We start from the raw sequence: 143556 nt of genomic DNA on the forward strand, positions 1-143556 counted from the left end.
AGGTTGGGAAGAGGACTGAGTGGAGGTGAGCTCTCCTGCAGGCATCTCCATCCAGCCCCACCTATCAGCTGCTGCCCTGGAACTGGAAGCTTTCAAAGTATCTTAAGCAACCACATTAAATCTCCAGTCTGTCTTCTGTATCCATACGATCCCTTTTGTCTGAGAACTATCTTCTAAAGATTACGAACAGAGCCTCAGAACTATCTTGGACTCTGGGGTGACTGAAGCCATGAAGTTAAAAGACGTCTGCTCCTTGGAAGAAAAGCTATGACAAACCTAGACAGTGTATTAAAAAGCAGAGACATCACTTTGCCAACAAAAGTCCGTCTAGTCAAAGCTATGGTTTTTCCAGTAGTCATATATGGATGTGAGAGTTGGACTATAAAGAAAGCTGAGCACCAAAGGATTGATGCTTTTAAACTGTGGTGCTGGAGGAGACTCTTGAGGTCCCTTGGACAGCAAGGAGATACAACCAGTGAATCCTAGAGGAAATCAGTCCTGAATATTCACTGAAAGGACTGGTGCTGAAGCTGAAACTCCAAAACTTTGGCCACCTCATGCAAAGAGCCAACTCATTGGAAAAGACCCTGATGCTGGGAAAGATTGAAGGCAGGAGGAGAAGGGGACAACAGAGGATGAGATGGTTGGGTGGCATCACTGACTCAGTGGACATGAGTTTGAGCAAACTCCAGGAGATAGTGAAGGACAGGGAAGCCTGGCATGCTCCAGTCCACGGGGGTCACAAAGAATCAGATAAGACTTAGCAACTGAGCAAGAACAACAACAATGTTCAAACTCCATCCTTGTCCAGTTAACAGTGGGCTTTTGGATGGTTCAAAGAATGAAGATGGTTCATTCTTCCTCTGTGTAGCAGTGATAGGACCCACCTCATAAATTTTTCAGAACTGGAAGATATAGGGACTGACAAACTGCCATGGACAGCTCTTGATAGTATTAAAGATTTGCTCTAGAATGGCTGCCACCATTATTGCTGCTATGGATCTTTCTTAACCTTCCTGTGAGTCCAGTTGCTAAGTAAAAACTATGGCCCAAAGGCCTACAGTGTGAAAGGCAGACATCTACCACTGGGGCCCCATGGCAGGGGCTCAGAGTGACTCAAATGCCAGAAGCTCCACTGGCTTCTTTCAAGAAAAGTACTGGACCATTGAGAGACTTCTAGATCCATGTAGCCCTCTCCCAACCCTGTGACCCTAGATGAGTGTGCAGGAAAAAAACGAATTAGATGGGTCCATCCAGTCCCTCTGGCTCAGTACTCTTGTGGTCCTAAACCTAAGACTCTGGCCTTGATTGACTAATCCTCCCAGTGTTCTGGTTGACTAAGAGAAGCGTAATGGAAGGTTCATGCACCATTATCTTCCTAAAGAATGCTAAGCATACCACCGCAGAAGAAATCCAGTTTTCTCAAACCCTGAGCAGCCCACTCTAAGACTTCTACCTCCAACATTGCCCTTTTGGCTCGCCTGCTTAGGAGGCTCTGAAGAGGTCAGGGGAAACAGGATGCTGCCTCCCCATCTCAAGAACATCTTTTGGGGAATTTCCCTGGTGGTCCAGTGGTTAACAATCTGCCTAGCAATACAGGGGATGCAGGTTCAATCCCTGGTTGGGGGAACGAAGAATCCCTCATGCTGGGGAGCAGCTAAGTCCAAGAGCTACAACTACTGAAACCTGGACACTCTGGAGCCCATGAGCCACAACTCTGGAGCCCATGCACCACAAAGAAGACGCCACACGATGTAACGAAGATCCTGCATGCCACACCTAAGACCCAACACAGCCAAGTAAATAAATATTTTCTTAGAAAAGAGAGGACATCTTTCAACTGAACTAGGGTCAGCTTCATTTTCAACTTGGGGTACATTCCAGACTGATATAAAGAAAATGGATTAGGCTGGCAATTCCTTGATTCCATTCACAGACCCTGAGAGCCTGTGGTGGTGAGTGCTGTGCTGGCCCCTGGCTGAAGCTGAACGCTGTCTAGAAAGACAAAGCAGGTTTTAAAAAATAATAAACGTCATTTAGGATGTGACTAACCAATGCCCACTCCCTATGTGTGTCTCTATGTCTATAATCTTTCTGCTTGTAACTTTCAGGCAGCTTTCCTCTGACCCACCTTCCACCTGGGCCCAAGAAGGCATATGCCAGGAGAAGGACAGTGATTCCGGCCAACACGGTGAGTCAGGGACATATGGTGTCCCGAGCTCTCTGTTTACTCTTGTACCTGGGAGATTAGTCAGCCAGAAGCGCAGAATCAGCCTGAATGCCATCTGCTGTTCTTCAGTGCAGGCTGAAGGGGACAGGTCAGCCCTACATATCTTGATAGCTAGGGGAGGGCCTGGACCATCCAGAATGCAAAAGCCGCAGTCTGATGAAGGCAAGGCTTCTGTTCTTCCTACTGTTAGGCTGTCCTTTCTCACCAAACAAGGGAAGAGCTGCATCTGGGAAAGGAAGATGGACCTTGAGCTACTGTGGTCCTGGTTTGTCCCAGGCTCCTTGGCGGACTCTTCACAGCCCCAAGACACCAGGCAACTGTCCTCACTCCACTCTGGCTCGTCTGCAGCCTTGGGAGTTGGTCTAAGAACTCAAGGTTTCCTGCACAGAAAGCTGCTGATTTGTCAGTGGAAAGATTCTAGTCTTTGGCCCCTGCTTCCGCCTACTTTTAAGGTCAGGTCTTGAGGTCTTGGGTAACTTTTTCAACCTCCCTAAGTCTCCCTTTCTTTGTCTGTTGAATGGCGATCTTCACAAGGCTGTTGCCTAGGATGAACTGATCTGAGATAATCTATGTAAAGCACCTGGATTTAGGAGGAGTGCAATAAAAGTGAGTGCCCTTCCCCCTCCCCTGGATTATGTGCCTTTTCCCCTCGCTTCATGGAGATTCCTTGGTGAACAGAAAGCTGTTACGTCATTTGCTTGTAATCCTCATGATAAAATAAAATTCCCATCAAAATAATGTTAATGGCCCATTGGCATGTCTGGATCACAGAAATAATGATGTGGTGAAAATAAAATTGAAGCTATTGGCTCAAGGAAAGAGGTTAGCAAGTCACAGTGTGCAGAGAAAGAGAGAAAGAGTAACTGGCCCTGGGGGAGCCTGAATCATTCTCCATCAACAGCAAAATTGCACATACAGTGCAGGACACCTGTGAGCTCTCAAGACACATGCTTTGGACAAAATGCTCCGTAGTCTCCAGCATTCTAAGTTCACTTCTTGGGGGTCTTCTATTCCATCAACACTGACTCCAGTTCCCAGCCCACCAGCCCTAAGAGGAGGCTGATGTGGCTGTGGGTTTCATAAACTCCTTGTGGGAGATTTTCTCTCATTTGGCTGACAACAAGGTATGAAGTTGCAAGTCACAAAATTCCAAATTATGAAGGCATCTCCATCAGATTTCTGGGCTTCCCAAGTGGCTCAGTGGTAAAGAATCTGCCTGCAATGCAAGAGACGCAGGAGATGAAGTTTGAGTTCCGGGGTCAGGAAGATCCTCTCTAGGAGGAAACAACAACCCACTCCAGTATTCTTGCCTGGAAAATCTCATGGACAGAGGAGCCTGGTGGACTACAGGGTTGCAAAGAGTCGGATACAACTGAGTACACACCACCGGATTTTTACTAGTGCCATGGGTTTTGTTATAAAAATTGTCCCATTTGCAGCCACCAGCTCCCAGGTGCAATTTTCAGCACAGAAATTCCCTGCGGCCAGTTATAAGGAAACTGTGACAACATCCTGCCAACTTCAGAGAAATTGATTTGGGCTGGGAGGGTGGACTTTGTTCACCCACGGTGTTCCAATGAATATTTTCAGGCTTAAGGAACAGACCGTCCAAAAATAAAATTCATTGATTTTTCCAAAGGGCAAGGACAAGCAGATGGCTCTAGTAAAGGAGGTCTCCGCCATGGCTTTCCTGCACTCACGCTGTATTCTTCATGTTGAACAGATGCTCTTCTGGAGGATGAAGAGAAATCAAAACAATCTGAGACAAAGTTACGGTTGGCTACCATGGAATACGCAGTGGGCATTTTTCCGTAGAAAAGCTGGAGAATCCCCACACCCCATGCCCTGAGCACATTCATCTCCAGCTCCAGGGACTGTTGGACCTCCGGTTCTGACTTCCGTTCTCCACACCAGCAAAAGATGGCTGGGACCAGGACAGCTCTGTTCATGCAAAATAAGATGGTCAGCAGAGTCCAGACAGCACAGGCAGGAGGGGAGCCCAACTGCACAAGCTTCTCCTTGTTGATGCAAAATGGTCCCCATGGTCTGGGTGAAAAATAACGGCCTTCAGGGTCCATGGGAATGGGCTCCAGCACCAGAGAGGTCACTTCTGAGATGAGCTGGTCTCTTCTGAGATGGTCGTGCTCTCTATTCTTCCTGGGCTCTATTGCTTCATCCATAAACGGAATAACAATGCCTGTGTTGAAATGGGTTCTCAGTGCACATTAAATATGTTTTTAGAGCAAATGTGGAGACAGTTGACTTGCACTGATGGAGGAATTTAAAAAAGGAAGCTAGAGAAGGGTAGGCTGAAGAGCCAGTGAGGATCCCTCCTGCCCCAGACCCCATGGGCACTTTGGCTGGTGGTGAGGCCCAGATCCCACTTCAGTGTCTTCTTTGAGCATTGAAGGCCACTTTCCAGGTGGAACGTGGACACCAGAGTATGGGCCATTCTGGAGAAGCCACTGTTTCTGGAAATAATCCGCATTTGAGCCGTAAACAGGGCCTGCCTTTGCTAGTGTCAGACGGAGATATGGAGAGGGTGGTGTTAGTGGTTACTTTCCAGAATCATCCAGAATCTTTCTGAATTCTCCAATGGAGACAAACTAGCTCATGTACACAATTGCTTTTGGGGTCTAATTGTTGTCTAAATTAGCCTTGCTTCCACAGACAATGATAAATGGTATCTTGAGAAAAGCATAGGGATTCGATGGAGTTTCTGAAATCACTTACCAGCTGGTCTTTAATCCTCACATTGACATTTATGGTGGCTGGACTCCAGTGACGCATGCCCTTGCCTTCGATTGCTGAAAAGATCCAAAGTCACAGACAAGCAAAATCAGGGAGCTGAAAGCATTACAGAAAACCTGTCGTTAATTACTACGTTGATAATTAAGGGGAGACATTTCTGTAGGAGCGTGGCTCAGCTGAGAGCTCAGCATTGGTATTGCAATGGCACCTGTCTTGCTGTGTGGCCCTAGGCAGTCTCCTTAACCTCCCTGATCATGCATTTTCTCATCTGTAAATGGACAGAGGACACCTGATAACACCTGCCTCAACTATACCTTATGGATGTCCAGGATCCAGTAAGAAAATAGGCCTGAAGGCCTTTTGAAAAATCAGAAAGGTTATAAAAGTTAATAACAGTACGCTATCATGGTTATTATGTCCAAGGAACACCAGCTGGAAGACGACAGATCGTCCTTTATCTACTGGTTATTGCTGCTCAGCATCTTCTAAGATGTATGTTTGTGCTCAAAGGTCACCCTGACTCAGTCTGTGGGTATCAATTATAAAATTCATCCAACTTTTCTGTACATTTGAAAATTGTTCTAATAAAAATGTTGGCATATGAAAAGAATCACCTTACCTGAACACAGTAGTCTTGCACAGGTCTAGAGGCAATGAGTTTGGAGTCTCCATTTTGAACAAAAAGAAAAAAAATGGCAACATTATCAAAATGGGAAATAAAATAAGTCATAAATTCTGGCACAATGAAATGTGTCATACCCTATGATATTCACCAGTCTTATGTATAGGAGCACATCATTCTCTAAAAGGAAAAATGCTGAGTTTGTCATGGCGCATGACTTCGAGCAAATGCCCTTTACCTGTTAAAACAATATGTAAAAAGATGGTACAGCAACTCTGTACCTGTAATAATGTTCAGTGAAAGAAGCAGCAGAGAGGCAGATTTTTATATACTTATGGCAATTGTGTTCAATAAAAAAGGAAACAGAATGACTAGAGGTAGAGGTACCCAAAAGATCACAGCGGTTTAGAGTGAGAGGGTTAGGATCACAGGAGGACTTCTTTTGTGTAAAATTTTCCTTTGATGTAGTTATACTCCATTTATTATAGCAAAGAAGAAATATGATTTTCATTGAGTGTAATTGTTTGATATTGAAAAAATAAGTAAATGGCAATTTGTGTACACAGGTCCTCTGCCTGGCACGGCTGGCAAGAGCAACTTTGCTTTGAAAGAGGACCTCGTGGGTGCCAGGAGCATTGTTCATCTGTGGCTGCCCCGTGACTTTGGACACAATAGTTGCCAGGTTAAGGAGCACCCTCTGGGAGCCCAACCTGGTTTAAGTCCATTGTTGCTTTGAACGCTCCTTGGAGGAGCCCCCATCGCCAAGCTTTGAAGTTATGTTCCCAGAGCCTGCTTATATTGGAAAGGCACAGACTTGGTGTCGGAGGTGGGGAGATGTTCGAGATGATCCCAAAGATCATGATGGTCCCCACATGTGGCCAGGGAGCGCTGAAGACCCCCTGCAAGAGGCCAGGATGTTACCAGTTAGAAAGCTGGACACAGCTGGGGCATTTCTTTAAAAAATCTAGCCAGGGATCTGCCCAGCCTTTAGGGAAACAGCCCTCAGGTAACACTAAGCTGCCTCTCACAAAGGAGCCCAAATCGTTCCTTGTTCTCAGGAGGCAAGAGGCAAGGTCACTTCTCAGAAGATCACATGGAAAAATCTTGGTTTCCCCACCGGGGCCGGCCAAGGCCAACAGGCTGCGGGGCACCAGGTCAAGACTGTGGAGTCCTACCTCTGCCCTGCTCCCAGTCTCCAGTGACCTCTATCTCCAGAGTCTCTGCTCCAGCCCCTACTTCCCTGGGGAGAGGTCCTCGGGCCTTCTTTTGCTTTGGAAAACCTAAGATCCTTCCCAAGGCACTAAGCTCAACAAGTTAGCCACAGTATTTTCTGAAGACCATCTATGTGTAAAGAGCTAAAGTGATAAATATAAACGCACCATGACCTTCACAGAGGCATCCACTGTGCAGTATTAACCACTAATAGTTCTTCCCTGATGGTCCAGTAGTTAAGATGCAGGGGACACAGGTTTGACCCCTGGTCCTGGAAGATCCCACGTGTCTTCAGACGACTAAGCCCGAGCACCACAACTACTGAAGCCCGAGCACCCTGGAGCCTGTGCTACACAGCTAGAGAAGCCACTGAAGCGAGAAGCCCAGGAACCATAACTAGAGAGCAGCCCCTGATCGCTGCAACTACAGAAAGCCTGTACGCAGCAATGAAGATCCTGCCCCGCCCAAAATAAATAAATAAATAAAATTTTAAAACAGATGTCAAGGAAGATGAGGTTCTATAAGCAATAGAAAAATGCTACAAGTCGGATGAATTCAATTGCTTTAGTTGTGTCCAGCTCTTTGCAACCCCATGGACTATAGCCCACCAGGCTCCTCTGTCCATAGGATTCTCCAGGCAAGAATACTGGAGTGGGTTACCATGCCCTTCTCCAGGGGATTTTCCTGACCCAGCTATTGAATCCGTGTCTCCTGTGGAAAAAATCACTGATATCTTCCAACCTCACCACTTGCAAAGCTTTTTCCTATGGACTTTCCCTGAATAAGCTCATTTAAGCCCCACCACAGCTCTTTGACATGGATATTATTTTTATGTGCATTTTACAGAGAAGGAAACTAAGGCACAGAGAAACAAAAGCACTCTGGCTGCAGCGCCTAGGGTCCTGATCACCCGCTGTAGCATGCCCCCGCCGCCTCCCATGCAGTGACAGCTGTCATGAGGTCTTAGCCAGGCACTGGGGCAGGGAGGCAAGAGCACTTGTCCAGGTGTTATGGAAGCTTTCTACTCCAATTTGGGCTTTATGACACTGTCGTAGAATAAAATTCTTCATCCATTTATTTCAAACTCTCAGAGTGACACTAAATAAAAATATTTGGTGTCCATGATAAAAACAATATAAACAAACTACAAAGAACTTTCCTTAATTGAAGACAGGACCAGAACAAATTCCTATAACCTCAGTGCCTGCCCTACCCCAATCGCAGTAACGGTGGGGTGCTTTTTCTTTACCGTTTCCCCACGTGTTTTCCCCGCCGTAAGGCTGGATGCTTTGTCAATGCTTGATCCCTGGCACACAAAACTTAGAGAATGGGTTAAGGATGTGAAGACAAGCATATAGGAGAATCCAGGCAGAAGGAAGGGAGTTTTATTTTTATTATTAAAGATTTTTGATGTGGACCATTTTTAAGTCTTTATTGAATTTGTTCCAATATCACTTCTCTTTTATGTTTCAATTTTATGGCCCCAGGGGATGTGACCCAAGTTCGAACCCATGCCCCCTACATTGGAAGGCAACATCTTAACCAATGGATCACCAGAGAAGTCCCTGAAGGAAGGGAGATTTTAAGCAAAGTCCCTGGAGCCCCCGGGAGATGGGCCGCTGAGAGGAGGTAGGGGAGGAAAACACCAATAGGAAGCGCATCTGGCACTCCGTGCTGCAGGACTAGAACTCAGCTGTGCAGGCAGGGGGGCCCAGTGGGGTTGCTGCAGAGCCTGCGGGGTCTGACTTTCTCGTATGAAGGGTCCCCATGGAGGAAGCATAGGAGAGGAAGGACCAGAGGTGGTGACGAGGAGGCAGTGCTCCCAGGAACAGAAAGAAGAGTGGGGGGTGATCTCCTGAGGATGAGGCCTAGGTAATGGGATGGAAATGGTCTGGTTGCGAGGGAGGAGTTCACTTGACTCCGGGGTTGCTTGTATGATGTCACCCAACGTACAAAAGGCACATGAAAGAAGGGCATAGAAGGGATCCTGGCTGTGACTCTTCTGGACTTTACAGGACTCACATGCAAGTGAACTCCCGAGAGAGGGCCAAGGTGCTGCCCAAATATTCTGGCCAGAGGACACTTTCCACAGAGCACTTGGAAGGGTCAGTGCTTGCAAAGCCCACTTTGGGGAAGCCCACATTAGGTACCACAGTGTCTGCACTGCATACAACAGCATCCATGTAACCAAGCTGGGGGTCAGTGAGCATTGGTTCTTTCCTCACATCAGATGATGAAAATGGAAGTCATTCTAAAAACCGAAGAAGCTCAAATGCATACAGAAGATCTCAGAAGGCAACTGGGACCCTACATCTGCAACCTCTTTTGAGGAATAGCTGGGATGTGGGCTCAAGTGCCATATTTACAGCATCCTGGCTGTGTGATCTGGCAAGGGTTACTTAACCTTTCTGAGAAGCGATACAGGGCACAAAGTCAGGTAATCTAGTGTGTACCACTAGTTACCTGCTGCTCAGTAATGAGCTACCCCAAACTCAGTGGCTTAATCAACTCATTTTTTGTCTCTCACGTATTATCTCCTACCTGTTGTTAGGAAACCAGGCAGGTTTAGCTGAAACCTTGGCTTCAGTCACAGCGTTGGCCAGGATGGGGTCTCATGTGAAAGCTTGACTGGAAGAAGATGGCTTCTCAGCTCAGCGTGGTTGTTTGTAGAATCAGGTTTCTTGAGGCTCAGTTCTTTACTGGCTGTTGACTCACCCTCGTTCCTTCCCCTGGGGACCTCCCCAGCACAACTGGTGGCTTGTTCCATCAGAGCAGCGAGACACAGAGATTGCCAGGGAGATGAAGGCCACAGTCTTTTGTAATTTAATCATGGAAGAGATGCCCCCTCACTGTGTTCATATATTTATCTATTGTCAGAAGCAAGTTACTCAAGGGGAGGAGATGACATGAGGCCATGGATCCAAGAGGTGGGAGCGCTGAGGATGGTCTTGGAGACTGCATGCCACATAGATGCATTGTCGTATGGGACCTACTTGTTTATACTTATGTTGTTCCTGTACAGCGATTGGTTATTCTCAGTCTAAACGTTTAAAAACTTCCTGTGAAAATTGATCAGTCAGTAATATCAGCTGATCATCACCTTAGAGACGGCCAAAACATCTCAAAGAATGCCGGTGGGAGAAGGAAAAAAAGAAGCTCAAAATCAGAACCGTGGCTATGGTACTTAACACCTTGAAATGATCTTAGACCAGGAAAGATCCAAAAAGCCACTGTCTGTATTTTTCACTCTCAGGGACCAACAGTCTTGGAATTATGCCATTAGCTATCTCTTTTTCAGAAAGCAAAAATAATGATAATTCATTGTTTTTAGGACTTTATACATAGGAACTTATTTAATCCTCAGAACAACCTTGTGAATTAGGTTCTATTATCCCCATTTTCAGGTGAGAAAATGAGTAACAGAAGAATCACAGGACAGAGCTGATTCCCTTGTCCCTAGTGAGTGGCAAGCAGGATCCTGACCCTTTTTGTGACTCCACTCTTCCACCTCAACCACTTCACAGTGTAACCTGTTAAGGGTGGGGGTACATGATCTCTGGTCACTATTAATAAGGAGAAACCAGAGACCAGACTCCAGAAAAACTCTAGAGATGTGAGGCAGGGAGAATGAGGTTGGGGGTGGGGACACCAGGAAGATTCACTCCCTTGTCAATTTGCCAAGATCCTCACCTCCATTCTGCATCTCTCTGGGTGCCTGTTGGTCAAGGCTAGCTGAGTTCCTGCTGAAAGCTCTAAAGGATCAGGGTCCTAGCTACCCTCCTGGGAGCTTAGGTGAATTTCTTGGACTTTCTAAACTCTGAGGTAAAGAAGATACTTTAAAAAAAACAACCAAAAAAAAAATTGCCTTTCCTGTGATCAAGAGCCCACAAACAAGCAGGCCTGGGTGACCTTCAGAGGCAAATTTGGGCCCCAACCTATAAAGACCACAATGGCCCTCTTCACAGGTGGATGGTCTATGTAAGTGCAAAACAAAGCTTGGAAGTCTGACAGCACGTGTGCATGTTCTAAGCCTGGGCAAGCCAGGGTCATGGCATGCCACCTTCAGGGGGTGTTCTGGGAGAAAAAAATGTTACCATGGGGTGTCAGAGTGGTCCCCTTGCCTTCTTGTCCCTTACAGAGCAGAGCAGCAGTTTACCTCCAAGGAGAAAAGAAAAAAACTCCAACTTTCTCTCAATTGGGTCCTGGTGGTGACAGGGATAACCATGGACATTCTAAAGATGCCACAGAGTTATAGTTGAGTTTAGAAAGAGACAGAATTCACAGTATCATGTGACCATGGGAACAGATTGGAAGTGGGGCTGAGAAAGCAGGATGGTCTACCTCCCTTCCTCACCTCTTAAATAACTGAGAAGCCAGCTGAGAAGTCCAGGATTTTTGCCATTGTTCTGCTCACCTCTGGGACTAATTAGCACCCCTCCTCCCCCAGGGCTAAATTAGCTCCACCAGAAATAAAGAAGATTGGGGTAGAGGGTAGAGAACAAAGCCCTTCCCAAGGACTGGAGGTTATGCTCCTGGCCTGAGGCTGGGAAAGTGAGCCAGGGGGCCATGTGACCTGCAGAACAGGGGTCCAGCTCTGGGAATCCTGCCCTGGGGAGCCTCGATGGGCTCCCCCACAGCATCCTCTGAGAAGAGCACTACGAACCCACACATGCACCCTGCCTTCACACCGCGCTGTCGGAGTGGACCACGTTCCCCTTGAGGACTCCACACACCCAGAGCCCAGTGGGGGGAGCCCTCCTCCAGAGACGAGGAACATGATCTGACAGATAAATCTGTCATTGCCTGCAAAAGTCCCCCAGCTCTAAAGAGCCTGCCTTGACTCTAAATCAACATCTTATTATCTCTGGCCTTGATACCTTTGAGGAGAAAAGAACGCTTTTGAGAAGTCTGGGGACCTGAGAAGCTCTCTCCTCTTTCCCTAATCATGGGAGTATGGGCTTCCCTCCAAGTTCCCCATTTCCTAGCTGTGTGGCCTAATCCAGGTGCTCGCCCTCTCTGGGCTTTAGTAGCATCCCATGAAGGTCAGAAGCATCGCAAACAAGATAGCTTAGCTTTGAGTGCTGAATCGTATAAAGTCCTTGATGACATGCCTTGTGGTTGGCCCCTCACTTCTGAAGCATCTCTACAAAGATTTTCAAAGGCACTTATGTCTCAACTCACACAATCAGACATGGACAGGCTCAGGCCTCCCAAGGCTGCCCTTTTCACGTCCTTCCTAGCATCTCCTGATGACCGGCACTCAGGCTCACTCCAGACTCATGGGGGAACTACCCACACGGTCCAGCCTCTTGGAGCGCAAGCTACCGGCCAACTCAGCCCATGAAGCAGGGCCTTAGGATTTGACTGGCAACACGAGAGAAGACAGGGTGGATGGGTTTAGAGGGAGAGGAAGTGAGTTCACATTGCACCCTAGGTGGCTGTGGGCTGGAGAGGACAGGGGTCCTGTGCACAGGTCACATTTATACCTGGAGTTTCAAGGAAGGGTCATCCTTGGAGATGCTGAGTGGGCAGATGTCTGCAAGTAGCTTGAGGAAGCTTCAGTGGGGACGTTAGGAGTCACCAGACAGCTCACATACATAGGCCTTTCCTGCTGCCTGGCGCTGGGCACGTTGCTCAACCACTTGATCCCCACTCAGTTTGCTCATCTGTTGAGGGAGAGTCGGGGCCCTTGTGACCTTATTCAGGAATGAAATGAATATAGACAGACCTAAAGGCTCATAGAAGGCAGGACAAGCACTCCAGAACCTTCCCTGCCACTAGGAAAGGGGTGGGGGGTGGAGGGTGCTAAGGGGAGGGGCCAGGAACAGCCCCTGGTGAGGGAAGAAGGGCTGAGGAAGGGTCTTCAGAAAGGAGGGAATCTCTGGAACACAGTGGGGAGCCAAGGGAGGGGTCTCTGAAGCATGACCCTGGATCATTTCACAAGATCCAGGGGGGAGCCGAGGAGGGATCCACAGGTGAGACATCCCAGAGGCCACTGGCATCACTGGTAGGTGGGTGACTGCAGTGGGGAAAGAGAGCCCAGAGGAGCCAAGGGAGATGACGGCTCAGCTGGAAAAGAGAGGAAGCAGACCGTCCTGAGAACAGTTAAAGCAGCTGTGCCAGTGAAACCCGTCAGCTCGTGTGATACAGTGCACCCAGGGGAGTCGTGTGCTTGTGGTACAGCTGGGCAAACCGAGGCTCGGAGAGGCTGGGAGACTCACTCGAGGTCTGCTCCCTCCTCTCTGTCCCCTGCACCATCGCTCAGTTCTGCGGCCCTCACTTCCTGCCTGGACTTGCCACGTCGCCTAACCACTCTCCCTGCCCCATTGGACCTCCTGTGATTTGTCTTCCGGCCAGATGTCCAGGTGCTTTTTCTAAAATTCTGCACTCCTCGCTTAAGCCCCTGCCCTGGTTAACCATTACCTTTGAGATAACAACCACATTCCTCACCACCCAATCCTGGCCCCTTTCTCATCCATCCCCCCTGCCTCTCAAGTCTCCTCCTCCACCCTCTGCCCGACTAACTGGATTGCTCGAGTTGTCAGGGTAATTACAAAAACAGCGTAGACTCTTGGGCTCTCACCAGGGACTACACAAGCGTCTCTCTCCTTCCTTGCATCCACCTGAGATGGACAAATTATTTATCCCTCATAAGTAAGGCAGCTGATGTTAAAGAGGCTGAGTCACTTGCCCAGAAACTGGTTTGTTCAAACCCAGGTCTCAGTAGCTCTAAGACCCATGCTCTTCACCATCAGGCTTCAGGAAACTGGCTGACTGCCCCATGTGGACCACCTTCTGTGTCCTTCCCCAGCCCCACCCAGGCAGATGCCTTCTGGTCTGAATGCAAGGCTCAGCCCTCTGGAAAGCCAGGTGGAGTTCTGGCTCCCAGACTGGCTCCAGTGGCTCAGAAGACTTCCCTTTATCATAGTCCTTTCAAGTGATGATCCCATCTTCTGTAGGATGCATCCTGGGCTTAATATTATCTCTTCAGGAAGAGAGAACTCCCACCATGGGAAATGGATACATCCTCAATCCTGTCTCACACTACACACACACACACACACACACACACACACACACAGGTACCAACTCGCATGCAAACAGCTAAGTCATTTTCTGGGAGCCTGTCTGCTTTGGTCCAATTCCTGATGCTACTAATCTGAGCCTATGGAGGGATTTTAATCCCATTTTGATACCCTTGATACATGGTAGAAGCTCCATGGATGAAACTTGAGGGAGTAAATAATGAAGAGCAAGAAAAACAGCTAGTCTTTTTTTGTTTTTTGAGAACTTACAAAACACCAGGCATCAAGCTAGACATTTGGCATGGATTATCTTATTTTGATTGCTGACAATAAAAGCTATGAGATAGGGAGTTTTCTTATCTACAGTTTATTGACGTGGAAACAAAAAATCAGAGAGGTTAAGCATGTCACTTAAAGTCCCACGGCTACAGTGATAAAGGATTGAGATTTTTAAACCAGTTTGGCTGATGTCAGAGTTTGAGGTCTTAACCTTGGGCTGCCTTTTCAGAGAATGAATATTTTTACTGCTCCTAGAAAATGCCATTCAGTCCCCCACCTCCCTCCTTCCTGTCCCCACCCCTAGGTCAAACCCATCAAGATCATGTCATACTGCTTTCTTTTCTCAGTGTCTCTCTTAAAAAAAAAAAAAATCACATACAACTAGGACAGTAATTTAAGCATGGGACTTCCCTGGTGGCTCAGCAGTAAAGAATCTGCCTGCAACACGGGTGATGTGGGTTCGATCCCTGGGTTGGGAAGATCCCTTGGAGAAGGGCATAGCAATCCAACTCCAATATTCTTGCCTGGAGAGTCCCATGGACAGAGGAGCCTGGAGGGCCACAGTCCATGGGGTAGCAAAAGAGTCGGACACAACTGAGCAACCGAACAATAGCAATACATACATAACTTGTCCAGTTTGCAAAATTAGTGTGTCCTTTGACCTGGATGTCTTGATTTCAACCTATTCAACAACTGAGACACACTGTTGTGTCTTATGCATATGTCTTATGCTTCTTTCAACTGAAGATTCTATTATACGTGAAATGTAACCTTGACTTAATAGTGTCTTTGTAGGAAGACAAAAACCTCACTTGGTAAATGAACACATTAACCCCTCCCTCATGACATATATAAAAATAAACTCAAAGTGGATGACAGAACTAAACATAAGATTATAACACTTTCAGAAAAAAAGCAAGTCAGAAAGCATTTGGGATCCTGAATTAGACAAGTATTTCTTAAACATGACATCAAAAACACACAGGAAAAACATAAAAAAATTATAAATTGGACTGCACCAAAATTAAAAAGCAAAGCTATTCTTAAAAAAACACTGTTCAGAATTCCTGGGCAGTCCAGTGGTTAGGACTCAGCTCTTTCACTGTTATGGCCTGGTTCAATCCCTACTCAGGGAACTAAGATTTCACAAGCTGTGAGGCTCAGCTAAAAAAAGGCACTGATAGGAAAATGGAAAGACAAGACCCAGACTTGGAGACAATGTTTGCAAAACATGTATCAGGTTAAGGACTTGTCCTGAATATGTTAAAAAATAAAACACACTTTAAATTCAAGAAAAAGAAAATAATCGAATAAAAAAATTTTGACCAGACATTTCACCAAAGAATGGACAAATCATCATATGAAGAAATGTTCATAATCATTTGTCACTGCTGCTAAGTCACTTCAGTCGTGTCCAACTCTGTGCGACTCCATAGACAGCAGCCCACCAAGCTCCCCCATCCCTGGGATTCTCCAGGCAAGAATACTGGAGTGAGTTGCCATTTCCTTCTCCAATTCGAGAAGGTGAAAAGTGAAAGTGAAGTCATGTCTGACTCTTAGCAACCCCATGGACTGCAGCCCACCAGGCTCCTCCACCCATGGGATTTTCCAGGCAAGAATACTGGAGTGGGGTGCCATTGCCTTCTCTGTCATTTGTCACTAGGTAAGTGCAAATTTAAACCACCATGAGATACTAGTATACCCATATTAGAATTTCTATAGAATACTGACCTTCACGTATTGCTGGTGGGAGTGAAAACTGGTATAACAACTTTGGAAAACAGTTGGGGAGCTCCCTAAAAATTTAAACATATACTTACCATATGACCCAGAAATCTTTCTCCTAACTATTTACCAAGGAGAAATGAACACCTATGTCCACACAGAAACCTGGACATGAATGTTTTATAATGGCTTTATTCATAATAGTCCTAAACTGAAAACAACACAAATGCCCTTTAAATGAAGGCTAGGTAAACATCCTGTGGAGCATCCCGGCCATGGGTACCACTCAGCAGAAAAAGGAACTGATGCCTAATCCACGTGACAAAGGGTATTCATTTCAAAGGCATGCACGGAGCAGAAGCCAGGCACAGCAAGGCTACACAGATCTAATTCCATCTCTGCGACATTCTGGAAAAGGCAAAGCTCTAAGGATAGAAAACAGATCATTTATTGCCAGTGACCAGGAGAGAAGGTTTGACTACAGAGAAGCACAAGGGTACTTTTTGTGGATCTGTTCTGTATCTTGATTTTGGAGTTGGTTATATGACAATATGTGTGTGGGTGGTCAGTCGCTTAGTCATGTCTGACTCTTTGCAACTCTATGGACGGTAGCCCACCGGGCTCCTCTGTCCATGAGATTTTCCAGGCAGCAATACTGGAGTGGGTCACCATTTCCTCCTCCAGGGGAATCTTCCTGATCCAGGGATCAAACCTGCGTCTCCTGCATTGGCAGGCAGATTCTTTACCACTGAGCCATCTGGGAAGCCCACATGACATGCATTTGTCAAAACTCTGGGAACTGTACGATAAGAAGGATGCACTTTAGTGTATGGGAATGACACCCCAATAAAAAATGAATTCCTGTTCAGAGAAAACACTGGTGGAGGAAAAACCAGGTGACAATGAGTTGAATATCTGCACTCAGGTAGATTTTCTATCAGGAGCTACTCTACCTGTGAAACAATTAGTTGCCTTTGACACAGACTTTAGGAGGCATCCAAAGTTCAGAAGCAATAGAAGGTAGAGAGTAGCCTCTTAAAATGAAGGAAATACAGTTTGTCATCTTGTGATTATTTAATGGAGAAGTAAATGGCAATCCACTCCAGTATACTTGCCTGGGAAATCCCATGGACAGAGGAGTCAAGTGGGCTATAGTCCATGGGGTCACAAAAGAGTTGGACACAACTTAGCAGCTAAACAATAACAACAACAATGTACAATCGATGTTTAACCTCATGAAGGCCAGTGTATCCAGACCTTTCCTGACCCTGAGAGTATGTGTTAGCCACCCACCTCCAGTGTCCCTGAAAGTGGGGCGAGCATCCTCCTATTTCTCTCCCCAGGGTGAATGTGGAAATAGACAGGACAGTAGCCATGTTGAAAGCAGGGATGTCCATCTATTGGGACAGCTTCCAGCCAGCCTCCTCTTTCAGGCATTTCACAGTTGATGGAGAATACATGCAGGGTCTGTGTTTCCATTTCCCAAAGCTTAGCCCCGGATGGAGGGTCCACCTTGAGATCTGAGCCCTCAGCTTCAGCAGACATTGCCTGTGCAGGTGTCCTGGGCCCGTCTTCTGTCCCTGCCAAAGGCGTGGAGACCCAGCCACGCCCGCTAATCCAGATGCACAAAAGCACAGTAGCTGCTAGGATATATCTGCCTGGCTTTCTTCCACCATGAAAACATTCACACCCCAGGCTTCATTCTTAGAAAGTCCACAGACTTTTTTACTGGGAAAATAGATTCCAGGAAATTATACCTTCAAAAGCCTTTTCCTTTAGAAGAATAAGTCATTTGCCCTTTGTGATCAAAATCAATACCAGCAATGGGGGGAGATGGACCAGTGTGTTCCTGAAGAGATGCTGCGGGCAGGATTTGATATCACCTGTGGGTACCCGGCAGCTGAGCACAACCTGAATCTCATTATGAGCGAACAGGGGAAAATGAAAATAAGGATCTGTATTCTTTGAAACTGTCAATATCATGAAGCATAGAAAAGGTTCTAGAACTATTTCAGAGAAAGGAAATCACAGATACATAGTATTATGTGCTGGGGGTGGAGAACGCCAAAAAGTACATTCTTGAGTGAAAATTATTGATTAAATCAGAACACTAATGGTAAATTAGGAAAAAACACTGTCAACGTTAAATTTACGGAGATGGTCAACTGTGCTATGGTTATGCAAAAAATACTCCATTTCATAGAAAATAACACATGGAAATACTTAGCAGTAAATAGGAGACATTTGGTAGGGGAAAGTCATGCTGTGTGCAACTTACTCTCAAATGGTTTGGAAAAAAGTAATTCTTGAAATTGTTTGCATTATTATTGCTGCTACCATTGGGATGAATATTATTGTCAAAATTATTAATAAAAAACTTTTAGGGACAGGGTCAGCCAGGCCAAGAAAAAGAAAAGCTTTTGAAAACTTTAACACAATGACTTGTCCTTAATGCAAGTCATTTTGAATATACATTTAACGCCGTGAGCTTGGTTAATTGCAGAAGGTGGGAGGAGGAAGGATGAGAAATGTAGTTTTTCTGGGCCCTACAAAAAGCCCCCATAGACCAGATCCTTATGAAAATGTCAATTCTAAATATCACTTGACAGATGCTTTTCCCAGGCTTTTTATTGGGACAGGCGTCAGGCGTCAGGCGCGCTATCTCCTTCAGACAATGTCTTGGACCTTGTGGGGAGGCCCCTGCAGACACCCGCCTGCCAATCATTTCCAGCACCACCATTTCCATTTTCCCCCTAAATCCTCCAAAGAAGGACTGAATATTTACAGCCGTCATGTTAACATTTTCCCTTTTCCACTGTTTGGCTTGGCTGAGACATTTTTGGCTGCATCGATGACTGTGCTGGTCAGTGACCCAGGCAGTCCCACGAGGTCCTTCTTCTTCTGGTGGTCATTGTATTGCTCCTTCTTAGGGTGGGGAGGGGCATAGATTATAAGGAGGAAGAAGAAATGAACACCAGTCCCTCACTTTCATCATACATTTGTGGTCTTGATAACATGTGTTATTAACAGAAGAGGGAGGAGACCTTGGCTTCAAGTTTGGGGGTATAGATAAAAAGCCTTATAGCAATCGCCAACTCTCAGATTAACATGCTAAAAGTGCAATTATTACACCCACCCGATCGTTAGGGACTGGATGGATCTTCTCCATGTGGGGACTCAAGGATCCAGGCTCCCCGATGCTGACATCATCAGCATCTCCACATATCGTGCACCAGTGCCTGCTGGGGAAGGAGGGGGCTGCCAGGGGAGATTTATGAAGTCCAGTGGCCCACATCACTCTAGTCCACTTCACACGACCAGTAATCTATCATTGATGTCCGCACTCCTCTCATGAGACACAGGATCTCCTTCCCTCCCCTAGAACCTGGGTGGGCCTTTATAATTAACACGGCAGATGTGATGGTAACAAGTGACTGTGCATGACTTCAAAGACTAGATGATAAAGTCAGCACGCCTTTGGCTTGCTTCACTCTCTGTCTCTTGGCCTCACCTCAGACACTAGCTGCCATGTTGGGAGGAAGTGCCGGCCACCAGGAGATGCCCTGTGAGTGCATTCCAGCTGAACAGTTCCCCAGCCAGCAGCTGGGATCAGCTGCTAGACCAGTCAGCAAATGAGCCATCCATTGTCCTTTGCAGAATTTTGACCTGTGGAAAAAAAAAATGAGACATAGAATCTTTTTGTTATTTCTTAAAGCCACTAATTTTGGGCATTACTTGTCATACAACTGTAGATAACTAACACAATGAGCATGTTGCCAGTCTCTGCCATGATTCTCAAGCCTCTCTGCATGGTTACTCATCAGGACTCCCTGACTACCACCCAAGGGAAAAATTACTGCAACCACGGTAACCTCCACCACCATCACTATTGTGTCCATAGGGCCTTGATAAGAAGTGTAGATGTCAGACCAAAAAGAGGAAATAGTGGAGAATTTTGCCAAGGCCGTTCAGGCAAGATTGAGGGAACTTACTGGTGACACACCCTGGGACTGGCAACCGCAGAATGGAGGTGGTATTGCCATCCTAGTCCTGAAGGGACGATGTGGGGACCGGTTAGTGGAATCTGGTATAGCCTCTAAGTATAGAGGACAGATCAGCTGAGAGGGATTGAGACTTTCAGAATGCAGCCACCGTCAAATGGAGGCCCAGCAAAGAGAGAGAGACCTGGGGGAACAAACACCCAAATTCTCTCTCCTCTCATGCTCTGATTTTTCATTGATATTTCCTATTGGGTACACTCAACAGAAAAACAAAGAACAGGCAACCTGGCTGAACAGTCTATAGGGTCAGCCTTCCAGGGGATAGAGCAGGATGAGAAGGTTAGGGAGTAGATTTGGAGGGGGAAATACAAATGTCATGTCTATGCGCCATCACCCCCACCCCCACCATCTTCCTCCCATCAGCCCCACCATCATCACCCCCAGCATCACTACCATTACCACCATTACCCCCATCATCACCACCACCATCCTCATCATCATCTTTAGAGTACCTCATTTGCATACTACTTTCGGATTTACAAAACAATTCCTCATACTTTCTCTTATATCATTCCCAGAAGGTCACCCTTGCAGGATCCCTTGCATCTAGCAGAGGGTTTGGTCCATAACTGGTGCTTAGTTCGACCCCGCAAATACCAGCACATCCGCTCTACTGAAGGATCTCAGAATCACAGGCACAGAGAGTAACCTCCCAAGACGAATATGTCAAGTATCACGAGAAAGACACAAAGTGTTAGAAGGTTTGATTAGGAAAGACTCATAGGGGTGGTAGAGCCCGAGACTGGTCCTCAGTGTAAGCAGATCTCATCAGAAAGGGAGAGAGCTTCCATATCCTGACAGCCACATGAAGGAAAGATTTAAAGGTGAGGAAATAGAAATCGTGTTCTGGGAACAGGAAATACTTCCATTTTGCTGGATCATGGAATCTACAGAGGTAAGACCTAAGTTACGAAATTGAAAACAAGTGAAGTGACCATGTTTGGATAAGTCACAAAAGCCAAGAAACACTTATTCTGAGTACATCAGGTGCTGGGGAGTCAGGGAAGGTTTTTGAGCAGAGAAAGAACTCGGTTTACAGTGGTGGGAGGCTAAGTGGAGCAAGTGCCTAAACGAGGTGGGGAGATGACCCACGGGGCTGCCCTCACTTCAGATGCAAGCCTCTTGCCAAGAGAACAAGAGCCGAAACAGAAGAAAAGGTGTGACCACATACTGACAGGCTGAGCAGGAGCAGGTGAACAGTGCTCTTCTACCTCAGGCACAAGGGACATCACAGTCCAACATCATGCTTTTCTATTGAGTGACTGCTCGTGCCAGGCACTGCCCTTGACTGTGGATACAGCAGGAAGCCAGATACATAAGGCATCTCACTTCACCCCTGGATTCAGTAAGAGAAAAATAATGCCCTCAGATCAAGCAGGAAATTCAGGACTAAGAGATGGCATATGTGCTCTCTTTTGCCTGGAATAGCCTTCATCTCTTCTCCTTTGCCTAGAAAACTCCTATACACCCTTCAAAACCACCTAGAACTCCCCAACAATTGAAACACTTGTCTCTGATTCTTTCCACTATACTTTTCTCAGTCTTTTGACACCTTCCTTCACAGATAACTAGGATTTCAAGGGTTTCAGAAAAGCTTTTATAATTACAATAGATTGCGAAAGGTCTCTTGGAAGTTGTGTTAAAACTCTAGTAAGTTTTAACGCGTAAGACATATAAAAAGCGAGTTTGGAATTATTGTTTAGAGCATATTTGCAAAGGGAAAAGGCAGCTTCAGTGAATTGTGTTGGAGAAAGAGGGGTAATGTGATAACTCACTCATCTTCCTATACCACCTACCCAGTCCTCTCTACAACCCCTTACACTCCATCCCAAGGTGCTTAAGCCAGCAAGAGGCACCATCGGCAGAGCTCTAGTCTAGGTAAACCACAAATGTGCTCTAGTAAGTGGTATTTTTAAAATCAAGAAATACAAGTGCATTTACTGGGGGGCGGGGGAAGGCAGAGCATTTGAAAGTGGGCATCTCCCAGGAATCTGCCAATGGGCACATAGCTACTCGGGCATCTCTACCCGTACGTGACAGGACAGGATGAGCTGGACTTAGGGTTGGGTGGGGGAGGTGGACACAGGCGTTTATTTCGCAATTGCTATTGGACAGTTTCTGTTCTCAACTCTAGGCTGAGGGCTGCAAGCCATAAGGTGAGGGAGACAGCCCCAATTCTAAAATGCTCATGTTCTCATGCAAGAGAGAAAGCACCTGTAAATGAAGTTAACTTGTTGTTACATGCCAACTGCCCAGTACAGCGCCCTCAGCTTTATCCAGCCAGGATGGGCATCTGGCTTGGGTTTATCTCCATTCTACAATTGGCAGGATAAGCGACAAAGTCCTACTGTGTAGCACAGAGGACTATATTCCATACCCCATAATTAACTGTAGTGGAAAAGAATATATAGAAAAAGAATGTATGTCTATGTACAATTGAATCACTTTGCTGAATAGCAGAAATTAACACAATATTGCAGGTCAACTATACATCAATAAAAAATAAATAATAAAAAAAAATTCGGCAGGAGAGGTGAGCCCTCACACCTGGCGGACTCGGAGTCGTGTTTCCACCAGATGCCCAGTGAAGTGTGGGTAAACCATGTTGATGATGCCAGGTGAAGCAGTCTGCGTCTGTGGCTACAAGTAAGCTAGGTCCTGGCTTGCAACAGGAAGGACCAGCCTCATCCTCCAGGAGAAAGGACCAGGAAGACATAGAACTCAAAGGAAGGATACTGTCAATAAGCAGGTTAGTGTGGAGTTTTCATGGTGGGAAATGAGGCTGAAAGAGTCATTTGAGATCAGATGGAGACTCGTGGAGAAATAGTTTAGAATTTCATCCTGCAAGAAGAAGGATGGCTGAGCTCAGGAGCAGGGAGGCTCAGTGGTACTTTCTGGATGCCAGTCCACAAAGCGAAAGATGCTGGGGATGCCAGCCCAGAGGTGAGACAAGAGGGCCTGGATGCATGTGTGGTGAGAATGGAGAAGCATATCAATGAGAGATGAGGCTTCATGAAAGGAGAGCAGGCAGGAAATGCTGGGCCTCAGGAAACCTGAAACAGTGCATGTGAAGTGATGATGGAGCCTCCAGGTAAGGCTGTTTGGTAGCTGAAGAGGTGAGACTACAGAGGTCAGGAGAGAGGCAAGCTGGATCCTGAGAGGAGGGTCCTCTATGGGGAGGTGATGGTTGGAATGAAGAGGAGAATGAGTGGATAGTTACGGATGTGGCTTCAAAACTAGAAGAAAGTCAGTAGCTGCATCATCATGGGAGCCAGAGGGAGAGAGAGTGTCAAAAAGTGAATGGTGTCTACTGCTGTCACAGACAGCATCTCAAGGGGGACAACCATCAGACTGGTGTTCAGGGGTCGTCCCCTAGGGGCACTCTGTTAGTAAACAGAGCAGCGGGGAATGAGGAAAAGCATGAGAAGCAAGCAGGTTGCTGCATCCCCTACTGAGGACTTGAGCCAGATCAGCAGTCACCCCAAGGAGGGAAGTGGACGAGAATCCAGGAGAGTGTGGGGCCCAAATGGACAGGAAGATGACCAACCTAGAACCAGTCTACCTCTGACATTAAACTCCCAGGAGATTTGGGGCAAATGTCGTAATGAATGTGAGCTCCAATTTTTCCATTTTTTATTAATATTTTGGAAATGTTCAAACACCTTAGGAAGAAAAATGTATTCCATCACTCTGTTCCTACAGTCACTGGCCCACAACCAATCCTGATTTACCGTTACTTCATCCACTGCTGCTGCTGCTGCTGCTGCTAAGTTATAGACAGCAGCCCACCAAGGCTCCCCTGTCCCTGGGATTCTCCAGGCAAGAACACTGGAGTGGGTTGCCATTTCCTTCTCCAATGCACGAAAGTGAAAAGTCAAAGTGAAGTCTCTCAGTTGTGGAGTCGCTCTGACTCCTAGCGACCCCATGGACTGCAGCCTGCACAGCTCCTCCGTCCATGGGATTTTCCAGGCAAGAATACTGGAGTGGGGTGCCATTGCCTTTTCCTACTTCATCCACCTTCTTTCCCAATTGGTTCATCTGGAGGTTAGGTCTAGATCGAACTCCTTCTAAATCACTCCCTTCATTAATTCTTTGAGTGCCACTTGAAAAGATAAAGGCTGTTGTTCAGTTGTATTCGACCCTGACCCTATGGAAACCATTGCTACATCTAAACAGTTAGCAGTAATTCCTGAACAGCCCAGAAGTGTTTGAATTTCCCCACTTATCTCATAGGATTGGAGGAGGAAGAGGTGCTTTATCCCAGTGAAAATCCAAACAAGATCCACCCATGGCATTTTGCTAACATATGTTTTCATTCTCTTTTAAATGATAAGTTCACCCTTTTACTTTTTTTTTTTCGTTTTGATGGTTATTTTTTGCAGAAACGGGTAATGTGTCCTGTTTCCTGACACAGGGCTTCACTGACAGCACCTACATGGGGCCATGTAAGGGGCTTCTCTGTCCCCTGCTGCGTCTCCCGCCGGCTAGAAGTTAGACCCAGAGGCTCGATGCGGCTCACATTAGACTTGTTTCACTCGCATCACATCGATGTGGATCCAGCGTCCTGTGACCTCTCTCTCCGTCAAGCTCTGATTGCTGTGTGGATTAAGGCAGTCCACCCCATCCGTCCATTGTAAACCCCTGGTACTTTTCACCACATTAGCAGAAAAATACAAGTTCTTTCTTTCCTACAGAAGATCTAATTCTATTTTGATCAGCAGAAAAAATTAAAGACTTTAGATACAGTAGATCAGCACATATAAAACGTCAAGATTTCCTAAATATAAAAACTGTATTCATGACAAATTCGATTTTTCTAAAATGAAAGCAATATTTAGAATGTGGCCTATCACTGACATTGAAGCACTAGGTGTGAAATGCCTCATGAAAAGTATGATGGTGGTACTTCCCTGGGGGTCCAGTGTTAAGACTATGTGCTTCCAAGCCAGGGGATACAGGTTCCATCCCTGGCCAGAAAACTGAGATCCTGTATTCTGCAGGATGCAACCAAAAAAAAGAAAAAGTACAATGGTAACGAGGGGGAAAGCATCTGGTGCAAAACACCCCCCACCGCTATGCAGTGACATGAATTCTAGGAACCGACTGCTGGTAACAACATCGGTAATGCTGGAAGCTGGTTTTCTTCTCCACCAAGATTTTCCTTGTCATACAGGACCTAGACTAGGGTGCTGGCAGAGAGAATGGAAAAGTCATGAGAAATGTGACCTTAGGAAAGAAGAGCTAACAGGATTTGGTAAATAATTAAAAAGGGGGAGAGACGGGATACTGCTCATACCTTGACCAGTGAAATCTTAAGTAACAAAAGAATGTAAATTGGAAATTTCACAAGGATATGGAAACTGCTCCCTGGTTTAAACCAATGGATGTCCCCAGCTGGTGAGACTCTGACTTTGCAGATAACAGATCCTCAGATTGCCCCCAGAAATGTTCCTGGGCTATCAGAATCCACCTTTTCATCCCTGGATTCATCTTAGAAAACTGCTTACACATAACAAAGAGTTCCATCAGCTAGGGGATATTCTAAAACACTGGGCCTTGTGCCAGACAGCATTTTAGGGGAGTTAAGTATTTACTTATTTATCTGAAAAGTACCCAAATGCTTCAGATCCTGAATAATGAATGGTTAAGGAAATATATGGGGGTTAGAAGAGCTGCTGACTCCCTTGCACATATAAAGAGTTCTGTAGAATAAGTAAAAATTGTGGGTCCTTCTATGTAATCAATGCTATCAGTGGTTTAGCAATGGGAGAGCCTACAGGGCAGAAGCTTGAGGAGAGACAGTGTTTAGGGCACACTCAGAAGCCCACATTTGGGCCCCCAAAATGAGGAAGAAATAGCAGAGAGGAGATGTTGAAACGTAGAAAATAAAGGTGTGAAGGACTGCCCTGGCAGCCCAGTGGCTAAGACTCCGTGCTTCTCCTGCAGGGGGTGTGGGTTCAATCCCTGGATGGGGAGCTATTAATAAGATCCCACAATCCCACGCACCTCACAGTGCAGCCACAAAAAATGAAATGAAATAAAACGTCTGAGAGAAACCACTCAGCCCTGCATCTGGCCCCAAGACTTATTAGAAGCAACACGTCAAAATAAAGCATGTAGAAGTCAGCAGATTAGTGACAGTCCCCCGCCCCCCCCCCCCAAGCCTGTCACTAAACCTATTTATCAGTGGACATTCCCAGACCACAAAGCCCCCATCAGCCAACCATTTCTCACCCATCAACGTGCAAAATGACCCTTGATCCAGGGCAAAGGTCTCACCCCTCCCAGCCATCTCCCTAAGATGAGACCTAACCACAGATGCTGGCATCAACAAGGGACAGCCCTTGTGGGCACACGGAAGCAAGTGTCCACCACAACAGCAGTCCAGGCAGGAGGCTGACGCCTGCGAAGAGCCAGCCCCAGATGACCCGGCCCTCTCAGGGGCCAGCCTGCTGTTGAGAGGCCGGAGCTCAGTCTAGAGGGTTCCTGGGCTCTGGCCCAGAAGGAGTCAGTAGTTCCTGTGAACATGCTGCAAAAGTGATGAGGAAAGCCTAGACACCTCTTCTCCATTTAAAAGGAAGTCGTGGAGGCCTCTGGGCCCAGAGCTGGTGGCTGAAGATCATGGTCACTGTGGGAAAAGCAGCCATGTAGGGTGTGGGGGGATGGTGATCCTGGGAGACTTGTTGGCCAATGGGATTTGAGCACTTGCCCCTCCTGGTCCTTGAACCTCACTTGAGACAAATTCTTAAGACAATCATAAAAACCATAGCAACCTGATGCTGGGAAAGGTTGAGGACAAGAGGAGAATGGGAAGACAGAGGATGAGATGGTTGGATGGCATCACCGACTCGATGGACATGAGTTTGAGCAAGCTCCGGGAGACAGCGAAGGCCAGGGAAGCCTGGCGCGCTGCAGTCCATGGGGTCCCAGAGAGTCGGACACAACTGAGAGACTGAACAGCAACAAAAACCAACTTGCTGACGTTGGGATTTGCACTGAAGGTGTGAACCGAGGGGCTGGGCAGGAAAAACAGCTTCAGTGTCTTTCCCAGAGCAGGTGAGAGGACAGGAGGGCTGCCCGGTGAATCTCCAGTGCTAACTGCTCCATCCTCTCCTGCCCTGTGTTTCTAGAACAAGAAACAGACCTGAAACATCAAGAGAGGAGTTGGCATTTCCAATCTTTTCAGGGCAGTGAGGCTGGATCTGGGAGCAGCTGGAATCAGTCCTGTGTCATGCAGCAGTGCAGAGATCAATGTTGGGAGAGCACGTGACAGGCCACCTCCAAGGCAGGAAGACTCTGGGCTTGCGATGGAAGGGTGAAATGAAGGGAATAGTGAATGGTCTCCTGTGTTGTCCCTTGAACCCAGACCAACTGGAGGGCACAAGCGAACCCGGGGAGGGGCGTGAGGATCACGCTCTATGCTGGCAGCAGGAGGCATGTGTATGTGTGTGTCTCTGTGTATGTGTGTATGTGTGTATGTGTGTGTCTGTGTGCGTAGATCCCAGGAAGCGGGCAGAGTGAGGACCAGGAAGATGAGGCAGGGAGAAGGAACAGCCCCGGGCTGGTCATGGCCTCAGGCAGCAGGTGCTCTCTGCTGGAACCCTGCTCAGAGCAGAGTGGGGGCCTAAAGGGTTGTGCCTGGAGTAGCAGCAGGAGTCCCTGTCCTTCGGGAGCTGGGAAATAGCCGTAGACAGAGATGGGGCCACCCTCCGACTTGCAGCTGGCCGGGCTAAGTCAGGTGGGCTTCCCAAGGGCGGAAATGCTATCTCAATGGCAGCTGTAGAGTGACCCTTGGGGACTGACCTCCCCGGTCACAGTGGGGGTCGGTGGGGTGGTAAAGAGACTGAAACAGGCCCCAGAGAAGCCCCATGCCTCCCAGACCTGACAAAAAGTTTTCATTTCTCACTAGACATGGAAGATGCGGACGGCCCACGGTGGCCTGCGCCCTGCCTCCTGCTACCCTGCCCTTGTCCACCAGGAAGGATAGCCTGGGAGCTGTGTCCAGGGCATAGCCTCTGCCCAGGAAGCCTGTGGCACCTCCCTGCCTGCCTGCCCCGATGTGAGGGGCCCGAGAGTCTGTCCTTCTTAGACACAGAGCACAGTGTGGACCCAGGGTTTTCAGAATTGATTCACACAGGCGCATTTTCAAGTTGTTCCCTCTGACTCTGAGGGGTAAGGGTCATCGCTTCTCCCTTCCCCTCTCAGACAGGTTCCTTGGAAGGGAGTTTGAGCCTGAAGTTTCCCTCCAGAAATACTCCCGAAGGAGAGTCCCCACCTGCCCCCACCCCCAGATCAGTGCCCAAGGGCCCCAGAGCCCCCAAAAGGAAGGGTGTGGATCGGGAGAGGGCGTTCCTCTAGGCAGAGGGAAAGGGAATCGGGTCCTCCCCTCACTGTCCACCGCGCCTGGGGGACGTGATGGGGCCGCTGACTTTCCGTTTCTTTGTTTGTGGGCCTGTGACCACGAAGATGGGGGCTGGGACCCAAAAAGTATAGAAGTCTCCAACTTCCTTCTCAGCTCCCCAGGCGTGGCGAGTAAGAACGTCACCGCCTGGCTCATCTTCACTGCCTTGGACATTTCTTTTTCAAATAACTCTTGGCCCTTTCTTCGGGATCTGTATGATAACACGTCATTGTAGAAAGTTCTTTCCCCAGAAGACACGCCATTGATGTGATCTAGAACGGTCAGATCACAATTCAGAGATTTTAGGGTTCCCCCACCTGTGGCTCCCTTGCGGAGAGTTGAGTCAGAAGATCCTAAAGGACATGGCCAGATCTTCCCCTGTTTTTCCTTCCCAAAGCGATTACAGAATGAGTTGTTTATATTGTTCCATTTCTCATATACAGGCTTTCCAAGCCTTGGACCTTGGGCTGCTGGCATTTTAATTAACCTGACCCCACCCCCACCCCCACCTCTTCCCCAGTGATTTCAGGAAGGGAAATAAAACAGCAACACTGCCTCCCCCCAACACAAGGCTGGGATGATTGTCTTACCTCTTACAAAGGGAACACCAACCCTCAGGATGGCACCCCCAGCTCCCTAACTGGCCTACCCCTCTCCCAGCACCTCCAGTCAATTCTGAAGTTTCCACTTCAGATAGAAATCTGTTGAGTGGGAGGAGGAATATTTCTCCTTTTGATAAGTAAAATAAAATTTTCCTCTGGATCAGCTTAGAGCCTCTCTTTTCTCATTCCAAGGTCACTTTTATTCTGAGGTCAGTACTACCCATAAACCATCATTTCCCAATAAGAATGCAAGGCAAATACCTCCAGATTCCCAGAATCTGGCCTTGAAACCAACCTGATGTTTAAATCAGCATGGATATCCCTCTGTTGTGTCAAATCATAGTTTCCCCAGAGATACTGTGTTTCTTGTTTCTTTTCTAGTAAATTTTTATTTTTTGCCCCAATATTCACAGCTTAAGCATTTTTATCCAGTTTAAACGATGGGGATTTAAATTGCTATTTTAGTGGAAGAGGCTTGATTAAAACCTGTGTCCTCATCAAATTATTGGACAGTGGTTCTTGGGCTCTGTTTACATTAGTGTCAACCTTAATTTAAATTCTGCATAACTATATTTGCTTCGCTAAATGCATTCACCAGGAACATACCACAAATTACTTTGCATTATGAGCAGACTGTCTTTGTCTATTGCAAAGTGTTTTGAAATTAGCACCATAAGTAACTAGCTGTAAGTGTCACTCGATCTCCTTAATGCCTCATTAATCAAACCCTGTGGCAGCTGGTGTGATGTCCAAGCCCATCTCATAGAAGATCGGTATCACTTGCTTCTTGCCCCTGACCACAGTCTTTTAAACCTGATTCATGACTTGTGCATCTGCCCGCCCTCCTTGTGGCGTTCCCCACGCTCAGAGGTCCTCCAGCGAGGGCGGCTTTGCAAGGCAGACCAGTTCCTGAGTATTCTTTGCAGAAATTGGCAATAAAAAACCACTTCTCCTCTCGTGGAAACCCATGATCTCAAAAGGAGGAAGGTTATTTCCCTGTGTTATCCACAAAGATTCAACATAATTTTCATATCACTCTTAAAATGCCTTTCTGGAAAAAAATTCCCTGGACTAATTTTTCTTTAGAGCAGGAGTTAGAGAAACAAAACATATTCTCCCAGGAGACTGCAGTTTCCACCCTGGCCTCAGTTTTCAGAAAGATGATATACATTTAGTCGAAGCACTTTACCAGGAGAGAACAATATATTTGTTCCTTTAAACATGGGGTGATTTCTGTCCTAAATACAAAATTTTTAAATTTGTACTTGCAAAGGAAATAAAAAACAACTCAGATTTGATATTTTTATTATAGTCCTTAAAGAAAAAAGACTGTCATTCACATGTACATGTTTATACAAAGTCATACCAAAAACTACATTTGTTACAAGATTCTTTTTTTTTTTTTTTGGTCTTTTGCTGGAGCCATCAAACATGCAAATACCTAAAAGAACACATCCCTGTTGTCCATCCCCTTTCCCTGCATTGCATACCGGCTGGAACACACACACATATACACACACAAACCCTCTTCACTAAATTTGATCTCCTTGGTGTTAAAACTACTTCGCAGCTCTACTGGACAAAGGCGTCCCACAGCATATCCTGAGCAAAGTGGGCAGTCGCTGAACATGTGGGTGGGCAGGGTCACACTGTCCCGCGTGGCCCTGGCCATGGCCGTGGGGGCTGGCACGAGGGACCCCGGTGTAGACACAGGTGCTCTGTTTCCTGGGGGCCACTTGTGAGGTCGGTCTTCAGGAGCTGCGTCTCTATGGACAGCCTTTGGTTTCGTGGCCTTCCCTTCTGACAATCCAGCAGGAAAAATCCACAGCAGGGTTTTTTCCTATGGGTTTTGTCAGTGTGAAAATACACACACACACAAACAGGATTGAAACTTCGTATTTCCTGCAAGTGGCTTTCTGGTCTGGCATTTTGTGAAATTTAAGTAAACTATTAATTTTCTTTGGGGTTACACTTTTTGCCTTTTCACCTTACAAAGCCTTTCAAACTAAATAAACCTTATTAGAATAGAATGCAGCCTTGTCGCCCAGCTCCCAAACCAATGTCCTTGGCAAAACCCACTGAGTTTGAACAGACGGACGGTTCAGATCTTAACTTTAAAACCAACCTAATGTAAGCCATACTTTATGCTTATTTTTAATCACATCTACTTTCTCTTATGGCATTTAAAATAGGCTCTGACTTTAAAAGAGCAGATGGGAAAGAACATTTCAATCATATCTTAGGAGACATTTACTTTGATTAAAGGAGTAATTTACCGAAATTACAAATATGTTTTATGTCCCATCACCAGCTCATCCTGTTCTCTCTCTGCTTATGGCAACCTCTATTCACTAGGACTCTGAAAAGATTAAATGTGGAAAGGAGGAGTCCAAAATGATTTTCAGAAGTGACGAAATCATCACTGAACAATTTCAAAATGGCTAATTCAAAACTTCCCCTTCTTTTTAGCAGCTGTAGGAGTATGAGTGTTTAAACCAAAAATTTTACCTCCTCTCTCTTTCCCTGTTTTACACACTCACCTCCTCCCCTTTTGTTCCCCCAAAGGCAACATTTTGGCTTGGCAACCAATACAAGTCACTGAACCCTTCCATTGAAATACTCCACAAAGATCCTGCCTAATCACAGCTTGGATTTCAGAAAGAAAGAAAAAACTCAGGAATTCGGACGCTAGGCATGTCACAGTCCCCCGCTCCATTCTGCCCTTCCCTCCCTCACTGTCCCCGGTGAAAGAAAAGACAGCCACGCCTCACCCGTTACAGTAAAGACACCCCGAGATTTAGGGGGATGAGTGCAGCCTTACTTAGCTGCAAGGCTGCAGCTGTGCTCTTATCTGGCCAAAGGAGCCAAGGGACAACAAAAGACCGCAAAGAAGGGATGGTGGCTGCATGGGAAAGCCACCAGCCCCGCATTGTGGTGCCCTTCTGCTGAGCAAATAGTTCAAACTGTTCATTCCCATCTCCTATTCTCTCCCTGGTACATTGTTTGTGCCCTTGCATTTCATTCGGCAAGGAAGGTTGCTCTCTGGGCCTATAAGCAAACAGTCCAGAAAAGAGCTAGCCATCCCCTTCTCTTCCCCGGAGAACTAGCATTTTTATTTCGGCTCCAAGCTGTCAAAGACCTGGAGAGTTTATGTCAGTGTCCTGAATTAATTGCTTTAAGCTGTACCAGGCTCCACGGGCTACCAAATATCCAGGAGATGTTTATTAATAACTCTTCCTTCAGGATTCTGGCTCCAAGCCGTCCCTTGGTGGTGGCCTTTATCCAGCTGCCACCTTCTCCCCACTGGCCTCTTGGTGCTGGGGGTGGTGGCGTGGCCAGTGGTAGAAAGGCTTACCTCTTTTCCTGTCATCGTGACAAAATTTAGAAATGCCTGGAGGGAAAAAATATCCACCTGTGTATCAGGACATGTGTGATGGTTATCTTTGTCTTGGCCCCAGGAAGCTCCCAGAGTTACAGAAACTGCATGAGCGACTTCGAAGTGGCCCAGTACAAGCTCATTTAGCCCATACAATTAACAGAGGCAGCCAGAGAAATTATCTCCCCCTGCCCCCTCCTCTCTTCCTCCCCCAAAAAAGAAAATTCAGTGAGGCTGACAACTTGATGTATTTTGAAGTTTTCCTGGTAATAATAATAAAAAAAAGCCTCTTTAATAGAATGAAATAATAAACCAATTTATATACCGATATAAGACCAGGATCTCGAGTGCCATTGTGCAATTTTCCACTTGACTTTTCATTATCTACCTGAACAAAATCAATCTATATGTATGGGATCAGCATACAATCCCGGAGATAAAAGCTGAAAATAAATGTGCTTTGCATATCCCAGAGATAAAAGACACAGTCCTTCGGACAGCCTTTTCTTCTCCAGCAGATGTATTTATAAAATAAATCGTCTGTCAAGGGGAAAAAAAATGAGACATAGTGGTGTATCTGCAGTGTGGACTCTTTTGCTGGAAATATTGATCCTGCAAATGAGCGCTGGTTAATAAGTGCCCTGCCGATGATAGCGGGTCTACCCGAGTGCCGGCTGGGTCAGCGCTGCTCCCAGCCAAACTGCCCCACTGCCAAAAAAAAAAAAAAGACAGAGAGAGAGAAGAGAGACTTCCCCTATTAAGACGGATTTAAGGCTGAGGACTTCAAGGGCCTTCTGAAGCCTCTCCACAGAGACAAAGCACACTGAAAAAATAACACTATGTTAGAACCCCCCCTGAAGCTTGTGAGGGACCCTCAGTCTTCAAAAAAGAAGTTGAGTTCCATCCTTTTTTGGGGGGGTGGGGGAGACTTTACCCTAATACCTAGAAATGGAGCTAAGGGCAGTACAGCCCTGTCCACATTGGCCTCACCTGGGTCCTGGCCAGTCCCTCCCTCTTGGGATGCATCCTCGTCAGCACTGCAAGTGTGTGCCATCCTGGGCAGATGGCAGAGGCATCCAGGCCTGTGCCCATCAGGTCTGGGCTCCTTGGGGCACAAACACCCCCCTGGGGGGAGTTCATGGGGCTTGTTCCCAGGCTGGCCACTCTTGTCCCTTCTATGAGGCAGTGGCCAATTAATTGCCCATGCTTTATTGGCCAGCAAAGAAACCCACAAGGCATGGGTCCTGGACCACTTTTGCCCCTAGACAATCACTCTGAGCTCATGGACTTTATCTGGTCATTGAGAAGTAATGATGCCTTTGGCCAAGGACTTAGACAACTTGCTGCTCATCGTTCTTCATTCATCAGAAGCTTTAGTAACTTTGGGGAGGTTAAGCGTCTACTTGGGCAACTTTAATGTTTTATGTTTTCGTATCTTGGTGCTTAGTTCTGGTGGTTGTTGGTCTGGTAGTTTGGCCCAAGTCTGCAAATCATGATTTTCATGCATCACTTCCCTCATGCCGAGAGCTCATATTCACGTCCAGAACTCACCTCACTCCCCAGACCCTCATGGGGAACTATGGGGTAAGGTCCCCAGGAGCAGGCTGACGGCAGGGTTTGCGGACTTTTAGGGACTCTCCTACAAAGGTCAGAGTTCAGCACCGGGAGAAGCTTGTGTGCTTTCAGGCATGTGGGCCTCTTAGGAGCACAAGCATCCTCCCTCCATCCCATCTTTTTGTCCCAGTATCTGTGAATAAGCAAATCTACAGAAAACAGAAGAATACAGTCAAAGAGGGTTAGGCTGTCGTTCTCGTTTGAAAAGTAAACCGCATCCTGACGGCCTATTTTGAAAAGTCCCTGTATTTTCATTACAAAGTTGATGGCTTTTATGTCCAGAGTATTCAGCCTCCATGAACTCAAGGTGTGTTTTGCCCACTGTTTAATTACTCCATGATCCACGCATTTAATCTGCATCCTGGAGAAGCTATACTGGTAGCACGTGAGCTTCATCCACCAGGTGAAAAATCCTGTAGGAGTTTTGTAGCCCCCACCCCCCACAACCTCCCAGAAGAAAGAGGACATAAACAGCAGGGTGTTTCTACACCAAAAGGCACATTTACCCATCCTGCATAGCTGTCTCCCAGCATAAGCAGGGTCTTGACCCAGATCCAAGCTGCAGTCCCTGTTTATGAAACAAGTATTGGCTAAAGAGAAGAAACTGAGTTTTTCCAAAGGTATTTTTAGTCATCATGTCAGTGGTATCCTGGTTTGATGTCATTCCCCAAGAAAGAAAAATGGACAGTCAGAAGTCCAGTAAATGTATTTGGGTGGACACATTCAGATAAATGGAACCAGATGGAAAGTTAGCGTCAAATGTCTCTAGTGCTGACATTAAAAACAAACAAACAAACATGTATCAAGCAGTTAAAATATGTAAAGGAAATGAAGGATGTAAACCAAATTCAGGCAGAGGGTGAACACATGCCCTTCTTGGTCTTCTTGGGGGTCAGTTAACAGAGGAGGATGAGCCCCCAGCCCCCAGCTGCTGCTCAACTCCTCTGGAACCTAGGCAACTGAAGACATTATATGTGAAAAAGCGCAAGCTGGCCTGATTGTATTTATCTGCCTAGGAATCCTAAGTTAACTCATTTTGCCCCTCAATAGTTGTCTCATTCTTCCCTTTCAGTGAGCGTACAGCATCTTGACAAAGAATCAAAGAGATCTCTTGGTTATCTCTTGAACTCCACCCAAACTAACAGACACAAATGCAAAGGCCCAGTGCAGCCCTTCCCTCCAGGCTTGATGGAGAAATAAAGAGCCCATTTCCAAATGAAATCCCACAATGGCATCCTGCCCTGTGGATGAGGTACTTACCTTTTCAAGAACGGCCAAATGGGGAATATGTTTCAGCGTTGTTTTTTGTTTTCTTTCTTCTTTCTTCCTGCCTTCTGTTTTGGAGGGCAGGGGGAAACTGATGATGGGAACTGGATGAAACATGGCCCTAAATCAGAATTTCTTGCATACCCCTGTAGCACCTTCCATTTGAGTGCAATCAAGATAGAGTCCCTCCTCCAGGCTCTATGAATTATCAACACAGAAATCCATTCAGAAGGTGGTGAGACCCAAAAATGAGGCCAGGAGAGGGCTCTGCCATGCCCTAATGATGCCGCAAACTTTTCCACAGCACTTAAAATGCACTTCAAGTGGTCCCAGAGAAAGAGGGTTGCTTTTTGAAATGAGAAGAAAAATAACTATAACTTATCCATGGTGACAGTTTGAAAAATGAATGAAATTTTCATTTCTAGTACCTACTGTCATTGTGAAAAAAATTACTGGATTATGACACTACACAATGCTAAAGAGACATGTATAATTTCTTGTGTGTCTCATAGTCTACAGCAAGTTGTTGGAAACATTTTTAAATGTGGAGAACCAGGTGAAAAATCTCTATAATTAAATTAACATCTGACCCAGAAAGTGTTGCCTTAATCACAGGAAGTATTCGAGAAGATGGATTGACACTCTATATGTGTGCCAACTTTTCTTGACTTGAAATGTTTTCTTTCCTTAAATTTAATTTTATTTTAATTGGAAGATAATTATAATACTGTGATGGTTTCAAACATATTTCTTAAGTATGTCCTTATTATCTGAGAATAAGAACTATGTATCCTTATTCAATTTTTTTTCTGCCATGTTGCACACAAAGAAAGCATGATACCAAGGAAAGGAGGGAAACAGGTTTCTTTTTAAGAAATACAAAAACAGTTGCTCTATTATATGATTTGGGCAACAACAGCCTTATAACAAACTCCTTTTCAAAACAACACTTACTACTCCTGTACAGAGGAGGGCATGACAACCCACTCCAGTGTTTCTGTCTGGAGAATCTCATGGACAGAGGAGCCTGTCAGGCTATAGTCCACGCTGTCTCAAGGAGGCGGACACTACTCAGAGCCTAAGCACACACCCCCCTGTGCAGATGAAGGGCTGTGCTTCAGCCTGACTTCTGGCTGGCCCCAGCAGCGATTCCGTCCAGCTTGTTGACGTTACATGGGCTTCATTAGAACCAAGTTAAATGTTCAAACGCACCTCATATTCTTTTCCAGTGATGTTACTAGAGAAAGATGTGGATTTGCAGCCTCACACAGAGGATATTTTGTCTCCGTGAAACCAGAGTTCTGGCCATTCAGTGTAATTTTAAAAAGAACTGCCCACTCGATGCAGAAATGACAGTTCCTTGTCTCAGGCATTACTTTAAAAAGTTCAAAAGAAATATCTGCAGCCCAACACGGGAAAGTATTTTACTTCCCAACCCACTCAGACTTTATCACAGTTAATGCTGGCAGTGGAGTTAGATGAATCAGGAAAACCATCAAATCATCTTCATACACTCATCTGTGAATTTCTGAAGCCAGACAACATTGGTAGAAGTTTTCTCTCATTTTTTCTCACTTTTCTTTCCTCTGGGAGCTGGGGAAAGAGTGAAAGACCAGTAGTGAATACACTGGAACTCTCTTTACTTTGAGGAAAGATAAGCCTCCATTTTCAAGTAACTTGGAAAGTGAGAATTCTGATACTGAAGAATTTCAGCGCTGGCTTTCTTAAAACCTCAAGACTGATTTTCAAATAGCAAATATCAAGGTTCAATTTCTTTACAGTTGTGAGTTTCATTGCAAAAGGAAAGAAAGGGAGGAGGGGAGTAGATGATTATATATTTTGCTTGATATCACACAAAGTAATTTAACATTAATGAAGGACTAGTGGATTTTACAATTTTTACTGTTCCTGTCATAGCTAAAAAGTCATGTCGTGCCCCCAAACCAGGCCTGAGTTGATAAGCTTTTTTAATACAAATTTTAGGTTAGATTAGAGGATTTTGCAGAAGTCTAAGTCATGGTTTGGGGTGAAACTGAACAATATGTTTGAATCCAGCGTCCATCTGAAGCTCATTTCTGTTCACATCTTTCTCCTATTTTGCCAGCATCTTGCAGTTTCCCAGCTCTGGGGTCCGAATACAGATGGCTACATTCTCATACTGGGCACCCAGAGAAGGTCACATGCTTTACATCAATGGCAATTAGTTCCCCTTTTTAAAATGGAAAATGTCATTAAGTTCTTGAATAATTCAAGAGTAGAGGTCACAATACAGTGTCCCTTTTGGGGGTCTTTATGGTGCAAATGGCAAAACAAGGCGATCCTATCAGTAAGAGTAGATCTAAGGTTTACAATGTAGCTCTATTTAGTGTGACAGGAAAATTAAATTACACGAGGCACTCATTCATCGTCACCCGTTAACAGGCTTGGGAAAATTGTGGATCCCTGGGGACAAATCACTGACAACGTGCGAGGCAAATAAAAATATGTCATTTTAATTGGCCTCCGTTTCCTCCGCTTGGTTTTGAAAATGACAAACATAAACTGGTCCCCCACAACTCTCCTTGGATATATGGTCCCGAGTGGCCAGGGCACGACCACAACTTAAGGACGGGTTAAAAATTCTAGGGGACACGGATCTGTTTTCATAGCCGTAGTTGAGCTGGTCTGGATCCAGGGGTCCCTGGAAAGGAAATACAGGGGAAGGTTTCACATATAAACCGGCGTCCGCGGCTCCCCAGCCCGCGCCTGGGGGGTGATCTGTACGGCAGCTACTGCGTTTCTGGAACCGGGGCTGTCCCTCAACCTGCAGGGTGTCAGGAAGAGGGGGTACCGAACGACGCCGGGGCCACCAACCTCCCTCCCTCCCCAAGGGAGAGAAAACCCGCACGGGCCTCTGGAGCCCTGGCACCGGGCTCCCGGGCTGGGGTCCGATGGATGGGGTCGAACCAGAGGCAGCGCGTCCTCTGAGGTCACCGACCGAGAGGAAAGCTGTTCCCGGGCCGCGCCAGCACATCCTCTCCATACACGTTCCCTGCGACCCCCACGATCCCAGATTGGGCTGGTGGGCGTGGCCGCCGGGGACCAGCTCGCACCCTTGACCACCCCCGAGGCTCGCAGAGCTCTGGGCCGCTCCACCCGCGCGTCCCGCCGCGAGCCCTGCGGTCTCCCGCCCATCGCGGCGGCCTGCGCACCTGCGGGGCCCGGGCCCTGCTTCCCGCTTCTCCCGTAGCAGAGCGTGGTGGGGGCGGGCCCCTCCCCGGGGGCGCCGGGGCGCGTGCGGGTGAGGTTGACCCTTCCAGTGCGTGGGGCGCCCGGGTGTCAGTCCCCTGCGACGTAGGACCTGGAAAAGGCAAGAAGGACCCCCCGTCTGCCTGTTGCTTTTTTTTCTTTTTTTCAAGAAATATGTCTGGCGCTTCCCTTTTTCGGGCTCCCAGACCAAGACGCTGCGAAGTCCTGTGCTGGCCAAGTGAGCGCCGAGCGGGGCTAGGCGGACCCCCCTGCCCCGCACCTCGCGGTGCTGCGCTCATCTCCGCCGCGGGCCCTTGGCCGCGCGGGGAGGCCCGGCTCGGATGCGCGCCCCAGGATGCGAGGACCCGGGAAGGGGGCTGCTGCCTGGCCTTGGCGGAGGGTCCAGGCTGCTGACGGGGAGCGGGAGGCCGTTTCAGAGACTGCAGTTCCCGGAGGAATGAGAACCGCGGGGCCGCTGGGTTTCTGAAGCAGTCCGACGTTAGTAACGCTTAGGTAAAGCAAGACACTTCATTTTAAAGAAAAAGTTCTATTTCAGCGTGACTGCTGCCTCGGGCGAATAATGGGTATCGGAGCCTCCGTATCTTTGTAGTTGAATTAAAAGTTGAATTAAGGAATACATTTCCTTCCTGGGGTGGGGGGTGGGCAGAGGGGTCAATTTAGAGGTTTTTCATTTTCTAAACGCTTCAATTTAAACAAACACTTGGGGGCTCCCGGCCGCTGTAATTCCAAAGACAATTTTCCCTGGTTTTAATTTGATTTGCATTTTTTCAACTTCGATAATATTCAATTTCATGGCTGAATACACAGGTAAACACTGTTAGGTCGTGTTTTTTCGCCCCCCTGCACCAAACACAATGTTGCTTGTCTCAGAATGCCAGGGGAGGTGACACCCGGTTCCAATAATATCTGCGGGTTTTTCCTGAATTATTTTCCGAAATATCTCGGCTTCCTCTGGGCACCAGAAGCGTGACCTATAGCTGAAGGGCTCTGCAGGTGTAGGGAGAGCAACACAAACATGGCCCAAAGGAAGGAGGCAAAGCAAACAGGTTCTTATTCTGCATAGAATCTACTCTAATTTTACCCAGAAACATTTAAAAATATTTTATTAGTAGTTTTAACTAATCAAAAAATGATCAATATGTTTACCTCCCCCAGAAATACTTTCAGTGTAAATTTTGTCGCTAGAAAGATGAGCACTGAGAAATACAATGAGATAGTCTTTGCGAGAAGTTTAATTCGCAGCTTTGAGCTATTTTATCAAACATAAAATTTAGAGAAAATATGTCATGAAATTGGTTAATTAGCTTTAGTTATATTAAAGCTGATATGTAACAAAATGCCACTGTTAGTAACCTTGGGGCCAAACGCTCGGAGCTGTGTGCAAACAGCTACACCAAAGGCTAACACAGGTGGACAGTAATCCTCGGACACGACATCCACCGTGCATCTTGTAAAAGATAGTTGAGCATCATCAAATATACAGCTAGATTGGCACATAGTAAATCTATCACAACTCTAATGCATTTTATATTCCTTCACGAAACTGTGGCACAAGAGGTAAGTAGCAAAGAAACGACATACTTAATTGGTCAGTCCAGGGGTATTTATATAACAAAATAGCACTCTCAGCAACAATTCCTTATTTAAGGAATATATATTATATGTGTGTGTGTGTGTGTAATTTGCTTAATGGTCATTACTCTGAATCACTATTTCTACTTTAAATCCTAAAATTTTACAGATTTGAATGTCTGTCTTATTTTGTGAGTTTTTTTTTTTTTAATGAAGAGCTGGTGGACTATATTAGTGACTTTAAACAATTATAAGATATTAGAGTTTTGGCATCTTGGAAAGAATAGATTCACTGGTTACAGTGGTGAGATGTTCAGAAATTTATTTGCTTGAGGCTGGCTGATTTTGGCAAACAGTATCATGCCGATCTCCTTGGCAAAATACTCCTTTTATCGTACGAAAGGGGTTTAAGCAAACGAGAAAGGAATTTCTTTTGAGATAGTATTGACTTTGAAGAAGAAAGTTCCTTAATTTTTTAAAAACACCATCATCATAGAAGGCTTACTGCACCGAAAGCCTTCAGGAAAATTGACCTTTATCATTTGACTTTTAATTTTTTTCAACAATTATTGAATTTTAAATAATCATTGTTTAGGATTCATCCTAATCCTCTGTATTGTGGGTGACTGGCAATTATGTCTTTCTGTTTATCTTACACAAATAGATGGTGGAGTTCGATGTCCACAGATGACAGCCGTGCAAACCTCCTCCTCGAAAAGAGCTCATGACAGGGACTCAGCTAAAACACACGGTCCGCTCAGAGGATGGCAAACTACGGGCAATAGGAACCGATTTTTCTTTCTCTAGTCCTAATGGAGGAGGAAACGGGGATCTTGCTAAGAACCTAAAAACATTGATCATCAGAGTAAGTTTGCCAATTTCATTTGCTTTTACCCCCAAAGAGCTCTGTGTGCAGGCAGGCGATCTAGAAGCAGCTGTCAGGCATACTGGACAGCAACTGTACCCTCACCCCCAAATATTCAGCTGTGTCTGAGCAGCCAAAGATGGAAGAGGTTCGGCTGTCCTGGGGTGGGAAGGGGAAAGGAGGAAGGCTTAGGGGGATCCTGAGAAGTAGGTCTTTGTGGGGGGGGGGGTGCGGGTAGAGGGAGGCTGGCAGGAGAGGGAGCCCAAGTCTCAGTAGGGAGCTTTCGATACAAACGTACGAACATGGGAGGCTGTGTCCTTTGGGGGAGACGTTAGTTCTCAGAGGAAGGAGTAGCACCCCCTGAAAGACCTAAATGCTTTAGGAAGGATAGCTGAGGGTGCTCCAGGTGGTTCAGTGGTAAAGAAAATGCCTGCTAATGCAGGAGACACAGGAGACTCGGTAGATGCAGGTTCAATCCCTGGGTCAGGAAGATTCCCTAGAGAAGGGAGTGGCAACCCACTCCAGTATTCTTGCCTGGAGAATCCCACGGACAGAGGGGCCTGGCGAGCTATAGTCTATGGGGTTGCAAAGAGTCGGACACGACTGAGCAACTGAGCATGCACAGATAAAGACTGTGGTCCCTCTGTCCCTTCATGATTAATAAGAGCAGGAGTCTAACGCTAGGGGTGGGGGGTGGAGTGTGTGTGTGTGTGTGTGTGTGAGAGAGAGAGAGAGAGAGAGAGAGAGAGAGAGAGAGAGAGAGAGATTCTGTGAAATGCAAGGGAGAAATCCTGCAGTTACTTTTAGTTGTTTACTGAGCAAGGGCAAAATCTAAACAGCGATTTCCAGGATCAATGAAGGGATCGTCTCAGGTTCCAGAGCTGAGCCCCCTAAATGAGTCTGGCATCCTGATAACTGCAGGTTAGCACCTGAGATCAACTCCTTCCTGCGGCTCGATGCTGGCAAGAGATACGGAGGCATCTTGTTCTGAGCTCTGGGAAGGGCGAGGCGAGAAGGGGATTTAATTGTCTGCCTGGGTGAATCGAAATGTCCTTCTAAAGCAAAGAAATCAAGAGAGATTGGCCTTTAATTGGCAAACTCGGCTGGTTGGAGGGGAGTGGTGATTAAATGGAGGAGGATAAAATGCAGATCAGACCCCCGCCCCTACCTCGCCCCTACAGATTCCAAGTTTCCATTCTTCTCCTCCTGTCTAGAAGGCTAGGTGCTTGGGCTGGCCTGCGCCTGGTCTGACCGTGGTGACTCTACCCTTCTCCCCATCTCAGTCTAATGCCTCCATTATCAGTTTGGAGTGGGGAGACTAGTTTAATCCAGAACTCTAATTATTTCCAAGGGCTGGTCATCCCCACACCCAAGACATCATTGGGTGCAGAGCGGGTCTTAGGACTCAGTTGTCCAGAACCTCCCCTGGAATCCCCAAAGGGGATTGGCCCCATCTGCAAGAAGTCCTACCCCACTTAAAACAGTCTGGGAACTTATCTTCCAGTAAGTAGAAAAGAAAAGGAGACCTCCAGGCCAGGAGGGCCTGGCACAAGCAGGCAGCAGCCATCCTTGTCTTGCACACCCTTTTGCTTGTGTGCAGCTCCGCTGGGGTGGCACTCTGCCCCCAGACTGCAGGCTTACTGAGGCGGGGTCCCAGTCTCCTTCTGGGATGGAAGCAGCCCAGTACCCCTTTCACCCCCGCCACCCCAGCCCCCAGCATCCCATTCTGGGCAAAACCTAGCGGCAGGTGTTTACCAGATCTGCATTTGTATGTGTGTAGGGGGAGGTGGCTGTGGGGGCAGGGCCTTGCTGCCTGCACAGCTGCACTGGCAAAAGGGTGTGCAGGGGCTCAGCTGTGGTCAGAGTGTACATTCCAGCTGTGCTGTCACCTGGGCTGTTGGGCCACCAGGTGCGGGTCAGAGGGAGGTCAGAGGCCCCTGATCAAGATCCCTAGTAAGGAGTAGAACTGACAGGTGGCGCCTTGTCTGTGGATGATTTTAAGCCTATATGCAATCCCTTGTTTCTGCCCTTGACATTTTCCTCTTCTCTGGCATTTTTCTCTCCTGCTCCCACTGGAAGAGTCATCTGGCTGCCGATTCTCTTCTCCCTTCCAGCCTTAGCCTGTGGGCCCCCAAAGCTTGAATGGGGGAGGAGTCATGGTCCAGACCTGACTGATCCTCTGGTCAGCTTTGGGTCCATGGCGCATGGGAATTCTAACTCCAAGAAAGAAAAGGAGACCCTTTCTAGGACAGCGCTGGGAGGGTCTCTGCCATCCTTCCAAGAAGTGCTCAAGCCTGTTCTCCTTGAGATCTTCTTGTATCTTTCCAGCCTTCTTCCAACACTGGAGGCTCCTCCCCCAACCCCCTCCTTGCTTACCACCAGCAACTCACTTTGAAAACCTGGGAGTCCTAGTGAAAGCTGACCTCCTATTGCATTAGAATCAGAAAGTTTTGTGCCCAGATCACATGAAACCAGGAAAAGTTGAAAGAACACAGAAGCAAAAGACTTGGATTCAATGCTGAACTCTGATATTGGAGTCCTTTCTCTAATTTCTCTCTGCCTGGGCCCATCACCCATAAATTCTGACAGCTGCTGGGGACAGGGGGGTCTTAAATGAGGTCATGTTCATTGAAGACACTTAGCTTGGTGCATGGTACAGAAGGGGACTCCACTCAGAGATGGTGGATGGAGTACAGTTGTGATCAAGAAAAGAGGGGGAAGGGCTGGGGCAGGAATGAGAGAAACACTAAGATGGTAGAACATTTTGCCCCAAAATGTACTCATCTTTTCCGGGTGGACGGTAAATTTTCTCTGCTAGCAAGTTGTTGAAGTTGCAACTTCTTTCTGTGTGTAAACAGCTCAGTTTCACGTAGCTCAGAATTGCAGACTGAACAGAAGATGTATAGTGAAATTGGTGTCCTTTATTTTAAATTTATTAGACTGGGCTTTAAAAGGTAAGGTGAGCAGAAAGCTCAAGTGGAGGGTCATCTCTTTTCGAGAAGCGTGCACAGGTCAGCATTTTGATCTCTCTGCTAAAGAAGCCTCTGGCTTCGACACACAACCGCCTGTGACCCGGGTCCTGTCCTGGCCAACAATCTACCCTGGTCCTCCGCAGAAAATGTCATTCCCTTGTCATCTGCCCTCCCCAGCCCCTAGCTCCCACTTCACACCTTAGCTCCTCCCAAGTCCTCTCCGTCAAACACTTCCCAAGGTTGTTTTCTATTTTCCAGGAAGGCACTCTGAACACTCAAGTCTTCAGATTAAGAGTTGCATGCTTTTCTTTATGTGAGCCAACATTTCAAGAAAATCCATTATATAACTACATCTGCTTTGTGAAAAGAAATGGGATGATGAATTGAGGCCGTATTTCTAATGAAATAAGTTGAAATTCACCCACATGCCCCTTATTTTGATTTGCTGGGGTCATGAGCAACTTCGGTCCAAAAACGTTCCTGCTTGTTCTTGAAACCTGTGTTTCACCTTTTTTCCCCAAGAAGTGAAACCATGGAAAAGCTGTTTTGCCTAGGAAGAAAATCTAGTCCTCAACCATATAAGTGAGCAGAAGTGGAACCACTTAGCAAGTAGAACTAAAAACCAGCAGACAGTTCTGATTCCAAAGTTTTCATCTACATCATACCCCAGGGTTTCCCCCTCACGCACCTATCTTTATGATGCACAAGTTTTCCCTCTCAGTTCATTTGACATATTTAAGTTCAGTGAATATGGCCTTGCTGGCACGGCATCCTGGCATCGCGGGGAATATCAGTGCCTCCGAGTAGCTTAAAGAGTGTTTCAACACCAGGCACTTGCCCTAATGAGACATGAGAACCTCTAGTTTTACATAAATGAAAGCAGCTTAATTTGTGTCGCTTTTTTTTTCCAGCATGAGGACTATCGGTTGTGTTATCTGCCAGTGACATTGCCCACTTTTTTTTTTGGAGAAAGAGGTGTGTGTAAAGAGTGAGTCGATGCCTTCTCATGGGAACCTGGTGAGGATGGGGGGACATGTGTAACAGGGACATCTGACCAGTGTTTTGTTGGCAGTGAGCACGGAGCTCTGAGGATCAACCACTAAGGTAAAAAACTGAGGACACTGCTGTGCAGATGTGCGTAACACCATCCTGTGTCCTCAGCACCTTGCACAGAGGATGAACAAAGACTCTGGAACGCACCCCAAGGGTGCAGGGGCTGGGGGAGGGGAGAATAGGAATCACCTCCAGTCTGGCAATAGGGACCAGGGCGGAATGACAGCTTGTAAAATAAGCCTCCATCAGTCTCCCAGGAGACAGCCGGCCTCAACTTGGGTGTTCCCCGCTTGTTAGCCTCACTCATAATTGGTCTCCCCTCCCATCCCACGTTGTTGGTTTTCTGTGTGTGGCTTTTGGTGTGAGCGTGTTAGGTCATCAACAAATACAATGGCGGGAGGTGGCGAGGGGGGGACACACACGATTGTTTTAAAGAAGAAAGGAGAGAAAGGATGAGAGAGGGAGCAGGAAGGCTGTGAACAGAATGCGGAAGATGCCCCAGGATTTAGGCTTCCAAGGCAGCCCCTGGAGTGCCAGGGGCAGCACGTTCCCTGGGAGTTTTGTGTAAGGGAGGAGCAGCCCGCCAGGAGCTGGGGACCCCACTGAGCTGGGGACCCCACTGAGCACCACTGGGGGCACCATCTACTCCCAGCAGTTTTTGCTTGCTTGTCTCCGGAGGTGCCTGTAACACACTGCTCATATCCAGTGCATTGCATCAAAAAGGAATTTCAAAAAAAAAAAAAAAATCCCAATTCTTGTGTCTGCTCAGAGAAAAGATGTGGTCTCAGGAGCAGCCAAGGACCTGCAGAGATGGGTGGGTTGAGTGGCTGGACACACAGGCCTGTGCCAACTGGCCTTTTCCCCCATCCATGGTGAAATAGTTTCTCCCACCCTCCTCAGGATCTTTCCCTCCAGCCCACATTCTCTTTTCTCCTCTTCTCAGAGGAAACCAAGTCCTGGGAGTAGTGGCCATGAGAAACCTGTGGGCTGACCTCTGTAAAGTGGAGGGCCAGCTGGCTGTCCAGTCAAGGGGTGGTGGGCCTGGGGGATGGGGGTTGCTGTGGACACACTGTATTGTTTTCAGTCCAAAAGGGCCTGGGACCCTCAGATATCTGTTTACTGCAAAAAGAACATTTGATGGGGAAAGGAAGCAACTGATAAGTAATTAAACAGAGTAGTAAACTTTTGGAGAGTTTTTCCTTGTGTTTTTATTTGTGTAATTTCGCTCCACCAACCATTGGGCGGCCTGGGTTGCCATGGTGCTATAGCGGAGGCTGGTGTCCACTGGGTCTCTGGCCGGACAGAGGCTTCTAGAGTCTGAAATCTTGCTCTTCTGTGGGGTTGGTGGCTCTCAGAGTGGTTGATATGAGGGGGAGTCTCTTCTATTGGGTGGGATTCAGTGCCTGTAAGTCTGCGGACACTGGCCACAGTTAGGTTAGGTCCATGGCGGGGGTGGTTTGCAGGCTCAGATTTTTCCTCCTCCCTCCTAGCACAAAGGGGACATTCCCACCCCCCGAGGCCCTGCCACGTTCTCTGGAGTGTTCTGGACAACATAGTTCAGAAGATCCCGGCCCCAAGTGGAGAGGCTCTGCAGAGCCCAGACCTCAGAAGTGTGTGCTGTCCCAGAAAAAAACAGTTACCCCGAGGTACCGCCAGGTGCCTTGTTGAGCAAACACACCCTCTCCCTACTCACCGCCCCCACCCCATTGAGCTTTCTCTCTAGCGTCTCCCTGCCCCACGCCTCCCCACATTAAAAGGCCCCCGAAGCACCGACGACCAGCTTCTCTGTATAAAGCCGGGAGAAGGCGCGCGATAAACATCAGGCGTTTAAATTGGCCATTTGGAAGATTACATCTCTTCAGCGAGGGTCTTTCTTTCAAAACACTGAATTAAGGGCCGCGGCTACTCCGCACCGGCTCTCAGAGGCCAGGCACCTTTTTTCTTCGGCCGTGGAATGGGCCGGGCGCGGTGACCCGGCGCCATCAGAGGCCCGGGCAAAGACGTGGGGCGACACCGTCTAATGACAAGTAATTGACGGATTCGAGGCCGCGCATTACCAGCGGAACGGGGAGGCATTAATTATTTAAAAACGATTAGCCTCGCGTGTGTCCCGCAGCCGAGCCGTCTCGTTCAGGGAAGATAACTAGCCACGCGAACCGAAGCTGGGCTGGGAGCGCGGCAGGGCAGGCGCGCACCCCAGCCGGCCTTGGGCGCGGTGGACAAAGGCGCACGCCGCCCCGCGGGGACGGGGGAAGGAGGTGACGGGCGCCCAGGCTCCCTACACAGGGAGGTGTCCACAGAACTGACCCTGCCAATTATCAAGACCGATTTCTGGCCTTTTGGGTTTGAGATGTGGGTGACTGCGGCGGGAAGGGAAGAAACTTTCCAGTTACGGTGGCGGGTAATTTCAGTGGTCCGAGACCTAGCGAGACCTACGTCCTGGCGAAATACCAAACTGCTCAAACCGGCGCGAGCCTCCAACGAGCCAGACACCCAGCCCTAGAAAGCAAACCCCCAGGCGGAATGCAAATTTGGAGTGGGGAGGAGCACCTGGTAGACCCCAGGGGAAAGACACCTTTTCTACCCTGCTCTCCAAAGTCGAGGGTCCTGCGGTGTCCACTGGCAGCCTCGGAGCCACTAGTTTCCCCAGCGGGCGCTTTCCCGTAGGCGGGGGACAGATGCCGGGCGCGGTGACCCGGCGCCATCAGAGGCCCGGGGAAGGGACGTGGGGCGACACCGTCTGTCCGATCCCTCCAAACCCGATGTCCTGGGCCAGCGTGGGGGGGAGGGCAGTGGTCGAGGAACCGCCCCGCGTCCGGGTTCAGCATTTCCCTCCTGGAACCGGCTAGTGGCCCCGAGGCTCCCGGACCTTCCTGCGGCTCTGCGCGCTCATGGCGAGAATCCGGGTTTCCCTGGCCGCTGGGAAAGGCGCTGCCCCTCCTCGGCTCCCGGACGGCGGGGCCCCCACCGCCGCTGGGCCTCCGCGTCCCTGGAACCCACGCTCGGGCCTCGCTCAGCAGCCTCCCAGGACTAGCGCGCCATCCCCCGCCGCCCCGATCCCAGCTTCTGAGGCCCAGACCGGCTCCCACCCCCGCCTTCCCACTGTCCCAGGGCACCAGGAGGCCCTCGGATCGAATCCCCGGCTCAGAGAAGCTGCGGGAGCCTGCGGTGGCTTCCCGGCGCTTCGGGACCCCGCCAAACTTTCCAACTGTGCGCAGGACCCAGGTTCACTCTGGGTCCCCCAACACCTAGCATCCTCAGAATTCCCCGCAAAAAGGCCACCTTCCCAACTTCGGATTCTCTCCGACTTGGCTTCTCCCTCCTTCCCCGCCCCTCAGGCCTCGGAGCCCGGGGTAGGGCTAGGGTCTGGCTGGGGGCGGGGAGGCGCGCGGAGGGGAGTGGGGGGCGCACTCCCTACCTGCGGTGCGGCGGGCGGGCGGGTGGGCGGGTGGACTGACGCGCGGCGGCAGCAGAGCGTCCAGCGCGCGGAGGGAGGCGGCCGACTGCTCCTAGCCGAGGCATCCCCGCATTTATTTGAGCTCAAACCGAGCGACTGTTGACTTTAGCACACAAAGCAAAGATTTCACTGCCCGCTAGTTTAAAAATGAATATTTTACCAAGATATCGATCAGCGTTATAAAATTCAGTTAAGTACAATGGGATCCTGCAAAAAAAAAAAAAAGAATAATAAAGGAGGGGGGCAATATAATATCTGTGCAAATTTGCTGAAGTGTGACGTGGCCTGGAAAGTTTACCCTCCTGGAATTCGGATCTAGAATGTTTTTTTCGGTTGTTTACTGACTGTTTATTCACAGATCACGGTTGCTTAAACCCGCGCGCGGAAAAGGAAGAAAAAGAGAGAGAGAGGGAGGGAAAAAGAGACACTGCACCCTACTACGCAGAGTTGGGGGACGCGGGCGGAGGGCAGTGTGAGCGCCAGTTAAGCTGGGGGCCTTGGCGGGAGGAGGGGCTGGGGCGAGAGGGTAGGGGGCCGAAAGCCTCAGGATGCGCCGAAAAGCCTCCGGAGCGGCCAACTCCCCGACATCCTTTTTAAGTATTCCTACAGAACTATATCTTATCGGCCGGGATCAGTGGAGGGGGGCGCGCTAAGTAGTTTAAAACGACCCTCGCACAATGGGCGTGCGATAGGAAACATAGCAGGTTAGGGCAGCGCTTTCAGCCCTCATTGTCCCGCACTCGGCCCCCGGCCCTGCCTCTCGGCTCCTTCGCCGCAGGAGCCTTTTATGTGATAATGAAACACATTTCAGGCTGGGCTCACGACGTGTGTGTCCCTGCCAGGGGCAGAGACGGCCCTGATTGCTGGCTGCGGCCTCCAGATCGCCTACCCCCCCCCCATCCCCTCCCCTTCCCCTTCCCCCTCCCCAATTTCTCTTCCTTGTGTTCTTCGGGACAATGTGGCATGTTAAAAAGGGATTTGGAGGCGGGAGGCGGAGGCGAGTACAAACCCCCCTAAAGCGCCTGGGAAGGCCAGGGTTTGAGGGGCAGAGAGATCCTGCGGCGAGTTGGCAGAGGGTGATCTGACAGGCGGTGTCCAGGCTTCTGGCGACCGCCAGGGACACTCCAAGTTTGGGTGGTCAAGAAGCCCAAAGCCCAAAGTCCGGACACGGGAGCCTGGGCTTAGAAACCCAAGGCCTAAAGTTTTGGCTTCTCACTCCAGAAGTTTTCACCCTATGCAAGCTAGCTGTGCCCTGGATGACCCCAAGTCTGGGGGGGGGGGGGGGGCGGGGGCCCTAGAGCCCACTGGCTCCTGCCCTAGCCTGGCCAGCTGGCAGGCCAGCAGATGCCTCCAGCAAAACCAAAGCAGAGCCCACTCTGCCCACACAACACCCATTTGGCCTCTGAGGTTTCTGCTCTTATTGGCCCTGATTTTACTCCTGCTAGGCTATTTTTGAAAGGAGGCAGTGTGATTTGTAAGAATTTATTCTGGGTCTTCCTTTATGCTTTGGGTTTTTCCTTTAAGGATCACAGCATACCCACTCATCCCCTTGGCCCCATAATCCTGGCTTGCTAACCTGGCCTAACAGGTCACTTGGCAAGGTCCCAGAAGTTTGGAGGGTAGGGCGCAAACCTGCAGACCCCTGGAATCCAACCCCTGGCAGGGGGCACCTGGCCAGACATGCTGGCTTTTACCTCTGCCTCATTCCCCAATATACCTATATTTAAAGATTTCCATCAGAACTCCAAGATCCCTTTAAAATCACTTCCAGGAGAAAGTCCTTTGTTTCTCCAGACCAAATGTTCAAATGCATGATTCCAGAAGCCTCACTACCTCTGGCCTGCAGCAAGTTCTACTGAGGTTGTGCAGAACATCTAAGTGAAGGTAGAGGGTGGGATGGGGGTGGTGGTGGATCGTAAACAGAGGCCTGTTGTCGAATGCAGGTAGAGGCCCAATTCCAGGAAAAGGTGAAGAGAGAGGCAATGATGAAAAGGAAAAGGGCTGCACCAGCAATTTGCAAATCCAATCTGGACTCACTGTGAAGGTAGGCCAAGGATTGGGAATACAGCAAAGAAAAAACACAAAAAACCCAAAACAAAAACCCCACAAAATCCAGGATTTTTTTTTTTTTTTCCCTCCAAGAGAAACCAGCCCCAGGGTACAAGAGATGTCAACAACATTTCACCTTCACATGGCCCAGCTGGAAAATATGGAGTGTGGTTTTTGCCAGGCTTTGGAGATGAACCTGCCTCAACCCCATAACCCCCAGAATGGTTCACCTGGGATCTTTGAGTTTCATTTTGTATAAAGTTAAACTCAAAATTCAAAAAGTAACCTTGAACAATGTTGAGTTCCATTAATGATGTCCTTGCTGGAGTGTTAGGGTGAAGTGTACTGAAGTCTGAAATTTACTCTGAAATGCATCTAGGAACATAAGTAGACTGATGGAGGTGTGGATAGATGGGTCAGACATCCAGTATAACAAGTATACTGAGCTGAGAACTATAGGATCTGAGCAATGGGTATGTGTCTGTTTACTGTAAAATTCATTCAACTTTAAGTTTGTCTGAAAATGTTAACAATAAAATGTTGATAAAGCAGCAATCATCTCCCCTCCCCCAAATAAAATAAAACCTGCAACCAGTCAGGGTCTCCCTCCCTCAATTTTAAAATATATCTCAGATACGTTTATTTTTTTAAATCAGGCAAAGGAAAAAAAAATCTTGAAGATTCAAAGCAAAAAACTGGCAATAACACTTTAATATAGATTTGTGGAACTCTGGTCCTTGCAGTCAGAACACACATTTATAAGCCATAAATAAAGCACGCAGAAACCATAAATTAATCAGACTTGAGACCTGGATTTCACCGTATCAAGAATGTGAATGCTTTTTTCTTTTCTTGGGCATTTACAACAGACCCTTACATTATTTTTTTTCTCTCTTTTTAAAACAATAGTACAACTCTGTTTTCTGTTAAAACTACATAGTTTTACACTGAGTCACTCACAAAAGTTTGTGTTTTTTTTCCTTTTCCTTTTTTAATAAAGTAAGACTTCCCTGCAACGACAGCAATGAAGAGGAACCACAACAACAAAAAGTCAAGAATTGGCAGGTTCTTAAAGAAGCAGGCGTCTACACAGTAGTGGAAACTGAGGCTGTTCTTCTTTTTCAACAGTTTAGCTTTTTCTTTTCCGCTCTTTATATAGGATGGTAGACATCAGTGTGGCCCACGCGAGGGGGGGAAGGGCTGCAGAGGGTGAGGGGAGACCTCTGTAGGGGGGCGGGGCAGGGTGTGAAGGGTCCTTCTCCCTTGCACCTTTCCAGCAGCCCTCCCTCAGAGTCTCCACCCCACTTCCCGTCTCTCCCATCTGGGTCCCGGGCTATCCGGGGCGCCGCTGTCTTCTTACGAGGAGTTCATGATGGGCCGGGAGTACACGCCCTGGTAGTAGGAGGTGTCTGAGGCCAGGGGCGAGGCATCCAGGCCCGCTTTGTTCGTGACCGGGCCCATGGCCAGGCTTCCCGGCATGGGGGACCCGTAGCCGGGGTAGTGCATCACCTGTTCGTAGGCCTTGAGGTCCATTTTGTGGGGCTGGTGGTGGTGATGGCTGTGATGGTGCTGCTGCTCTGACGACATGAGGTTGTTGATGGAGAAGGGGTGGTTGAAGGCGTAGTGGTGCTCCGGCTTCAGGTGGGCCTCGGGCGGCAGGCCCGGGTGATGCGGAGGGCCCAGCAGGTGGGCCGCGGCCTGCTGCTGCTGCTGCCCGGGCGAGGGCGCCGGCTCCGGGGGGCTCAGCGCCGAGGCCGGCGTCCCCTTCAGCTCCCCGAGGCCCCCTCGCTTGTGCTCTTGGCACGGGGAGGCGCTTGAGTGGGGCGACTCGGTGCCCGCCGGAGTCTCGGGAGCCGGCCCGGCGGCCGCCTCTCCGAGCGGACCCTGCGAGGCCTGGGCCCCGGCGGCGGCGGCCGCCTTCTTGCCGCCGCCCGCGGCGCCCGCGGCCTCCTTCAGGGCCAGCTGCTTCTCGCACTTGAAGCGCTTCTGGCGGCGCAGGTAGCAGCCGTTCTCGAACATGTTGCCCGAGTCGGGGTGCAGGGTCCAGAAGGAGCCCTTGCCGGGCTTGTCGGGCGAGCGGGGCACCTTGAGGAAGCAGTCGTTGAAGGACAGCGAGTGGCGGATGGAGTTCTGCCAGCGCTGCTGGTTCTGCCGGTAGAAGGGGAAGAGGTCCATGATCCACTGGTAGATCTCGCTCAGCGTCAGCATCTTGTTGGGGCTCTGCTGGATGGCCATGGTGATGAGCGAGATGTATGAGTAGGGCGGCTTGGCGTGCGTGTAGCTGCGCCGGTACGTCTTGGGGTCGCGCGCGCGGCTCAGGCCCGCCTGCCCGTACATGGGGCTCATGGAGTTCATGTTCGCGTAGGGCGCCAGGCCGCCCATGGCCCCAGCCGCCTGCCCCCCTAGCGGGCTCAGGCTCGGGCTCAGGTGCGGCCCCATGCCCGCCACGCCGGCCGCCCCGGCCGAGCCGCTCATCCCGGCCATGGCGCCCGCCCCGGGGGACATGCCCGCCAGGGACGGGCTCATGCCCGCGCCCACGTACGACGACATGTTCATGGAGCCGGCGCTCATGTTGCCCGAGCCGCTGCCCATGGCGGCCGCCGACATGCTCATGTACGTGTTCATGCCGTTCATCCCCAGGCCGGCGTTCATGTTGCTCACCGAGGAGTAGCCCTGAGAACAGAGCCCGAAGGGAGGCACACAGCGTTAGCACCGCGGCTGGAGAGCGCCCGGCCGCCTGGCCGGACCCCTGCCCCACACCCCACGCCCCACGCCCGGCCGTCGGGCCAGCCCAGGCCCCCGCCTCCAGGGAGGCCTCCAGGGAGTCCTGCCTTCGCGCGGCCTCGGCCCGGGCCCCGACCCAGCGTTCGTGTCATCCGGAGCGCGCCGCGATCTCCCTCGGAGAGGGGGCGCGGGGGCTGCGGCTCTGCGCTCGTGGCCACCCCTCAGCCCTCCTACGCCCGGTTCAGATTCTACAGCAGGGGTCTCCAGGAGCGCGCTGAGCCAGGCACCCCAAATGCAGCTCCCCTCTGTAGAATCTCCCCGACTCTCAAGCCAGTACACCGAGCAGGCGCCGCTGCCTCGGAAGCCTCCTCCGACCCTGGCCAGCGACCTGTGGGACACGGCGCCGGGTGGTCTCCAGCGGAGACGATCCCAGGGTCCTCTCCGTTCAGCCTTCCTCCCGGACCCCATCCTGGTCCCCGGGGGAACCTAGACGCGGTTCCCGCGTGGAGCCTTTGGCCACCCTGAGACATTGAGTGGCGGGACCGGGAGGGGACCGCGAAGTGAACTGGTCGCGGCTGGGCTCTGCAGCCACAAACTTTCTTCCTCTTTGTCGTCTCGTCCTCGACCCTTTTTTTCTCTACCCCAGCCCCCGACTCCTGCCCACTTTCTCCTCTCCAGCTCCCCACCCCCTCGCCGGCCGACCTCCCACCCCTCCCCAGCCGCGCGCTGCCAAACACAACTCTGTTAGGATAGTGCGTGGCTCGGCCACGGAGAGGATTTGGAGGCGCCGCAAGTCAATATTTGATCACAAAGTTAATATTATCTCAAGGCTAACAGTGTGTCGTATAAAAAAAAAAAAGAGAGACCCATTTGATTCGAAGGAGGGTGGGAAAGGCGGCTGCCCCGAGCGGCTGGGGTGGTATTGGGGTGGGGGTGGGGGGTCGGGATCCGGCCAGTGAAGCGGTCCCGAGGTTGGGACCGAGGGCAGACGCCGCCACCCAGCTTTCCCCGGCAAAGCCGACTGCCTACCTCGGGCTCGGTGTAGTAGCTGCTCCAGTCGGACGGCTCGTGCCCTTCCATCTTCACCGCTCCCAGCATACTGGAAGCCGAGTGCATGGCAGTTTAAAATTTAACAGCCACAACAAACGACCGGCAATCACCCCCCCACCCCCACCCTCCTTTAAAAAAAAAAAAAGTCGGCCGAGGCACGGTCCCCTCCCTCCCTCTCGCTCTCCCTGTCTCTCGGCCCCGCTCCTTCGGCCGGCCAGAGGCGGTGGTGGGAAGTGGGCGGGAGGTATGGGTCGCGGGAGGAGGGGGCCGGGGGTAGGAGGAGGCCCGGAGCCGAGCCCCGCCGCCGGAGCGCCCGCCGCCGCCGCGCTCGCGGGCTGCCCGGTGGAGGCCGAGGCTGGCAGTGCCGAGCTGCCCGGAGGCGGCGGGAAGCGCGCGGCGCGGGGGAGGGTGGGGGGGCGGAGAGGAGGAGGAGGAGGAGGAGGAGGAAGGGGTGGAGGAGGGAGGGGGAGGAAGTGTGGACCGCGCAGCGGACAAGTGCCGCAGTGACGTGGGCGGCTGGTGATATAGCGCGGCGCGCCGGCGCGGGCCTCCAATCCCCAGACCCCGGGCAGCCCATTTGAATAATCAGCTCACACCTGGGTGAGAGGGAGCCCCGGCCTGCGCCCCGCACCTGCTCGGCCCCCCCTCCCACTCAGCCGCCCTGAACCCCTGCACGCGGAGCCGCGACGGGCGAGCCAAGAGGGTGGACGCGGGCCTCTGGGGGGGGGGGTCCAGCCCCCCTTTCGTCTGCGGGGCGTCCCCGCGGGAGGAGGGACCCGGGAGGAGGCCACCCCGTGGAGTAGCCCAGGGCTCTGACCCCCACCACCAACCCTCCCCCCGCCCGCCGAGTCTCATTGCGCCGGGCGCCGGGTACGTTGGTCCGAGGGCGCGCCCGGCCTCCGCTCAGGCTCCGCAGAGCCTTATCACAGCCCCATTTATTTATCCTGGTTTCCGCGCTCGCAGGGCTCATTCCCTGTCAAAACAGCCAGCCAGTGACAGAGCCAGTTTGCAAAGCGCTGTCCTATGTAACAAAACTGTGTACACACCTTGAATTCCCCGGCCGCTGCTGCTGGGAGGCCTCTCCCGTTACAGTTAAGACCCAGAGCGGCTACGAAAGGCCTGCGAGCCCTCCGCCCCGGCTTTTTGCCTCCTCCGCGCCCGGCTCCCAGGGCCCGACCGGGCGGCTGGCGGGGACGAGTCCAGTCCCACTGTCCCGGCGCCCGGCGCAAGCGGCCCCGCCAGCGGCTGCGACGGTTAGGAGACTATTTGTCTCTGACAGGAGGGAGTGTTTCAAGGTTACTTTTCAGCCACAACCAGGTACCCACAGAGTTTCGTAACTAAAACAAACAAGGCCTGAGGTGAGGGGTGAAGCGAGAGGAAAGAGGGGAATTAAGGAATCAATACTGGGGCAAAAAGAGTCCGCCCGAGGAGGGCCTCTGTGGTCTTCGGTTTCCCGAGGAACTGTTTTATGAGAATTTGCAACCCTAGCACCATATTCGTCCTTTTATTTTCGATCCAACTTCCAGTTCAAATGATCATCTGTTCTGGGTTAGCTACGGAGACCTCAGTGAGCCAGATTTGGGGTGAGGGTGGTAGGGAATACTACTACAGGTGTTTGGAGGTGGACACCTTTTCTTGATTCTAAAAACCCAGCTGGGCCGTGAGGATGCAGCCTTGAGCTCTCAACCCCAGAGAGAGAGAGAGAGAGAGGAAACAGTGGGTATCTGCCCCACCTGTCCAGAGTTGTGGGGAGTGGTGGCCGAAGACAGAAGCGAGGTGGCAGGCGCGGAACAGAGCGTCTAGAGCGGAAGGCCGGGTAAGGGTCAGGCCAGAGGGCAGGGGCGGAGCAGTGGGCTGGGGCAACTCCCACCCCTTCCCTCTACTCCAGGGCGCTAGGGCCTGCAACGCTTTGAGCTAAAGGTGCAGGCAATGCTGGTCTGACTAATTCATAAGGAGGGCGTTAATGCACCCGTTGAGCAAGGGCCGGGGAAGGGTTCCCCACAGCCAGGGTTTGCGTCTGCCCGAAAGCGAGGACCCTCAAGAGGGACAGGGCAGTCCTGGGTACAGCCTGGGTGTCGGTGTGTGCGGGGGAGCCGAAGGGACCAGACCCTGGGCATCTCTCACCGGTCCCCAAGCATGGGTGGAAAGGACTTGACCACTCTCCAGAGGCCTGGGGAGAGACTGACGGTGCGCACTGCCCTGTTTTTAGCGTTCTGCGCAGGCCCAGGGCAGAAACACGGACACAAACGCGCACGCACGCACGCACGCACCCTTCCTCCTCCCCGCGGGGCCCTTCTCACATTCATCAGTGTGTGTGCTTAATCACTCAGTCGTGTTCGACTCTTTGCGACCCCATGGATTGTAGCCCGCCAGGCTCCTCTGTCCATGGGATTTCCCAGGCAAGAATACTGAAGTGGGTTGCCATTTCCTTCTCCGGGGGATCTTCCCGAACTAGGGATCGAACCCACGTCTCCCGCATTGCAGGCTAATTCTTTACCGTTTGAGCCAGTAAATCAGACAATAAAACCGGAGAAATGACAGACAGCTTTCGGGGGTGCAGAAGATGGAAAGCTCGAGCGTCCTGGTTAACATAGTATGGGCGTCTATGTATGTGCACTCCTCTCTTTTCGCTCTTGGTTCTGGAAACCTCTCCGCCAGCAGAAGAAAGCACGGCCCCGGGGAGGAGGGAGCGCCCCTGGGTGGCCCGGCCCCGGGTCCCCGGCTTCCGCAGTGACAGGGCTCCCCCTGTCGGTCACGCGGCCCCGGGATAGACCACAGCCCTACGGACGCCCGCGGCCCTAACCCAGCGACCCGGGCGCTCGAGCCGTCCGACGGCGTCTCCCAGTCTCCCGGAAAAGGCTTCCGGCGGGGAGGAGGGTGCTGGCGTTTCTTACGGGTCCCCGAAGTTCTGCACAAACCCAGATCGACCTCCGCCGCCTGTGGCGACGCCGCGGAGCTCGGGCGACGCGACGGCGAGGACCCTCCCCGGGAAACGCGAGCGCGGCCGGCTGATGCTGCGGGGAGCGAGCGCTCACGCCGCGGGCCCGCCGCTGGTCTTCTCGCCGAGGCCCGAGGGGGCGCTCCCACCCCTGCGACTCTGGCTCCTTCCCTTCCCGGCAGCTCGAGTTTCTAAAGGTTGATTCAGAGCGTCTGGCACGAGAGCCTCAGGCTGGAATGCTGTAAATTGCTCCGGGAGCTTCTCTCCAGGAAAAAAGTTCGCGGGTAACTCGGGCTGAAAACAGATGTTTCTCCAGATCTACCCCCACCCCCTTATCTGAAGGAGGACTGAAATCTGCAAAACTTTCCTTTGCTCGTGTCCCCTGTTACCCCCCCCCCCCCCCCCCCCGGTCTTATCCGGCGCTGCCGGCTTTGCGTAAAAGTCGCCTTATAATCAACGACTATGCTAGGGGTTAGCGCGCACTGATTTTATTCCGGGTGCTGCCCGGGGGCATAGGCTCAGACTCAAATCTGGGCCTCCTCCGGGCTCCCTGCAATTTCCAGTAACACTCCTTCATCCCCGTGGCCCTCCATCATGTGAAACTAGCCAGTGGGGAAGGGACATCAACAAATAGAATTCAACTTCCCAAAGCGATGACCCATAAAATGCCAAAGGGTGGTGGTGGGGCGGGCGCTTCTGGCTGATCAAGATTCCGGTTCTGGAAGCCTTTTGGAGAATACATACTGGGACAAGATTTGCTTTAGGGAAGCTGTCCCCAAACTTTTTGGCACCAAGGACCTGGTTTCATGAAGGACAATTTTTCCAGGGACCAGGGTGGGGGGAGATGGTTTCCAAATTGCATTTACTGTGCACTTTATTTCTATTATTATTATTATTACATCAACTCCCACCTCAGATCACCAGGTATTAGATCTCAGAGGTTGAGGACCCTTGCTTTATTTAGCGCATTACCAGACAGGTCTGCAGTTGAGGTTAAAACAGAAGAGACAGAGAAAGGTGACTTTAGCATAATCTTGTGAAAATATACGTTTTACCTCCAAAAAAACCTTTGGTTTTGGGGAAATCAGACACCCACCTCTCCGTTATTCATTCACGGTGGCATTTTCAGGATGAGTCCCAAATCTTAATAAAGAAGGGGCATATAGTTGTGTCAAAGGTTGTAGTTAACATTTCACTTTCTGTGGGTTGTTATTTCTGAAATTTCATTGAGAAAAATCAGACTGTCAAAATTAGTCTACTTGGCATTGAACACTCAGATACTTTTTTTGCTGGCTTTCATAGTTCTTTGATGACCAAAATCCCAGTTGTTTACAGAGAGGGCAATTGAAAAGATAATTATCGAAGAATATCTTTCAAAGGAGATTTATGGGAAAACACACACACACAAGAAAGTGGTTTTCAAAGTGAGAGAAAAGCAAGATATGACACTGTAGGTTTATACACAGGAAGTTTATTCACATGCACACAATCTACCTCTCTTGGGCAAGATTCACAGGAAAAGATGGGAAATAAGTCCTAATAAATAATGATTAAGTAAGATAAATATGTTGCCAGAAACCCTGGTTGTGTTTGGTGGTAGGATTATCTCTTCAATCTATGTTTTTCCTGCAGTATAGTTGTATCATTTTATATAATAAACTATTATTTTATGATGACATTATTTTTTATTATTTTAAGTGAAATATTATAATAAGAATATTAGATTTGATGTCATGGAAACTTTACCAAAATAACTTACACTATATTCACTCAGTTCTCACCTGTGCAAGAAGTCACCGCTCCAAGGGAACAAGGATTTGAGTTCAGAAAACAAACCAGTATTATGTTCTCTGACCTGTGTTGGTACCCTTCTTGAGTTAAGGGAGGAAGAGAAGCTATTTGCATGCCAACCCCAGGCGATGACTTCCTAGCCTGGTACCAGGGAGGCGTGAGGCTCGTCCACAGGTCCCATTGGCTGAATTTGGTACTCACATCTCTTTCTCTGATGCATGTAGAATTTGATGGCTGTTTGGATGGTTGGGTGCAGTTATGCGTTGTGCATTTTTGTGAGCTTCCTTGGTGGTCAGGTTGAGCAGCTGTCAACCCCATTGGCATCTTTGTAGGCCTGTGGAGAAGATCAATGATCTGCCCATTCGGTTCCAGGGTCTGATGAATATTCCTAGTATCTTCTTGGCATCCTGTCTACCATTGTTGAGGCTTTAGCACATTTCTGTATGTGGGACTCTTAAGCAGGTAATTCATCTAATCGGAAGAGATAAAAATAAAGCAATCACAATTTTGAGTAGCAGTAACAACACGTCAGTGTGAGTGAGAATAAGTTTTTCTTAAGGGATGCCTAAATTAGGTGTATCTGTATTGGTGGCCCTGTGGGCTCTTTCGTACATTTAGATGTTATTCTTGGAGGTAATCTGTTATTCCTGACCAAAAGGCCAGCAATAGACCTAACTGAGGATGGGGGTCATGGAGAATCTATCACGCACCTAAAGAATCAGACCCGGACATTCCTTCTTAGGAAAGTGGAAATCAGAAGGAGGTTGGCAAGGCCTGGATTTGGTGGCCTTAGGCCGCCTCTGTCTTCCATATCAGAGTGATATAGGGGCTTTGGATAAACAGAAAAAAATTAGAACCAACTTGCTCTCATTTTAAGCAGTGATGATGAAGAGGAGTTTATAGATTTCTTTCTGGTCCATCCAGCAACTACTTTAATGAGTAATTCCTATACTACATATGGCGAGACTGCAGCCCTGAGCATTGTAGATAAAGCCATGTGCTTCTAGAGGTCGTTTTCTTCTACTTGCTCCTCTTCTTCTTCTCTTCTGACATGGGTTCCAGCAGAACTTACTCTGCTTATGTTTTCAAGTTTCCTTTCAGCAATGACCCAGGGATTTTTCCCGAGGTCCAGAACCCCATTCCAAAGGGGAGTCTACCTGTCGCCATTCAGAATTAACAGACCTGTTGGCAGGGATGCATGCAAACCTCAGGTGAAGTACGCTGCCTGTGGTTGACCCAGAATTGATGGGGGAACCAAGGGTTGGGTCCTCTGAAGCCAGCCTGATGGCATGATGCCAGCAGAAAGTAGCCAGTCAGGGGCATGTGGCAGGCCCCTCCACTGCCGCTACCATTTGTAAAGCTTTCCATCCTACAGGTACTGGGGGGATTCTGGCTCTGGGAAGAAGGCAGAAGGAGCACCTACTGTCTTAAGCAGTGCCCTGTGTTTGTGTGTGTGTTCGTGTGTGTGTGTGTGTGTGTGAGAGGGAGAACATGCAAGTGTGTAATACACGAGTCTGTATTCACTTCTCATCTACTTTATTTCCAAGAGTCCTTCCCGAGGAAGGATTGCAGAGCTTCCTGAAAAGTGAGAGCTTCGTTTGACAGGGAGCGTTGGCATATTACAGCCACTGTGACCCACTGGGGCCCGGGTAATTAAGCAGGGCTGGGACCACCCCTCAAATTTTTATGTGCATAACCTTCCCCTGGGGATCTTGTTAAAATGCAGATTCTGATTCAGCTGGTCAGGGGAAGGACTTGAGAGTTTGCATTCTAACAGACTTCCAGGTGGTGCGGTGGAGGCTGGTCCTAAGATCATGGCTGGAAGAGCCCCGCTTCCCTAGGTCATCTTGCCGTCTGTCCTGAGCAGGGTGGTAGTTTGGACATTGATGAAACGTGAAGTGTTAAGTCCATCGTCACCTTCAGTGGGTTCTCCCTTCCCACTCGCTCGGGCCACACGGACAATCTCCGCAGCCAGGATGCACCGTCCCAGGGTTCGGAACGTGTTCTCAGCTTGGGGCGTGGAGGACGTGCTCTCCCCGGCGCCCCTCCCTGTCCCCACCTGGCATTGTCTGAGGCCCGCACCTCCCGCAGCGCTTCTCCGGGGACCTCCCTGGTTGACAAGGCATAAGTGGGAACCTACAGCAATGATCAGTTTGTGATTTGGAAGCTGTCATTTTCCGAGCACAGAAAAGTGGTCTAAACAAAGTGTCACCTGCGATCACGCTGCATCACAAAGATTCCCCCTTTGCTGTTCTCGGAAAGCGAGAGAGCCCAGAGGACTCTCTGGTCCTGCCTCCCGGTGAATCTGGCGCTGGACTCGTTGACCTTTTCCTAAACATCCCCCGACCTCATCACTGATCCCAGTGTGTATTTTAAAGTAGCAAAATAGATTCAAGGAAAGTGACAAGGAGATGCCTGTTTATCGAGTTTGGAATGAGTTTTCACGTCCTCCTCTTAGGGAAGACCTGGGTTTCCTGTGGAAGCGACCGGGACTGGGAATTTTCTTCCACAGACGCTGACCCGATGCTGAACTAGCACCGCCTGGCCGATGCTCCAGAAAAAGAACAAGAGCAGGAGTAATGCAGTCTGAACCCGCAGACACGCCAGAATTAACCGCCTCCCTCCGCCCCCGCCCCCGCCCCGCCAGGAAATACACTGTTTCTCTTGCTCCCACCCAAATATTTTCCAACATGTATAATAGGAAACGTTTAGAAACTAAAGTGTGAGTCTCTAAGGTGAGAAGAATGTAAAAACTCAAGCTGTTCCTTTAAAGCTTATTCTATTTGCAATGTGCACCCATAATTAGCACTCAGATCATCTTCCCCTTGTGGGAATTTAAATAAGTCATTCCTTCTGAAAAGGACTCCTTCTTTCCAGGTAAGAACTGCTAAAAAGGAGTAAATGTATTTCTTTACTCCTACGGGCAGATTCTTCTTATTTCTACTATACTTATAAAAGCACATGGAAAGATCAATGTAAACACAGTAAGAATTTTAGACCAAGTCCTTAATATGTTTGATTTTAAAAGCAGTGAGGGCTGGGGGTGAAAAAGCTGCGGAGGACATTACTGCTTTGAGATCCCTGGATGGAGCTGGATATAGCAAACTTACTATGTAGTTTCTTTCACCGCTGCTGGCTACATCACTCCGTAAGTTGCCTCTGTCATACTAAAGTGAGAGATTCGAGATGCTGTTTTGGCGTGTATTGTTTTGCATCATATAACAAATGATCACTGCTGTTTAATATTCTCCAGAAAACTCTACATGAATAGATCTGTACCTTCCCCAATCCTGAGAATTTAGCTCTCCCCTTTAAGAGGAAACCTGGCAAGGTCATCCCTCTAAGTCTTCAAAATAAAGTGCTAAGTGGATGCTAAGGATGAGGACCATCTGGTCCTGGTGGGAGTTCTGTGTTGCTCCCACCTCCTCAGGCTTTGTGGTCACACAGAAATTGGAAGAAGCCTTTTTTTCTTCTTCCCGGTTTCTTTTTGATTATTTCCTCCTTTTTATGCTTAATTTAGAACTACAGGTAAAAAAAATTTCTTTATGTTTATTCCTCAGGTTTACTGGCCCACAAGTGACCAGGATGTTCATGGTGGGAGGGGTAATATTTGCATCAGTTCCCCAAACTCCAGGGTTCCTTAAACTCCAAGGTTCCCTCTGGAAGTTGGGAGTTCCCTTTGTCCCTGGGGAACTAGAGTGAGATGTTGAGGGCTTGTCTCAGACCACCCAGCCCTTCTGTCCCAACCTGGGACATTTGATCCAAACCTTGAACTGTTTCCATATCACCATATATTCTGAGGGAGAAGTCATCAGAAGCACGGAAAACAGAAAACGCTCACGGGTAGAGTTTTCAGTTATTGGTACTCAGTGTCTGTGTGTGTGTGTGTGTGTGTGATTGTTCTACAATATGTCCAAAATTGTAACTCGCAAAGAATAGGGCTAAATAACCCATTTATTGTTGTTGTTTAGTCCCTAAGTCGTGTCCAACTCTTTTGCAACCCCACAGACTGTAACCTGCCAGGCTCCTCTGTCCACGGGATTCTCCAGGCAAGAATACTGGAGTGGGTTGCCATTTCCTTCTCCAAAAATCTTTCTGACCCAGGGATCAAACCTGCTTATCCTGCATTGCAGGCAGATTCTTACCCAACTTAATTGTGGAATTAAGAAACTGTTAAAAGAATGATATAAATCTCTCTGAAATTATATAAAAAGTATGTCTACTTTATGATGAAAGGTTAAATACTCATTGGACTGGGGTAATTTTATTTAATTTTTGTAAAGATAATTCTGACTCTATGCACAGAAAAGGTTTGAAAGTTGCGCACAAGGCTGTTAGGACTTGGAAGGCTTGTGAGAAGACTTGCCATTTTCACTTTATATTTTCCTCTAGTTTTTAACAATTATTTCTTCTCTTTTTGTCATTAAATAATGTTAAGTAAACAAACATTGAAAAGTGCAGTCTTTGCCACTGGGTAGATGACAGGCTGCACATGGTATTTCTGCTTCTCTGATCAAACATATATTTTTCTGCCTCTTGGTTTGGAGAAAATGAGTGAGTTTGCTGAAGACACAAAGATCATATTTGCAAGAAAAGGATCAAACTGGGAACACCCATGGCCCAGGAGTGTTAGGTAAGAAAAATAAGCTGCGAAGACTCAAGAAATCTGTCCTAACTTAAAAAATAAAAAGTGAATGTCCCAGGGCAGATCTTAAAGAACTGGGCAGTACTTAAACTGCTGTGGGTCTTAATCGCTGATGGTTCTCAGGAAGGGAAAGGATTGAAATGGAGTTCTCTGTGGTTCAGCTTAATTAATATTTATGGCTGCAGAAGAAAATTAAATAAGGCAAATGGTGTAATTTTAAACAGTCTGTGGTGCTGGTAGCAGGACTCACAATAAATTCAGAAGCAGGAAGAGAGTGCTGAGGAGCCATTCCTGATTTCAGGCTTCTTCCCCTCCCCTGCCTCCCAGGCAACCTTTTTTTTTTTTTTTGGTACTGCAGCATACTTCAGTACTGACAGCTCTGAACGCTACTGCCTGGTTCACTTCTGTTTTTTGTATGTTTTTGTCTTTGTGACTGATTATCTGCAGGAAGATTTTCTTTCATGGGGCATGCTGATGGGAGGGATTGTGTCCTAGGATGTTAGCTCTGGCACCATCTCTAATGGCCCCACTGAGTGTTTCTGGGGTGTGTATCTGCCACTTACTGATTCTTTCCATGGTTTGATGAGTTGAGCTTTTCTATCTTGGGGGCAGAGAGCTGATGAGATAGCACAGTTTCCCTATCGTGCAGAATCCTGACCTTAGATCTGCTTCTGCACACTAACAAACATTTATTGGATGAATGGATGGAAGGAGGGATGGATAGAAGAACAGAAGACGGTTGCTATGCAACTCTAATGGAAAAACTCATAGTTTACCCATGAGGACTGGTATTGGAGGGATAAAATCAGATTAGGACAAGTTGTGGGTGAATGCTTTTCAAACTTCAATTGATGGCTCATCAGTGTGTTGGAGCGGTAATCTACTTCACTGAAATGATCATTAATTAAAGGAAGGGAGTAGAATAGAATCTCTCTGTGCATCGCACATAGAAAAGGCGTGTGTAGTTCTGAAAAAATTATTTTTGTTATAAACATTTGTGTATCTGCAGCAGGATGGAAAATGCGTTCTCTACTGGGTTAAGTGTTAGTCATGTCCAACGCTTGCTACCCTATGGGGTGTAGCCTGCCAGGCTCCCCTGTCCTTGGAACTCCCCTGGCAAGAACACTGGAGTGGGTTGCCATTCCCTTCTCCAGAGGATCTTGACCCAAAAATCAAACCTGGGTCCCTCTCACTGCACGCCGACTCTTTACCTTCTGAGCCACCACTTCAAAAAACCTGAAAGACCAGGTCCACTGGGAGCTCAGGGATTCTTAGCAAAAAAGCTTCAGATTTCCCATCTGGAGTGGAGATAACAGCAAAAGTCACAGAGTGGGTGAGGATGAAATGAATTGAGGATTTGATGGGTACCTGGTATTTTGAGAACATCTGATCACTCTTACTGCCCCCCCCCCCGACCCCGACCCCCCCACCCCCGATCTCTAGCGTTGCACCAGGGGGAGTTCCAACCCTGCCCAGAGAGACGCGTCATGCCACATCTTACAGTTTGTCCTCTCAAATCTAACCAAATCCGCCTTCTTAAAAGACAATTAAACTTGCTCAAAATGATGCCACATATTTGATAAGATCATTTTCATTTCTCTGGATGAGGTCAGAGCTGTGCTGAGCCCTGGGTCAAGGACCACTCCAGAATGAGCAGAAGTGTTCTACCCACTTGCAACTCTTAGCAAGAGTTCAATTTGGTTTCAATTCCATGGCTTTCTCTTCCTTGGAAGGTTAAATTCAGTGCTGACAGTCCCCCCCCTCTCCCTATTTCCAATTCTTTCTAAACCCTCTACCATGTGCTAAACCATTCCTCTTCCTCCCTCCAACCCCATCCTCTTCCTGAAGTCATTTCGTCCAGCAAACCCCTGCATCCCAATGTTTTTGTAACTCCCCTCTTCACCCTTCCCAGCTCACCACTTCTTTTTCTGATTCCCATTCTATTTTCCTAACATTCTTCACATTCCCCTTCTTCCCCATCCACCAAGCCATCTTCCACCCAGTCATATTCTCCTGGTGACCCAAAGCTGGCAGAAGCCCCATTCATCTTTCTAGAAGGTCCCTCAGCTGCCAGAGCCAACCTGCTGCCCTTTTCCTGCTGGCTGCTTCAGATCAACCTTGGCACCTGCACTAGGGAGGAATGTTTGCTAACTTTCAACCATTAGATTGAAAAAAAAAAAACAAACAAACTTCCACTTTGACTTATTTAAGGTAACTTCAATGTTTCATTCTCTCAACTGAGAGGACCAACATAGCCACCTGTTTTGTAAGAAAATGAAAACTTTGCTCTTAGTGATGGAAAACTCTCCCCTTTTCCATGGGACCTGGTGAGTTTGCATACTTTGCTTTTACAATGAGTACTGCAGTGAATCTTCTTGTCCGTGAATTCATATGCACGTGCCCATGTTCCTCTAGTGCCTGGAGGTTCTGCAGAGATCCACACATTACCCTGTAGAGGTCATTTCTGCAGATGAAAGGGGGTGTGCTGGAGTGAGGGCATAATAAAGGAGACTTTGTCTTTATCTGTCATGTTTTAATTTCTTTGCAAAGAGGATGCATCCACATGTTATTTTTGTATTTAAGTTATGTTGAAATATTTCCAAGAACACCGACAAATTCCAACACTAGCAGTTCTCATCAAGAAGTTAGTCAAGCACCTCCTTGCTCTGTGCCTCTTTCCTCTGGGTTGCAGCCAGTGGTCACGGTGATGGGACTGATCCTCCCTTGCATGGGTCCTCAAGGATTAGAAATTCTGTTCTGAAGCTTCCTTCTTTTCAGTTCCTGCCACACTTGTGACAGGATGTGTAAACCAACCTTGGCCTTAACTCTCATTTAAAGACACTTTTGTTCATATTCTTGGAGCAGGTCGGTCAATGTGAATCTGATAAATGTATGCAAATCCCCAGCCATGCCCTATGGGTTCAGGGCTCATGGATATCTTCAAGGAGTTTCGAGGGTCGGGAGTGGACCAGAAATCAGCACAATGCGGTGTGTTAGTGCATCCCAGGGGGCAGCAACCCGATCTTCCCTGGATGGGAGGAAGTCCTACCTGGGGGAAGGAGATGAGTTCCCCAGGCTGAATGGGACCCAGAGCTCCCCTAGTGGAGGGATGCGGCAGCACAAGGGAGTGCCCCAGACCCAGCCCGGGAAGCCACAGCCTGGAAGAGACCATGAGCTGCAGGGGGACAGAGGATGGGTGTTACCTAGGGTTTGGGATGGCTGTTCCCCTGACAGTGTGGAGGGAAGTGAGGCTGGACCCAGGACCACCTCTCATCTGGCTCTGGACCAGCAGGCTGATTGCTGGGAGTGACAATAGGCCATTTCAGCCTCTCGGGGTTCCTGGGCTGCAGAGGTCATGGCCCTTCCTGGGATGGTCCATATTCCATCCTGATGGAGGAGATCTCAGGCCCACTCCAGACATCTCTATGGGCTGCACTAGCTCTGAGGTACCCCATCGGGTTCTGCAAGGCTACTTTGGGGCTACATGGAAGCTTAGCTTGCCCCTCTGCCCACAGCTACCTCCACCCCCACCCTCCTGCTCTGCTATAGGTTGATCCCATCGGTCCCCCATGAACATGGCACAGGCTAAACCCCACCGAGAAGCTGTCTTGTGGAGTCCAGATGAACAACCAGTTTGGAGCTGCAGCACCAATCCAGGTGGGGAGACTCCCCAGTGATGGAGACATCCTAGTTCTATCTCTGGCCTCTGAGAGTGTCTCCAGAAAACTCCAAGCTGACACAGATGGGAAAGTATTGGGTGACATAAAAATACAGAACTGGAGGTCAAAATTCTCTTAGTTCCTGTTTCCCCATGAAGTAGAGCCAAGGAATTAAGTGTAAACTGGCACTTGACTCAGCAAACACTGGGAAAGCACTGGGGATCTGAGAGCAGGAAGGGAAGGCAGCTGATAAGGGTCTGGTGATGAAGCCAGTTCCTACTGTGGGCATCTGGAGCTTCACCTACAGTGGCTTCTTAAGGCAGAGGAGAAACTGTACTGTGGACATATCCCTGGGAGTAGGAGGGAGCGGGGGGCCGGGAGGGGGGTGTCTGTTCCTCAATCCTGCACTGCTGATTGACAGCTGCTGTTGGGGGTCTTAAACCTCCAGACACTTCCAGTCCTAAGCAGGGAGGGTAAAACCCTTTTGCTAGAAAACTGCCTAGGGAATCTGGCAAATGCAGGGAGGGTTTAGGGGGAAAAATATTCAGGGCCCTGCCAACATCTCTGTATGTTCCAGGGTCTCCATTTCTTAATAGCTCAGCCCACCTGAGCCTCAGCTCCTGAATCATTAAACAAGGATAATGCTTATGAGGGCTTCTCAGGGGTGAGAACTTTAAATGTGATTTTGCTTTCGTTCTCAAATAATATGGTTAAGGATGGGTGACATGGTGGGGAGATGGCCATGTCATAATATTATTCTCTGTCATCACACACTGGCCCAGCACTGCCTTTCCTAAGTGTAGCGAGGCCATGAGTCCCCTCCAAGATCTCCAGGATGGAATCCACCTTCCAAATGTGAATTTCCAGAGTCACATGCAGTTGGTCCCCTGCATTCACCAAAAGTAATGCTCTGCCAGCTCTCTCTGGCACTGTCAAAGGCACCACTCAGAAGAGTGTTGCAGAATCCATGCACCATGTTCTTTCCACACTTTTTAGGGCTAACATCTGAGGACAGGAGGTCAGTGTCCACCCAGGGGCTGAACAGGGTTGAAGGTCCTCCTATCTCCATGGCAGTGCTTACTGCACCACAAGGAAGGCAGATAGAAATGCCCATTTTGAAGAGAAACCTTCTAAAAGTGTGTATTTTCAACTCAGTGGCAAAAGAGTCAGCTGAAGTATTGAGTAAAGGTGAACTTTGTTCCTTATTAAATAGAAGGTAAACTGTTGCCTTGCTCCCAGTTTCCTGGTGAGATGATTCACTTGCAGTGAATGGGGACTCACGATAACATTATATCATCATGGAAAATCCTCTCTGTAAAGGCCGGATCTCTAACTGCTCCTTAAGCCCCAGAGGCCAGAGAGTACAATACACTGGGCTCAAACAGAGCAGAGATCACAGAGGAAAGCTCTTATAAATCGACCCAACACTTTAGTACAAAAAAATCCAAGACTGTTGTAATTCCCACCATGTGTGAGAAGGGATATCCCATTTTCAGGGCTCTTTCTACAAAGTAGTGATGGAATTTCTCCCATCCTTGTAAGAACTCTCACTCCCTGAGTCCCAGATTACTTTTAACAGAAAGCCTTTGATTAGATCCCCATGAGGTTAATGAGACCTTTAATCAGTCACAAACCCTTCAAAATTTATCTGGAAATTGCACCCGCTCTTTATTTTTATCACTGTTCCAATGGTCCTTTCTATAATTGAGTTTTACGTTCTAGACATTAATCATTGTAATTTTTAAATCTAGATAACATCTGAAGGACAAATTCCCATTTCCTAATCTTGTTTTAGGCAGTCCGGAATAATAAGCTTTCAATTCAAGATTAAAAAAAAAAATTCACACATGCACATAAACTTGAGATGTTTCAGACTTTATGATCTGAGCATAAAAAAGAAAGGGTTGAGCCTTTGATTCATATTCTATTCAATCACAGGTACACCAGTACTGGAAGGATTTGCATGTTTAAAGGAGTGTGCAGAACAGCAGCCCACATAATGAATTCTGCGGGGTCTTGGCGGAGGAATTGGTATTCACCCTTGGCGCTCCTGTCTGCGGCAGGGTCTGTGTTCTTTGTGTGCGCTGATTGGGCACCAGTGCCGCAGCGACCAATCATATGGCGTCGGAGGGAGGACTCCATCTCAGCTGGACTTGGACTTGGGAGAAGGGATGAGTTGAGTGACTACGGGGTCCACAGATTGGTTTGCAGGGTGTGTGTGCCGCAAGAGTCGAGGCGTGGGTGGTGGGGTTGATTCCTTTCCCCAGACAATCTCTTGATTAGGAAGCACCTCCTTCTTGGGGGTTTGAAGAGCCAGAGGCATCCCTTTCTCCAGTTTCTGTTCCCAGTTGCATCAGTTAAGTTCAGTTCAGTCGCTCAGTCGCGTCCGACTCTCTGCGACCCCATGAATTGCAGCACGCCAGACCTCCCTGTCCATCACCAACTCCCGGAGTTCACCCAAACTCATGTCCATCGAGTCGGTGATGCTATCCAGCCATCTCATCCTCTGTCGTCCCCTTCTCCTCCTGCCCCCAATCCCTCCCAGCATCACAGTCTTTTCCAATGAGTCAACTCTTCGCATGAGGTGGCCAAAGTACTGGAGTTTCAGCTTTAGCATCAGTCCTTCCAAAGAACACCCAGGACTGATCTCCTTTAGAATGGACTGGTTGGATCTCCTTGCAGTCCAAGGGACTCTCAGGAGTCTTCATGGGTCACCCCTTTTTTTCTGGTGGGAGAATGTGCTGGGAAATGGTCTGAGAATGAGCTAAATAGTCTTTAGCTCTCAGACTGGTCAGAACTTCGACATTCAAGTGTTCCACAGGCTGTCCTAAAACTGCTGCGGATCCTCAGGACCTGGAAATAGCTAGCTATGGTTGAGGGTATTTAAAATTTTATAAGAAAAGGTGAAGGCACACCACTAGGGCACATTGAAACCACTGTTTCTGAAAGGGTTGTGTGAGAAGGAGCCGGAATGGGGGCCGGGGAAAAACCTCAGGTTTCCTTTAGCTCAGGCTTACTCATCACCTTTTCTCTCCAACTGTGTCAACATAGGGGCAGGATCTCCTGTCAGTCAGCCACTCTGATGTCTGGGAATCCCTCCTCTCTGCCCTCATCTGCCAGGGGCTGCTGCTTCCCTGGAGCTTATCATCCAGTCGAACAAGTGGTCTAGCCCAAAAGTTTTCACTGCATGAGATAAATGGATGCTCATACTTAGAGCATGACTTTTAGAATCAAGACTTTTGACTTGAGTCTGATTCTGTCACTTCTGAGCTGGGTAACCTTGATGAGAATCCAGAGCCTCTTAAGTCACAATTTCTTCATCTTTCAAGGAAGGTAATGATTATTTCTTCCTCTCAGGATGGTGGGTACCATGCCCATCAGGCACCCATTGGTGGCTCCCAGAGAGGGATTATTCATGGCCTCTGAAAATACAGTGCAGTTTATCCCTCCTGGTGGCTGCAGCTTGCTGTGGGAAGAGCCAAATGGATTTTCACTGAATTTGGAAGTGGCCTGACTTCCAACACTATGAATCTTCTCTGGGGGGCTCTGGGAGGTGTTGTTATCCAGAGCAGCTAGGACCCTGCCTTTCATCCTCCACCCTGCCAGGTGGGGGAAAGGGGGGCATATTTCTTTTGAGGATGCTTAATGCTTCCTCCCGGAGAAGGCAATGGCACCCCACTCCAGTACTGTTGCCTGGAAAATCTAGGGACGGAGGAGCCTGGTAGGCTGCAATCCATGGGGTCGCTAAGAGTCAGACATGACTGAGCGACTTCACTTTCACTTTTTACTTTCATGCCTTGGAGAAGGAAATGGCAGCCCACTCCAGTGTTCTTGCCTGGAGAATCCCAGGGACGGGAGAGCCTGGTGGGCTGCCGTCTATAACTTAGCAGCAGCAGTGGAAGCTGTGGAAGTCTCTTGGAAGCTGGGTGACCCAGAGTAAGCTGGTTAAGCCTGGGAGCTTAACCTTTAAACCAGGCAAGGACATGCACATGAGCAGAGACTATGAAGGTGACCAAAGATCATGGTGGCGCGGGGTGGGGGTGGGGGGCGGGGGCGCTCAGTCCTATGACCTGGTGTCCAGGGACACAGAGCTGAAAGGGTCTGAGAACTCCTCTTATGAACCAGTTTCTTGTTTGGGGGGACATGAAGTGGGTTTGGCTCCTCCTAAGAGATTACTTGTTTTTTGTTGTTGTTGTTGTTGTTTTTTTTAATAAGTGTTCACAACTACTCATGATAACTAGGATAAACCCTTGATGTTGCAAATATTGAACCAAAGCCTTCTTTGGTCCCTTGCCAATCACGCTCTCTTTTGTTCCATTCACTATGAAAGTGAACCCATGAGAGAAGGGTTTGGAGTGTTTTCTAGACTCTTGCTACTTAACTTGACTGTGCACCTGATTCATGGGGTTTTGGGCAGGGCTGTTTCCTATTCAAAGGGAGATTCTGCCTTTGAAGGTCCCTGGGGGCTTGAAGATCTTCATTTCTGACAGGCTCCCAGGCAAAGACAATCTGCCACCCCAGATTTGAGAATGAAATAGTCATTGACCTGCTCAGAGGCGCAAAGTTCTCTTTCTTGAGTCCGTAGCAAGGAAATCATTTTGAAAGCTAATTTTGGGAGAAGAGAAAAAAATGTTTGAAGCTCCAGAATCTTCCTTCATATGTCAAGAAGGAGGATGGTCAGATTCAGACCCTAGAGCTCTACAAGAGTCTGAGGAATTAGGGAGGGGTGCATATGCAGAGTACATCATGAGAAACGCTGGACTGGAAGAAACACAAGCTGGAATCAAGGTTGCCGGGAGAAATATCAGTAACCTCAGTATGCAGATGACACCACCATTATGGCAGAAAGTGAAGAGGAGCTAAAAAGCCTCTTGATGAAAGTGAAAGAGGAGAGCGAAAATGTTGGCTTAAAGCTCAACATTCAGAAAATGAAGATCATGGCATCCGGTCCCATGACTTCATGGGAAATAGATGGGGAAACAGTGGAAACAGTGTCAGACTTTATTTTTTTTTGAGCTCCAAAATCACTGCAGATGGTGATTGCAGCCATGAAATTAAAAGACGCTTACTCTTTGGAAGAAAAGTTATGAGCAACCTAGATAGCATATTCAAAAGCAGAGACATTACTTTGCCGACTAAGGTCCGTCTAGTCAAGCCTATGGTTTTTCCAGTAGTCATGTATGGATGTGAGAGTTGGACTGTGAAGAAGGCTGAGCGCCGAAGAATTGATGCTTTTGAACTGCGGTGTTGGAGAAGACTCTTGAGAGTCCCTTGGACTGCAAGGAGATCCAACCAGTCCATTCTGAAGGAGATCAGCCCTGGGATTTCTTTGGAAGGAATGATGCTAAAGCTGAAACTCCAGTACTTTGGTCACTTCATGTGAAGAGTTGACTCATTGGAAAAGACTCTGATGCTGGGAGGGATTGGGGGCAGGAGGAGAAGGGGACAACCGAGGATGAGATGGCTGGATGGCATCATGGACTCGATGGATGTGAGTCTGAGTGAACTCTGGGAGTTGGTGATGGACAGGGAGGCCTGGCGTGCTGCGATTCATGGGGTCGCAAAGAGTTGGACACGACTGAGAGACTGAACTGATGGAAATAGCTGGGAGGGGTTTGTCTGAGACTCAGGACATCAGGGCTCATGTTCTCTTTTTCCACCTAGGAGGGAAGCAAGGGAGGAAGTGAGTCTGGGGTGGAGGGTCTGGAGCTGGTGTTTTGAGTCTTCCTCACCTGCCTTTGTTGGAGGGGGGGAGCCAGGCACTCCTGTAGGCTGGAGGGTGGGTAGTGAGACTGCCCAGAGTCACTGATGGACCAATCCATCAGGCCCTGTGGGCTGCCAGGTGAGTGATGGGGAACTGAAGCTAGCGTTGAAGGTGAGCGTGGTCGGGACTCAGACTCTGCAGCCCCAGAGGTGAGAGTCAGCCGTGTGTGGACCCAGCCCTGATCCAGGTGCCTGCTGTGCAACCACTGCCCTGGCACAGCTCCCCCTAAGAGCCATGTGAAGCCAGCTCTGGGCAGTGGCACCAAAGAAGTGGAGTAGACTTCACCTGGGGTCAGTCAGACCGAGAAGAGGTCCTGCCTGGGACCAGGGGCCTCCCCACCACCTGAGGATGTGGGAGCACTTCATGAAACTGGGCACATCTCGAGGAGGACTCCCCATCACCCGAGGGTGTGGGAGCACTTCCTGAAACTGGGCACATCTCGAGGAGGACTCCCCACTACCTGAAGCTGTGGGAGCACTTCCTGAAACTGGGCACATCTTGAGGAGGACAGCAGTCTACAGCTCTGGTGGGAAGGTGCTTTTCCAACAGATAGGATAATGAGCTGACAGAGGCTGCTTAATGGGAGGAGGAGACTGTGTGATGTTTAACTAGCAACCTTGCTCAGCACCCTGCGACAACCCCCCTCACCCAAGTTTTTAGAAGGAATGCAGGTGGGAAGGACTTCAAAATTGAGTCCAAGCACGGGAAATAAAGAAACCCTTTTCTCTTGGCATGTGGGAATAGCTGTGTGTCATTTCCTGCTACAGTGTCGGGAACAATAAACTAAATCTCACTCTCCCAACACAAAACCATTTCATTCCTCAAACTTGTATCCGTTGAGTTGGTGATGCCATCCAACCATCTCATCTTCTGTCACCCCCCTTTACCTCCTGCCCTCCATCTTGCCCACCATGGGCTCCCATGGGCTTGCCCAGGCCAACAGTTCAGAACCTGAGTGGGGACACAGCAGGGGACAAAGAGCCCTCCTTACTTGGTCTACTGTATACTATCATGTAAGAATTGAATCGCCAGTCCATGTCTGACACAGGATGCAGCATGCTTGGGGCGGGTGCATGGGGATGACCCAGAGAGATGTTGTGGGGAGGGAGGTGGGAGGGGGGGGTCATGTTTGGGAACGTATGTAAGAATTAAAGATTTTAAAATTAAAAAAATAAATTAAAAAAAAATTTATTTGTGTGGCTGTGCCAGGTCTTAGCTGTGGCACCAGGATCTTCTGTCTTCGTTGTAGTATGCTGGATTTTTAGTTCCCTGACCAGGGATCGAACCCGAGTCCACTGCATTGGGAGTGTGGAGTCTTAGCCTCTGGACAGCCAGGCCAGTCCCAACTTAATCTATTTCTACTTTGATGTTTATGCCATCAAAACTCACTGGACCGCTCAGGATTATTTTTCAGCTGTAGGTTACAGAATCAGAAACCCATAGGTTATGCTGATTGTTGGGAATACTGTGTTTAAGGTACACATATTGGAAAACCTTTGTTTACTCTGTTTTTCTCAGTAATCCTTCATAACACCCCAGTCTTTAGTGCCATATAGTGAATTCACTGTGAGCTGCTCAAAGTTACCTACTTGGCCAGATTTGACTCCTGTTTAAGTGCTGCCTGATCCAAGTTTACACGAGTGACTCCTGCTGAGCAGTTGCATACAAAGCAGGGGCTGTCATTGGGCAGCTTTGCAAGCCCCACTGTTTTCACTGGTCTGGGTGTGTGTTTTAAGAGGAACATGGCCAAAAATCTGCAGTTGGCTCTGCTGTCGTTACATGAGGATGCCAGCGCCCTGTGAGGGCCGCACAAGGAATAGATGCTGAAAGGGTCTAGGTGTAGGTGGCAGGGTGGGAGGAGTCTCTAAAGTTTCCCTCCAGAGCCCATAGTTCATGGATACAGGGCATCATATCCCTGACTTGGTCTGGGATGGTGGGAGTGATGTGGAAAATTCAGCAGGCACCGTGCATCTGGGCTGGATGGGGAGGGGAGGGGAGGTGCACAAAGAGGGAAAATGCAGGCAGAGGGAGACAGAGTCTAAGATCTCCCATGACTCCCAACCCCTGGTATTCACAGCCCCCGGGGGTCTGCTCCTCTGGAGCATAGCCGAGACTTGCTTCCAGCCAAAAGACTAGGGCAAAGGGGAAGGGACTTTGTAGATGGTACTAAGGTCCCCAGTCAGCTGACTTGGCCTTAATTAAAAGGAGAGGATCCCAGCTGAGTCTGACTTTATCAGGGGAGCTCTCAATACCGGGGACAGAGGCTGTCCCTTGCTGGTTTGGGGAAGTAAGCTACCAAAGTGAGCCTACCGATGAAGAGGGCCGTGTGCCAAGGGCTTGTGGTTCCTTGTATAGGTTTGGACTAAGCTGAGGCGGGGGGGGGGGGGGGGGATGTTGGATCAGAGTGGACGGGGTGAGTGGGAGACTTTGGGGAGGCCTCTTTCTGAAGTGGCTGTCACCTTCCTGGCCACCCCAGAAGTCAGCTGGCCAGGCTGGGGCCTGCCCGGGTTTGGGAAGACCAGCGGGGATTAGAAGACCTGACCCACCCGAGGACTCCTCAGGCCTGTTCTTTCTAGATAAGTGGGCCCCACCACATCCATTTCCTGGCCAATTCTTGGTAGCTCTATAGCATATGTATTCATACCCTTTCCATGTGGTCTTACATTTGGGGATAGTTGTACCTGCCTTAGGCTCTGTTGAGGGTCTTGGGGCTCTGGCCTGAGCTAATTAATTCCACTTTATGCCCAGACACAGGTACCAGTTCAGGGGTGAGCTCTGAATCCATGAGACCCTCAGGAGACACGTGCTGGGAGCAACTGGAAAAAGAGCTGCTTTGCTCTTCTGAGACGCAATCTCCACCTTCCCTCCTGGATGCGAGGGAAGAATGATCATCGTGAGAGTCTCCAGGAGCTGTTGGCAGCCCTGAATGAAGCTGCCCACTCAGCGTAAGATGAGGAAAGCAGGATGAACCCAGGGTCTTGCTGTTCTTGCTGTACCCCTGAATCACACAAACCAGAAGCTTGTCTCTCTCTGGACCTCAAGGGATGTGATTCCTGCAGTCCATTCTGGTATGAGCCAGAGGGCTTCTTCTTGGGGATGGCTTTTCCTAGTAAGGGTTTAGTTAGGTTTCCTAAACTTCTAGCAAAGTAGAACCTTATTGGCAGAAAGAATGGCCCTTTGCTGTGTTTGCACCATTCAAAGACCTCACTGCCCAGCGGATCTCGCCAATGCTGGTAAATTTCCCTCAAACTATTGTCAAATAAAAACCATCATTTCCAATTTGCAAAATGTCTCTAAAAGCCTTGGAGGCTTGCCCCAAAGCAGCATTTTCCTCTTAAACATATCTACACCAGGATTCTAAAAATTATCAAGATTACTATTAAAAAGAAAAATTCCCAAAACTTTGGGGACTGGGTTTTGCATTTGCAAAATGATTTGCAACCAGACCTGTCAGGTAGCACTTCATGGAAATCAAGAAGTTAGGTTTTGAATATCTAGGTCATTCTCTTCTCAGCATCCAAATCCATAGTAAAATCAACTTTCTAGCTGTCTAGACTCAGTGGGGCTAGATAATCAGGTTAGCACTCTGTCAGGTGCTGAGTAACTATGATAAAAGTAGTCAGAGCTGGGGGCTTCCCTGGTGGCTTGGTGGTAAAGAACCCACTTGCCACTGCAGGAGACACCGGTTTGATTCCTGATCCAGGAAGATCCCACGTGCTGAGGAGAAACTAAGGCCACGTGTCACAACTATCGAGCCTGTGCTTGAGAGCCAGGAGTCTCAGCTGCGGAGCCCATGAGCCACAGCGTCTGAAGCCCTTGTGCTTTAGAACCTGTGCTCCACAACAAGGGAGGCCATTGCAATGAAATCCTGCACACCCCAACTAGAGAGTAGCCCCTGCTCTCCAAAACTAGAGAAAAGCCGGTGTGGCCGTGAAGACCCAGCACAGACAAAAATACATACATACATAAAATTTTTCTTTTTTAAGTAGATGTAGCTGGGAAGCAGTCCTATTGAATTAACTTAATTCTTTAAATCCATCCATTTTTTTGCTCCAGAAACTCCTCAGTTTGGTTGTTCTGTCCTGCGGCCACCTTCTGTAGTTGGCAAACCTGGCCCCTCCACCCTAAATAACTCTGAACCTGTGGCATTGGATCTGGGCTGGTTTGAAATGGCAGTATTTTCCCACTCATTTCTTCATTCAGGATTTCTTTCCTTCAAAGGATGCTTGTGTTTTCCATGTCTGCGTCCCTGCTTGTATGAATCTAAAATGAATCTGAACTAAAAGTACTTGTTGAGTGGTTATGCTCCCAACTGTAATTTGGAGTCAAGGTATGAATATTTTATACTCAAAGAGTCACTGAAAATTTGTAGGAGGCTTTTTTTTTTTTAAGTAAATGAATACACTCATTTTTGTTGGCACAGGTAGACGATAGCTGGGGGAAAACAAAAATACAGGACAAGTCCTCAGTCATCAGTCTTTCAAAAATGAATCTGGATCTGTGTTTGGGGATGATCAGGAGTAAGTGTGGTGAGGACATAGTGTCCTTGGGAGGATAGAAATCCCAGGATGAAGGGCAGCTGAGTAGGAAACAAACACAAAAGCCACCCACATGCTCCGATCTCAGCTTGAACCCACCCAGATTCCCAAGGTGCCTTTCCAGAAGGTTGTCTTCATGCCCTGGCAGAAACTAGGTGTCGGGCAGGGGAGCCAGTATTCAGATGTCTGTGGCTTCCTTTCACTGCAAAAATAGATTTACAAAATAATCCAGTCTTTGGTCAGGCCTCTTCCAAGACGGGGAGACCTGACAGCCCCTGTGTGTTGGGTGTTCCAGCTGCCCTGAGCCCACATTTCTGTGAGCTCATGGGTTGCTTCAAAGCTGTTGAACACAGTTGAAACAGAATATTAATACATGTGAACTGAGTCTATGCGGTTTATTCTCTTAATAACGTCTCCAGGTTTACAGGGAGGGTCCTGTTAAGTGATTTTCTTTAGCTTTAAAGAACTAGAAAGTAGAGAGAAAGTGTTTGGGCTCTTTTAACCTTCAAACATGACCACACTGAGGACAGTGATTACCCAAGAAATGCCAGTCTCGTTCCTGAGACTTCTGAAGGGCCGTCGTCACAAGTCCTTTCTGACACCCATTGAGGGCTCAAAACGCGTTTTCATTGTGCCTGATGCATAGTGCTTCTCTGATCACAATTCCGGTCTCACTAAGCAAAGTATGGGGCGGTTTAGAGGGGAAAAGGGACCTTTTTAAACTTTGACGGGGCAATTGCCAAGATCATGACTGCTTGTGGGTATTGGGCACACTGCCCTTTAGTAAATCTTAAAAGGCCACACCTCTCTCTTCTTTCCCTCCATCCCTAAGGGTTTCATTCCTAATGTGTGATCTTTATTCTGGACTCAGGATTCTGGATTCTTTAAGTAGATTCAACCTGGGAGGAGTTGGTAAAGATTCAGATCTCTGCAGTGTAAAAAGCCCAGATAAAATTTTTATTTATTAAATTGGACAAAGTTTTACATTTGTTAGTGTGCAGCATTGGCCAAAGTGTAGCTAAAAATTCTAATCCTTAGGTTGGCTGTGAGAGTAAAATGGCTGCAACCTCTAAGGATGGATTGGTGGCACTATCTACCCTACGATTTGTCTTTTAGTTCTTTATCCTCCAGCGCTAAAAGTGAGCAGAGGTTTACAGATTGCATTTGTGTTGATAGCAAAACAACTTCTATGCTAATCAACAGGGGCTCCAATGCATATAGACACACAAAGGAATATTATGCAACTGTGTAAAAGGAAAAGCTGATTGGACTGTGGTATCGTTAAGAGCTCTCTAAGACACAGTGCTTGAAAAAAGGCAAGGAGCAGAACAGGATAGTTTAACCCCATTTGTGTTAAAAAGAAGATGTATCTGTGCATTATACATCTGCAGAAAATTTCTGAAGGGACAGACATCAGTTGTAATGATTAATATTCTCTTTGTTTTGGAACTGGGGACCTGAGAGGAGAAAAGGGAGAATTTACCTTTTGTGTTATATACTTTTGTGTTTCTTTAAAAAATTCTGATGGAGACAATCCTGGTGGTCCAGTGGTAAGGAATCAACCTTCCAATGCAGGGGATGCAGATTTGACCCCTGAGCGGGGAACTAAGATCCCGCATGCTGTGGGGCAATGAAGCCCATGTGCCTCAGCTAGAGAGAAGCCTGAGTGCCACAAGTAAGACCTGACACAGCCAATAAATAAAAATCTAAAAATCATAATGTCTGTATTGTTTTATTGTGATTAGCTTGTTAATTTTTAAAATAAGCACATAAATCCAGCTGTGGTTGTGAATCTACATCACCTGTGTCAATCCAGACTGCCTTCTGTTTAACACCACCGATCCTCCCACTCTTATCCCAGCTCCTTTGCCAGCCTCTCTGTGGCCACATCCATGCTCAGCTCTTCCTGGTCTGAATATAGGAGTGCAGTAAACCCTCCAGAAAATGCCAGGGGGCTGGTTGTGCCCCTGATGTCTTTATTCCCACGTGGTGATCTGATTTCTCTCAATCCAGGTCCTAATAACCTCTGTGAATGCCATGGTATTTGTGTTCATAATAAATCTTCACAAAGGCAGTAGCCCAACATGACCCACACTTATTATCTCACTATTTCTGTGGTCAGCAGTCCAGCACAGCTCAGCTGACCCTGTGCCTTGGCTGAGTTCCCACAAGGCTGAGTTCAGGCTGTTGGCTGTGTCTGTGATCTCATCTGAACAATCAGCTGGGGAAGGCTCTCCTTCTAAGCTTCAAGGTTGTTAGCAGGAGTCAGTTCTTTGTGACTTATTGGTCTGGGGTGGTGGTGGGGCCTCGGTTTCTGGCTGGTGGTTGGCTGAGGCTGTCTTGGATCCCTTGCTTCACTCAAGCCAGTGAGGGAGACTTGATGGACCTGCCATTCTTGTTAGGAAATCATGGCTGTGATGAATCATTGCTCATCTGTTGGCCAGAAGCCAGTCACAGGTTCTGCTCACACTCGGGGGGAGGGATTGGTTGGGCAAGGGCACAGACACTAGGAGGTGGGGCCATTGGGGACCTCTGTAAAATAGTCCCTTCCCATCACGAACTTGTATGAGTGATGTTCAGACAGCCAGATAGAACTCCATCAGAAGCATCTTACTGCCTCAGACGGTTTTTCCTTATGGGCTCTTTACCTTTCCAGTGACTCACAACTTCCCAGGGTCTTTCTAGACCACTTTCCATGTCTCCTGTGTTCATTCCTATATTTCCTTTATGCCTGGCTTTAGCCAGCGATGTCAGCCTATGTTGAAAGATTAATTCCCCTCTTTCTTCATTTGTGTCCACCCCTCTAGTCCTGAGCATTGGAGGAAAGTGACTTGGGATCAACGAGGGCTCGGATATGTAGCGACTAAGTGATTCTGGTTCCTCTGGGCTCCGGTTCTCGGCCACCTAGTCATGGTGCGAGAACCTCTGCTGCACGCCTGCTCTGTCACTCACTCCATGTCGCTTTCTTGTTGATTGCCTTCAGGAGCAATCACTGCTTGATGCTCTCTGGCTGGTTATCTGTTTCCTTGTCTAGGATCTGCTTCCCTCCTGCTTAGTGAGAAGCAGGGATGCAGGGAATCTTGTTTTGTCTTGTTCATGCAGTATCTCTGGAATCTAGCACATGCTAAACATTTAACAGGTATATGTAGAATTAATAATTGATTTAGTCAGTGCCTAATCAACGTGCTCTGTGAATCTTTTATGTGGAAGTGAGCACTATTGCTGCCCTGGCCTTGGTGGTCATTTCTCACAGTGATTTCAGAGGTGCCTGATGACTATGAACCTAAACCTTCTGATCCTAGTATTACTGACTTTGGCCTTGGTGATGTCTAAGCATTTCCCACTCTTCACTCTCTCTCCACATTGCAACCTGCTCCAGTGACCCACAGCATCTAGAAGTTGTTTTCAGTCTCCATGTTGGCCATTGGCTTCCCCCAAACAGGCTATAACTACAAAACAGTGCAACATTTGGGGCCTAACAACTATTCCTTTTTACCTGAATATTTGTTGGCATAGATGGCCTAATTATAGACAGGGATTGATAGCAGTAATAATAATAAGAATTATTACAATAAAATATTACTCAACCATCAAAAGAATGAAATAATGCCACTTGCAGCAATATGGATAGACCTAGAGATTATTATACTAAGTGAAGTAAGTCAGAAAAAGAAAGACCAGCGTTGTAAATTAAAGCATATATATGGAATCTAGACACAGTACTGATGATCCTATGTGCAGGGCAGTAGAGGAGACACAGACATAGAGAACAGACTTTGGGACACAGTGGGAGAGTGTGGGATGACTCGAGAGAATAGCCCTGAAACGTATTCGTTACCACATGTAAAATAGATAGCCAGTGGGAGTTTGATGTATGACGAAGGGCACCCAAAGCTGGTGCTCTGTGACAACCTGGAGGGGAAAGGGAGGTAGAAAGGAGGTTCAGGAGGGAGGGGACACATGTATGCCTATGGTTGATTCATGTTGAAGCATGACACAGGCCATCACAGTGTTGTACAGTAATTATCCTCCAATTAGACAGATGTTTTTGTTTAAAAAGAGAAAGACAAATACCATAGGATATCACTTATATGTGGAATCTAAAATACAGTACAAATCAAAATTTTCTATGAAACAAAAACAGACTCACAGATGTAGAGAATAGATTTGTAGTTGCCAAAGGAATGAGGGGGAGGGGAAGGTAGGAATGAGAGTTTGGGATTAGCAGAGGCAAACTATTGTATATAGATTGGGTTAAACAAGGTCTGACTCTATAGCACAGGGAACTATATTCAATATCTTGTGATAAACCATAATGGAAGAGAACATAAAAAAATAATATATCTGCATAACTAAATCACTTTGCTATGCAGAAGAAATTAACATGACATTGAATATCAACTATACTTTGATACACTTTTTTTAATAAAGTTGTTATTATTTTGAAAGTGCTTGATGTGTCAGGCTCTCAGTTGTGCACTCTGTAGTAGTGTCTCCTTCCACACTCACAGCAGTCTCATCAAGAATGGGAGACGAGGGGCTTCCCTGGTGGTCCGGTGGTTAAGACTCTGTGCATCAAGTGCTTTCTGCAGGGGGCGCACGTTCCATCCCTGGCTGGGGACTAATATCCCACATGCCATGTAACACATGCTGAGTCATTTCAGTCGTGTCTGACCCTTTGCGACCCCATGGACTGTAACCTGCCAGGCTCCTCTAATCATGGGATTCTCCAGACAAGACTACTGGAGTGGGCAGCCATTCCCTTCTCCAGGGGATCTTCCAGACCCAGGGGTTGAACCTGCAACTCTAACTGTGACAAGGCCAAAAACAAAACCAAAGTAAAGGGAGATGAGATTCCTGCTCACTGGGCCAGTCACACTTCTAGAAACAACTACCCGATCCAGTGGAAATGTAGTCTCTAAGCCATCTTATTAGGCAAATGTCAATGAAAATAATTTTAATGGCATTCTTGCATTAGGAAGAAGCCTTAATGGAAACACAATTTTGCCATAATTAGATTGAAATAGTTCAGCGCTGTATACATAATCTGAACTGATCTTACTTAAGCTCAGCTAGCACATTGACAAGTCACTACTGTAAGCTTTTAAGAAATGGATTTCTAATATTTGATTTTTCATAGTGTTTATTCAAAATTTAATTTTACCATTAAAATTTGCACTATATGAGTCATTAAGGCTACACCTTTCTCATTACTGTAACAGGAAGACACATTCAAACAAAGGCATTTCAGAGTACTCAAGGCTGACTAATGAAAGTCGACACCTAGAGGCTTTCTTTGAACTGGTCAGGACTTTCTGTTCTTGATGAAGGGCACCCTCTTTTCCAGGGATAGGAATGGTCATTTTACATCCATTTTAAAGGCTTGCTTTTCTATTATATCTTTTTCTTGGCCTCCTTTCCAGAGTCTGTCTCTGAAAAACAGGCTTAGAAGCCCTTCTACTGAAGGGGAGAATGTCCCTGCTCAATGCCATTCCCAGAGAGACTTGACCTAAAGTACGTGGGGGCAGGGACAGTGAGTAAACAGCTGGGAAATTTTTTCCACTGGACTGGGACATCTCCTATATTCTGTAGATGTGCAATTAGACTCTGGCTCAGATGACTTAATTGTAGCATTTTCAAGGGCTTTGCAGGGTCTAAGAGGCAGTGAGCCATGCGCCAGGACTCTGGAATGAGATGAGACACTCAGGTTAGTCCTTCTGGACCACATAACAAAGGCTTCTCAGCTTTTTTGCAACACCAATTTCCTCGTCTCTGAATCAAAAGTAAACTGAGATGGTATCTTCGTGCAGTCTTTGGAGGCTTAGTATTGGATTAACACACTCATATACAATACAATTCCTCGGCACAAAATAGGCAATGAAGTCGTGGTCCTTCTTGTCCTGTCCTCATGACCTGCCACCAATTTCCAGCACAGACCAGTGCCCCTTCTCAGGACTCAAATAAAGGTGGGGTTCTGGTTGTGAGGAAGGGGAGCAACCCCAATTATCTCCTCAACACACCAGCAAAAAAGAGATGAAGAATCATCTTGGGAGAAAGCCTCACCCAAAGAAGGAAAGAGAATTCCCTGAAATGAGTCCTTCATGTCATCCTTCTTTTCATTTATGTGTAAGAGAACTCTTGCTTTCCGATTCCATTCACCCCGTGTCCTATTTTCCTTTCAAAAAGATTTTCATTGGAATATAGCTGATTTACAATGTTGTGCTGTTCCCTGCTGTACAGCAAAGTGGATCAGCTATACACATACATAGACCCACTCTTCTTTTAGATTCTTTTCCCATAAGGTCATTATGGAGTATTGAGTAGAGTTCCCTGTGCAGGTCCTTTTTAGCGGTTTATTTTATGTATACAAATGACCTTCTTCCTCAAGTTTTGTTTTTATTAAATGTCCCTCCATTGATGCTGATGCTCATCCTCTCAGCCTTCCCTTCTCACTTCCCCACACTCCCCACATCTTTTGCACAAGCAAGACCTATCAGCCCAACCTCCAAGCCCTGTCTCCACCTCCACTGTTGCCCTCAGTGCCCAAACCACTGTGATTGCCTTGTCGTGTTAGTTCTCAGGACCCTTTTAGGTCCTGCTCGGTGGGCTTTCTCATTCTGTGCTTGCCCCCAACCCACAGCAAACAGGGCAATGCTTTAAATGTGTAAATCTGATCACCTGCCTTCCACCGCAAAACCAGTAACTCCCCGTTGACCTTAGAGTAAAATTCTCTGCAGAAACGTAGGCAGGCTGCAGGCCTCAGTTCTTAAACAGTAACTCGAAGGGGAGGACAGTCCGGATTTAAATAGAAGTGGGAAAGACTTCAAGGACAGTTTAGTCACGCGCTGTCAGAGAAAGTACAACGTCTGGACAGAACTGCTCACCTGAAGCACGAACAGGATCGTTGTTGAGTCATGTCTGACTCTTTTCAACCCCAGTTGGTGACTAGTGGCAAAGCTACAAGGCAGTGAACTTGAACAGAGAAGAAAAACTAAGGAGATGCAGCATGCTCTGTCTATTAGAGCAGATCTAGCTGCAGCTCTCAGGACATTTGCTAGGGATGCCTTAGATAAGCAGGGAATTCCCCCCATCACATCCCAAGCTGAGAGGTGGGTGGCTGCTTGGCTTGGTTTAGGGCTCATTGACTTCAGGGCTACAGGTCCACAGCTCTGCAGTTCTTGCAGCCTCTCCCTCACAAAAGCGAAGTAACGACAGGAGCTCCAGCTTCATGACCACCCAGTACAGTCAGAGGCAGGGGACAGAGGGCAATGCAGGACAGGCTCTTTTCCTCACCGACCATCCTCCTGTTACAGAGAATCACTCCTTCCCAGAATTTCCCCAGCTGGTCCAGACTTTACCTTGAGTCTCTTTGGCCAAGACTGTGTCATAAAACCACTCCAGCCCTCTGGTCTGGCACATCATGTCTGAGATTAAGAATCTCTGCTCAAGACATGAATGAGGTTGAGGTTTTGTAAGAGAGCCAAGAAAAAGGAGGGTATTGCCCAAACGGGTGGGCAGTCACCATGTCTGCACAACATGCCAGAAAGGGAGACGGAGAATCCAGTTTGGAAGAAGGCAGAATCCCCAAAGAAGAAAATTCCTTACAAGGGAACGAATGCTTCGTTATGTCCTAATAAACAGTCCTTCCTCTTATGGAAGGACTCATTAAGAACATGAATCAGGACAAAGAGAAACAGGCAGTAAACCAGTGCAGTGTGGAAGCCCGAAAGAGCTCTTAAGCTAGATAAAGGGTATTAGTGAGGAAAAAAAAAAATGAGATTGGAAGCTTAACTAATAATACTGTGTTAATATTACTTTCCTGATTATGATCATTGTACTGTGATTATGTAAGACATTAACATTTGGATAAGCAGGGTCTGTGGAAATTCCTTGTACTATTTCTGTAACTTTTTAGTGAGTCTAAAATTACTTCAAAATGAAAATTGAAAAATAAAAAAAACGTTCAGAACCAAGAAAATGAAAAGAGTAATATAAGATGGTGGGATGTTTTCTTGCTTTAGCTAAGAACATAAATTGTTAAAATACTCCTATTTGTAGCTTAATAAACAAAATAGGGATGACAAAAAGTGGGATGGATAGGGCTAAAAATTTTATGAGTGATACTAGAAAAAAAGTTCACTATAATCACAATGAACCATAATTGGAAAATGATTGCAAATGTTTTAGATATAGAGAGCAAAACCTCACATATAGAAACTTAATTTCCTCCTCTTTCAAAGCAGGAGTCAGATATTGTACATAGTGGAAATATGATCATAAAAATAATATCCATAATGAAGGCTTTTATATTCATTTTCACTCTAGAAAAATTGTTTAGAAATGATCTGCTCTATCAGATCATATGAATTTCAGCATTTCTTCATATTTTACTTCATCCTCTTTTTCTTCGATTAAATAAATAATTAAAATAAATGATCAAAATACTTTAATCCAATTAAAATGTCATAAATACTATGAGGCAATTTTTCTAAAGGCCTCTGTTTCTCTCTGTCTGGCTATCTATCTTTTTTCTGTCTACCTATCTGTTTGTCTATCTGCCTATTTGTCTGTCTGCCTATTTGTCTGTCTATCGATCTTGCTGTCAATCTTTCTGTCCGTCTGTGTATATGCAAAGATGGATGCTTTGAGTAGTGTTTACTGACTGCTTGGAACCGTGCTTGTTTGAGTTTGGTGGATTTCTCTTACCTTTTTGTGCCACTCTGAATTTTTAAAATTCACAGGTTTTGAAGTGAGTGTGTGTTTTGTTCCTAAAAACATTTAAAAGACTAGATGATTAAAAAAATAAAACAAGTCACATAGTTGGAGATGTGATAAATAATATTTCTGTGTGTTGCATGTTCCAACAAGAATAAAGCATTAGGATCTGAAGCAGTGACTGTTCCCACTGCCCACTGCCTGGAATTCCTTCTTATTGCCTTTCTTATTGTTCTGCCTCATTCTTTTCTCTGTTTAGCTTCTCTTCTTTTTAGACCCAGTTCAAACAAGGATCTCTCTCTCTGTGTCCCTCTCTCAACTGCTGTGACATTTCATGTTATTAACTATCTGACATGATTGTAGTGGAACCTGTGTTGATGACCCCATCTTCCCATTTTCACACTGTTAGGGCCAGGGCCACATTCTTTGTAATTCCCATGCTCGCCGCCATGCTTTGGGTGTATTCTAAGCTTCATAATTGATCATCCTGCATTTGAATAGGTGATTAGAAAGCTGGGAATGTCACCAAGGAGAACAGAAGATGCAAAATGAATTTGAACTGAAACATCAATAAGTATAAACATTTGGAGTTTATGGGATTCTGGTGACAAAATTTCCTCATGTGATTTCACCTGGAGGATGGATTAGACAAAAGAAAGTCCACAGACGTACACCCTCAGGACTGAAAGGGTGCGCACAGTCTCAGGCACAGCAGGTGGGCATCCAAGGTTGATGTATTTCCTCCAGGTCTTGTGGAAAAGCCTTGCCTGGAGGCACAGTGTGTTGGTCCATCAACACAGGAATCCATGCTCAGCAAGTGAATCTTCACATGCTCTCTGTTTTTAGCAAGTGGTCCTTAGGGGCAGAAACTGCAGCTGGGCAAACCAGAGTTTAAACCTCACTTTCCTCACTTCCTATTGAGCTGTCGTTTCCATGTACTATGGGGCCAGCCCTCTTAGGACTCACCTTGTAGGCATATTGTGAGGACAAAAACAAGATAATAGCTGAAAGGCAATCACTCCAAGTCTGCACTAAGTAACATCAGGTTAAGGAAGATTGCAGCCCAATAGTTACTGTTGCGACTGCTCTTCACTGTTGCCCTGTTCTTGCGTTTGTGCATGCTCAGTTGTGTCCGACTCTTGGCGACCCCATGAACTGTGGCCCACCAAGCTCCTCTGTCCATGGGATTTTCTAGGCAAGAATACTGGAATGGGTTGTAATTTCCTCTTCCAGTGAACTTTCTGACCCAGGGATTGAACTCAAGTCTCCTGAGGCTCCTGCATTGGCAGGCAAGTTCTTGACCACTAGTGCCACCTGGGAAGCCTTTCTGTTCCTTTTGCTTTAGGTTAAATTCATGAATCCTTTTGTGCCTCAGTTTCCCCAGGAATGAACTTGGAAATGACCTGGTCTTGTAGATATCAGGTGGCAAGAGTGCACAAACATTTCGTACCAGGAAGCTGTAGTCGGTTCCAGGCTGATGCTGGCGGGACAGCTGACCCTCTTTCCTGCAGAGTCTTGGCTCCTTATCTCTACAACGAGCACCAAGGAGTTGGCCTTTCTTCCAGGGCTGTTTCTTGGTGGAGCTCATAGCTGATGATAAAGTGCTTGACAAACATGGAGTGCTGAATGGTATCTGGTTGGAACCAGAGGTGAGGCATTGATAAGGAAGAGGATGGCGACAGGTTTCTGATACCCACCATAGGCCCTTATGAACACAGTCTTTCCTGGATATTGTCATGCAGTGCAATGCACCAGCAAGATTAATCACAAGAATAACTAGCATTTACTGAGAGCTTATTCTGTTCCAGACAGTGGAATGCCTGGTGGCTTTGGGGCCATGAGCAGGTCATTTTTTTTTTTTTAAACAATCCACCTTCTGATATAATTATTATTTCAAGTATAATCTTGAAATAAAGCAAGGTGTATTAGTGGTCATAAAATACACATGGGCCTGGGAAACTTTTTGTTTATTGAAGTAGAGTTGATTGGCAATATTGCATTAGCTTCAAGAATTTGGAAAGTGATTTAGCTATATATATATATATATATATATTTTTCAGATTATTTCATTGAAAACTTTTGATCAAACGTTGTATCTATAATCATGCCTGTAAAAGTAACAATAATACAGAGACTTCCCTGGCAGCCAGGTAGTTAAGACTTTGCTTTCAAATGCAGGGAGTGGTGATTCCATCCCTGGTCTGAGAGCTAAGATCCCACATGCCTTGCGGCAAAAAAAATCAAAACATAAAGTAGAAGCAATATTGTAAACAAATTCAATACTTTTTAAATGGCCTGCATAAAAAAAATCATTAAAAAATAAATAGTTTAGTTCAGTTCACTCACTCAGTTGTATCTGACTCTTCGAGACCCCATTGACTGCAGCACGCCAGGTTTCTCTGTCCATCACCAACTCCTGGAGCCTACTCAAACTCATGTCCATTGAATCAGTGATGCCATCCAACCATCTCATCCTCTGTTGTCCCCTTCTCCTCCTGCCTTCTATCTTTCCCAGCATCAGGGTCTTTTCAAATGAGTCAGTTCTTCAAATCAGTTGGCCAAAGTATTGGAGTTTTAGCTTCAGCATCAATCCTTCCAATAAATATTCAGGACTGATTTCCTTTAGGATTGACTGGTTAGATCTTCTTGCAGTCCAAGGGACTCTCAAGAGTCTTCTCCAACACTACAGTTCAAAAGCATCAATTCTTCTGTGCTCAGCTTTCTTTATAGTTAAATTCTCACATCCATACATGACTACCAGAAAAACCATAGCTTTGACTAGATGGACCTTTGTTGGCAAAATAATGTCTCTGCTTTTCTTCTGAGAAATCTGTATGCAGGTCAAGAAGCAACAGTTAGAACTGGTCATGAAAAAACAGACTGTTTCCAAATCAGGAAAGAAGTATTTCAAGGCTGTATAGTGTCACTGCTTATTTAACTTATATTCAGGGTACATCATGTGAAATGCTGGGCCGGATGAAGCACAAGCTGGAATCAAGATGGCCAGGAGAAATATCAATAACCTCAGACATGCAGATGACACCACCTTTATAGCAGAAAGTAAGGAGGGGAGAGCCTCTTGATGAAAGTGAAAGAGGAAAGTGAAAAGGCTGGCTTAAAACTCAACATTCAAAAAACAAAGATCATGGCATTCGGTCCCATCACTTCATGGAAAATAGATGGGGAAACAATGGAAACAGTGACAGACTTTATTTTTGGGGGGCTCCAAAATCACTGCAGATGGTGACTGTAGCCATGAAATTGAAAGACACTTGCTCCTTGGAAGAAAAGCTACAACCAACCTAGACAGCATATTAAAAAGCAGAGACATTACTGTGCCAACAAAGGTCTGTCTAGTCAAAGCTATGGTTTTTCCAGTAGTCATGTATGCATGTGAGAGTTGGACTATAAAGAAAGCTGAGTGCTGAAGACTTGATGCTTTTGAGCTGTGGTGTTGGAGAAGACTCTTGAGAGTCCCTTGGACTGCAAGGAGATCCAACCAGTCAATCCTAAAGGAAAATCAGTCCTGAATAACTCCAATACTTTGGCCACCTGATGTGAAGAGCTGACTTAGCAAAGACCCTGATGTTGGGAAAGATAGAAGGCAGGAGGAGAAGGGGATGACAGAGGACGAAATGGTTGGATGGCATCACTGACTCAATGGACATGAGTTTGAACAAGTTCTGGGAGTTGGTGATGGACAGGGAAGCCTGGCATGCCTCAGTCCATTGGGTCGCAAAGAGTCAGACACAACTGAGAGAGTGAACTGAACCGAGTCTCTCCTCTCTGAGACTTCACTCATGACCAGGGTTGCTGCAATGTCTCCAGAATACACACATTACCATTGTGTAGCAATAACTCACATTTTCATTGTTTGTGTAGGTCTTCTCTTCTTCCTCCTTTTTTTCTTTTTTTTTTTCATTTTAAAATAAATTTAGTGGTTTTGTTATTTTATCATCTTTATTTGAAAAATGTTTCATAACTGCAATTAATCAAGCTTATAGAAAAAGTACAGACATCAGTTAAATGAAAGCATGTGCTCACTATCCAGGTCTTCATTTGTATGTATGGATTAAATAAAGTAGTATGAAATCTCAGTTTTCATCTCCACCTTTCTTCCAAGATGCAATTATATCAGTATCTTTCTAATTAAGTCTAAATTATTTAACATCTCTGTACATTTTCTAAGTGAAAAAAAAATACCTGAGGATGTCTTAAGTAACTATCATTAATTACTCTGTCTTTATTACAGTTTTCTAGAAATAGATTATATATGATAAAAACAAAGTCATGCTTATTATTTTCAGAGGATGTAGTAAATGTATCAGCTTATTTTATCCTTTTTTTTTGGGGGGGTGCTGTTCAGAGTGCATTTGGGGAGGCACAAATGATCTGAATTCTTGGTTCCCTGAGAGATGCTGTAGGATTTAAGATGGCAGGCATCTCAATCCACATTTGAGAAGATGTGTTTTAGTGAAGAACCTGAATGTCCCAGCCAGACTGTAAAAGAAGCATGTCAACTGCTTCCTCTGTAAAGACTATTAAAAGCACAGAAAGTAGGGGACACTAATAGAAAAGTTCCAGAAAGGCTTAAGAGCACAGCTTAGAAAATATCACATAAATGACTACTTTGGATTCTCTGTGGAGTCTCTTGCAAGTAAGGGAAGCCATTGAGCTGTTCATATGTTTTTGTTTTTACTGCTGTAACCTAGTCATTAAAATTTCCCAGGGAGCCTCTGCTCAGTGGCACATGAACTGAGAGCAGAAAAGGCCCTCTTGTCTATCAGCCCCACATGGCAGTGTTTGGGAGCTATAAATCAGGATGTTCTAAAAGCTTCACTTTCCCTGACATAATCCCAAGTGTATCCATTATACCTGTGTAATCATCTTTCAGGGATGTAGTGCCATCTTGCTCATATACCTCAAGGCAAACTTCTTCCAGGAATCCAGTCCCTTCCCCAAAATAGAGGGGAAAAACTCCATTTTGTTTAAATCTCTTTAAATCATCACAGTCTTTGTCTGTTGGCCTGATGTTCCATTATTCTTTCTAGCTTAGATTTTAAGACCCTACAAAAGGTAACGTCAGCTGGTCGACTGTCACGTATATAAAATACCAGTGACACACAGGACAGGTTGGGTAGGTTTAGTCCCATAAAAAACAACAGAAAATCACTGGTGTTCAAGTGGAGGTTTATTCCATTCATGTTGAATGATTCTGATACAAAACAATTTTTTTTTCAGTGACCAATATTAGGTTCCCCAGTTCTCTCAAGTAACTGACAAACGTAAATTTCACTTTTCAGTTATTTTCCTGCGGCTGAGCCACAAATTTGAAGGCTTTGCAGCAAAGGCGACACATGGAGCCATTACTCACTGGGCAAATAACCCTATCACAGGGCAAGAGAGTAACCTTCACATCCGCCACTCCCAGAACTGCCCCGCCTCCCAAACAGAAATGGAAAAAGGGACCCAAGTGCTGCGTCAAAGACATTAGTTCTTGGTGTTTGTGTAATTTTTTTATGTGTTAGTTTTTGCAATAAATGTCAAGCTCTGGTTGAGTTGAACATGTGCAAGTAGGTAGCAGGGGTACAAGGGAGATGAGAAAAAGACAAAGACACACAGAGTAGCTGGAGTTGATCCTGAATTAAGGACAAAATCAAATTTTAAAGGAGTGTGTGTGTGGGTGTGTGTGTGTGTGTAAGTTTGCTTGGATCTCAACAGAAGCAGAATATCAGATTTTCTTCATTTCCACCAAAGACAAAACAACAAGGAATTGACAAATCATTTCTCAGAGGATTAGGGTTCATGACAAAGGGTCACCCTGATGGTGGAAATATTGCAAACACTCCTGAGGTGGTTACCCAGGAGAGTTGGGGAATTTCTCTTCCTGGGGCCAGATTCGGGGTTGGGGGAGGGATAGAGAGATACCCCTAGATGATTGGTGCACTCTTGGCCTTGAGGGCACGACAAAGCATTCCATCTACTCCCTCCTAGGGTCCCAACCTCACAAAGCAGAACAAACCTCTGGTGCCCGGATAGGTGACATTGTGGACAGTGTTTATCTTTCTAGGAGGCCTCCAGCTGATGTCGTAACCAGGGCAGAGTTGAAGTGACAGAAAGTCCTCTTGAAGGAGGCTAGGGTTGAGCATCCACCCAATGTCACTCTTCAGAGAAGCCCGTCTGCCCTTCCAAAGGCTCTCCATCATCTTGACAGCATTCTTGGTCAGCAGGTATTATTATGATAATACCTTGAGTTTATTTAGCGCCCAGCACCCTTTCAGGAGAGGTCAAAGCCAGTTGGGCAGTCAGTCAACAACAGTGATTGAAGTCTCTTGGTGTTTAGAGCTGTGTATTAAATCACTGTCAAGCCCCCACCAGCCCCATCCTCACCACACACCAAATGTACCTCGGGGGCTGCCGGCCCGAGCCCACATGGCCGCCTGCCTCCCAGGCTTCACCCCGTCTCATTCTCACTCATCGGCTTTTATTGACTCACGTTTACTTAGCGTTTGTACAGACCTCTCTACATACACACTTGGAGATTTCTCCCCTGCCCATTCTCTCTGTGTCTGACAAGCCACAAATATCCTCTCTAGCTGCCTAAGCTGCCCACGTAGTTAAAAGCAGGAAGCACAGAATGCCCAGAAACGAAAAAGAGCAAACTGGCAAAGAAGTTAACTTGATGTTTTAAGCCAAGAAAAGGAGAAGGCTGCTTTCTGAGAGCCTGTCTGTCCACCCGTGAGTGGATGGTGGACTTTGGCCCACATGCTCTATCTTTCACTGCTTCTTTCATGGGATAACAGGAAAGGGCCGGTCTGTGGGGGAAGGAATGTAGGTTGTGAGACTTTTCAAATGACACAGGAAATACAATTGCCCCAAAATGAGACAACTGAGCTTGGCAAAAAAAAAAAAAAAAATTGTCACCAATCATACATAGTCCAAGGACATCTGTTTCCACTTTTATGAACTTCATCCATTCTTCCTCCATGTGTGTTTCCTATGTTTTTAATTATTTTTTATTGGAGATAATTGCTTTACAATGCTGTGTTAGTTTCTACTGTACAGCAAAGTGAATCAGCTGTACATATACATATATTTCCTCCTTTTTGGATTTCCTTCCCATTTAGGTCACTGCACAGCACTGAGTAGAGTACCCTGAGCAATACATAGGTTCTCATTTGTTATCTATGTTATGTATAATAGCAATAGTGTGCATTTTTTGGTGTAACTAAAATTGTGTTGTTCGAAATAAACTATTTTATGTACATATCATAACATGAAGCAAATGGTTAAATTTTGGATGGCCCTTTGAACTTCTGTATTTTTCCACATGGATAGGATGCCTGTTACATTTCTAAAGATGTGCTCCAAGAAACATTGGTGTTAACTGAGCAATACTCAAGTGCCATGTTGAAAAAGCATTCCGTTTTATGACAAATCACGAAATGGCAAATAGAAATTGATTTCATTTCATGAGAGGCATGCATTACTTTTGGTTTTTTTGTGTTACTTTTCTAAGTGAGTTGTCATTCATTTTCACATAAAGAATATTGTTTTTCTGGAGTTCTGAGATTAGTCTTTGCTATGAACTGTGAGTGGCCAAGACTGGCCTCAATCTCAGGTTTTGAGTTTCTCAGGTAAAACACCATCTGAATCCAGACAGTTTGGGCTGGAGAGGGACCATTGCAAAGTCTTCCAGGACAAAGTTTCTCTGTCCTCATGAGCCTTTGTTGTTCCAGACAGCAGGAATTGGCAAGAAGAAGGAGGGACAGACAGGCTGGTCCCTGCCAGAAAAAATCAGATTTAAAAACCATTATTGATCGAAATCATTAGAAAATTCCAAGACCTCATTCTAATCAGTCTGCATTTATTTTTCTATCTTCCATTAACAGAACTGTCAAGGGTGGGGGTGCTCCAAGTCTCATTATTTTAATACTTGGGATGTGAGAGGCCCCCAAGGAGTGGAGAGGGTGCTAGGAGCTCCAGGCTGGGGATGCGAGGATCAAGTCGGATGCATGAGAACTTGGACGGTGATGAGCTCTCCTTTCTCTTTGACCCCTGAAAATGGCAAGGAAAAAACCATTCTTGGAAATAGTTTTGTCAAAATAAAAGGAACATACAAATAGTCCTTGTTGTTTATTAACACTAATGTAGCTTTCCCACTTTGGGATACTTAATACTAAATTTGAAGAACTAACTTGGAATTTTATTTGTTATACACCAACCTTTAAAGAGATCCAAAGCCTTAAAATTTACTTCAGATAGTCCCTGTTGTTAGAAATAAGTAATCAGGACTACCCTCGCCATCCAGTGGTTAAGACTCCGTCTTCCAAGGCAAGTTGTGCAGGTATGTTCCCTGGTCAGACAGCTAAGGTCCCGTATGCTGCAAGGTGTGGTCAAAAGTTATAAAAAAGGGAAGAAAGAAGTAATTAGCATTTTCACAGTATAGTAAACTTTCTCTGTGATGCAGTGTAAATCCCAGGCCTGCCTACTTTAGTTATCAATGTGTTTTTTCACTGGACAGATGTTTATTGAACACCTACTGTGGGTTATAGATTGCTTTCTTTCTTTATATATATATATATTCTATTTTATTTAAATTAATTGATTTATCTTAATTGGAGGATAATTACTTTATGATATTGTGGCTGTTTTTGCTTCTTGGGAGACAGATCTGAGACGGAGTTTATTGTGAATAATGCTCATTAGGGAGCAGGCTCAGGACTGATCCCCCGTGGCAGGAAGGAAATGGGGCAGGCAGAAGGAGGAGTTGAAGTTGGTGCAGGCTCAGCCAACCCCAGGGGGACCAAGGGGCTAGAGTGGCCATTCAGATTGGTCTCTGAATGGCTTTGTACTCCCACAAGCATCAGGTACTGGGTCTCCCTGGGAATGACTATGACCTTGGACTGGGCAGCTCCCTGCAGGTTCCCCTGGGTGTATTTATTAGGGCAGCTTAGTGAGCTGACCAGAAGTGCATTTCTCTTGCCTATAACTGTCCTCAGGGGGTTAGCCTATGTGGTAGGACCAGGTTCTTTCTGTCTGGTTCTCATGTCATTGCAAGGTCATTGTCAAGAGCAGCATGGTCAAAGCTCCACTGCTGCTATGGCCAGCTTTCAACAGTGTAAAGGCAGAGTGCAGAGTGTGCAGCCCGAGGCCAAGACCCAGCACCATGCTCATCCCTTCTGCTCTGGACACACATAGCTGCAAGGTATCCTGGAAACGTAATTCAGCAGGAGCCCTTGAGTCCAGTCACAGCTCCATCACTGTGGAAGAAAGGCAAATGGCACTACTGACAGCAGCAGTCTTGGTGACGGGGCTCAGAGCAGCCTCCAGAGTTGCTGTGAATGGATCCTGTGAGGATTTCCATCTCACAGATGGTGTGCTTCCTGCAGGTCACAGTGGTTCAGCTGTGCCTGGACCCTGCTTATCCTGGTACTAACTGCTCAGCTTTGAACTTGCTCTTGCTTGGTTCCACCCTAGAGTTTCTGATTTTGTTGGTCTGGGTTCTAATCGGAACACTGGGGTTTTTTAAGCTTTCCAAATAATTTTTGGTACCATCAAGATTAATGGCAGCTAGTTTAGCAGAAGTTAAATTCTGGATCAATTAGGTGTGTGTGTGTGAGTGTGTGTGTGTGTGTCTGTGTGTGTGTGTGTGCATGTGTGAGCATAAACAACTTTCTCCTCATATTTTGGTTAATGGCTCAGGTGAAATGGCCATGAAGCTGGATCTGGCTCTAGATAAGACTTGATTCAGAAACAGAAATAAAGTCATCCAAACACAGTCCCTCTCACTCTCCCTCCCTCCCTCTCTATCCCTGCCCTCAACCCCTCTGTCTCTCCTCCATGTTTGTCCCCTTCCAGCCTGGCTATGACAGTAAGATGCTATCAGTCAACTTCCTCTTCAGATCTAATCCAGCAGGAACATAGAAGGGCTTTCCTTTTATCCTGGTTTGTTTGCAATCAGAGATGCCATATATACAAAAGAATGAATGTGATGCATGTGTATAATTGAAAGTGCACTAATAAAACCAAGTCCTATCCTTCCAGCACACAGGAAAGGAGACAGAACATCATTCACACTTTAGAGACCCCTCTCTGCAACCATTCTCCCATCCCATCCCCGACTCAGAGCACACAAGAGACACAACTAATCTGTTGCCTACTTATGTGCTGTTTTGACTTTATGTAGATGGACTCACTGACTATATTGACTAGGCTAAAATCTGTGAGTGTGTGGATCACAACAAACTGTGGAAAATTCTGAAAGAGATGGGAATACCAGACCACTTTACCTGCCTCCTGAGAAACCTGTACGCAAGTCAAGAAGCAACAGTTAGAACTGGACATGGAAAAACAGACTGGTTCCAAATTAAGAAAGGAGTATGTCAAGGCTGTATATTGTCACCCTGCTTATTTAACTTATATGCAGAGTACAGCATGAAAAATGCTAGGTGGGATGAAGCACAAGCTGAAATCAAACTTGCTAGGAGAAATATCAATAACCTCAGATATGCAGATGACACCACCCTTATGGCAGAAAGTGAAGAGGAACTAAAGAGCCTCTTGATGAAAGTGAAAGAGGAGAGTGAAAGGGCTGGCTTAAAGCTACACATTCAAAAAACTATGATCATGGCAGCCGATCCCATTACTTCATGGCAAATAGGTGGGGAAACAATGGAAACAGCAACAGACTTTGTTTACTTGGGCTCCAGAATCACTGTGTACGGTGATTGCTGTCACAACATTAAAAGATGCTTGCTCCTTGGATGAAAAGTTGTGACCAACCTAGACAGCATATTAAAAAACAGAGATATCACTTTGCCACCAAAGGTCCATATAGTCAAAGCTATGATTTTTCCAGTATTCAGGTGTGGATGTGAGAGTTATACCATTAAGAAGGCTGAGTGCCAAAGAGTTGATGCTTTCAAACTGTTGCACTGGAGAAAACTCTTTTAGAGTCCTTTGGACAACAAGGAGATCAAACCAGTCAATTCTACAAGAAACCATCCCTGAATATTCATTGGAAGGACTGATGCTAAAGCTGAAGCTCCAATACTTTGGCCGCCTGATGTGAAGAGCAGACTCACTGGAAAAGACCCTGATGCTGGGAGAGATTGAGAGCAGGAGGAGAAGGGGATGACAGAGGATGAGATGGTTAGATGGCATCACTGATTCCATGGACATGAGTTTGAGCAAACTGCAGGAGATTGTGAAGGAGTAGGAAGCCTGATGTGCTGCAGTTCATGGAGTTGCAGGGAGTTGGACATGAGTAAGCAACTGAACACCAAAAGATGGACTCATGCACATTCTTTTATAAGTGATTCCTTAACACAAAAGGGTGCTTCTCAAATTCACCCACACTGATCCATCTCTCTGCAGTTTCTTTTCATTATTATATACTATTATATTGTCTGAATTTACCTCAATTTGTTATCCATTCTCTATTCTGTGGACATTTGGGTTTCATATTTTTTCACTATTATTATTAATGCCGCTTGGAAATATTCTGATATGAATTTCTCCAAGGCACTTTACAAAAAGTGGACTTACTGGGATGTAAGAAAGCAATAGACATATGACTGCCAGTCATTTTTGGAAGGACATAAACCTTCAAAAAATGCATAGTGACTTAGGAGAATCTTAAATTTTCAACAAATGTATGTAATAGTAGGGACAGTTCCAGTGGATCTTTGTGTGGGAAGAGGTGGATACACCTCCCAACAGCCTAGGAATGGTATTTAAAGAAAAGATGCTCTTTGTTTTGAACCAAATGTTCTCCAGTCTGTGAAGTAACTCCTCGGCACTCACCATGTATGAGAAGGCATAATAGGGAATTACCACAATGACACTGGGTCATATTTACTCAGCTATTTGAAGAACGCTATAGCTGAATCTTTGCTAATTAGATTCTTAATTCATGAAAAATATTTTCAGAGGATTTAATGATCTGGATAAAGCAGAAGTGCAATGTGTGGCTCACACATTTAAATGGCTCCTTAAAAATTGAGGGGGATGGGTCTGGGACATTTGTGTTACCCCAACCCATTTGGCCTTCCAAAATCAGAACTGTGCCCTCGACTTCTATATTTCTATCCTATCACGTACTAGGGACTCCACTTGAAATAAGTAATTTGGAAAAACAGAAACTCTCTGTGCTATTTCATGGTTTAATGGAGTTGTATCAGCCCAAATAACTTTCCTTTAATTGGATTTGCTGGAGAAAACCGAAAGGAGGGAAAGGAAGAGAGAAGAGATGAATTCTTACAAGTGATTTTTTATTTCATTATTAAGGCAGGTTTTCCCTTGAATGTTTGGAATCCTGCCTCTAGTTGTTCTTATAGGGAAAAAGAAAGAAACCAGGGAATTTCAGACAAGGGTGAAATTTGCCACCTCTCTGGACAGTGACCTCTCTGGGGTCAGCAATTGTATCTTGTGTGTCCCTGTCTCTCCAGGGGGTGGACAGAGAGGGCCAAGGAGGAACTGGTCCATCTGGGCTGTGCTTCATTTGATGGCACTTGGATGCTCTTCAGAGGAGACAGACTTCGAGCATGTTTCCAAAGGAAAATGAGCCCAGAGAAATGGGGTTTAATTAGAACAAAAGAGCTTTGGACGGGGATAAGACCTCCGTTTGTCAGAGGATGGAATGTTGGAATGAGTACGTGACTGAGTTGCCATTGTTAGCCACAGAAAGGAACCGGGCTGTCTGTCCCTTTGTCCAGAGGGGGACAGGAAGGAGTGATCCGTATGTGGCTGTCCTGGCCAGGGTGGTGTGGTCCCTCCAGAAGGTTTCATTTCCCGAGGCATCTAAGAGTGTCCTGCATGAACTCCCTATTAATTCACTGCAGAAGCAATAATGTTTTTCTGCCTCTTGACCTTCTAAACACTGTCCTCTTCCCAGTTCTCATGCATCTATAAAATGTGTCACCCCCAGGCATTTTTATGCTAATGCAGTTGTTAATGGTGCTAGACAGGAAATATTTCCTTCTCCTTCACAGACTGTTTAGAGCTCCCTCCAAGATAAAAAGCTACCAATGAGATACACACACACACTCCTACATCTATATGTTTATTTTAGGTAATGTGTGTGTGTGTGTGTGTGTGTGTTAGTTGCTTAGTTGTGTGTCTGATTCTTTGTGAACCCATGGACTGTAGCTGGCCAGGCTGCTCTGTCCATAGAATGTTCCAAGCAGGAATACTGGAGAGGGTTGCCATGCCTTTTTCTGGGGGATCTTCCAGACCCAGGAATTAGAACCCAGGCCTCCTGCATTGCAGGCAAATTCTTTACCATCTGAGCCACAAAGGAAGCCCCTTGTGTGTGTGTGTGTGTGTGTGTGTGTGTGTGTGTATGTGTGTATATCTTTGATATCAAACATCTACCTATCTTTAGATTTCTAAGATTGACGAGCCTATAGTTACTAGGTTGTAATTTAGGAGTCAACTGGGCTAAATGTGGTTAACTCAGGTGTTTCGTTTTGTTTTGTTTTTGTGGGCATGAGAAATGATTTCTTTCATCCTCTGTCATGTAGTTTAATGAATCACACTTGTTGATTAAACTTACTGTCTGAATGATTAAATTGATAAGCTAACCATTCATTTCAATCTTATTATCAGGTGAAACAGCATAAGGAAACAGCATTGTTTGATGATCTGAGGCGATGCTGACTAGCACGCAGCTGTGGCCTGGAGGTGACAGGAGGCCGCTCTGGGATTTTCTTGCTTACTGATCCAGGAGATGTCCTTTCCTCCTATGCATTTATATGTGAATATATGAAGATGTGAAAGTGAAGTCGCTCAGTCATGTCCTACTCTTTGTGGCCCCATGGACTATAGCCCACCAGGCTCCCCTATCCATAGGATTTTCCAGGCATGAATGCTGGAGTGGGTTGTCATTTCTTTCTCTGGGGGATCTTCTTGACTTGAACCTGGTTCTCTTGCATTGCAGGCAGACTCTTTATTGTCTGAGTGTGAGGATGGAGAAGAAAAATTAAATAAAATTATCATTTGGAGTTAGGTCTTCTGCGTTAATTCCGGTCCTCTCTAAGGAAGCATCCTCGGGAAGACAGGCTGATGTGTGCCAGCCTCTTCTTGCCACAAATCCTCATCATAATTACTTGTTGTCCTACAGCTCTGCAGGCTGGAATCGGGGCTGGCAGGGGACCATCAAACAAAGTGTGGGCGTGTTTGGCAGGGACTGGGATGTGAGTACACATGCCACACAGAGGCCAGCTGGGCACTGCCACCTGTCACTCCTGGTGGCGTTATTTGCTTGGGGCACCCTCAGCTTTGAGGATGACTAGATGCTGCTGCAGAGAAAAATGAAGCCTGGCAGAATGTTCTGACATCATGAAGGTTTTGCCTGGTTATTTTGCTTCTTTGGTGACCTTTTGCACTTGAATATTTTCTCTTTCTCAAACATTCATTTTCAACTCTCCATAAACACTATGATTTTTAAAGTACATTATTAATCTTAAGGTAGAACATTCAACTAAAGGCTGGGGGTAGGTTTCACTAAGGAAATGGCAATCCACTCCAGCACTCTTGCCTGGAAAATCTCATGAACGGAGGAGCCTGATAGGCTACAGTCCATGGGGTCGCAAAGAGTCGGACACGACTGAGTGACTTCACTTTCACTTTCACTTACAAAGGAATCTTCACTTCAGTCAATGGAAAGACAGAAAGTTCTGAGTGTGAGATTTCTGAAATCGTGCCCTCTTCTTGTAAAGCTTCCTTGAAATTCCTGCTCTGAACTCTTTATTTTCTTTAGTTTATCCGGCAAGACCTTTATCAGGGAAGATTAAAACTATGGTCCAGGAGGGAGACTTCCCTGGTGACCCAGTCGTTAAGAGTCTGTGCTTCAAATGCAGGGGGTGAGAGTTTGATCCCTGGTCAGGGAGATAAAAGCCCACATGCTGCATAGTGAAGCCAATAAAGGAAATAAAGCAAAGAACTGTGAGCCAGGAAATGAGGTTTGAGTGCTGGAGCCATGGAAGTTTGAGGCTTATCTGACTTGATTCGTGTTCACTGCTGAGTTGAGAACTCAAATACGAGAAATGTGAGGAGGCTCACGTCTCCATTCATATTTCCCACCTTCTAGTTGGAGAACACGTGTAATCAGAAGCCCAGGTACCCTCCTCGAGGATTAGATACAAGATGTCACCTACACAATTCTTTCTTTTTAATACAAAGTGTTTTGAACTGGCACAATAATATGCTCTTTCAGCATAAGTTTAGAAACCATCACCACCATTCTTGACACTTAAAGGTTAAAATGTGAAATCCAGGTGTGTCTTCTATTGCTCTTTCTCTTTAGTCATTGAGAAGTTCTTAAACAAGACAGTTTCCCTTATTTTACTGGGAGTTTTATTTAAGGTGTGTGTGTGCATGTGGGCATGCTCAGTTGCGTCCAGCTCTTTGTGACCCATGGACTGTAGCCCACCAGGCTGCTCTGTCCATGGAATTTTCCAGACAAGAATACGGAGTGGGTTGCCATTTTCTTCTCCAGGGATCTTCCCAACCCAGGGATCAAATCTGAGTCTCTTGCGTCTCTTGGACTGGCGGGTGGATTCTTTACCACTGAGCCACCTGGGAAGCCCCCTTTATTTAAGGTGAAAAAGGCCAAAGGATGAATTGAATCATCTGTACTGCAAGGGTGTGAAATAAATCCAGTTTTGCTTGAAGGTACTCAGTTTCAACTGAATTTTTTTAACATTCTGTTTTTGCTTAACATAATCATTTATTCCTGGAAGGAAACAGAAGTGAAAATGTGCCTTGCTCTCAAAATGGATGTGACATGTAAATGGATTAAGGAGAAATCCTGAAGCTCTCTATGACCGTGGATCCCAAAGTATGGTTTTTACGACACTCATTCCTGAATTGTAGATTACCTATTACTTGAAGAAGGGTTCTATGGTTGAATATCAACCAAGATTAAAGAGTTTCCTTGCTGCTCTGGAATTTCTGGGGACCAGGGTGTGTAAGTGTGTCTGTGACTGCCCAGAAGGGGCCACAGCATCCCTCACGCACATGCCAAATAATGTGACCACCCCGCCCCCAGGTTATGTGGTACCACTTCAGAGAACACGCTTTGGGGAAAATGAATTTGTAAGTATTGTGGCTCCTTTGGTAAAGAATCTGCCTGCAATTCAAGAGACCTGGGTCTGATCCCTAGGTCGGGAAGACCCACTGGAGCAGGAAATGACTACCCACTCCAGTATTCTTGCCTAAGAAATCCCATGGACAGAGGAGCAGGTGGGCTCCAGTCCATGCGGTTGCAAGAGCTGGACACTACTAAGGGACTAACACTTTCTCTTTCACTAAACCACAATGCAATTTTATCTCCAAAGACATACCTTCTAATTTACTTTTATTTTCACATTTTTACTCTTTCATGGGCTTCTTCACATTCAAAACTAAATTTCCCCAGAACTATTGGTAGGCTGTAGCAGGGTCAGTCAGAAGTCTGCACTTTGATCACTGAGGTTGTAAGTCAGGACTCTCAGATGGAGGATCCACCCATGCATCTGGGATTTGCAATGTGAAGGAAGCCTCAACTTAGATGAAAACTGGCTCTCTCACTAAAGACACTTCTCTTAGGAAATTTTTATTAAATCCCTTGTCTTCAAGTCTTTGCATGCACTGTATTATTAAGCAGATTTTTTCTTTTAAAAAATTATATATTTGACTGTGTCAGGTCTTTGTTGTGGCATGCAGGCTTAATTGCTCCATGCTGCATGTGGGATCTTAGTTCACCGATCAGGGATGGAACCTGCAGCCCTTGCATTCCAAGTCAGATTCTTAACCTCGAGGGAGGTCTCCATAGCAGATGTTACTCTTAGGGCTTGAACAGAGAGGGAAACAAAGCAGAGGGCATTTAAACTATAACTGTAACTCACCAAAGAGATTTCAGTAGAGTTTGGTAGAGAACAAACTTATGGTTGGCAAGGGGGAAAGATGGGGGAAGGGATAGTTAGGGAGTTTGGGATGGTCATGTACATATTGCTACATTCAAAGTGGATAACCACCAAGGACCTACTGTATAGCACAAGGAACTCTGTGCAATGTAATGTGGCAGCCTGGATGGGAGAGGAGTTTGGGGGAGAATGGTTACATGTATATGTATGGCTGAGTCTCTTCGCTGTTCACCTGAAACTATCACAACATTGTTAATCGGCTATGCCCTGATACAGAACAAAAAGATTTTTAAAAAAGAAGTGGCGGTAGCATAATTGGGGATTTCGGGGAGAACCAGAGAAAGCAGCATCAAGATACAGGGGATGCAGGAGTCTGTGACCTGGAAAAGATGCTCGCCTGTATTGAGTGCACCTTGCCTTAACCTGACACAGGAAACATGCCTCAGTGAAGATGGATTTGGAATAAACTATAAGCAAAATGACTGTGTGGATTATGAAAAAATATGGAAAAACTGAAAAACAAAATAAATAGCATGCATCTGTTGACTGTTTGCTGTAGCTCACGTGACCTCCTCAGCGTGGGTACCACAGCCTCACACATTTAGTTAGGTAAATACGAGATACATGGGGGCCAAAGACATCTCTGGAAGATGACCTCTGGCATCAAAACCCAAAGATCACATCATTCCTAACTTGAGCACCAAAGGCTCTGATTTCATTTCTAGGCTTTCCTTGTTGTCTGTAAATGGGTTCATTGGGTATTTCACAGACATTTACTCTCAATGGGCTGGTTTATATCCCCAGTGCATTTCCAGGAAAGGCTGCTCAATGCACACTCTGCCTCGCTCACACACAGCACCTTAAGTTGGTCTCAGGAGCAGGGACAGAGAGAGATGCTGGGATGCCTAGGATTCATGGAGGCGGGGGAGGTCATGAAGAAGTGATGCTGCCTCAGGAAGGGAAGGCGTAGGCACAGGTGTGGTCTCAGGAAAGGTCGAAGCCAAAGAGTAAAGCAGCTGAAAGGGATGGAGAACACCAAGGTTAGGATCTCTTTGAGGAGGTGTCAGATAAGCAGGGACCAGATGATGTGAAAATCTGGGCAGAGAGCATTCCAGACCAAAGAGGCAACATGTGCAAAGGCCCTGAGGTGAGCACCTGCTTGGTATGTCCAAAGATAAGCAAGGAGTGGGGCTTGGAGAGAAGGAAGCAGAGAAGAGCACAGGGGACGGGACAGAACAGTATCCAGGGCGCAGAGACAGCAGGGCGAGCTGGGTCCTGGTGGGGAAGGAGCCCCACTCCAGTCACTGAAGGGCACACGTCGCCTGAGGGGCCCTTGACTTCTCCAAGTGCCAGTGCTGTCGTCTATAAAATAAAAGAATTCTGTGATTCCAAAATGATGGCCCTGCATTTCATGCCTCATTTCCTCACCTGTCAGGTGAGAACAGGCTGCTTTTAATCCTGAAGAGCAATTTGTGGGCCCTGTGCATTGCCCCAGAAGATCCACAATACTGTCATAGAAGGAGGGGGATGGTTTTTAAGAGGGTAGGATCTTGAGGAAGCAAGCGGAGGGGCTCGGCATCACAGGGACTGTGCTGGAGCCACAAGGCCATCACAGGAGGCCAGCCTTCCTGCCTTTACATCTGAGCATAAATGGAGGCCCTATTGATTTTAAGGTTCTGGAGTAGCAGAGAGGTAAGCCAAGGCAGAGAACATTTTGGGTTGCCATGTACAGAATGCACAGTCTAGCAAAGAGTATAGAAGAAATGCATTATTGATCTTTCAATAGTGTAAGAGGAATTCCTCCCTGCTGGAAGAAAGAGTTATTGAAACCCCTTCAAGTGTGCACTAGGGTAGAACTGGAGAGGAAGCAAAGATAAAACAGGCCACAAAGTTCCCACCTTTTAATATAAGATTGCAACTGAGGGTCAAGAGTGGGGCAATGAAGTGTTTTTGTAACATGATCATTTTTACTGAGATATAATTCACATACTATTAGGTTTATCTTTTAAAATTCAGATTTTTGAATAAAATTTATTTTCATGTATTTTATTCTTTGGGGTCTTATAAAAGAAACTATTTTCTTAATTTCATTTTCAGATCATTCATTGAGGTATGTGGAAATACAATTGATTTTTGTATATTGATCTTATATTCTATAACCTTGCTAACTTATTTATTTGCTCTGGTCAAATTTTTGTATATTTCTTTGCAAGTTTTGTATACAAGATAATGGCCTCTTCAAATAGCTAGTTTTATTTCTTCTTTTCCAAATTGATTATCAGTTATTTCTTTCTCTTGCCTTATTTCCCCAGTCAAAACTTGCAGTACATTATTAAACAGAAGTGGTGAGATCAGGTATCCTTGTCTTGTTCTTGATCTTAGGGGGAAAAAAAAGCTTTCTGTCTTTCGTATTAAATATGAGACAGTTTGTTTTTTGTGGGAAGTGTTAGCCACTCAGTTGGGACCCCATGGACCAGCAGTCAGTTTTCAACCCCAGTCTGCCAGTCTCCTCTGTCCATGGGATTCCCCAGCAAGAATACGGGAGTGGGTTGCCATTCCCTTTTCCATTCCCTTTTCCAAGGATGGAAATTTCCTGCATTGCAAGCAGATTCTTTACCATCTGAACCCCCAGGGAAGCCCGGTTTTTTGTAGTTTTTTTGTAGATGCCTTTTATCATGTAGAGAAAGTACCATTCAATTCCTAGTTTATTAAGGCTTTTTAAGATTTGTTTGTTTTAATCTGAAAGGTTGTTCAGGCTTTTTTAAAAAGGCTTTTCCTGTATCTGGTGAGATAGTTATGTAGTTTTTATCCTTTATTCAATTACTAAAGTGTATTACATTGATTTTTTTCTATTGAACCATCTTTGCATTCTTGGGATAAATCTCAATTGGTCATGATTCATGATTCTTTTTATATTTTGCTAAATTTGGTTTACTACTATTTTGTTGAAGCTTTTTTTAAATTCGGTCATTAGGTAAATTGACTTGTAGTTTTATTTTTCTTGTGATATTTTTCTAAGGCTTTGCAATCAGGGTAATGATGACCCCAAGAATAAGGTGGGCGTTATTCTTTCCGCTGAGAAGAGTTTTTGAAGAAGTGATGTTAACTTTTCTTCATTCATTTGGTAGAATTCACCAGCAAAGAAATCTTGTTCTGGGCTTTTCTTCATGCTGCTGCTGCTAAGTCGCTTCAGTCGTGTCCAACTCTGTGTGACCCCATAGATGGCAGCCCACCAGGCTCCCCCTTCCCGGGGATTCTCTAGGCAAGAACACTGGAGGGGGTTGCCATTTCCTTCTCCAATGCATGAAAGTGAAAAGTGAAAGTGAAGTCATTCAGTCATGTCCGACCCTCAGGGACCCCATGGACTACAGCCTACCAGGCTCCCCTGTCCATGAGATTTTCCAGGCAAGAGTACTGGAGTGGGTTGCCATTGTCTTTCTTCATAGGTAGTTATTATTATTATTATTATTTCAATCTCTTTACTTTTTATAGGTCTGTTTAGGTTTCCACTTCTCATTTGGGCATTTTTAATAGTTTGTATCTTTTTAAGAATTTCACTTAGGTTACCTAAATAATGACTTGCAATTATTCATAGTATTTCCTTATAACCCTTTTTAACTTCAGTGAGGTTGGTAGTAGTGGCCCCTGTTTGATTTCTGACCTTAGTAATTTTTTTATTGGCCAGTTTAGCCAAAAGCTAGTTTATTTTTGGTTGATCTTCTTAGATAACCAAGTTTTAGTTTAATTGACTTTCTATTCTCTGATTTACTTATTTCTGCTTTAGTATTCCCTTCCTTCTGCTTGCTTTGGGTTTAATTTGCTCTACCATTTTTGTATTTTTAAGGTGGAAGGTTATTAGCTTGAGATTTTGCTCTAACCCTGTCTTCTAAAAACAACTATTTACTGGCAATCTTTTCAGATTAAAAATGAGATCATTTATGTAAGTGAATTGAATATTTTTTTAAAATTGAACGATTAACATATTTTCATGTTGACATTTTGTGCTAGACTTCACTCTCTCCAATAACGTTTTATTGTGTGGAATTTACTATAATTTTCTTAAACAGCCTAGGAATCCTCAACTCTTCTGTATTTTCTCAAATGTAGTCATCTGATCTGTCTGTCTTTGCTGGACTATGGTGAGCAGGCAGGGGAAAGATGTTTTAAGAGAAGAACTAGGAACAAAAGTCACAACTTTCTCCATCCTCCCGTTTCCCTGGAGTAGCAGTGACAGAGAGCAGAGGTGTCTCAGATGTACGAGCAGAGTCAGGAAGACATGATTCATTTAGCCACGTGCCTGGTTAAACCATGAGACCTTTACTGGTTCTCTGGGCCTTTCCTTGGATACTAGAGATTTAGATTCACATTTCCCAAACCTTTCCCTTTCATAAGAGTGTCTGTGGAAAAGATGGAAATCTGAAGCAGCTCTTCACAGATTTTCTGCGAAGTTTCTGCAGTTTCCCTAGTGAGGTGGTTGAGTTGTTCTTGTTCAGTCGCTCAGTCGCTCAGTTGTCTGACTCTTTGTGACCCCATGGATTGCAGCACACCAGCCTTCTCTGTCCATCATCTCCTGGAGATTACTCAAACTCACGTCCATTGAGTCAATGATGCCATCTAACCATCTCATCCTCTGTCATCCCCTTCTCCTCCTGCCTTCAGTCTTTCCCAGCATCAAGGTCTTTTTCAATGAGCCACCTCTTTGCATCAGGTGGCCAAAGTATTGGAGCTTCAGCTTCAGCATCAGTCTTTCTATGGGTGATTGAGTACAGACGCTTTTTTTTTTTTTTTTTCTGCATGCTTTCACTGTATGACTCTGGAGGGCCAGTACATGCTCAAGTGTGAGAAGCAAAAGCCTGGGTGTTTTTAGTGGGTCAAAATTCTCCCATTTTAGTTGGAACAATGTGCATGTATCACAGACACAATCTTCACCTTTTGAGAGACAAAACAACCATTCTTTAAAACAAGGCTTCATGTCGGCACAGGTGACAAAACTGAAGCTGGGACAAGGCCAGGGGCTCCCACACTTATACAGAGAGATCTGGTCTCCTGGTGTTGAGGAGAGGAGGCATAATTTCAAGTCTGTTTTGAAAATTTCACCTGTCACCAAGATCATGACATAGTTGGGAGGTTGTAGCTGAGTAACTAATTCATCTTATATAGATTATCTGGCAGGTGAAATCTCATTTAGCATATACATTTAAGGCAACATTTCTCCAGGCTGGTGTCAAAGAACAGCAGTAGTGTGAGATGTTCAGTAGAAAATGGTTTTCCTGGTCAAATAAGTTTCTGCAGTGCTGATTTCTCAGGGTTCACCTCGGAGTGTCTCCATGGCTTTAGTATATCTCTCTCTGAACAACTGTGCAGAGCACAGATGTAGAGAACAAACACATGAATACCAATCGGGAAGAGGAGTGGTATAATTTGGGAGACTGGGATTGACATATACACACTATTATGTGTAAAACAGAAAACTAATGCTAACCTACTGACAACACAGGGAGCTCTTCTCAATGCTCTGTGGTGACCTAAATGGAAGGGAAATCCAAGGAAGAGAGGATATTTGTATATTAAGAGCTGACTGACTTTGTTGTACAGCAGAAACTAATACAATATTGGAAAGCAACTATACTTCAATGAAAATAAAAAGGAATTGCGCAGAAAAGCTAGGAAAATAGTGTCTGGGTCTTGAGAAACAGACCAAGAAATAAGGTTTCACTTGCAAGTGGTGGTTGGAGGGTGATGCTAGGAAGCTGCTGGGGAGTCAGGAGGGGAGACAGAACAGGGAGGAACCACAGACCACTGTGACTGACAGGCTGGCTAAGCCTCCAGGGGACAGTGCAGGGGACCTCAGTGGGAGAGGAAGGTGTGCCGGTTGTCCTCCCGTCCAGTCCATCGCTACCCACAATGCTCCAATGCCAACACTCCCCGGATCTTCCAACCTAGGCGGCACAAGCTGCACACCTCAGGCACTGAGGTGTAGGCACTGCAGAAGAAGCTGTGAGGTGCCCTGGACACAGGGGTGCTGCATGGATGTGGGGGGCACCCCATCTCCTTGACACCTAGGATTTCTCCAGTTTCACCATTTCCCTTTCTTTCCTTGCCCTTTCCCTGTCTCTTCCCTGGGGATTTTTCCCCCTTTTTGTTTTTCTTTTAAGATTTTTTTTTTCCTTTTTTGATGTGGACCATTTTAAGTCTGTATTCAGTTTGTTGCAATATTGCCTTTATTGTGTCTTTTTGGCTTTTTGGCTGAGAGGCATGTGGGATCTTAGCTCCCAGACCAGATCAAACCCACACCCTCAGCACTGGAAGGCAAGGTCTTAAACACTTGACTGCCAGGGAAGTCCCTTTCCTTCTTTTCATAACAACTACAACTTCACTGGAGCTTCCCAGGTGGCTCAGCAGTAAAGAGCCAGCCCCGTGGATCTTTATTTCAAACCCTGGCTCTCTGATCTCCTCCAACCGTGTTCCAGAGACAGCAGGGGGGCTGGCTCACCCTCTCCATGCCCCTCAGCGCTGCGAGGAGCCCTCCTGTCCTGTGTGGCCAACTCCCTCTCTCCTCTGAGCACCCTGCATGTTCTAACCATTCAGCCAAACATGAGGGAACTTGGCTTCATTTTCATGTTTTGCTCAGGCAACAAATTCACTTCCCTGGAGCTACAACGACTTGTCCTACCAAGGTGTCTCAGTGTCCCCAGGACACAAGGAAAGACCACCCCTTCAGTGCGTGTGGCCCGCGGCCTGGCAACAGCTGTGGAAAATCTGGATGCCCCTTGACCTACTTCAGCTGAAGGCCTCCTCTGTCCCTGTGATGAACTGCTACTATTTTAAGATTGAAAGAGTTTTACGAGATTTCAGAAATTTACAGTTTTAGATTAGAATTCAATCTAATGTTTTCAAGGGAATTCTTATATGAGGCCGGTAAATTGTAGAACTAAACAGCCACAGATTCCGACGGAACTGATCTGGATGGAACTCCCTCTGAAACCTTCTCCCTGGTGAGCTCTGGAAAATATTGGCTGCCCACAACCCGGGGGCACGGCCAACAGCACCCGCTCCCCCATGGCCGTGGGCCTGGTGCCGGGCGCCGCAGGCGGGCATAGCTGCAGCCACGCCGGTTGGCCCCGGCCTGCTGCCTGTCACAGGCTGTTTACCTGAGGATGGATTTCGAGGCCACAGGGCCCGACTCCGTCTCAAGGGCAGAGGAAAATGTGTGCAGCTATTTTAAAGCCGGGGGCTGGACATCTTGTCCACAGTCTGCCTTTCAAAGGGACACACAGGCTTAACTAAGGAGGGGACACTCTCCAAACAAGCCCCGTGACACTTGAGGGGCCACCTTCAGACAGAAAAGGCGAAGGGCCCAAGGGTCTCCCGTGTGCCTGCAGGGAGGGGTGCACACAGGCCTGGGGGTGGTGCCGGGAGAGCCTTGTGGGGCTACTTGGGGCACACTCACGCCCATGGCACCTGTGCATCCACACGCATACACGAGTGTGTGCTCACATTCCTATACACAGACAGGCACAGGCACGCAGTCACGTCCATCGCACACCTACACTCACATATGTGCACACAAATGTGAATGCACATGCACTGACGTGTGCAAATACACATATACTTCCACAGACAACTCACTACCACACACTCATGCTCCTCTTAGCTCACACGCTCATAAACATATACCCACACTCACTCCTACACACCTGTGCACCCACACAGACACCCACACACACACATCTTCACACTCAGCACACATACACAAACTCACACACTCACACAGTACCCCTCACACTCACACACACTAGGGCAGGGTCTTCAGGTCTCTGAGCCTTCTCGGAAGGCTTGGCATCTTCGACCGTGGGCGCCTCCCTAAGCCCAGGGGGCCTGTGGTCCTTGTGACCCCAGATGCCAAGTTGGGTTTGTGTGGAAGTGGACTTGTACTCTTTCTCTCCTCCATCCTCTGCCTGGAAGACAATGGGCTTCTGTAGTGTCTCTGAAGCCAGCTGGGGGCTGTGGTGAGTTCTCCTTGGCCAGTTGAACCATCATGACCAGGTTCATGGACTCCAGAAGTTCACGAGCAATTTGCCTCTTCCTGTTTGATTACCTGTATTTTGTCAGCTGAAGTTTGTTCTATGCAAACCGCTCCCCCCTCAGCATCCTTCCCTCCTTCCCAGGTGTTCTCCTGCAGCTGTGGGGGATGAAGTCACCTGCTTGTCTCTAACCTCTAGTTGTCTTGAAAAAGGCAAGGCAAGCAAACGTACATGAGGTGTTCCAGGGAGCTTTGGGTACAGAAGGTGAGTCAGGACCCTCTTCCTATATTATCTGGAAAACAAATGTAGTTTTGGGCATTTAAATTATTGGTATTGCAGAGACTACTACAAAAATTTTTGTTAAAATGAAAGGTTATTAATACTTCTTTTTCAACCAATCAAATCATTTTCATGTTCACATGATTCCTCGCAGGCCTTATTCATACAACCAAACAATAAAGTTCCTGGAGTTTTGTAAATAATTCGCCCTCAAATTCTCTGAATCCCTGGATCCTAATCCTTGTTCTCCAGGATAATCAGACATCCTTCTAGGTAGATGTTGATACCTTCTAGGTAGATGCAGATATTATTGGAGAAGGTAGTAAAACAAAGAAATTAGAAAGAAGGACCACACAAGAGTCAGTCTCTTTTTGCGTGTGTGATAAAACATATGCCTTATTGTTGTTGTTCAGTCTCCCAGTCGTGTCTGATGCTTTGTGACCTCATGGACTGTGTCACGCCAGGCCTCCCTGTCCCTAACCATCTTCTGAAGCTGGCCCAAGTTCATGTCTATTGCATTGGTGATGCCATCTCACCATCTCATCCTCTGATGCCATCTTCTCCTTCTGCCCTCAATCTTTTCCAGCATTAGGGACTTTCCCAATGAACTGACTGTTCCCATCAGGTGACCAAAATACTGGAGCTTCAGCTTCAGCATCAGTCCTTCCAGTGCCTTATAATCATAGTCATTTTTAAGTGTACAGCTGAGTGGCACTGAGTATATTCACATTATTGTACAACCACCACCAGCATCCAATTCTGGAACTCTTACATGTTGCAAAACCGAAACTCTGTTCCCATCAACCACTGACTCCTTATTTGTCCCTCTCCCAGCTCCTGGCAACCATGATTTTACTTTCTGTTGCTGTGAATTGGACTATTCTAGATACTTCTGTAAGTGAGATTGTGCATGTCTGTTCCCTGTGACCAGCCTGTTTCACTTGGCATAATGTCTTTATGCCTTCCCTTGTGGCTCAGCTGGTAAAGAATCCACCTGCAATGCCGGAGACCTGGGCTCAATCCCTGGGTTGGGAAGATCCCCTGGATAAAGGAAAGGCTACCCACTCCAGTATTCTGGCCTGGAGAATTCCATGGACTGTATAGTCCATGGGGTCGCAAGGAGCTGGACACAACGGAGCGACTTTCACTTTCACTTTCAGTGCCTTTAAGGTACATACACATGGTAACATGCTTAGAGTTTCTTCACCTTCAGCTGACAAAAGTCTTATTTGTAGTCTTATTCAAAGACCTAGTAACTACAGATTTCTTGTTCAGTTGACTCTCACTTGGCAGTTTAGAGTCTTGGTTTCCTTATCTGTAAAGAGACTTGACAAAGGCCACACAGTAAATGAAGTGGGGACAGCCATAATCCAGAAATGACACCAAATTCTACCTGAGACTCAGAAAAGCAGTTCAGAGTGGCCCCAGCAGGACCCAGGGGCACATGGGGTGGTTTTCAGGATTATGAGAAAGCAAAATTCAGACTTAAAAGGAAGAAAGTAGGGAACACCACTAGATCATTCAGGTATGACCTAAATCAAATTCCTTACGATCATACAGTAGAAGTGACAAATAGATTCAAGGGATTAGAGCGGATAGTCTCTGAAGAACTTTGGATGGAGGTTCATGACATTGTATAGGGGGCAGTGATCAAGATCATCCCCAAGAAAAAGAAATGCAAAAAGGCAAAATGGTTGTCTGAGGAAGCCTTACAAATAGCTGAGAAAAGAAGAGAAGTGAAAGGCAAAGGAGAAAAGGAAAGATATACCCGTTTGAATGCAGAGTTCCAAAGAATAGCAAGGAGAAATAAGAAAGCCTTCCTCAGTGATCAGTGCAAAGAAATAGAGGAAAACAATAGAATGGGAAAGACTAGAGATCTCTTCAAGAAAATTAAAGATACCAAGGGAACATTTCATGCAAAGATGGGCACAATAAAGGACAGTAATGGTATGGACCTAACAGAAGCAGACAATATTAAGAAGAGATGGCAAGAATACACAGAAGAACTATACAAAAAAGATCTTCATGACCCAGATAACCATGGTGGTGTGATCACTCACCTAGAGCCAGACATCTTGGAATGGGAAGTCAAGTGGGCCTTAGGAAGCATCACTACCAACAAAGCTAGTGCAGGTGATGGAATTCCAGTTGAGGTATTTCAAATCCTAAAAGATGATGCTGTGAAAGTGCTGCACTCAATATGCCAGCAAATTTGGAAAACTCAGCAGTGGCCACAAGACTGGAAAAGGTCAGTTTTCATTCCAATCCCAAAGAAAGGCAATGCCAAAGAATGCTCAAACTACCATACAATTGCACTCATCTCACGCTAGTAAAGTAATACTCAAAATTCTCCAAGCCAGGCTTTAATAGTGCATGAACAGTGAACTTCCAGATGTTCAAGCTGGATTTAGAAAAGGCAGAGGAACCAGAGTCAAATTGCCAACATCGGTTGGATCATCAAAAAACCAAGAGAGTTCCAGAAAAACATCTACTTCTGCTTTATTGATTACACCAAAGCCTTTGACTGTGTGGATCACAACAAATCATGGAAAACTCTTCAAGGGATGGGAATACCAGGCCACCTGAACTAGTTCCTGAGAAATCTGTATGCAGGTCAAGAAGGAACAGTTAGAACTTGACATGGAACTATAGACTGGTTCTAAATTGGGGAAGGAGTATGTCAAGGCTATATATTGTCACCCTGCTTATTTAACTTATATGCAGAGCACATCATGGAAAATGCCAGGCTGGATGAGATGCAAGCTGGAATCAAGACTGCCAGGAGAAATATCAGTAACCTTAGATATGCAGATGATAGCACCCTTATGGCAGAAAGCAAAGAGGAACTAAAGAGCCTCTTGATGAAAGTGAAAGAAGAGAGTGAAAAAGCTGGCTTGAAACTCAACATTCAAAAAACTATGATCATGGCAGCAGGTCCCATCACTTTATGGCAAACAGATGGGGAAACAGCGGAAAGAGTGAGAGGCTTTATTTCTGGGGGCTCCAAAATCACTGCAGATGGTGACTGCAGGCATGAAATTAAAAGATGCTTACTCCTTGGACGAAAAGTTATGACCAACCTAGACAGCTGTTAAAAAATAGAGACATTATTTGGCCAACAAAGGTCCATCTAGTCAAAGCTATGGTTTTTCCAGTAGTCATGTATGGATGTGAGAGTTGGACCATAAAGAAAGTTGAGCCCTGAAGAACTGATGCTTTTGAACTGTGGTGTTGGAGAAGACTCTAGAATACTTTGGACTGCAAGGAAATTCAACCAGTCAATCCTAAAGGAAATCAATCCTGAATATTCCTTGGAGGACTGATGCAGAAACTGAAACACCAATACTTTGGCCACCTAATGTGAAGAACTGACTCATTGGAAAGGACCCTGATGCTGGGAAGGATTGAAGGCGGGAGGAGAAGGGGATGACAGAGGATGAGATGGTTGGATAGCATCACTCACTCGATGGACTTGAGTTTGAGCAAGCTCTGGGAGTTGGCAACAGACAGGGAAGCCTGGAGTGCAGTAGTCCATGGGATCACAGAGTCAGACACAACTGAGTGACTGAACTGAACTGAACTTAGCCCTCAGTCAGGCTCAGGTGGGCAGCCTTAAACCTTCAGTGGGTTTACCAGGCAGGTTCCCAGAAAGAGGCAGATCCTGGGGGCCTGTTCTCAGCAGGCCATCAGGCACCAGTTGGTGTAAATTGAATGAAGGTAGAATTTCTCCAGCTGAAGTTGCTCAGCAGACATGCACACCCACACACTCACAGACACACACACCTGAGAGACCAGTTTTTCCTTGTAGTGACTAGGGGGACATCTAGTCTAAAGACAGTGCAGCCTCAGAGCTGCACGAGGCTTGGAGTCTGGCATGGGGACTGCCTGGCCATGGGGGCTACTGAATGAATGAAGAGCTTCTGAGGTCAGCTCCGTCATAACCAGGAATGTTTCTCTCTGTCTCTCTCTCTCTTTTTTGCTATGTGGATGGTTCTAACTTCTCATGCAGATATTGTATTTGGAAGAAGAAGCATTTTTTATTTCTTAAAGCATTAAACTAGGGAAGAAATGCGTTTAGAAAATGTAAACATACCTGCAAAAATGAATGCCTGTTTTATTCTTCTCCGAAAAAGGCCAACATAAAGGAAACTAATCTTGGGAAAAAGCAGAGAACAAAACCCCACACCCCTCCTGTGTGTCCTTTCTGTTGGGCCACCACTCCTATCTAAAATCTGTCTTAAAAGACGCTTGGATTCAAGTCAATGCAAGGCAAAACCAATAAAATAGTTTAAAGTAAAATAAATAAATTTTTAAAAAGAGTGGATAAATTAAAAAAAAAAAAAAAACCTTGGAGGAGAGAGGAGAGCGGGTACTGGGCACTGTCCTAGAGAAGGGGAGGTATGATGCCTGGCTAGTGCTGCTTCCCCATCCCTGGGCACCAAGCCCCCTTCGCCACAAGTCAGCCAAGACAGAACCATCCAGGTGGGTTGGTAAATAGCAGACCTTCTAAGAAGGGTGCCTTTCATCTCTGCCCTGGAAATGCTCCCATCAGAGGATTATCATAGTTATGTATTTCTGGCCCCCTTCTCAGCAATTCTAAGTTTTCAAGGGGAGCTGGACACAGAAGTTTTGAAGAAGCACCCCCTCCCTACCTTTACCGCCAGTGATTTTAATATGCACCTGGTACTAAGACCCATTTAGGAGATGAGGGGAAACCCAGAGCTCTCATTGGGGAGGGTTCCCCGGGCGGGAGGGTCCTTGACCATGATCTCTAAGTTCAGCTCTCCTCCAGCTCCCAGGGGCATGAAGACTCAGAGCCAGATTGACCTGGCTTCCAGTGGATAAGATCTCAGGAAGTAAGACAAACATTTCCTGTGGAAGCAAAACCTGTCTATTCAGGTGATCAACAAATAATCTTAAATTCTCATTTTTTTTTCCTTAAGAAATGAGTGACATGGGACTTCCCTGGTGGTCCAGTGGTTAAAACTCCACACTCCCAAAGCAGGAGGCAGGAGTTTGACCCCTGGTCAGGAGGCACTAATGGTAAAGAACCTGTCTGCCAATACAGGAGACATAAGATATGCGGGCTGGATCCCTGGGTCGGGAAGATCCCCTGGAGGAGGCATGGCAACCCACTGTAGTATTCTTGCCTGGAGAATCGCATGGACGGAGGAGCCTGGCAGCCTGCAGTCCTAGGGTCACATAGAGTCGGATACACCAGAAGTGAGTTAGCAGCATATGCATGCAGGCAACTAAGGTCCCACTTGTTGCATGTGGCACAGCGAAGCCAAAAGAAAGGAAAAAGAGATGACTTGGTGACAGCCATGAACCACCCACCTCGCCACCTCCAGTATCTGCATTAGCCCCTGCCCTCACACTGGCTGAAGCTCCCCCCTGCCCACTATTCCTGGCATCCCGTGTGCTGTCAGCCCAGCGGAGGGGAGGGATTTTGCAGCTCTGCCTTCCTGTGGGTGAGGCCCCCCCCGGTTCTCTTCCAACAGAGCTGTGGCTCATCTCCACGTATGAGTGCCAGTTCTCAGGTTTATCCTGATCTATGGGGATGAGAAAGGAGGGGATTAAGGGCTCTAGCTACAAAGTTCCTTTCTTCCCCTACGTCACTCTGAAGGTCTCCTACCCAACCAGGACAGGGGCAGCGGCAGCCAGTGACAGTTACCCAACAAGTGAAAAGTAACTTAGATGAGGGACAGCAGAGCTGGAGGGATGTTCATTCTTAGACCTTCTCAGTGCTCACTGACTTAGAGCCACGTCTGAAAACAACAGCAAAGAACAGAAGGGATTTGTGAAGATAAGGGGATGCCCTGCAAAAGGAAATAGGATGATCCCTTCCAGAAATTTCCAGCTAACTTTCCGGAAAGCCACCCCAGGACTAATCAGAGAGAGTAAGACAAGAGTAATAGATGCTTCTGTTTGCTAATGCTTGCCATTGCAAGGGACTGTGCTTTATCTTCATTATCTAAGATTTTAATGAACATAGCAAGACAAGCAATATTATTGTCTCCACTTTACAGATGAGGAAACCAAGGCTCCGAGAGGCTGGCTCCTTTGCCCAGAGTCACACAGTCACTAAATGCTAGCCATGGATTCCAACCTAATTTGTTTTATCTGAGATTGTATGACCTCCAATGTTAACTATCATTTCTTCATCAAAATATTTCCCTACTGGGCATCCTCTCTGCCACCCTCCCGTCAACTTTTACCAGCTGTACCTGGGTCAGAATCCATTTTGCACTGTAGGGTGCAGTGTTATCAAAATAGCCTGCTATTCAATACCTTTCTCTGTATCTGTGGGGTAAAGCTCTGGGTGCATCACCTTCAAGCCCAGCACAATAATTCTCCAGGGAAATAGTCTAAGCAGGTACACATTCTTAACCCTGGCCTTTCTCTCCTGGGCTTCCTTCTCAAGTCCTCCTTTCTTGTTACTTACTGGGTCCCTACCTGTCCTTCCGGGGGGCCATGTGGGGTCATGACAGTCATGGATTCCGGAGTCAGCCAGACCCCAGGCCATTCATTACCTCTGCAGTGGGGCTATGGTGTAATAAATGCGAGACAGAAAAGGAAAGGACCAGAAGATGCTTAATATCTGATAAATCAGCATTTTGAAAACTGAGTCACCTCTAAGGCATGGGTTGGGGCCAGAATTTTTATGTGTTGACTTGGACACCATCCTTCCACATCCAGTCAAGCTCTTTCTTGTCGGAGTTTAAATGTTCCTCCTCTGCCTCTCCTCCCCAGTCCCCTGAACTGAAACTCCTGGTTCCTTTCTCTCACTGTGTAGCATTCCCCTTTCCTGCAAATCCTTCAATTTGGCAACAAAATGAACTGCACGTTCTTTTTTTTCCTCACTGACAAACTGTTTATTGAATTTTGTAGCAGTGTGGGGTGTCTCTTTTGGATCTTAGAGTCTCGGGATTCAGAGTGGTGGCTCTATGGCCATGGTGAATTGGAGAATTTGTTCTCCCGCCAGTGCCTGCTGCTCTACCCCTGATTCTGCAATGGCTGCCGGGTGGGCCCCCCTCCACTGGAGCTGTCCTGTTCCAGGGCCAACAGGAGAGCATTGGCAGTGAGCTGCAAGCATTCTTCCTTGGTTATGCCTTCCCAGCAGGTGGCATTGACATAGCCATAGATATAGGAGCTCCCAGAGCCTAAGATGGCAAAGACCTGTCATCATACCCACCATGGGCACCGAGGACACCTGACCCCCTTCTTGGGGTCCCAGCCAGCAGTGATGATTCCTGCCATCAGGCCTTCTTGGTATCAGGGACAAATCTCCTTAAGGAGGCTGGCCGCTGTGTGTACCACTGGAGGCTCATTCAGTTCAATGCTGCGGAAACCAAGCTGATAAGTGACTGCGTCAGCTCCTGCCTGGGTATCAGCTGCTGAGCCTGAGGGGCAGCAGACAATACAGTTGTGAACAGGGATCAGCTTGGCAGTGTACGACTCAGCGGTTGTCTTGGAGCCTGCTCCTAGAGCCACGCCCCTATCAGCTTGCACAGCCACGAGAGTGGTCCCCGTGGAAACGTCCTGGCTCTCCCAGTCGGGAGCGATGGCTCCAGGCCCCCAGGCTGGTGCCGGCCCAGCTCCCCGAGCAGCTACTGAGGTGGCTGCCATCTTCTTCCTCCTGAACTGTACATTCCTGAAGTCAGCTTCCCAGGGGTTTTTTTTGCTTTCTTGAACATTGTGCTAGGTACACAGTGAGGGTAGTAAGACCATTCTGGACACTGACTCATCAAAACAGTTATTTTTGAACTCTGTTTAGAACAAGAGAAACTCCAGGTGACTGCAGCAGTGCTGGCCTGAGCACTCCGGGGAAGGCTCAGATGCTTATTGCTAATTCAGACCACCTGGACCTGTAGCATCTTCCACACCAGGGGTGAAAACCCACCAGATGCACAGACCACACCCTGGCCTGGGAGCAGGGCCATTCACCTTGCTATCTTTCATATGTGGGAACACCTCGATTAATACAAGTGATAGAATATACCAAAGTGGTAATTTTCCAGCCTGTGGGGCAGAAGAGCTCTGGGGAGAAGCAGAATTACCCCCAAGAGCGTGGCCTGTGGGCTGAGTGACACTATGCTTCCTAACCGAGGTGTATTTCACTGAACTTTGGATGCCGCGGGTTGTAAACCCATCCGTGTTTACGTGCACTAGAAAATAAACACTGACATTAGATTATCAGCACAATGGCCAAGATTTCATCAATGGTCAAGAACATGACATTACTATAAATACCGAAGCCTAAAACGGAAAGCATTCTTTGAATTTGCTAAAATAGTATATGGACCATTTTTCAAATTAAAGTAGCCATCTCCTTAAGCCAGATTTAGTAACATTCAAGTTTACTTTAAAATGTGAACTGAACTCACGGTACCATTTTCCATTTTTCAATGGCTGTAAGAAACACAGCTATTAAGGGCGATTTTGATCTTAAAAGAGACCTTCCTTCTCAATAATGTTGAAACTCCCTGGGGGTTCCTGTGAAAAATCATTATCTCTCAGGGAGCAGATGAAGATTGAGCAGTGGGTCCCAGAGGGGCTGCTGATTAGAGACAATCAGTAAGGGAACAGGTCTATCCCAAAGTGTGGCTACCATAATCTGATCATGTTACCCTCTAAAGTGAATATACTGTAGTTTCTGCCAAAATTACAAAAAAGGCCATAAAATAGACAAAGAAACATTACCCCTGGGGAGGGAACAAGGGAGGGTGTTTGCTGTCAAAGCACTTCCTCAAACTCGGGGCTCCCTTGGATTTTTCCAAAGCACATCCTCCTATCCATAATCACATTTTGATCTCACGAGTCTGACCAGAAAACCCACCTGGGAGACTTCTGCCTTGTGACGTTTGTGTGGCAGTGGACATTCAGAGCGGACGTTGCACATGGTCTGGACATGGAGCCTACCCAGAAGTCTTGGAGTCAGGCCGGCACTTTCAGGAAGCTGTGTGAAATTCTGCATGACCATGACTTGTGTTTTTACAACTTGGTTTCTGATGCCTGAAGGACTGAATCTCAAATACAGAAAAACCAATTGACATTGGAAGATCAAAGCATTTAGTAGTTGCAAGAAGACGTGTCAACAATGATATCATCATTTGAACATACCAGGCTTGGCAGATTTGAGGGGATTCTGTGACTGTCCTGGCATCAGAGGCTTAACGATGCTGAAGATGCTGCCTTCTGAGTCTGCCTTCTGGTTCCTCAAGGGCAGCAGCGGTCCCTTGTCTGCCTGTGTCACCTCTACACTCAGGCCATTGCCTTCAGAGGGGCCCCCTTCTCCCTTAGCTGGACACCCTCTCAGGGTGTGAACCCAGGAGGCATCATCACCTTCAGAATACCTTCCTCACTTCTGAAGATCAGAGTCTCAGAACCCAGAGGTCAGCTGTGCAGTTCATGTGAACAGGTTCATCTCCTGGTGTCTGCTCTGGGCTGGAAAGGACAGGAGGCAAGGCTTGGAGAGGACTCCCCTTCTGTTAACAACTCAGTCATCTGGATGCCAAAGGAGCAAATCATTCTATCTCTGCATTTCTTATCAGTACTAACTGGCTGTTTCTGCAGACCGTTTCTCTAGAGGTTTTATTGGACCCCATTAGACTCACATCTAAGACCCCAGGATAATTGGAAATATACTCAAGCCTCTTGACATCCAGTGAGATTCAACTTTTCCTATTTGCCAGAAAGATGATTTTACCCAAGTTAGGGGAAAATTGCCAGAAAGACAAGTGATAAAACAATGAATGGTTTCTTTGAACTGAAGTACTTGAAGGCAAAGCATGATTGAAACCAGACACAAACATACCTTGGGGTCTCTTTGGCTGGAAGTCATCAGGCCCAGCAGAGCTGGTGGCTGTCTGTCCAGGGCCGGCTCTCAGAGGGCTGTTCCTCAGTCTTTAGGGGAAGTGGACCACTTAAAACTAAGGCCAAATGCTATGTCCCTTGCCTGGAATTTGTGGGGTTCCTGCTACGAATACAGCCAGGATTAGTCATCTGGTGCTGACAGCTAGCTCCAAATACTCTTAACGGGAGTCAACACCCACTCACCAGACCCTTTAGAGCATAGCGCAAAGAGCCCATGACCTAAGGGATTAAGGGGTGACAAAGACTGAAATCCCAGGAGCCATAACCCAAGAATCAGTGAGAGCTTGCTGCTAGAGGATGCTAGCATGTGTCCTTTTTTCCTGATTGTAGGAGCTGGAATTTGGTTCCTAGTGAGCAGGGAGATTAGGTTTGACATAAATGCACTAAGATGTGTAGAACAGCTGGCTGGTGAGAAGCTGCTGGATAGCACAGCGAGCTCAGCTTGGTGCTCTAAGATGACCTGGAGGGGTGGGATGAGGACAAGTGTGGGAGGGACACCCGAGAGGGAGGGGCTGGATGTATACCTATAGCTGATTCACTTTGTTGTACAGCAGACACTAACAACATTGTAAAGCAATTATACAGCAATTAAGAAAAAGAATACCGTTCATTTCTTTGTGTCTTACTAAATGATCTGGGGGCTCCTGGTTTGTACATTGGTGTTAAAAATGAAATGAACCTTATCTCTGCTTTCCACAAGTGTGGCTGCGGTGTCAGGGATGCCGACCCGGCCAAAAACACATTGTGACCTGGATGACTCACACTGGGGCCACAGGACTCACTTTGCAGTGTGACGCAGGTGGGTTTGCACCAGGCAGCTCCCCAGAATGATGGCTCGAGGACCCCCTGAGCTGCCTGGGAGGGAGCATAGCCCCCTCACTCCTCCCCTGCCCAGGTTGCTCAAGTAGACGTGGGCAGGTTCATACAGAGTGGGGCAGGGGTAGGGGTGGGGTGGGGCTTCTCATCCAGACCCTTCCCACAGCCTGCCTGCTTCCTTCTGCCCCTGGATGGGACACGCCATGTACCACACCCACGGGTCCCAGGGTAGCCTCTTCATGTCCTGTCTAGCTTCTATCTTTTTCTCACTTTAATGCATAAAATGCAGCCCCGCCTTTGGTGCTTGTAATTTTGCTCTGTTTGACATAATCTGGACCAGACATCCTAGTTCTTTCCCTGTGGTTGATTATTTCCAGACCGATTCTGAGAAGACCAAGTTCTCCTGTTCTGTCACCTTGCCATTATGGAGGACTCAAGTCCTGTGCAAAGGACCTGCAGGGGCAGACAGGCCAAGATGCCCAACACACATCTCCCCAGGCTCCTTGGCAGGGATAGCCTTTGTTTTCCGTGGAAGCAGTCATTAGCCTGTTAGCTGCGCTGACTTTGTACTGTTTGGAGGAACCAGCAGGACACACGTGTGAAGCCTGGGACTACAGCGGTCCCCTTTCTAGAGCCAGACCGGGCTGGCTGGCCCTGGCCTTGTCCAGCACTGGCCAGCACTGCTCGCAGCCAGGCCAGGCTCAGAGAGGGCCCAGAGGCCTCTGGTCCCCAGGTCATCACCTCATCAGCTCCCTGGGGTCTCAAACAAACACTGCCTTCCCAGCCAAGGAAATAATGCGTTCCTTGTGATGCAAAGCCCCCTGGGGGGCTCGCGAGGAACTTCCTGGCCCCACTTTGAGTGCAGCTGTCAGAGGTTCCTCGGCAAAGCAGCTGGACGGTAGGCCCAGCTGGGCTCAGGTGGGCAAACAGTGGTTCAGAAGGGAGAGCCGGTGTTGGGGGGGCGGGTGCTGGATGTGTATTCCCACCCCCCTCCCAGGGAGGTGCAGGCTCCATGTGGCTTAGTGATGTAGATTTCTCCTCCGTTTTCCGGTGTCAAAGCTAGAAATCTGGTCAGAGGCTTCTCAGGGCGTCACACCTGGGACTGCTCCTTCCCAAAGAAGGGATTGCACTGATGTTTCAGGGATGCTGGTTGAATCCTGGCTCTGAATTTTTTCAAGGAAAGCATCTTTTACGGGGAGGGGTCTGGGGCTTTAGCACCCACATCTCCCCCAGGGACCGCTCCCCCTGACATTCAAGGGCACCTCTGATTTTCTTAGTGACCAATGCCTGCTTGAAGATTTCGGCCTCTGTCTCTCCTCCCCTTCACTACAGACACTTGTTACAAACAAAACAAAAACCTCTCAGGGACTTCCCTGGTGGTCCAGTTAAATACTGGAATCCACCTTTCAGTGCAGAGCATGTGGGTTCCAGCCCTGGATGGGGAACTAAGATCCCACATGCCTAGGGGCAACTAAGCCCATGGCCCACAGTGAAGACCCAATGCAGACCCAATGCAGCCAAAAAAAAAAACACCACAACATAAACCTCTTGGACATCATGCCACTGTGACTGGCAAGATCCCGATCCCTATTTTCTGAGAGCAACAGGTTCACCCAAACATCATTGCTTCAGTCTGGCCCCACACAATGTCCCTCCCTTCTCCTTGAGCGTGGGACCAGGCCTGGCATGCCTGCTGGCCCTGATGTCCAACTGGATACTGGACACAGTGCACTTAAAAAAATATTTTATTCATTTATTTATATTAATTGGAGGATGGTTACAATATTGTGATGGTTTTTGCCATACATCAGTATGAATCCACCATTGGTATACACGGGTTCCGTCCATCCTCAAACTCCCTCCTAACTCCCTCCCCACCCTATCTCTCCAGGTTGGCACAGAGCATAGATTTGAATTCTGCCCCGCTCCTGACACACGGTTTTAAGACTCCCACCATGTCTTCCTTGTTGACACTGATGCCCCCGACTCCTGATTTCTGCTCCCAAAGAGCCACATCTGAGGCATTCTTCAAAGCCCTGTCTGTCTTACTTTCCCCTTGCAGACGTGTGTAATAACTGGAGCCTCTGATTTTTTTCTTTTCATTTTCCCACACCTTTCCACTGTTTTCCACTGTTTATCATGCTCCATAAATTAGCATCTGAACATCGGTTTTCTCTCTCAATCCTTTGTATCAAATGACTTTGCACTGTCTTGTATCCTGGTGCTGAGCATTAGAAAAATGTATAAACGTGCATGTGTGTAAGGCACAGGACAGCACACGAGTGGCTAGAAGCCGGATTGTTCACCATGTGGTAAGTCCGTTCAATTTGTATATGAGCGTCCAGCGGGGGGAAATGGTTTTTCTCTTGTGACCATTAGCTCTTAATATCATTTCAAAAAGGTATGCATTATAAACTAATACTTTTTAAACTGAAGTATAGTTGTTTAACAGTATTGTATTAATTTCAGTTGTACAGCAAAGTGATTTGGCTATGTATGTATATAGATAGATAGATATGTATTTCTACTTATTTATTCAGGTTATTTTCCATTACAGTTTATTGCAAGATACTGAATTTAGTTCCTTGTGTTACCCTAGTTTATGTGTAGTAGTTTGCATCTATTGATCCCATACTTCTAATTTATCCCCCTTCCCTCTCCCTCTGGCAACCATAAGTTTGCTTTTTTATGTCAATGAGGCTGTTTCTTTTTTTGTTTATAGCTTTATTTGTATTACTTCTTTAGGCTCCACATATAAGTGATATTTGTTCTTCTCTATCTGATTGCTGGGAGAAATATCAACCACCTCAGATATGCAGATGCTATCACTCTAAAGGCAGAAAGAAAAGAGGAACCAAAGAACCTCTTGATGAAGGTGAAAGAGGAGAATGCAAGAGCTGGCTTAAAACTCAGCATTCAAAAACTGAAGATCATGGCATCTGATCTTGTCGCCTCATGGCAAATAGGTGGGGAAACCATGGAAACAGTGGCAGATTTTATTTTCTTTGGGTTCCCAAATCACTGAGGACAGTGACTACAGCCATGGAATTCAAAGATGCTTGCTCCTTGGGAGAAAACCTCTGACAAAGCTAGACAGTGTATTAAAAAGAAGAGCTGTGCAACTCCACCCTAAATCTGGCAGGAAAGGGTGTGGGGTAGTCCTCCTGCCCCAGTGGATCCAAGAGGCAGAAGGGGCAGTGAGGAGCCGCTTGGCGTCTCTCCCCGTCCAGCCGGGGTGGCCTTTGCAACGGGTAGGCGAAACTGAAGCCAGAGAATCTCTCATTGGACACCCAGGAAGTTCAGAAGGCAGGGCAGACAGGAGGCTGAGTGACACCAGCATGTCATGGGGAGGGAGGCCAGACCCCAGCCCCTCTCTCAACCCCTCATCACCCAGAGCGCAGGTGCCCCCTGTGAGCCCTACTCCCCACCCACTGTTGACAAGAGTTTGAAAAATTCTTCTCTTTGAGACAAGTCCTCCCATCTTGCTGGGGTGGGGTTCACCAGGGAAAAATCAGGGTCGTTGTTTAAAAAATACCAACTCACAGTGCTTTCCTGCTTCTGTACTCCTATTATTGAGGTATCCCATCTTGCCAATGATTCACTGAGTACTGCTAAAAGGCTTCCTGAACCATAACCATAGTCCTAATACCATAATACCATATGTAAAAATAATCAACAGTAAGTGTTCAATATCATTAAATATGCAATTAGTGTTCAAATTGCCAGTTGCCTCAAAAATGTCACTGTTTTGTGGTTTATTTGAGTTAGGGATCAAATCATTTCTATATGTGGCCATGGGTTAATAGATTTTCAAACTCTCCTTTAATCTATAGGGCCTCTCTTTCCTCCCCCAACCCCCTTTGCAATGCTTGTACATGTGGTCTTTCCTGCAAGAAGGCTACCTTCGTAAACTCTTGTGCAAGGGACATACACGCTCACACCTTCTGCCCCAAGTTCAGTCGGTGCCTTTTAGGGCATTTCCCCTTGGAAGGTGACTTAGAGGAGGGAAAGTCCCACCCAATAAAGTCCCAAGGGCTTGCCCACCCCCATGGTGATTAAACCAGCAGGACAGAGTGGATGAGGCTTGGTGCTTGGATATAAGAAGGCGACCACATTCTCAGAGGTGGCCATGCCCAGAGGCCGTGGGCCAGGATGCGTCTTAGAGGACAAGTTTGCATTTTATTTGCTTATTTTTGACAATGTTACATGAGAAGTGAAAAGACAGAACAAAATTAAGGAATATCATTACACATCTTAAGTAATGAAAGCGTCTCTCCTTGCTGACTCTGCGGTCAGCACCTCCCCCACGCCCGTTGTCTATTTGTGAATCGTGGGTGAGAATTCATTAGGAAGCCTGGACGTGCTGCTTGGTGAGCGCTCGGTGACTGCTTGGTCAGCCTTTCCTGAAGGATTTTACGCCAGGTTTAAGCCAAGATGAAATAAGCGCCAGGCCAGGGACTTCGATAAGCCCTTGAAATTAGTGATCTTCTTACAGATTTGGGCACAGGATGAACCTGGGCTTCCCTGGTGGCTCGGATGATAAAGAATCTGCCTACAATGCAGGAGACCTGGGCTCCATCCCTGGGTTCAGTCCCTGGATGGGGAAGATCCCCTGGAGGAGGACATGGCAACCCACTCCAGTATTCTTGCCTGGAGAATCCCATGGACAGAGGAGGCTAGTGGGCTACAGTCCATGGGGTCCCAAAACAGTCAGACTCGACTGAACAACTAGGCACCCACGCAAGGATAAATCCACCAAAAGGAACCTCCGGGGTACAGGAGGGGTGAAGATTTAGGGCAAATAATACAATCAACCACAGTGGTGAGCTGTTGAAAGCAGCAAGAAAAGTATAATATTGGCGGTGGGGACAAATGCTTTTAAGCACATATCAGCCCCTGGAATTACTGGATTATGAATGTTATTTAATCCTCCCTGCTGTTCTACACTACAGGAGAGGAATTCCTGTTTCCTGGTTCTGTAGTGCAGAAATGGGGTGCCTCATGCTTCCTGAAAAGTCAGTCATTAAACGACGGAGTCTGGATCTGAACCCAAGATTTGGAACCTGGGTTTGATTTCAAAGCCCAATCTATGTCAATATCCTACCTCTCCAAAAAGCTCTTGGCTATATGGACTCCCCCACAAGCCACTTCTTCATCCAGCCTCAATCATAACGTGTCTGAACTCTAGATGCAGTGGCATTGGGCACAGAGACTTCATTCCAAATTGTGCTGTGGTCTACTACTTTTGATGGAGCTCAGTGTAACAGAATTTCACAGCAGGCAAACTGGGAATAAACTAACTACACAAACATGGTACTAAAGGCCCGAGAGGGATTCAGTTGTTTTTCACATCTGATGTTCTTTGTCAGATGAAGTCCTTCTTGGGAGGTTAGAATGTGTCCACTCTTTCCATTGTCCCAGTGTTGAAGGTAAGAACATGGAATTGCCACGTAGGAAAGTGCTTTTCCAAGGTCACTGAGCTTCTGACTAGAAGCACCAAACAGAACTGACGATCAGCAGAGGCTGGCTCTCCTGGACTCCTGCCCCTTGGAATAGAAAATACTTTCTCACAAGCACGAGTATTTCTGCCTTTTGTTTAAATGAGGTCTAACTCTTGAGGGATAACTAGCACAGCCAGAGTGTACCGGGCCCACCTGGTGATCCCGGACGTTTTATCTGGACAAGTTGCATACTTCTTGAAATTACGCTCTTGAGAAATTCTTTGAGAAATGTCAAGGTGGCTGGAGCCAGAGCAAACAAGGATGACATTCTTTTCGTTCTTTTCCTGGGAGGTCATTTTCTCTTTACCTTCCAGCTCTGTGGGCCACCATCTTCCATAACAGACCATCAGGCTGCTCAGAGGTCCGCCCTTGAGGGAAACAGGAAAGTTGGTGAGGTTTTTAAATCAGTTTACCCCAGAATCCCCTTCACTTCTCACTGTGGTTCCAGCTGATAGGAACCCTTAAAGCTGGAAAGTGAGAAAGGCACTCTGGCAACTTATGGGCTACACCTTCTAACTTGTTAAGAACGTGGATTACAAATGATGACATCATCCATTGGCCAGTGGGGAAGAGGTCACAGCGTGGGGTCATCTGGCTCAGTTTTGTCTCTCTCTACTCCCCGTGTTGTGTATTGCCAGATTTGCAGTTTGTTTGCTAGATAAGAAGTCACTTGAGGCAGGGTTTCAATGCGGAGTCAGGTTTGGGCAAAATCTGTCCGGTAAGAGTGGCTGTGTGTCCCATGGATAATGCTGATGACCTGACATGTTTTGTATTGAGGTGAATCCCATGTTTGCCACTACTTGACTGCTTTTGGTCCACAGAAACAATTATTCCACATGGTGTACATTAAAAAGTTATTGGCTTTCATGATCCAAAGAAGAAGAAAAAAAACTAAAGAGGTGTAGTCATCGGTGAGTTCTGAGAAAATATGCCATTGGGAACAGTTCCTAAATCCGACTTCTCTATGGAATGCTATTTTCTTCTCACATGGTGAAATCACAACCAAATCAGAGCTGTTCCTTCAGAAAACTACTTGCTCTCTAAATGGTATAAAATCACACTTAAGAAAGAAAGTGACATGAAAGAAGGTTGAGAGAAAATCGGAATGTGACTGTGTCGCTGTTTGTCCAACTCTGAACACAAAGTAAAAGTTTAGAACTGGCAACATCAGTATCTTAGGAAGAAAGGATTTTTGCAGCATGGGAAAGTTACCTTCCAAAGAATATATCCCACAAACTGAAGTTTGTGGTGTGTCTCTGGGGTCTTCACATCCAAATGAGAATTTGAAAAATCTCCATCTCTGTTTTACTGGTAACCTGGAGGACGCTGTCGCTGTTGCTCCATGAATGCTAAACCTGGCTGTCGTTCACGTCTCTGTCACTAAATGTGGCCAGGAGCCAGGCCATGTGGACAACAGTCTACGCTGAGTCACTGAGAGAGAGAGAGAGAAATGGCTAGCTCTCCAGTCACACTCCACCAACCCCTAAAGAGCTGCTAGCAGCAGAGACATATTCTTTTTTGAACCAAGAGCTTTATCAGGCTGTGACTTCACCTGTGTCCATCTGCAGCAGCTCCTGAGTCATAGGTAACGTGCAGAATATGAAGGAAAAGTTTAGCATTATGTGGCATTTTTTGTTTTAGAGTCCTGTATCCTCTGGTGGGCTAATAAAATTTTGGGGTTAAAGTAATAGTTTAATGAGTTCATTACTAAAGGAAAAAATACATTTTTAGTTTAACTGAATACAAATTTTAAAAATAGAGTGATTAAAAAAAAATCTAAACAAAAAATGTTGAAAATAATAATGACACTGTCACAAAAGCCAGTGCATCATTTCTAACAGCAAATGAGACAGGAAGGCAAGCGAGTACATCTTTCTACTATTAAATTCAACATGGACAGTTTGGGCTCGCCAAAAATACTGTCTATCAAGGTACATTCATGTTGATCATCTGACTTTCTTGGCTTTAAGTCTTGTTTGTAACAGATGCATACATTTGGCTCTCGAGAGTTGTTCAGAAGCTAGGCTCGTTAGGTTTCCTTCATGTTTTATTTCTGTACAAGTGTATGTGATATAATCATAGTTGCATGACACTTTTTCTTTCCAGAGGGTGGCTGGTTTTCTCAGGGCTGGGAAGCACTGTTGTAGAGTGACCGCCCAGAGCTCACCAGGCTCCCCACTGCCGAGTCCTCCCACTGAGGCAGTGCTGGGTCAGGGACAATCAGAATGATGTGTCCCGGGAGAAGACAAGGCAGGGTCCCTCCCCAGCAGAATGGACACAGGGAGGCCCCCACAGGGCAGAGCCGGCCAACCTCCTGGTCTCAAGGTCAAGCAGGTTGCACAGGTGTGACAGCCACCCGGTGGCCCCGCCCACACCTGGGTTCCATCCAGGGAGGGAAGAAGCATGTTCCTGGGTTTCCGGCACCTGGAGCTGGGCAGAGATGCACCGTCTGCTGGATGGGACACCTTCCATCTGTCTGGGATGGATCCGAAGGATAGAGGCCAGCAACGTTTGGCATGCCTCTGTCCTCATCTCCCCAAGGGCCCCTTGTCCGCAGCCCCGTCCTGGCTTTCTCCACTTAGAAATCTCTTGTTAGGAAACCCAGCGCTCTTTGTATGTGGCCACGTGGGGAGTCCACATTTAGATGCAGACAGGACCAGGGATGCAGCCTTTGTTCAGGGAAACACAGATGGAGATTTTTATGGGGGGTCAGACCTAAACCTCAGGTACAGGTTCTGGTGACAGGCAGGCATTAGCTCAGGGTGGCAACCGGGGCCCAAGGGCCCGATCCAGCTCACCACTGCTTGCACAAGATTTTCACTGGTGCCCAGCCACGTCCGCTTGTCTTCACTTGATCTGCAGCCACCTTGTGCTGCCGTGACTGAGGTGAGGAGTTGTGACAGAGACTGACGGTCTGGGAAGCCTCAGTCACTTACTCTCTGGTTCTCTCCAGAGAAGGTTCACGGCCCCTGCGTTACAGGAAGAAAAGGAAAACAGCCCCTTTCCAGGAGACCCTGGGAGCACCCCATCAGCAGCCCCCCTGGTTCCACAGCTGCTCTTCACGCCCCACCTCCTGCCCTGGTGCCTGTGAGCAGTCAAAGCACGGTGCGCTCTCCTTGCTAAAACACCCCAGCCTCCATGAGCCAAGCAGCCGTCCTTTTGCAGGAGTGAGAGATGCCGAGAGCCCCCCTTTCCACGAGGCTATGTGGGGGCCAGCTCTGCAGGCTGCGGCCTGAGTGCCTCCCACCCGGTCATTGGCAAGGGAACCTGGCTACTGGTTGCTCCCCCGCCTCTGTGCCCCGCTGTCCCGTGCAGGTTGAGCATAAGAGAAACGCAGCTCTCTCGGGGCTTTTATGAAGATGAAAATGAGGGGGGAAGCGCTGAGGACCCAGCCTGGCGCCCGCTAATCGACCTGTAGATGCCTGAGTCGGAGGGGACTTGGGAGGGTCTGCTACCCATCCCAGGAGGAGGGTGGCCCTCCCGACATCACGCCCTCTGTATCAGGGCAGAGTTCGGGTCTTGGACCCACTGCTGTTGTTTTGTGTTTGCTGTACACTGGGCTTGGGTTCAGGCTCCACACTCAGGGCTCACAGGTGCCCTGTGAGAGCAGAACTTCATCCCATTTTGCAGATGAGGAAACAGAGGTGAGGCGGCCTCAGGTTCTGGAGGTCAGGGTGACTCTCCCATCCACACTCTCCCCCGGGCCCTACTCCTGGGTCACGGGGGAGGGTGGAGTAATTTGGGGTCCGCGGTAGAGGAAATCTCGGGGGAGGGGCGGTGTGAACACTGCCTTCAGCCTCACTGGGATGCTGGAAGGGGCTTTCCGGTGGGCCCTGGCCTTCTGGGTCCAGCATCACGAGGGGTCCATCTAGTGGTCAAAGAGGGGAATCCCAACCATTAAGTAGGGAGAGCCTGAACCAGAGCCTCCTGGTTCGCGCAGCTCCACTTGGTCTCGCTGACCGCCATCCCAGCGCGTCAAGGGGCGGGCACGTTGGTCAGATGCTGGCCTGAGGTTCCCTCGAAGTGGACATGGCCACGAATGGTCTATGGAAGGGAGACATTTTCAGCGGCCAACTCTCCCTCCTGGGACAGTCTCTTTCCCCTGCCGCAGAGCCCCTGCACCTCAGCTTGGCCAGAGGCGACCCCAAGAGGACATTGGAGCACGTTGAGGGAGGCCTCTGGCTGTCTCAATTGGGAGGCGCTGCTGCCGTCCAGCAGGAGAGGACAAGGGTGCAGCTGACACCTTACAGTGTGGTACAGGACGGCCCCAGGACAGAGAACATCCCCCATCACGCACCAGTGCGGTCGCCCTCTACAGAACGAGAAGACTGACCACGCCCTCCTCCTAATGGGACAGCTTGTGGCAGAAGGGAGGATGGATGGAGGCTCAGACCCTCTGCACGTGCTGTTTCTCCCACCTGGACCACTTGGGTCAAGTGAGCCTTGGCCTTCTCTCCTCCCAGGACGGGGAAGCCAGGGTGTCGGTCCCTCAAGGGTGGGGGGCTGTGCCCCCTTGGCCTGGTGCACTGACAGGGAGCGACAGGTGTGGACGTGGCCTCAGCTTGTCCTCACGTGCCTCCGCAAGACGAAGGGCACCCAAGCTGTGCTCTGTCTCCCCGGGTCCTCGGACACTGGTGGCTCATGTCACTTGACTGAAGCTCCAAAGACCAGAACCAGTGACTGGCTCAGCCTGGCCTGGAGGATTTAGGAGCTGCGACCGGACCGTGGAGACAATTCCAGCTCCTCGTTCTCTGGGCCACGTGGTCACGGCTATGGAAATCTGGAGGTTCCACAGCTGACCACCATGAGAGTTGTTATATCACTTCCCCAGCTACACTGGACGCAGTTTGCTTAGTAAGGAAAGCAATCTTTTTGTTGAATTTCACATTTTCTACCAAGTAATGAATTAACCTTTTTGAAATCACAAAGGGGATCACGGTAGGAAAATGAAGCCATAGCCTGTCCGAGAGATAGAGACAGATGCCTGGATCACAGACCGGAAGACAGAATATAAAAACATTCAGTACTGACTGATTCCACATTTGAGGCAATCACTAGTTAGCAATGGGATGCGCCAGACTGCCATCTCACTGTGGGCAGATTCTGTCATCATGAACTTAGCTCTGGCTTAATGAACTGGATTCTAGAAAACCTAGGCTTACCCTTACCCTGTTGCCATCAGGACTTCTTCAGTTTTCAGCCACAGGGGCTAACTGTGAACACTATGTACTCATGAGTGGCAGAGAAAGTATGCAAGGGCTCACAGTTCCCCACCTGCAGGGTGCAAGACACTTCTGATTAGTCAGGCAGACAGGTGAAGGAGAGGGCAGGCTGGCTGGGGGTGCAGAAACTGATGCTGATTTCAGATGTGAGGACTAATGTTCTCGACATCGTTTGCTCAGATTTTTTTCTCATTTCTGAGAAAAGTCAGCAATATAAAAACCACTTATTAAGCACCCAATGTAGCTCAGTTACCAGGAAGCACTTATTAAGCACCCAGGGTGGCTGAGTGTACCGAATGGAACAGGAATGACACGGATCCAGGGTGAATGCTGTCCCTCCCCACCCTTCCTTGCCCTGCTGCTGCTGCTGCTGCTGCTGCTAAGTCGCTTCAGTCGTGTCCGACTCTATGCGACCCCATAGACGGCAGCCCACCAGGCTCCACCATCCCTGGGATTGATTCTCCAGGCAAGAACACTGGAGTGGGTTGCCATTTCCTTCTCCAATGCATGAAAGTGAAAAGTGAAAGGGAAGTCGCTCAGTCGTGTCTGACTCTTAGTGACCCCATGGACTGCAGCCTACCAGGCTCCTCCATCCATGGGATTTTCCAGGCGAGAGTACTGGAGTGGGGTGCCATTTCCCTCCAGGGAGATCCAACTAGTGGGAGGCCCTGGCAGAAGAGCCGCTTGGGAGGGAGGAGAAGGGCCCAGGCATCTCCAGATGGGCCCGTCTCCTGCAAGACTGCGGTTCCTGCCAGAGGGGGTCCTCCCTGAGCTCCCTGTTGTGCTTGGCTGGAGGACTCTGATAACCCTGAGCCCCCTCCCCCTCCAGTGATAGGGGGCAATGTGAGGGGGGTCAGCTTCCTGGCATTGCTAACACCTGGGTTCATCACTGTTTCTTGGTTGGGCCCTCAGCTTCCCATCCCTGTGTAAAAAATCCCCCCTATTAAATTCTGTATGCTGTAAGTGCCCAGCATGTCTTCCGCTTTGGGGGGCTCCTGCCTACTCTAACCAAATGCATTTCACGTTCCTTCTGCTTCCTCTCTCAGGGCTTCAGACTACCCAGCCTCCTTTACATTCCTAGATGTCTGCATCTTTCTCACCCCAGGGCCTTTGCACCTGCTTTCCCTCGGCAACATATGCTCTGGCCCCACTTCTCCTGCTGGCTGACACCACATCCCCTTAAGTTGCAGCTGAGATATTATCTTGGCAGAGACCTTGGCCAACTACCTTTCTAAAGCAGCTCCCATCACAACAAACGCAACTTTCTCTCTCACTATTTCTTTCAAATTGTGTGTCATGATCCATGGTGATTTTGTTTATGTGTCTGAATAGTCACTTATTAATAATTATTTATCAGCTGCCATCTCTACTGAAGTCTAAGCTCTATGCTCCCAACTGAAGCCCTGTGCCTGGAAAATGGAATAAAGATGGTCAAATCAATGAATGAATGAATGAGTGTTTTAAAAACTTTGAACCCACGACAATGTCAAAATGAAAGAAGTTTCAAATTTGGTGCATTTCTGTATTGCTTTTGGAGATGTCTGGAGAAGGGGACGCAGGTGTTAAGAGTCTGTGAATTTTTCTGTGGGGCATGGAAATTGTCCTTGCTGGCATTTCTCCTCCTGAACTGGGTCAGGCCTGTGTTTAGACCGGGGTGGGGTGGGGGAGGTGGTATCTCCCTGCCCTTTAGCTCATGGTGTGCTCTAGACCAGAGTCACTGGAGCCCTCCTCCTGATGCTTCACGGGTTAGGAGCAGCTCAGTGGAAACCAGAGACATTGTCACTTGGCAGGTGAATCAAACCTGTAACAGGGGTCGCTGGTGCCCTGGTTGTGTTCCTAAGCCTGCCTGAGCTCACCTTCAATCTGGCAGGACAGTCCCCGCCAATATACCTCCCTTCCCGCCTGGGTGGGTCCCTCATCACAGCCAGAGGCATCATTGCAAGCCAGCCCACCCTGGTGGAGGAATGTGTTTAAGACACTTGGTAAAGAGAGTTGGGTAGACATATGAGGCGGGGTGCAGGGAGGGGTTGAGACAAAGTGCCCAGTCTCCAGCTTTCCTGCAGACGACTTCCAGGTGTGACCCACAGTGTCTCCATCTCCCGCAGGATCAGCCCCAGGTGTCCACAGGGCTTACGTGTTCACTAACATCCTGCTACCCATCTCCTTCCCCACTCTGTCTCACTTCCGGGTTCCCTGGAATGGACACTTCCCCTCACAACTGTGACCCCAACACCACCACTGTAACCCTGATAACTCCACTGTGACACCTCCACCTGAAGCTTACCAGGCAGGTGGTCGTGTGTCAGATCAAAGGTCAGCCTGCCATGTCTCCTCATTTGTCGCGAGCCCCCAGGTACCTGGGAGTGGGTAGAAGGTAAATCCCACTGAACTCCAGATCCAAGAAGGGGCTGAACCAGCTGCAATGAGGCAGCACAGGCAGCAGAGGGCAGCAGAGGATGCTGTTTCGTGGCTGGGTCTAGTGCTGGCTCAGGCTCCCCACGGACCCTACAGGAAGGCAGGCCTTGCTCCCCGAAGCCAGTCCTGCCCAGGTACCAGCCCCCACCCCTCAGACAGGTTCCTGGGACACAAAATTAAAGTCTCTGACCTCAGGCGGGTGATGGAGAAGCTCTCTGTGGGAACAGCCTGTAACTGAAGAAGAGATAAGTTAAAGGTGTTTGCTTTCCCAGCGGCCTGTCCAGGAGCGAAGGCAGCTGTCTGCTGAATCCAGATGGGTTATCACGGTGGACAGGCTTCCCTGACCCTCCGGTAACTGGCAACAGGGCCTTAAGCCCTCAGGAAGATTCTTGTTTTATAAAGATGAGGACAGTCACCTAGAAGTTTGGATCCTCAGGCATGTGCCCTTGGACAGCAGGGTCAGGGTGGGATCAGGCTGACCCTCCTTGTCCCACATCCCTTTAGGATGTTGATGACAGGACTATGGGAATACTGATGTGGAGAGGAGGAAGGTGTAAGCCCTTGGAAGGAGGAAGGTGTAAGCCCTTGGAAAGAGGAGGGTGCATGGCAACTCAAAGAGAAATGGGTCACATTTTGAAAAGCCTTCATTGTATCTGAAGTGTCCAGTGTGGTGATTGGACATATGCATGCATTGTGAAAGATGCCTACAATCAAGTTAATTAATGTATTCATCACGTCACAGTTGCCTTTTTATTTTTTTGAAGTAGGAACACAAAATATTTACTCTCTGAGCAAATTTCTACTCTCTTAGCAACGTTCCAGTATGCAACGCATGCATGCACGCTTAGCTGCTTCAGTCGTGTCCAGCTCTTTGCAACTCTATGGACTGTAGCCTGCCAGGCTCCTCTCTCTGTCCATGGGATTTCTTAGGCAAGAATACTGGAGTGGGTTGCCATGCCCTCTTCCAGGGGATACATCCTGTTATCTATGCCCTCTGTGCTGCATAGTTTACACCTAGATCTTATTCATCTTAAAACTGGAAGTTTGCACCTTTTAACCAACATCCCTCCAATTCGCCCACCCCCTCGTCCATGGCAAACAGCACTCTACTCTCTATTTCTATGAGACGGGCTTTAGTGAAAGTGTTAGTCGCTCAGTCGTGTCCAACTCTTTGTGATGCTATGGCCTGCAATCCGCCAGGCTTCTCTGCCCATGGGATTCTCCAGGCAAGATTACTGGAATGGGATGTATTCCCTTCTCCAGGGGATTGTCCCAACTCAGAGATTGAACCCAGGTCTCCTGCATTACAGGTGGATTCTTTACCATCTGAGCCACCATGAAAGCCCCTTTTAAAACACAGATTCCACAGTGAATGAGATCATACAGTATTTGTCTTCTCTGCTTTATTATTTCACTGGTACTTCCTCTAGGTTCATCCATGTTGTCACAAAAAGCAAGATTTCTTCCCTTTTCATGGCTAAATAGTATTCCACCATATAGGTGTGTATTTCACATCGTCTATCTGTTGACAGACGTTTATTTTGTTTCTATATCTTGGCTGTTGTGAGCAACAGATTCATTGTTTTTTTGTTTCTGGAGATGCTAGCTGCCCTCAGTTCTGGATTTTCACATTCCTGATAACCTTGGAGATACACAGGGAGCAGTGGAAACTTGGTCCCTTACAAAAGTCACAGCTAAGAAAGCTGCTTTCCTCTTCACCCCAGGTTTCATGCTTTCATTTACGCTGTCACCCTTCCTGCCATTTGCCCAGCCTTCCTCCCTGCCTGGAAAGAGGTGTCTGGTCCCCACCTCCATGACCCCCTCACGGGGGCTGAGCTGCCATCCTGCTGTTTTCCTGTTCTTCCCAGGCCTACCTGTCTCCGGGCACTGAGGCCACCCTGATCCAGGCTGTGAGAAGGGACACCAGAGGCTCACGCCAGAGTAACTCATCGTGACGCTGGACTCAGTGCCTGGGAAGAGGCCTGTCCACCCATTTCCAGGGGTTGGATGCCCTGTCCTGTATCCCAGCTCCCTCGTCACATCATCACCACCAGGATATCAGCTCTCACTGGCTCCTTCTGCTGTGGTCATGTCTGCTGCTGCCAGGACCCAGGATGCATTTCTATTTTCCAAGAGGTCTCACTCACAGGACGAAAGTGGATGCCAGCCTGAGGATGAGGGGAAACTTCTTTTCTTGTTTGAATTTCTGCTTCCCTGGGCTCTCAAAGCCTTCAAAGCATTCCTTGGGTCAATTCAGCCGAGGACAGATCTGAGGGTGGGTCACAGATCCAGGGAGAAGGATGCCCTCAGAGCCCACGGAGCCCTAAGATGTGGGATTCTAGCCCAGTCACCCCACCAGCCTCAACTCCAGGCTGACAGCCTCTCTCTGGCAACAACACAATGTTCTGAATTCATCTCTAGGCCGCCCTATCTTCGGTCATGCAAGCAGATTAACTCTAATTAAATTGCTTACTTTAATTTCCATCTTTCGTCCCCTAATGCCAGGGCTCTCTTCACAAGGCTCTCAGACAGAAGCTCCCCTGAGACGTTGCCCTGCAGGTGCCAAGTCATCCTTCCACCCACGGTGCTGCCAGAGAGTTGTCTCAGCTGCTCCAATAAGTCCTGGACCGTCAGGAGCCCACTCCTGCCTAAACTGGGGGGACATCAAGTTGGTTCAAAAGTGCACCAGAAATATAGAGCAACTGAGAGGCTTGAGGACACGAAGCCCAAGAAATAAATACTCCATTAAATATGGCACATTCTAAAGCGGTTCAAGCTCAAGATAAGTGAAAATTTCAGGCTGGGATAATCCCATCAGCATCTTCCAGAAGTGAGCTGTTTCCAGATTGATCACATCTGACCTCCAGCTTCATTTCTCAGCTGCTGCAAAGATCAGACGGGGGTGGGTGGGGTGTCTGTGCTTTCAAGCCCAGTTCCTTCACCCACGTTGTTCCCAAAGCAAGTCCATCCCACTGACTTTGCCTTATTGTCTTCCTCAAGGTCACTTTCCTTCATCTTAGGCCAAGGGTGTTGTTTAACAGAACTTTCTTCCACGGAGGAATTACTCCACGTCTGCATTGTGCTGTTTGGTGACTGTTGAACACTTGAAATGTACTTACTGTGATTAAGGAAGTGGATTTTAAATGTTATTTTATAATAATTTCAGTTTAAAAATTAAAATGGAAATAGCCAGTCATGGCTAATGACTATTGTAATGAACAGCACCGTCATAGGTAATTAAAGATCTTAACTCATTGTCGTTCCCTCCAATGTAACGTCGGCTTCAATTCCTGATAGTTTCAATGCTCTCATGCATGATCCTTTCCGCAGCTTGGCCTCTCAGATTTATCTTCCTCCAGCTTTTGTTGCTTTTGGCCTCAAAGCACAGCATGTGGGATCTTGGTTCCCAGACCAGAGATGGAACCTGCGCCCCTTGCATTGGAAGTGCAGAGTCTTAACCACCAGCCCACCAGCGAAGTCCCTTCTCCAACTTTATTGAAATATACTTGACAAATGACATTATGGGCTTCTCTGGTGGCTCAGATGGTAAAAAAAGAATCTGCCTACAATGCGGGAGACCCAGGTTTGATCCCTGGGTTGAGAGGCTCCCCCGGAGGAGGGCATATCAACCCACTCCAGTATTCTTGCCTGGAAAATCCCCATGGATAGAGGAGCCTGGCAGTCTATAGTCCTTGGGGTCGCAAAGAGTTGGACATGCACGTACATGACATTGTGTAAGTCCAAGATGTACAACGTGGTCATTTGATACATTTATGATATATTTACATAGTACAAAATGATTCCTACCACAGCTGACCTAACATTTCCATCACACCATATAATTATCATTTCTTTTCTGTGGTGATAACATTTAAGATCTACTCTGTTATCAGCATTCAGGTATCTCTCTCTCTCTCTCTCTCTCTCTCAGTAGCTTAGTCATGTCCAACTCTTTGTGACCCCATGGACTGTAGCCCACCTGGCTTCTCTGTCTATGGAGTTCTCCCAGCAAGAATACTGGAGTGGATAGCCATTCCCTTCTCCAGGGGATCTTCCTAACTGAGGGATTGAACCGGGGTCTCCCACATTGCAGGCAGATTCCTTACTGTCTGAGCCACCAGAGAAGAAGCCCATTCAAGTATATAAAACACTATTATTACCATCTGAGAACCCACAATGAGATGCTTAGAACCTGTGAATCCTACAGTTGGAAGTTTGTACCCTTTGACCAAATCTCCATTATCTCTCTGTATCTCCCATCCCTAACCCCTGGTACCCAGCATTCTTCTGTTCTTATGAGTTCAGCTTTTTCACATTCCACATGTAAGTGAGATCATATGATACAATATTTTTCTTTCTCTGTCTGACTTAACTCAGTCTAATACTGTCAAGTTTCATTCTTGTTGCAAATGGCAGGATTTCCTTTTTTTATCATGGCTGAATAATATTTCATCATATATACATAATGTGGATATTTTTATGTCTTTTATGTGGATGTTACACCTTTTGTTGTTGTTCACAGTTTGGGATATTCTGCTATTGCTTCGTTTTAAATCTTTTTTTCTCTTTGATATACAGTTTGCGGAGTCTCTGTACCCTAATCTCAGAGTCTTTCCTCAATGAAGTCCAGTCTACTGCTGAGCCCATCAAAGGCAACCTTTATCCCTGTTACAGGGTTTTTAATCCCTAGCATTTCTTGTAGACCCCTTCTTAGGATTTCTCTCCACTGACATCACCCATCTGTTCTTGCATGCCATCAGCTTTATCCATGAGAGCCCTAGCCTATGAGTCACAGTTTTCAATATTCTAGGTCTCATAACTCTCACATTCCTGTCAGATCTGACTCTAGGTTTGATGCTTGTACAATTTCTTCACCTGTGTTTCTGCCCTTTAACTTTTTGTTGAAAGGTGGGTGTATCCTATGGGGTAAAAGACAAACAGACTACAGTTAGTGAGGAGATGATGGGAGGTGGAGGGGATGTTTGGAGGGGATGTTAAGCCCATACAGTTAGTTCCTGTCCTTCAGTGAATCTGTGCCTCTCAGCTGTGAACTTTGCAAATGTTTCTCTCTCTTTCCTCCCCCATCTTAGGTGGGAAAGGCTTCCTTGGTGTCTCAGACAGTAAAGAATCTGCCTGCAATCCAGGAGACACGGGTTTGATCCCTGGGTCTAGAAGATCCCTTGGAGTAGGAAATGGCAACCCACTCCAGTATTCTTGCCTGGAGAATCCCATGGACAGAGGAGCCTGGAGGGCTACAGTCCACGGGGTCACAAAGAGCTGGACACGAATGAGAGACTAATACTTCCGTTCTCACTTTTCTTAGATGGGGCAAGGTGGCTAGAGGGGGCTGGGCTTGGGTATTTTCTGTTTCTTAGGTGGGGCAGGTCAGCTGGGCTCTGATTAGACTCCAATAGATTAGGCTGGAGAGAAAGCCTTATTAAGGAAAAGCAGGGTGCTGTGGTATATTTTAAATGCTAGGAACATTAGGGGATTTTTCTAAGATACTCAGTGTGAGGATGGTAGATCTCTGGGAGGTGAAACTCACAAAAGTATGCCTCTCTCCACCCCCACCATGTCCATCCTACGCTCCACCCCCCAACTCCCCAGAGTTTTAAACTCAAGCCTGTGCACACCAAGCCTCCAGCAACCCTCAGTCCCAGTTTAGACTTCCTGTCCTGAAGCTGGTTCCCACAAGGGTTTCTGCTCATGGGTTTCTCCTCCAGTAAGGAGTGATTCTGTGTATCTGTCCATCAAGTCTCTCCAATTTGGGGGGTAGCATCTTCATTAAAAGACGCTTACTCCTTGGAAGAAAAGTTATGACCAACCTAGATAGCATATTCAAAAGCAGAAACATTACTTTGCTGACTAAGGTCCATCTAGTCAAGGCTACAGATTTTCCAGTGGTCATGTATGGATGTGAGAGTTAGACTGTGAAGAAAGCTGAGCACCGAGGAATTGATGCTTTTGAACTGTGGTGTTGGAGAAGATTCTTGAGAGTCCCTTGGACTGCAAGGAGATCCAACCAGTCCATTCTGAAGGAGATTAGCCCTGGGATTTCTTTGGAAGGAATGATGCTGAAGCTGAAACTCCAGTACTTTGGCCACCTCATGTGAAGAGTTGACTCATTGGAAAAGACTCTGATGCTGGGAGGGATTGGGGGCAGGAGGAGAAGGGGACGACAGAGGATGAGATGGCTGGATGACATCACTGACTCGATGGACATGAGTCTGAGTGAACTCCGGGAGATGGTGATGGACAGGGAGGCCTGGCATGCTGAGATTCATGGGGTCGCAAAGAGTCGGACACGACTGAGCGACTGAACTGAACTGATCTTCCCCTGGGACCTCACCTCCCTGAAGGATCCAGGAAGAGCTGTTGGTTTTTCAGTTTGTTCAGCTTTTCACTTGTTGCCAAGATAGAGTCACAGTTTCCAGGCTGTACTGGAAACTGGAGGGCAGCCCTGCCCCACACGAAGTGGAGGAAGCAGCCTGGAGAGGGAGGGGCAGCTTCCCAAGGCTGCCTGGGAGCAGCAGGGACGCATCTAGGAAGCAGGTTTTGAACTTTCGGGCACAAGTGGACAGTGTGCCTTCCCTCTAGCTGTTCCGCAGCGCTGCCCCAGGGCAGAGTGACTGACCTTTGCAACGTGGATGTGACTTCACATAACTGCGTTCAGTCGTAGGTTGGAAGCTAGTTTTCTCTTTGGTTGGTCGTCCAGTGATGTGGTTCAAGAGACGACATTTTCTAGCGTCCACCACATAACAAAGATGGTGCTGGGGACTTTTCAGCATTCTTTCCATGAACCTTTCCCAGGGGTCAATGGGCTAGAGGTCATTTCCTCCCATTTAAAGGTAAGAGAATAGTTAAAGGTCAAAAGAGGTGACCACAGAGCTTCTTTAGATCCCTGACCCCCAAGGTCTTGTGCATGGTGTTCAGAGTAAGGTCAATGGAAATGCGGTCAGTAACCCTGATCACAGTAGTGAGTGATACCTTGAAATACCTTTGGTACACGGTAGGTCTTTCAGGGCTTGATTGCTGCATAAGAAATGACTCTAAAGCTCAGTTGATTAAAACAACAGAAGTCTGTCATCTCTGTGGATCAGGAATCCAGGTGTGTCTTTGCTGGGTGCTTCTGACCCCATGTCTCTCATGAAGCAGCTGTCGAAATGAGAGCTGGGGTTGTGGTTGCATCTGAGGGTGTGGTGGGGTGGGTGAGGGTGAAGGTCACCCGTGGAGTGCTGGCAGGCTTGGCTCCTCGCATCACGGGCCTCCCATGGGGAGAGTCCAAGAGAGAGGGGGAGATGGCCCCCAGGATGGAGGTTACAGTCTGGAAAGTGACGCCCTCCTCCACTACCATTTTTTCCATATTCTGTTTATTAGAAGTAATGACCATGTTCATTCAGTCCACCATCGAGGGGAGGTTATGGCACAGGGATGACACAGAGCCATTTTGGAGGTTTCTAGTCACAAGGGCTATGAGTCTATTGGCCCAAGACAGCCCCATCTATGTCTTTGCATATTTGTCCTGGTTTGACTCCTCCTTTTCCTCTCTTTCCTGCCGTTTCCTCTAGTGTTTGTAGAATTCAATCCAAAAGCCATCAGTTGGAGCCCAGCAAGTCTGATAGGAATTTGATGAGATCCAGGATACTATGGAGTCAAATGTACTTCTCTCTTAATGTACGTATTTTTTTACAAAGAGGGAAAAGGGAAACTTTCAGTGGAGAAGTCTGACAGGGAGCAACTCAGTTTGGTGAATAAAAAACATCACCGGTAACAGGACAAGTTGTGCCTCTTGACGAGATGCAATCAGAAGAACAGTGTCACTTAGGTGAGGCTCCTGCTGGAGACGCACCCTGCGTTGAATCATGAGAGAACATCGGATGAACACAAACTAGGAGACATTCTATTGCCTGTGCTCTTCAATATACCAGAGCTCTGAGAGCCTACGAGAGGCCAAGGAACTCGTCTAGGTTGCAGGCAACTGAAAATACATGATGACTAAACTCAACATGTGATTCTCCTCTGGATCCTGTTTCTATAAAAGACACTATTGAGACTGTTGGTGAAGCCTGAAGTGAGGCTAAGGACTGATGGGGTAACTGTCAGGGCTGGTTTCCTGATTTCCCTGGTTCTGCTGTGGTTGGGCAGGAAAACGTGTCCCTCCTTGTAGGAAAGACTCATTACCGTGTTTAGGAATGCTGGGGCATCATGTTAGCAGCCCACTCTTTAACAGTTTCAGGGGGCAAAAAAGAATTCTTTGTACCATACTTGTAATTTTTCTATAAGTTTCAAATTTCTTCAAAATATAAGG

General features: G+C 47.2%; 1 protein-coding gene, 2 long non-coding RNA genes and 1 pseudogene across 7 annotated transcripts; 1 reads left to right on the forward strand and 3 right to left on the reverse strand.

Moving 5' to 3' along the window:
- Window positions 1-16020: 16020 nt before the first annotated feature.
- LOC138416959 (uncharacterized) lies at window positions 16021-48457 on the reverse strand. Of its 4 annotated transcripts, none has more exons than XR_011247918.1 (4): window positions 48294-48457; window positions 35159-36757; window positions 19356-19510; window positions 16021-18769 (listed from the first exon to the last, which is right to left on the reverse strand). It is a non-coding gene; the product is annotated as an uncharacterized lncRNA (long non-coding RNA). The 4 variants fall into 4 exon arrangements; XR_011247917.1 differs by adding an exon at window positions 33836-34047 and having other exon boundaries at window positions 16021-19510; XR_011247916.1 differs by having other exon boundaries at window positions 16021-19510.
- On the forward strand, window positions 38297-46707 carry LOC138416960 (uncharacterized). Its single transcript, XR_011247919.1, has 3 exons — window positions 38297-38905; window positions 40650-40850; window positions 44734-46707. It is a non-coding gene; the product is annotated as an uncharacterized lncRNA (long non-coding RNA).
- A 2605-nt stretch (window positions 48458-51062) lies between the features above and the next one.
- Window positions 51063-55447, reverse strand: FOXA2 (forkhead box A2). 2 transcript variants are annotated; one of them, XM_069546504.1, is made up of 3 exons: window positions 55202-55447; window positions 54135-54204; window positions 51063-53054 (listed from the first exon to the last, which is right to left on the reverse strand). In XM_069546504.1, the coding sequence occupies exons 2-3, from the start codon at window positions 54201-54203 to the stop codon at window positions 51738-51740; spliced, it is 1386 nt and encodes a 461-aa protein (XP_069402605.1). In that variant the 5' UTR covers window position 54204; window positions 55202-55447; the 3' UTR covers window positions 51063-51737. The 2 variants fall into 2 exon arrangements, with proteins under 2 accessions (XP_069402605.1, XP_069402604.1); XM_069546503.1 differs by lacking the exon at window positions 55202-55447 and having other exon boundaries at window positions 54135-54273.
- A 62902-nt stretch (window positions 55448-118349) lies between these two features.
- On the reverse strand, window positions 118350-119047 carry LOC138416898 (proteasome subunit beta type-6 pseudogene; annotated as a pseudogene).
- Between the last annotated feature and the right edge of the window lie 24509 nt (window positions 119048-143556).

This window comes from Ovis canadensis, chromosome 13, assembly GCF_042477335.2.
Source record: "Ovis canadensis isolate MfBH-ARS-UI-01 breed Bighorn chromosome 13, ARS-UI_OviCan_v2, whole genome shotgun sequence".
Taxonomy (NCBI): Eukaryota; Metazoa; Chordata; class Mammalia; order Artiodactyla; family Bovidae; genus Ovis; species Ovis canadensis.

Coding starts and splice junctions, on each gene's coding strand:
- FOXA2 (XM_069546503.1), bottom strand. CDS start 54,221: ATGCACTCGGCTTCCAGTATGCTGGGAGCGGTGAAGATGGAAGGGCAC. Junction 53,055..54,134: donor GCTACTACACCGAGCCCGAG/GTAGGCAGTCGG, acceptor CTCTGTTCTCAG/GGCTACTCCTCGGTGAGCAA.